General features: G+C 34.9%; 22 protein-coding genes across 42 annotated transcripts; 10 read left to right on the top strand and 12 right to left on the bottom strand.

Moving 5' to 3' along the window:
- Positions 1–479: 479 nt before the first annotated feature.
- On the top strand, positions 480–3,184 carry LOC103484626 (probable WRKY transcription factor 31). Its single transcript, XM_008441805.3, has 6 exons — positions 480–959; positions 1,062–1,160; positions 1,251–1,424; positions 1,559–1,990; positions 2,073–2,186; positions 2,272–3,184. The coding sequence occupies exons 1-6, from the start codon at positions 618–620 to the stop codon at positions 2,977–2,979; spliced, it is 1,869 nt and encodes a 622-aa protein (XP_008440027.1). The 5' UTR covers positions 480–617; the 3' UTR covers positions 2,980–3,184.
- A 6,689-nt stretch (positions 3,185–9,873) lies between these two features.
- On the top strand, positions 9,874–13,996 carry LOC103484625 (aspartic proteinase-like). Of its 4 annotated transcripts, XM_051088655.1 has the most exons (15): positions 9,945–9,974; positions 10,121–10,247; positions 10,409–10,795; positions 10,887–10,947; positions 11,311–11,405; positions 11,476–11,588; positions 11,676–11,844; positions 11,937–11,976; positions 12,068–12,132; positions 12,441–12,554; positions 12,643–12,707; positions 12,823–12,979; positions 13,057–13,173; positions 13,473–13,561; positions 13,685–13,996. In XM_051088655.1, the coding sequence occupies exons 2-15, from the start codon at positions 10,158–10,160 to the stop codon at positions 13,767–13,769; spliced, it is 1,647 nt and encodes a 548-aa protein (XP_050944612.1). In that variant the 5' UTR covers positions 9,945–9,974; positions 10,121–10,157; the 3' UTR covers positions 13,770–13,996. The 4 variants fall into 4 exon arrangements, with proteins under 4 accessions (XP_008440022.1, XP_008440023.1, XP_050944612.1 ...); XM_008441800.3 differs by lacking the exon at positions 10,121–10,247 and having other exon boundaries at positions 9,874–9,974; XM_008441801.3 differs by lacking the exon at positions 10,121–10,247 and having other exon boundaries at positions 9,907–9,970.
- A 1,853-nt stretch (positions 13,997–15,849) lies between these two features.
- LOC103485329 (mitogen-activated protein kinase kinase kinase 18-like) lies at positions 15,850–18,155 on the top strand. Its single transcript, XM_008442881.3, has one exon. The coding sequence runs from the start codon at positions 16,764–16,766 to the stop codon at positions 18,153–18,155; it is 1,392 nt and encodes a 463-aa protein (XP_008441103.1). The 5' UTR covers positions 15,850–16,763.
- Positions 18,156–18,574: 419 nt separating this feature from the next.
- LOC103484623 (uncharacterized) lies at positions 18,575–20,643 on the bottom strand. The gene is made up of 2 exons (XM_008441798.3): positions 20,024–20,643; positions 18,575–19,287 (listed from the first exon to the last, which is right to left on the bottom strand). The coding sequence occupies exons 1-2, from the start codon at positions 20,304–20,306 to the stop codon at positions 18,905–18,907; spliced, it is 666 nt and encodes a 221-aa protein (XP_008440020.1). The 5' UTR covers positions 20,307–20,643; the 3' UTR covers positions 18,575–18,904.
- A 1,941-nt stretch (positions 20,644–22,584) lies between these two features.
- Positions 22,585–26,256, bottom strand: LOC103484622 (peroxisomal membrane protein PMP22). Its single transcript, XM_008441797.3, has 7 exons — positions 25,875–26,256; positions 24,530–24,628; positions 24,252–24,353; positions 23,742–23,817; positions 23,342–23,412; positions 22,983–23,068; positions 22,585–22,864 (listed from the first exon to the last, which is right to left on the bottom strand). Exons 1-7 carry the CDS (start codon positions 25,944–25,946, stop codon positions 22,813–22,815), a joined length of 558 nt encoding a protein of 185 aa, XP_008440019.1. The 5' UTR covers positions 25,947–26,256; the 3' UTR covers positions 22,585–22,812.
- Positions 26,257–28,438: 2,182 nt separating this feature from the next.
- LOC103485328 (probable F-box protein At4g22030) lies at positions 28,439–29,701 on the top strand. Its single transcript, XM_051088392.1, has one exon. It carries the CDS (start codon positions 28,439–28,441, stop codon positions 29,699–29,701), a length of 1,263 nt encoding a protein of 420 aa, XP_050944349.1.
- A 2,597-nt stretch (positions 29,702–32,298) lies between these two features.
- On the top strand, positions 32,299–34,051 carry LOC103485327 (probable F-box protein At4g22030). The gene has a single exon (XM_051088654.1). It carries the CDS (start codon positions 32,665–32,667, stop codon positions 33,925–33,927), a length of 1,263 nt encoding a protein of 420 aa, XP_050944611.1. The 5' UTR covers positions 32,299–32,664; the 3' UTR covers positions 33,928–34,051.
- A 509-nt stretch (positions 34,052–34,560) lies between these two features.
- On the top strand, positions 34,561–36,608 carry LOC103484620 (uncharacterized). Its single transcript, XM_008441795.3, has 7 exons — positions 34,561–34,827; positions 34,962–35,245; positions 35,337–35,459; positions 35,522–35,680; positions 35,802–35,974; positions 36,097–36,202; positions 36,354–36,608. Exons 2-7 carry the CDS (start codon positions 35,015–35,017, stop codon positions 36,381–36,383), a joined length of 822 nt encoding a protein of 273 aa, XP_008440017.1. The 5' UTR covers positions 34,561–34,827; positions 34,962–35,014; the 3' UTR covers positions 36,384–36,608.
- Positions 36,609–36,626: 18 nt separating this feature from the next.
- LOC103484621 (uncharacterized) lies at positions 36,627–39,888 on the bottom strand. The gene is made up of 6 exons (XM_008441796.3): positions 39,387–39,888; positions 38,574–39,227; positions 37,838–38,284; positions 37,415–37,587; positions 37,041–37,224; positions 36,627–36,826 (listed from the first exon to the last, which is right to left on the bottom strand). The coding sequence occupies exons 1-6, from the start codon at positions 39,789–39,791 to the stop codon at positions 36,734–36,736; spliced, it is 1,956 nt and encodes a 651-aa protein (XP_008440018.1). The 5' UTR covers positions 39,792–39,888; the 3' UTR covers positions 36,627–36,733.
- A 997-nt stretch (positions 39,889–40,885) lies between these two features.
- Positions 40,886–43,679, bottom strand: LOC103484615 (probable transcription factor KAN2). Of its 3 annotated transcripts, XM_008441778.3 has the most exons (7): positions 43,119–43,679; positions 42,868–43,007; positions 42,677–42,753; positions 42,511–42,565; positions 42,240–42,327; positions 41,542–41,644; positions 40,886–41,225 (listed from the first exon to the last, which is right to left on the bottom strand). In XM_008441778.3, exons 2-7 carry the CDS (start codon positions 42,968–42,970, stop codon positions 41,022–41,024), a joined length of 630 nt encoding a protein of 209 aa, XP_008440000.1. In that variant the 5' UTR covers positions 42,971–43,007; positions 43,119–43,679; the 3' UTR covers positions 40,886–41,021. The 3 variants fall into 3 exon arrangements, with proteins under 3 accessions (XP_008440000.1, XP_050944609.1, XP_050944610.1); XM_051088652.1 differs by having other exon boundaries at positions 42,868–43,679; XM_051088653.1 differs by having other exon boundaries at positions 42,511–42,550; positions 42,868–43,679.
- Positions 43,680–44,172: 493 nt separating this feature from the next.
- LOC103484616 (probable rhamnogalacturonate lyase B) lies at positions 44,173–48,561 on the top strand. Of its 4 annotated transcripts, none has more exons than XM_008441783.3 (15): positions 44,173–44,320; positions 45,037–45,158; positions 45,233–45,283; positions 45,523–45,642; positions 45,731–45,850; positions 45,969–46,110; positions 46,190–46,363; positions 46,456–46,611; positions 46,839–46,945; positions 47,033–47,123; positions 47,250–47,391; positions 47,479–47,635; positions 47,750–47,866; positions 47,947–48,070; positions 48,181–48,561. In XM_008441783.3, the coding sequence occupies exons 2-15, from the start codon at positions 45,115–45,117 to the stop codon at positions 48,424–48,426; spliced, it is 1,791 nt and encodes a 596-aa protein (XP_008440005.1). In that variant the 5' UTR covers positions 44,173–44,320; positions 45,037–45,114; the 3' UTR covers positions 48,427–48,561. The 4 variants fall into 4 exon arrangements, with proteins under 4 accessions (XP_008440005.1, XP_050944605.1, XP_050944606.1 ...); XM_051088648.1 differs by lacking the exon at positions 44,173–44,320 and adding an exon at positions 44,481–44,958; XM_051088649.1 differs by lacking the exon at positions 44,173–44,320 and having other exon boundaries at positions 45,060–45,158; positions 45,233–45,305.
- Positions 48,562–48,646: 85 nt separating this feature from the next.
- Positions 48,647–51,869, bottom strand: LOC103484617 (5'-adenylylsulfate reductase 1, chloroplastic-like). The gene is made up of 5 exons (XM_008441787.3): positions 51,317–51,869; positions 50,795–50,950; positions 50,536–50,662; positions 49,217–50,012; positions 48,647–49,113 (listed from the first exon to the last, which is right to left on the bottom strand). Exons 1-5 carry the CDS (start codon positions 51,399–51,401, stop codon positions 48,883–48,885), a joined length of 1,395 nt encoding a protein of 464 aa, XP_008440009.1. The 5' UTR covers positions 51,402–51,869; the 3' UTR covers positions 48,647–48,882.
- A 3,821-nt stretch (positions 51,870–55,690) lies between these two features.
- Positions 55,691–59,695, top strand: LOC103484618 (lactoylglutathione lyase GLX1). Of its 8 annotated transcripts, XM_008441788.3 has the most exons (10): positions 55,691–55,740; positions 55,826–55,955; positions 56,907–57,045; positions 57,137–57,261; positions 57,764–57,828; positions 57,901–58,113; positions 58,391–58,438; positions 58,556–58,663; positions 58,772–58,924; positions 59,433–59,695. In XM_008441788.3, the coding sequence occupies exons 3-10, from the start codon at positions 56,927–56,929 to the stop codon at positions 59,478–59,480; spliced, it is 879 nt and encodes a 292-aa protein (XP_008440010.1). In that variant the 5' UTR covers positions 55,691–55,740; positions 55,826–55,955; positions 56,907–56,926; the 3' UTR covers positions 59,481–59,695. The 8 variants fall into 8 exon arrangements, with proteins under 8 accessions (XP_008440010.1, XP_008440011.1, XP_050944603.1 ...); XM_008441789.3 differs by lacking the exon at positions 55,691–55,740 and having other exon boundaries at positions 55,853–55,955; positions 56,838–57,045; XM_051088646.1 differs by lacking the exon at positions 55,691–55,740 and having other exon boundaries at positions 55,905–55,955; positions 56,822–57,045.
- A 111-nt stretch (positions 59,696–59,806) lies between these two features.
- LOC103484619 (arogenate dehydratase/prephenate dehydratase 1, chloroplastic-like) lies at positions 59,807–63,980 on the bottom strand. The gene is made up of 11 exons (XM_008441793.3): positions 63,410–63,980; positions 63,058–63,122; positions 62,890–62,982; positions 62,611–62,811; positions 62,332–62,412; positions 62,144–62,239; positions 61,397–61,474; positions 61,233–61,322; positions 61,077–61,144; positions 60,766–60,847; positions 59,807–60,193 (listed from the first exon to the last, which is right to left on the bottom strand). The coding sequence occupies exons 1-11, from the start codon at positions 63,690–63,692 to the stop codon at positions 60,140–60,142; spliced, it is 1,191 nt and encodes a 396-aa protein (XP_008440015.1). The 5' UTR covers positions 63,693–63,980; the 3' UTR covers positions 59,807–60,139.
- Positions 63,981–66,409: 2,429 nt separating this feature from the next.
- Positions 66,410–70,963, top strand: LOC103484613 (uncharacterized). The gene is made up of 3 exons (XM_008441772.3): positions 66,410–68,142; positions 68,860–70,090; positions 70,459–70,963. The coding sequence occupies exons 1-2, from the start codon at positions 66,736–66,738 to the stop codon at positions 69,259–69,261; spliced, it is 1,809 nt and encodes a 602-aa protein (XP_008439994.1). The 5' UTR covers positions 66,410–66,735; the 3' UTR covers positions 69,262–70,090; positions 70,459–70,963.
- On the bottom strand, positions 70,916–72,547 carry LOC103484614 (autophagy-related protein 8C). 3 transcript variants are annotated; one of them, XM_008441774.3, is made up of 6 exons: positions 72,458–72,547; positions 72,109–72,185; positions 71,856–71,911; positions 71,716–71,768; positions 71,337–71,455; positions 70,916–71,254 (listed from the first exon to the last, which is right to left on the bottom strand). In XM_008441774.3, exons 2-6 carry the CDS (start codon positions 72,143–72,145, stop codon positions 71,148–71,150), a joined length of 372 nt encoding a protein of 123 aa, XP_008439996.1. In that variant the 5' UTR covers positions 72,146–72,185; positions 72,458–72,547; the 3' UTR covers positions 70,916–71,147. The 3 variants fall into 3 exon arrangements, with proteins under 3 accessions (XP_008439996.1, XP_016899344.1, XP_008439997.1); XM_017043855.2 differs by lacking the exon at positions 72,458–72,547 and adding an exon at positions 72,306–72,451; XM_008441775.3 differs by lacking the exon at positions 72,458–72,547 and adding an exon at positions 72,302–72,442.
- Positions 72,548–73,167: 620 nt separating this feature from the next.
- Positions 73,168–77,412, bottom strand: LOC103484611 (probable beta-1,3-galactosyltransferase 2). 3 transcript variants are annotated; one of them, XM_008441769.3, is made up of 12 exons: positions 77,089–77,410; positions 76,712–76,839; positions 76,222–76,318; positions 75,856–75,908; positions 75,560–75,774; positions 75,399–75,462; positions 74,792–74,864; positions 74,532–74,652; positions 74,313–74,400; positions 74,093–74,218; positions 73,763–73,872; positions 73,168–73,682 (listed from the first exon to the last, which is right to left on the bottom strand). In XM_008441769.3, the coding sequence occupies exons 2-12, from the start codon at positions 76,825–76,827 to the stop codon at positions 73,534–73,536; spliced, it is 1,212 nt and encodes a 403-aa protein (XP_008439991.1). In that variant the 5' UTR covers positions 76,828–76,839; positions 77,089–77,410; the 3' UTR covers positions 73,168–73,533. The 3 variants fall into 3 exon arrangements, with proteins under 3 accessions (XP_008439991.1, XP_008439990.1, XP_050944601.1); XM_008441768.3 differs by having other exon boundaries at positions 76,977–77,409; XM_051088644.1 differs by having other exon boundaries at positions 73,533–73,682; positions 73,763–73,810; positions 76,977–77,412.
- Positions 77,413–78,326: 914 nt separating this feature from the next.
- On the bottom strand, positions 78,327–80,477 carry LOC103484610 (uncharacterized). 2 transcript variants are annotated; one of them, XM_017043664.2, is made up of 2 exons: positions 80,282–80,477; positions 78,327–79,215 (listed from the first exon to the last, which is right to left on the bottom strand). In XM_017043664.2, the coding sequence occupies exons 1-2, from the start codon at positions 80,284–80,286 to the stop codon at positions 78,624–78,626; spliced, it is 597 nt and encodes a 198-aa protein (XP_016899153.1). In that variant the 5' UTR covers positions 80,287–80,477; the 3' UTR covers positions 78,327–78,623. The 2 variants fall into 2 exon arrangements, with proteins under 2 accessions (XP_016899153.1, XP_008439987.1); XM_008441765.3 differs by lacking the exon at positions 80,282–80,477 and adding an exon at positions 79,507–80,275.
- Positions 80,478–82,974: 2,497 nt separating this feature from the next.
- Positions 82,975–84,630, bottom strand: LOC103484608 (ATP synthase gamma chain, chloroplastic). Its single transcript, XM_008441761.3, has one exon. It carries the CDS (start codon positions 84,406–84,408, stop codon positions 83,293–83,295), a length of 1,116 nt encoding a protein of 371 aa, XP_008439983.1. The 5' UTR covers positions 84,409–84,630; the 3' UTR covers positions 82,975–83,292.
- Positions 84,631–84,764: 134 nt separating this feature from the next.
- On the top strand, positions 84,765–90,648 carry LOC103484609 (tRNA wybutosine-synthesizing protein 2/3/4). Its single transcript, XM_017043748.2, has 9 exons — positions 84,765–85,705; positions 86,112–86,499; positions 86,724–87,881; positions 88,097–88,226; positions 88,524–88,759; positions 89,096–89,231; positions 89,580–89,656; positions 89,954–90,060; positions 90,160–90,648. Exons 1-9 carry the CDS (start codon positions 84,934–84,936, stop codon positions 90,270–90,272), a joined length of 3,117 nt encoding a protein of 1,038 aa, XP_016899237.1. The 5' UTR covers positions 84,765–84,933; the 3' UTR covers positions 90,273–90,648.
- A 269-nt stretch (positions 90,649–90,917) lies between these two features.
- On the bottom strand, positions 90,918–95,149 carry LOC103484607 (calcium-dependent protein kinase 2). Its single transcript, XM_008441760.3, has 8 exons — positions 93,937–95,149; positions 93,134–93,277; positions 92,874–93,026; positions 92,509–92,624; positions 91,836–92,003; positions 91,628–91,755; positions 91,406–91,505; positions 90,918–91,294 (listed from the first exon to the last, which is right to left on the bottom strand). The coding sequence occupies exons 1-8, from the start codon at positions 94,709–94,711 to the stop codon at positions 91,220–91,222; spliced, it is 1,659 nt and encodes a 552-aa protein (XP_008439982.1). The 5' UTR covers positions 94,712–95,149; the 3' UTR covers positions 90,918–91,219.
- Positions 95,150–99,269: 4,120 nt separating this feature from the next.
- LOC103484606 (uncharacterized) lies at positions 99,270–100,336 on the bottom strand. The gene has a single exon (XM_008441759.3). It carries the CDS (start codon positions 100,190–100,192, stop codon positions 99,557–99,559), a length of 636 nt encoding a protein of 211 aa, XP_008439981.1. The 5' UTR covers positions 100,193–100,336; the 3' UTR covers positions 99,270–99,556.
- Between the last annotated feature and the right edge of the window lie 1,862 nt (positions 100,337–102,198).

Here is a 102,198-nt window from a genome sequence, read left to right as displayed (position 1 = left end):
AGATCTGGAACGTGGTGTCTTGTAAAGTGAAAGGGAGCAACGTGGGCCCGTAGTGAGACCGGGCCCACTACCGGTTGGCTTTAGAGAGAGCCGGGCCGTCAAATTCGTTGACTTGGCTCCTTTACGAGACCTTCGACCTTTTTCGTTTTTTTCTTTTTCCTCACGTGGAACGCGCCGCAGGATTCGGGGCGGTGGATCGGTTTCTTCTTCCTCGGGATTTAATGAACCAGTCAAACTCTTTTCTTTCTTCCTTTTTTTTTTTGTTTTCCCACGAATCGGTTCTCTCCACCCGGGTCTGGTTTTTTAAAGATCCGGTATGTACACGAAAAATAGAAAAGTTGGGGGGAGTGAAGTGCCAGGTGGCAAACTGACGCACTATCTGATGTAATTAAACTAAAATCTTACCTATTCCGTAGAAAATCCGAAATCCAAATTGGTCTTCGTCCAACCCTTTTTATAGCCCAACGCATTGCACCGGTAAAAGACTTCACAGACTATTACATTTCCTTCCCCCTCTTTCCTTTTTCCTTTCCTTTCTTTTCTCCTTCTCTTTCAATTCATCTTCTTCTTCTTCCTCTCTTCCTCACTATCATCTTTTTACTATTTCCTTTGATTTTATGGACAAAGGATGGGGTCTAACTCTTCGTGATTCTGATCATCAGTCAATTGGGTTCTTCTCAAACAAGCAACCACCACCCCCACCCCCACCCACTCTCAATTCCTTCCAGAGAATGTTTCAAGGTTTAGAATTCTCCGCAAAACTTGGCCACACCGACTCCACTTCCGACGATAATAATCGTTTGGCCGTCGAGGTCGATTTTTTCTCCGCTAAGAAAAGACTGGTTGATGATCTTGAGGCCGATCAAGACTCCAAACCTACTTCTACTACTTCTATCATTAAAGACGATAAAGCTTTGACCCCTCCGCCTCCCCCCACAACTTCCTTCAATCTTGTTAACGTAAGGCGCTTATAGATTTTTCATTCATAAATTTATTAATTTCCTTCAATATAATTTGATCCCCAATTCCCTCCCTGAGCTGATTTTTTAAATTTAATTTAGACTGGATTGCATCTGTTAACTGCTAACACCGGAAGCCATCAATCAACCGTTGATGATGGAATTTCATCAGATGGTGAAGATAAACGAGCCAAAAACGAGGTAAATTATTTATTTATTTAAATTTTGGGATAATTATGATCCAAGATTATTGAAAAAATTTGGGTTGAATTTGAAATTGGGGATGCACAGCTAGCGCAGCTACAAGTGGAGCTTCAGCGAATGAACGCAGAGAATCACAAGCTAAGGGACATGCTAAGCCATGTGAGCAACAACTATAGTTCTTTACAAATGCATCTCTTGACCTTAATGCAACAGCAGCAGCAACAACAAAATCACTCCTCCGAACCCGCTAATCAACGAGAGGTACATAATTCAAATAATTTTCCCAATTTTATGTTTCAATAAATAATATATCCAATTAATCAAATTGAATTGAATAACAAAAGAAATAATCTCTCTCTCTCTCTCTTTTTTTTTTTTTTTTAATGAAATTGAAGATTGCTGGGGAGAAGAAATCCACGGAAATAAAACATGAAGTTGGAAAGGTAATGGTACCAAGACAATTTATGGATCTAGGACCAAGTGGAAATAACAACAACATGGGTGAAAGCGAAGAATTATTATGTAATTCCTCATCGGATGAAAGAACTCGTTCTGGGTCTCCATTGAACATCAACAACAACAATACCGAAACCGCTTCCAAAAAAAGAGATCACGCGGAAATCATGCCTCCTAATTCCGATCACGAAAATTCCAAAAGATCCATCCCCAGAGAAGATAGCCCCGAATCAGAATCTCAGGGTTGGGGTCCCAACCATAAGACCCCCCGCTTCAACAATTCTTCTAATTCTAAACCAATTGACCAATCCACCGAAGCTACCATGCGTAAAGCCCGTGTCTCAGTCCGTGCTCGTTCCGAAGCTCCCATGGTATAATATTATCTAAATTAATTAACCTTATGATTTTTTTTAATTATATATATAATTAAAATATTTAATTCGATCCATGTAGATTTCCGATGGGTGTCAATGGCGGAAATATGGCCAAAAAATGGCTAAAGGAAACCCTTGTCCACGAGCCTATTATCGCTGCACAATGGCTGTGGGTTGCCCTGTTCGCAAACAAGTATGTATTGTTTATATATATATATCAATTAAAATAATCATCTAATTACATATATATCTAAATAAAATTTTCATTTTTGTTTTAGGTCCAACGTTGTGCTGAAGATAGGACTATATTGATAACAACTTACGAAGGCAACCACAACCACCCACTTCCGCCGGCGGCGATGGCGATGGCGTCAACCACGACAGCGGCGGCTACTATGTTATTATCAGGGTCTATGTCAAGTGCGGACCATAATTTAATGAACCCAAATTTATTAGCTCGAGCCATACTTCCATGTTCTTCAAGCATGGCTACAATTTCAGCTTCAGCTCCATTTCCAACAATCACATTAGACCTCACTCACAGTCCAAACCCATTGCAGTTTCAAAGACCCACCGCAGCGCCTTTCCACGTGCCGTTCCCTGGCGGACAACCACCATCAGCCGCCGCCCAATTGCCTCAAGTTTTGGGACAAGCCTTATATAACAATCAGTCAAAATTCTCCGGGCTACAGCTTTCTCATGAAATGGGAGCTAATTCCTCTCCCTTGGGTCATCACCAAATTACACAACCCGCAACTCCAGCCCAACCTGGTGGTGCTTCTTTTGCTGACACGTTGAGTGCCGCAACGGCTGCTATCACCGCTGATCCCAATTTCACAGCCGCGCTCGCCGCCGCTATCTCCTCCATTATCGGCGGAACCCATCCCAACAATAATAGCAACACCAATACCAGTAATAATACAACAACCAACAACAACGGAAGCAGCAACAACAACAGCAAAATTAGCAGTTTTCCTGGAAATTAAATTATCAATTAGACCCATCAAAATTACAGTTGGTTAAATTTTTTTGTTCGTATATGATCCCTAGTGGGAGTCAGTTTTTGTCTTTTTCTTTGTCATCTCCATCATGGAGATGGATAACATGTTCATACTTTTTTTTTTTTTTTTTGTGTTTTTTTGGTTAATTTGGGGAAAAAACATAGAACACGGCTTCATTATTCTTTTTCAATTGTTTAATTTTGAATAAAAATTAATAATACATATATAGTTATATTTAAAATTAAAGAGAGGAAGAAAAAGAAGAAAAAAAATGAATGAATGTACAAGTTGTGTGATTATTATGATAATGTACGTACGTCAAAGAGTTTGAATAAGAAAGGTTGGAAATTGGGAATTGGGAGACGTCAACAAAGAAGAGAAGACAAAAGAATAATCGTCTCAGTCGGTGGCATATTCCAGTCTCTATAGTCTTATAGTCAAGAATATCGGCCAACTCCATTTTGACACGTAATATCCCTTTTTCTTCTTCTTCTTTTTTTTTTTCTCTTTCAAACCAAACCTCCTAACAAAAATATTTCCATCTCACCTTCCTCGCAACTACCTCCTTTATCTTCTAATATTATTTTATCAACTTATTATAAAAAGACTGGGCAAATATCTCTCGTATCTTTCATATATCTCTCTATAAATTTACACTCTCAAGTCTCAAGTTGATTATACAGATTTTCTATTACCCAGTTAATCTAAACTTTTTATCATGTGAGTTCTAGTAAATACACAATTAGAATAATTGTATTGACAGTTATTAAAAGAAATTATTATGACTAAAAATCTAGATCCACCATTCATTTATGATAGTTTAAATTTTCAATTGACATAATTATAAGTTTCTCACTATGGTTTTTCATACAAAATATACCAAAAATCGTAAATTAATACAACACTGGAAATTATATTATAATGACTTAAAATGAAATTTTGGATTTTATAATTGAAATATTTTCAATTCATATTAATTAGTTGACATTTTGGATTGTATTAATTTCAAATTGAGGCATTTGTAACATTCACATTCAGATTGGATTGAAAAAATATTGTGATTGTTTTCTTTAAAATTTTAAATTATTCTAATAAGTAGATGAGTAGAATGGAAATAGGAAATTAATAAGACCCGTAAGAGATATATAGGAGATTGAAAAGATGGAGTATTTGGTGATTTAAAAGGTCATACAAAATAGTTAAAGATGTTTAGAATAATTATATGATATTTATGTTTTCCACATGTGTCCCGTGTATGGAAAGTAAAAGGATGATTAAATTGAGGGAGTGGTGTAGAATTTTGGACAAGTTTGGGTTTTGATAATTTCAAAATTCAACTTCCAAACCAAAACCAAAACCCAAACGTGTAGTGAATTAATGGCAATTCGATTTTCTCAAAGACTGATTGAAACGTAAGTTACGAGAAAAAGCCTTTATTGCCCCCCCCACCGTACCTCATCCATTCGTACCTCATCTTTTCCTCTTCAATCACTCCTTTTTCTCTAATTTTGTTATCATATTAAATAAATAAATAAAAAGTCTTCTTCCCCCTTTCTTTCTATGCACATGCAGCCATGTGAATCCCTATGTTCAGAATTTATTTTGGTCTAAATATTGTGTTTGTTTCTTTGTTTACTTTAATATTTGTTCTGAGTTTCCTGACTCAAAAGATTTTCCATGTCTTCTTCAATTTATGGTATCGTTTTTAAGTAATTATTGTTCGTTCGGCAAAACCGCTCTAGTTGTCCATACCACTCTTTTAATATTCTTTCTAACCTTTCTTTCTGTGTGCTTTTCCAATACTTACAAATAAAATAACTATTATTATTGCTACCGTACAATAATTTCTCTAACTCTTAATATAAATTTTGTTGTATCTGTTGTTTATTTAAATACAATTTTTAGTTGTTATAGATTTAACTTACAGTATTTAATCATTGCATTTAAATATCAATGTTTTTAGAAAAACAGGATGAACTATACACACTATCTCTAATGTTTTTTTTTTTTTTTTTTTTGTTGATAATCTAAACTTTGTTTTATGTTTTAGATTCACTCAAGTGTAAATTTGTTGGATAATTTGAATTCTATTGTTTTGAAATTATTTATTTATAAAAACAATTAAGCACGCACTTCTTGCCTTGCTTGACTCCCAGTTCACAGTGCAAGGCCGAACTTAAAAGAAATTTTGAATTTTGAAAACAATCGGTAGAAAGGAAGGTCAAAACCAAACTTAAAAACAAGTGGTAAGAAGGTAACTAAATATATTCATTATACGATTTATTAATGTAGTATTTAAATATATTGAAATCCAATGACAATAACTACCATATAACACACATAGTATATATGTACATACAGTGAAAACAAAACTCTAATTCTGTTTAAGATTTGTGTTCTAAATTTTTGGATTTCGTACACACCGATCTTAAACTTTTGGATGGAAACATCTTGATCTAAAGTAATAATAAATAATAAATAATAATAATAATAATAATAATAATAAAAAAGCCTATAAGTTTGTGCAAGAAACATAAAATAATAATGTAATTAAAGTTGGAGTTATTTTAATAGTTAGTATTTGTCTGTCTCGTGAAGTTTTGAAGTTTGTGAGAAAGAGTAATAAATAAATAAATATTTAAAAAGAAAAGGGAACAATCTTAGTAGTGGTTAAAGATGGTGTGAGACAAATCAATCATATGGAAAGGTGGGTCTCTGTTGCGGTCAATGGACTTGTCGCTTCTCTTCTCTTTCATGAAATCTATTCCCACTATACAAAGTACTATTATAACTAATTTCACACATTATTTAAGTTGTTCAAATTATAAATCATAAAAATGTAGACGATTAATTGAATTTTTGCAAGAACCCACGATTATAAGGATGGAATTGATTAAAAAAAATTTGTCTATTTTGAATGATAGATGTTAAATTAATATAACAAATAAAAGTAATACTTAATAGACTTTTTTTAAAAAAAATATTTAAAATAATTTCAAAAATAAAAACTGTCCATTTGCAAGTAATATATTTAGCTATATCTCCCTCTAAATTTAGATTTGGAATGAATAACTAAAATAATTTTATAAAAGAAAAATAGTCCAAATGATGTTTTAATAAATGACAAACACATCCACGTCTACTGGTTTCTTAAAAATTTATTACTACGGCACCTAAACCAAATTTAAATGTGTAAATAAAAATAGCTACTTTACATATAATTAACAAAAATCCCTTACAATTCTAGGGTATAAAATCAAATACATATTTATAGTTTTTGTCTGACATAACCAAGTGAATTTTTTAATTTCTCTTTTAAAAAATATATCTAAAATATATAACCACAGATCAAACTTATTTAAAGTCAACAACAGTACTTATAATCAAGGTTTTTCTATAACAAAATGCTGAAAATATTGTAAGTAATAATATATATATATATATTTCCAAATGAACAAATACAATCCAAAAAAATATTCAATGCTCAAACTATTTTGTTGTTTGTTTTTAAAACTAGCTTGTTTTATTTTTAGCAATATCTAAAATAAAAAGCTAATTCTTTTTTTTTTCTTCCTAATTTTCAAAATCAGATTATAAAAAAAAAAAAATAGAAGTGGACTTAATTTTCAAAAACTAAAAATCAATGTAAATCAAATAATTAATTAATTTAAAATTGATATGGTTAACTTAAATCAATTCTTCTCTGATCTAGCCAACTTCAATTGATCCTAATTATGTTTTATTTAGTAGACCTTTATGTAAGTTTATGTTAGTTTAATTTTATTTAATAAAGTAATGTAATTAACTTTGCCTAACGAAACCTACTTGACTAATTGTTTCAATTAAAAACCTAAGATAATAGCTTTAGTTATAGTAAAAATATTGTTGGCATTCTAAGGAAAGTCAAAAAGAAAAAAAAAATTATTGTAACATCTTATGTTTAATAGTTTAAACTTCATAATCTCAATAATAACAAATACTTTTAACAATTAAATTAGTAAAAATATTGGAATCTTCATTTTCTATATAGGTAGAAAATCAAAACATCTATCTTCAGAAGAATATAATTCAAACTTCCACACTATGTCGTAGATCTAAAAATAATATATCTAAGTTATTTCAAAGGATTTACAAGTTGTTTGTATAATTAATTTTTAAACAAATTCGTATAAATAATTATTTATTACTTCATATGTAACGAAAGTACGTGATAATATTTTTAACAATTTTAAATAATATAGAAGGTTGTGTACTCTATTCAACCTCATATACTTTTTTTCTTTATTAAATGCTTTTATTACCTAAGATTATCTTAGCTTTTAACTATGTTTATAGCAATTATCTATACTGCTAGTTTAAAGTAATCTAAATTTCAACAACACATTATTATAATTCAATATATATTTATTATTTTAATACATGACTATAGTAACCAACAATTAAGATAAATCAACTCAACCCTCAAAACGTCTTATAAGAAGTTATAAATTTTACATTTTATAATATGACCTTTCTTTTCGTCTTTATAAGTTTAACCATAAAATGGGAGTGGATTATCTGAGTCTCTAGTCGAAAGATTCGAGTTTGTTAAACCGTGTTTAATGCATTTAGAGGGAGCGTTTAATTTTTTTTTTTTTAAGGATGAGAGTGCTTGATTATCGGAATATAATTTATTTAGCCTTTCTTATGAACCTCTAAGAGATGGGAATAGTGACGTGTCGATGTTGATGTGTATTTCAAGTTCAAACACATTCCAAAATTTCCTTTCATATTGGGCCGTGAATTTCTGCAGCCCAGTTCGATTCGGTCTTTAGCTGTTGTTGATCCGTGGGCCCCTTGGCCCACTACTAGTTTTCAAACGTAATAGGCCATGAATTTCCATAACTCGGCTCAATTCATTCCCTAACGGTTATTGACCAGGCCCATTGGCCCGCTAAATAAAGGAAGAAGGCTGTGTGGGGGGGTTTTGAAAACCAAAAGATGTATAAATTTAGGATAATTAGAATGGATAGCAATTGTTAAAATAATTATTAACTATGTAGCAACATTTTAAAAAAATTGCAAATATAGCAAAATCTATTGGTGATAGACTTCTATCGTTGATAGACTCCTATGGTTTATCAGTGATAGACCAACATTTACTGCATGGTCTATCGGTAATAAACTCCTATCGATTTTGACAAATTTTGCTATATTTGCAATTTTTTTAAAATATTGCTATATACTTAATTATTTTGAATATAATTACTACATTTGCACCTATCCCATAAATTTAAGCTTATTTTGAAATAATTGCTAAGAATTGTGGTTTTAAAAAAATCAACCATACCATGAAACAAATTAGTGTTTCATAAATTTCAACCTTAATTTTGAAAAAGTTGGTAATAGTGTTTAGTATAAAAATACAATTATATTAAAATTCACTTTTGAAATGATTTATAAAATCTTAATAAATCTAATATCAAACTTTGTATTTTTTATAATATTTAAATACTTATTTAAAATGTTATACTATTTTCTAATTAATTTTCAAGTAACAAGAGGAAGAAACTTTAATTTTCTCTAAGAGAAAATGATACGGTATGATTTAAAAATAATATTTGTGTAAAAAATAATAGCAACATGAGGGTGTGTATATATATAGTAGGAATCAAATATTTGACTTGAACTACCTTTAACTGAAATTTGGAATTCTATTTCAAAATCAACCACATAATAAGTGAGATAAAAATTGAAAGTTTTCTTCTACGACAGTATAGAGACTAATATTTATCATAAACCCAGGTTATCCATCTCATTATCAATTAACTTTAAACAAAAATTTATATTACTAATTTTATCAACTAAAATTAGTCTAGGAATTGAATATTCAAATTTTTGAATTGCACCTCAATTAAAATTTATGTATCTCACATAACATATGAATAATTAATTTGTACACTTATCTAAAATCTAAATACGTCGAAAAGAATTAATTGTAAAAATGAAAATGAGATGTAAAACTACTTTTGGTTAATGGCGTTTATTTCCTGTCTAATTACGTGCTAAGTTGTGTGAGACATAATGAGAGAAGGATTTTGAGTGCTTTTGCTCCCTAAAAAAGCTACCTTTGACGTGCACCCCATGCAACTATATTGCTTATAAGCAACACCTTCATATTTGATTCATCCCAATCCTTTTAATTTTTTTTTTTATTTAGTCAATGGATCTATTTCTTTCTGAAGTTCACAAATTCTTATTTCTTACATTTATTATCATAAAAAAAAAATTATCTACTCTTATAATTTTTCTCTGTATTTAATTAAAATGTTAGTTACCCATCTATTTTCCTGAATCATATAGCTTTGTTTAACTTAAATGGTAATCAACATCTATACAAATATTTTGATAAAGCAGTAGCTATGATTTGGATATTTTCCAGCTCTTAGTAATTATGGTTAATTATTCAATACATTTTGGAAATATATTTAAAAGGAGAATTTGATATAAACTATCCTATCCTAAAATCTGTATTCTAAAAAAGAAAAGAGAGAGCATTTTATTATTCTAAATGATCCATAAAATGGTATGTCTTTTGTGAATCTTTGCTTATCTTGTATGTAACTATAACAAATCCCCATATTCCATTTCCAGATGCTCTATTATCCCTTGTTAAACCGATTTACTATCCAAAAACGAGATTGTCGTGCTAAAAACAACTTTATCGAACTACTGAATTAAATCGACGGTTCTGATCGAAAGCTCCAACCAGGAATCCATGGAACGAAAGCCATTGCAAAAACCCACCAAGAAATGGAATTTCTACATTTGGGGCCCTTTTGGTAAGTGGGTCCCTTTTGTTCTAAGGAATGGAGTGAAGTGACAGCTTAAAATGCCACTCTTTCCATTCTTCAACTCCTATTTAAACCTCATTTGATGTCCCCATTTACCTTCAACCCTTTCTCCTTACTTCTCTTCTAGAAATTTGTTTCATTTGGTGGGTTAGTATTGCTCTTTTCTTTTATATTTGTTTTGGGTTTCTTCTGAATTGTATATGATGATGAAATTTTGATTCATTTATTTTGTTTTTTCTTTGCTCTGTGGTTATCACCCTTTATTTCATGTTTCTCGATGAAATGGATTGCAGTTAGCAGTCAGTTTAAAGAAAGTGAGTTACTGAATCAATGGTCCTAGATTTTTCAGTATTTAGAGAAGGAATTGTTGTGTGTATGTGTTTCTTTTTTGGGTTTGGTATATTGTTGATTTCTCATGAGGTAAAACTATCAACTTCCCATTTATTCTTTTTTTCCTCCCTTTAGCTTTCTAACTTAAGTCTAAAGTTCTCTTAAAGTTAAAAGTCGTAGGGAACCTTTTCTTTTATGTTTCTTCCGGCTCCATTTTTCTGAGCTTTGATGCCTTCTATTTGTGCTTGTAGGTTAAAATGAGAAAGATCAGCTTTAGTCACCTTTTGGTTTCTCTGTTGCTTTTGATTCTGCATTATTCCTCTGAAGCAACATCCGCTTCTAATGAAGGGTTTTTAAGGATTGGATTGAAAAAGATTAGATCTGATCAAAACAGTCGGTTCAAAGCTTTGCTTGAATCAAAGAAAGGAGAGTTTTTAGGACCTTCTGTTGGAAAACATAATCAATGGGGTAATAATCTTGGAGAATCTAAAAATGCTGATAATGTACCATTAAAGAACTATTTGGATGCTCAATACTATGGAGAGATTGGCATTGGCACTCCACCTCAAAAGTTCACTGTAATTTTTGATACTGGAAGCTCTAATTTGTGGGTGCCATCTTCCAAATGTGTTTTTTCGGTGAGGATTACTTAAACTCTAATCAAGAAAGAAGAATAATATGATGATTCGTTTGTGAGTAGTAATATGTTTGTTTTACCTTCACATGCAGCTTGCTTGCTTTTTCCATGCTAGGTATCAATCAGGGCGGTCAAGCACATACAAAAAAAATGGTATGCTTTTCTTCTCTTTACCTGCAATAGTCTTCAAAATGAAATTTTGTTCCCTGCATTCAAATGAGTTTGATTCAATCTTATTTAATTTATCCGCATATTAGATTGGTCAAGTATCGAAAGATGATGTTTAGGAACTAGTAAGTGCTTTCACGAAGTGAGTTATTGTATTTTATTTGATCTTGCTACCATTGTAAGGAGATGTTGGACATGGTCGAATGTGGCTTCCATCTTATTCTGGTAGAGATAAGAATTAGCCCTGCAGCAAGATCAATCATTTGATTGTCACACAATCCTTTAAAATAGCTTTCAGCTCACTTGTTTTATATTTATTGCCTGAAAGTCGTGTTTTATATTACACAGGAACATCTGCTGCTATTCAGTATGGATCAGGAGCTATTGCTGGCTTCTTTAGTTCTGACAACGTTCGAGTTGGTGATGTTGTCGTTCGTAATCAGGTAATCATACCTTTTTTTTGTTTAAAGTTTGAGAAGGCGATTAGTTGTATCTAACATTGATTAAATTCAGGATCTCATTGAGGCAACTAGCATGTCTAGTATGACATTCATGGCCGCCAAATTTGATGGTATATTGGGACTTGGATTTCAAGAGATCTCGACTGGTGGCGCTGTTCCAGTCTGGTATGGTAAATGCAACTATAATATTAATTGCTTCTTGCTAAAAATGTTCTTTAAGGAATTTTAATCAGGCGTTTGAATACCCTTTAGGTATAACATGGTTAAACAAAAACTAGTCAAAGAGCAAGTTTTCTCATTTTGGCTGAATCGTAATGCCAAAGAGGAAGAAGGAGGTGAACTTGTGTTTGGAGGGGTTGATCCTAAGCACTTCAAAGGCCAACATACATATGTGCCTGTGACTAACAAAGGGTATTGGCAGGTTGGCTCTTGAAATCCTTTCAACACGGAGCATTACTTTAAATTTTGCCTTTATCCTCATTCCTCACACAGTTTAAATGTGTTTTCTTGTAGTTCGACATTGGCGATATTCTTATTGGTGGTGAAACAACAAGTATATTTCCTTTATTTATCTAGGCTTTTGGGATTGATTGTCACATTATGTATACCATGCTTCTGACTAACGTATACAACATGATATACAGAATATTGTGCCAGCGGTTGCTCTGCAATTGCAGATTCTGGAACTTCTTTGTTGGCTGGTCCATCTGTATGTACACACATATTTTTAGTTTATTTTCTTAATCTTTCTTTTATCCACATGAGGGTGGGGTTGATAAAGAAACAACATGAAGTTGAGAAATGAGAAGTAGTTGATTAATTTAGAAGAATGTACAATATGTTTGTTTTCTGAAAACTTTTGCTCTAATAACAACCTTTACATCATGTAACCGGTAACTGAAGGGTTCCCTTTATTAGCTTAGCATATAAGTGGTTCTTCACCAATCGTACATGATGAAGGTTAGCAACCTCCGTAGCTTATGCACTTTATTAAAGAATGTTTCTTCTCCTTTGCAGGATATAGTGGTATTAATTAATAGAGCAATTGGAGCAGCTGCAGTTGCACATCCAGAATGCAAGGCAATTGTTTCACAACATGGACGGGCTATTATGGATTTGCTTTTAGCCAAGGTAAAACATGCCTATTACTTTTTTCTGACAATGTAATCTTATCCTCAACAACCAGATTAAGGAGTTGTTTTTACAATCCTAATGGCAGGCACAACCAGAAAAGATATGCTCCATAATTGGGGTGTGTACCTTTGACCAAACTCGTGATGTTAGGTTAGTCTAATGCTTCAAAAAGATGAGTCATTTTTCAGCAATTCTACTAACCGCTTTTCCTATCAGTTGCATAAAAGAACAGTTTTATTAACTTACGGTTGGTAATTGAAACCAGTTTGAAAATTGAGAACGTGGTGAGTGATAAAGATGGTAGATCGTCTGGTGGGTTCTCAGAAGCTATGTGCTCAGCTTGTGAGATGGCAGTTTCGTGGATTCAAGATGAGCTGAGGCAGAACAAAACTCAAGAAGATATCATTGATAATGTCAATGAGGTATACTAGTTCCGTTTCCATATAACTCGTCTACAGATGATTCATCTTCAGCTGACTTGCCTTTCATGTTTCTGCAGCTATGCGACCGTGGGTCGAACCAAGAAGAAACATTGGTTGACTGTGGACGAATCTCTCAAATGCCTTCAGTGTCCTTCACCATTGGCGATAGAGTTTTTGAGCTCAGCTCAAAAGATGTATTTTTCTTCCCAAATCTTTCTTTACAACTCCTGACTTTGTTTCACACTTGAAGAATATAATATGTCAGTAATTAGTTGTCAATCATGAATAACTTGGTAGGATAAATCTAATGTGTCTTTGTGCTCAATTCTTCTGTCAAATACTCTGTCATCTGCTGCTTGAAGGCATCCTTTCCTTGTCATATGATGCCGTTTCACGTTCTGTGCTTTTGACACTAACCAGTGTTTCGAGTACTTATGACACCAACATTTTAGCCTTCCTTGTTCATTCTAACCTCATTGTTGTTTGCGAACAGTATATTCTGAAGGTGGGTGAGGGATCTGCAGCTCAATGCATCAGTGGATTCATACCTTTGGACATTCCTCCTCCTCGTGGACCCCTATGGTATTTCCATTTTCATGTTCTTGTTTTCTTGCCTTTCTTTAAATCTCAGTCACGTCTCTTTAAGATAAAGATTCTTCCCTTCGGTTTATTTTCTCCGGTGAAATAAACGTGCTGACAATGCAGGATCTTGGGAGACGTTTTCATGGGACCTTATCATACAGTCTTTGATTTTGGCAAAGCAAGAGTCGGATTTGCAGATGCTGCTTGAAGAATATGTATACTCAGGACTTGAATGATGACTCTTGTGTGTATACATAAGTAATGAAGTTGTTCATAATAAAGAGAGAGAGAAAGAGAGCGCATGTAAATGTTGTGGTGTTTTAAAATATCATTTCTATAGTCTTAGTAATTTAGTGGAAACTTTCATTAAAAACTGTTATCTCAGTTTATTCTTCTCATCTTTCTTATATCACTAAAAAAATTACACTTCTTCTATGGTCAACAATTTCATCTGTGGACTCAAAATTTAATACAAAACTCAACATTAGCTTGGGCATTTTAAATAAAAAAAATAAGATAAAATTTGCAAAGATTTCAAATTACGATACGATCACATTTAAACAATCAATGAACTTGGAAGAAAAGAAACCATAGCAAGTAACATGAATGGGGACAGTTTCAAAAACCAGACAAGATTCAGAGATTTTTAAAGAAAATTCCATGAAACATAAGAAAAATTTCAGCAGTTTTTAAGGAAAAAAGAAGGAGATGAGATGGTGGTGGGAATGTGAAAAGCAGCCACTTTAATGATTGGGTTAACTTGAAGGGTAAGCAGCAGAAGCAGCGTCATCCTCTAAAATGCAAACGCAAGCTAAGCTAAGGCTTGTCATAGCCAATCAAATGGAACCCACAAAAAAGCAGATATACTAAAGAAAGGCTGCAATTTGTAACCTATGAGATAAAAGGTCGGTGCCTACATATTATTTCCATACAAAGAATTATTGAATGTGGTCGCTCTACAACTCACGTCACTCGTCACAATTCTTGTATATTAAACCCTTCTCAAGTTTATATGTTGTTAATTAAGAAACCCAAAGATTTCAAATCTGTATAAAACAGTTACGAATTGGTAGCAATCAATAATTTTTTCATTGGGATGCGAATCAGTAGTCAGATTATAAGATGGCACCGTTTTTCGTTTGTATCTTTTTGTGGGTAACTTTTATTTATTTAGATTTTTTTTTTTTTTTTTTTTTTTTTAAAAAAAGGGGTTAAAGAAGGTGATACCTGACGCTGCGTCCACTCCACCATCTTCCTTTTATCATTTTCTTTGAAAACTTTGCCGGCAATTCAAGTAATCTCTCATCCCTATTTTATTCTTTTTACCTTACAATTATGTTTCTTAACCATATATTTTTCTTACTAAGTTTCAAATTAAAGGGAAGAATTTTTATTTTATTTTTATTTTATTTTATATTCTTTCCTTTTTCCCTTTCGTTTAAATTGTTTGTGGGTCCAATTCTCCTTTTTTCTTAGTACTGACCAATAAGAAAGCATCTATAACTAACTTCTTACTTTCTTACTTACTTACCAATGAGTGACCGTTAGTTAACATTATATATACACACACTCCTTTTCTTTTTCTTCTGTGTTGCCCTCCTCAAACTTACTTTTATAATTTCTAATCTAATCCTTTTGGTTTTAAAGTGTCTTAGGATTATTTCTTTTCAGTAAATAACCCCTAAATCCTAATCCTCAACGTGTCAAAACGTGTAATTCAAGTTTGATGAAAAATTTGCCAATTGTGTACTATGGGATAACAATATGAACATATTAGGAAAATTATTGTATATGACAAAATGATTAAATGTTTACAAAATAAAAGCAAAATTTTAAATTATATTATATGTTATGGTTATAATCTAAAGTTTTGTTATATTTTATACATGTTCGAGTTTATTTTGCTATGTTTAAAAATGCTTCAACATAATATATGTTATTGATAATACACGAGTATGAGTCAATCTTAACGTTGTATGGTTTGATCTATATTCTTACCATTGTTGAATTAATAGAAGAGAAGAAATAAAAAAAAGATAGGAGAGGTTTAGAATACATTTTTTTTAAGTGTTTAATTTAAAAAATAAATTTTATGAAAAGTATTTAAACAAAAATTAAAAAAAAAAAAAAGCAGAGTTTTTGTGAAAAACAATTTTTTCCCCATAATATTCCATCCGAACTAACCTTTAAAAGAAAGAATGTTACTAAAGTATTCAAATTTGGAATTGGTGACAACAAGAAAACTAGTTCTATGCTTTTTTTTTTTTTTTTTTTTTGTTTTTTTGGGGGTTACAATGTTTAAGCGGCAATGATTGAATGAAGAAGTTATTAAGTCTAAAACAAAACTTAGAAAAACCCAAATAATTATATTAAATATAAGAGTAGAGTAGGTTTCATGCACCAAAATTATATTATTATTCCTAAAGAATATGAAATCACAAATTTTTTTAAAAAAAAAGGAAAAGGAAAAGGAAAAAGAAAAAGAAGGGAAGAGGATAAGGTGGGTAAGCATCATTGCGGTGGTAAGGTAAAGCTCATCATAATCAATTATTAATGAGAAGGAATTTTAAATTTACAGTTACAATGGTGTATTAATTATTTCATAAAGTAAGACTTCAAAAAAGTCAATCTTTAGATTAAGAATTTAATTTACAACTAATTACATTACATCACATTACACTTAAAAACCCCACAAAAGAAGGGGGAAAAAAAAAGTCTTTGGAAGAATATGCTTTTCCCTCCAAATAGATTATTTTGTTTACAAATTACAACCAATTATATACTAAACCCACCATAATCAACGTCATTAAATCACGTGATGGAAGCATGTGATGCCATGTGGATAATAGAATTAGCGTAAGCTCTTTAACTGCATTAACTCAAATTACCTTAATCACCGCCGCCCAAAAATTGCCATTATCCTTCTCCTTTGCTTTGCCAGTGTTGCAATTTGCTTTGATCAAAAGAAGAAGAAGACGGCCGCCGCCCATTGGCTACAATGTAAAGGACAAATTCACTAAAAGGTTAACCAAAAGAGAACCGAATAACTTGTTCTCATCAATTTTCAAATAAACCACATTCCAATTTGCCAACTCAATTTTACTCATCAAACAAACCATTTTTAAATCATTTCAATCTACACTATAAAAGCATCCCCTTTTTTTCTTCATCTGATCTATCCTCACCCACTTCTGTTTTTCCAATGGAGTGGATCAGAGGCCGGACCCTCGGCCGTGGCTCCTCCGCCGCGGTCTCCGTCGCTACTGATCTTCGGTCTGGTCAAGTGATGGCGGTTAAGACAGTTGAGTTCTCTCGCTTGGATTTTCTCAAGAGGGAACAGAGGATTCTTTCTCAATTGAATTGTTCACGTGTTATTGGTTATAAGGGGTTTGATGTTACGTTGGAAAATGGGAATTTGATGTGTAATCTTTTGATGGAGTTTGCGCCTGGTGGGTCGATTTTGGATACGATGGAGAAGGCGGGTGGCCGATTAGATGAAGCGACGGCTCAATTTTATACTCGAGAGATTTTAAGTGGGCTTCACTATGTTCATTCTAATGGTGTGGTACATTGTGATATTAAGTGTTGTAATATTTTGGTGGGTGAAGATGGGATCAAGATCGCGGATTTCGGTTGTGCGCGGCGGGTGGAGGACGTTTTCGGTGGAAATTTGGCAGGGACGCCGATATTCATGGCGCCTGAGGTAGCGCGTGGAGAAAAACAGGGGTTTGCAGCTGATGTTTGGTCAGTGGGTTGCGCAGTGATCCAGATGGTGACCGGCCGAGCTCCGTGGGCGAATTTGTCGGATCCGTTGGCTGCCATTTACAGAATTGGGTCTGGCGATGATTTGCCGGAGATTCCAAGGAACATGTCGGAACAGGGCAAGGACTTTTTGCGGCGGTGTTTGATCAGAGACCCAGAAGAACGGTGGTCAGTTAATGAGCTTTTAAAACACCCTTTTGTTCAAGAGCAGAAATCTAATCCCAAACAGAATTCAAGAACTCCAACGAGTATTTTGGAACAAGGAATATGGGACACGGTGAACGATCCGGAAACGGTTGAAAGTCCGATCAGACCAAAAATTCACAGGACACCATTGCAGAGGATACAACAACTGAACGAAGTGTCAACAAATGGACCCAATTGGGAGTGCGACGAAGATTGGATAACAGTGAGAAGCATTGGCTTAGAAGAAAACGATATTGTTTCTGTGATGGAAACACCCTGTTCCTCTCAATCCGTCGAAATGGCATCTAACAACGAAGTTGGCGATCAGGACTATATTAATGTTAGTGCTAGTAGAAGTAGTGATTATTGTAGCAGAAAAAGCAGTAAGGCTAAGAACAGGGACTTCCCTGCTATGTCCTCTGTTTTCAACCAAATTGTATTATTGAAGACTATTAATTTTTCTAATAATCACAAGTTATGTATTATCATTTCTTTGTTTCTTGTCTTTCCAGCCAGGGGTTTATTTTATCTTATAATTTTAAGTTATAATGAAAACACTTCAATTTATCACGAAAATACGAAAATGTCGATCGATCTCTGTTTACTTGAGTTGAATATGAATGTCTTGTTCAATGATCAGATGTGAAGTTCATCATTAATTTGGTGAGGAAAAATTAGCGTTGTATGATAAGCTTATGGTTGAGAAATTAAATTGAAGTCGAATGCTATTAATGATGCTTGCCTATGGCTAGCTTGAAATTTGTAATTGATTGACAGAGTATGGATCTTACCCACTGGCAAAGATAATTCAGAAGTAGTTTCGAAAAATGTAACTTAGCAGCAAAGCCAAGCCGACAATAATGTTAGTAAAGTTTTTCAATGTTAAAGTAATCAAGCCGACAATAATGATGCTCAGCCTCAGCACAAATCGTCCAAATTCTGGATCTGGGGATTTTCCATTGGTTTGTTATAGAACAGTTAAATTTTGTGTTTAAATTTCTATTATAATGCTTTTAAGGGTTGGAATCAAATGATATGTCCTTGCAGAGGCCAAATTCTTCATGGTTAAAGCCCAAAATATTTATATATATATAAAAAAAAAGGAAGTAGCTACAGAAGAATGCCAGAAGCGAAAGTGTTCCCTATTACAAACTTGAATTTATCACAATTTTGTTTTTCAGTAGAATTCATTCTTGTTTCACTGCTTTACCTTCCTACTTTAATCAGACACAAGAAGCCAAAACCTTATCTTCTTCTCTTGCCATTGTGCATACATAAGAAGTAAACAGCCATCACCAACCCATCATGGAATACCCAGATCTTAAACAGTATGAGGCGAAATCGAAGCGCAAAACTTGAAGAAGTGAGATTCGTTACTAAGCTATGTGGAGTTCCTTAGGAATTTTTCTTGCTTCCTGATCGAGACAATCTGCGCTCCACAGATTGTAATTGCCCCCGAAGGTTCTGGTTTTCTTCAAGTAAACGGTCGTACTCGAGGAGTAATCCTTCAGATTGCTTCCTTAAAGCAACTACATTGGCTTCTGAAGCTGTTACATCTTTTGTTTTTGAATCAAGCTCCGATTCCAATTGCTTGAGTTTTGTCTCCAGGGTGGTCCTCTCTTCTTCCAATGCTTTGATCTCCTCCGACTTGCTAACTTTCCCATCCTCCAACGCTCGGCTTTGCTTTTTGATAGCTTCCATGCCTTTTCTCCGTAGACGCAACTCCCTCATATAATGATGTAATCTATCAATCATAAGTGCCAGGAATAGAGAGCCCCCTGCAATCAAATTGTCTACCTAGTTCAGTAACCTTTAAACTCAACATTGTTGTGATTGTAGCAAGAGATCATTCAGCAGTCGAAACCAGTAGGTCCTTGAAAAGAAATAATAAGCTTTTATAAACTAAGAAGAGACCCATCTACTATCTATTTATCATGTGGGGTGAGAGCTTGGGGAGGGGGAATTGTGATATTTCTATCAGTACTGCGAAACTAGACCAGCAAACTGAAAGAAAGATGTTAAATGCTTTTGAAAAAGATCCTTTAAATCAATCCATTGAAGAGTCTTTAGACCATTAGAGAGACTCTATTCAAATTACACTTCCACCCAACAAACAAAAATGAGAAAGTAGATCGATTAAAGAAACATATTTTAATGAGCTAATGTAATTAATGAAACAGTGACCAAGATTAAAATTGATGAGCTCCAACAAGTCAAATACCACATCACCAAATGAGCAACAGGATAAGACTAACACTGCTACTCTTTAACTAAATACGCAATTCAAAACCACTATCAGAATCAAATAAAAACAAATCAAATCAAGCGCATTTCAAATTTCAACCCAATTCCTCAACCATTCTCAAACAAACAATTTCCAGTACTAATCCACATTCAAGAATCAAGAGCCAAAACCCAATTCAGACACAGGAAAACCAATCGCCGGAAACAACTCATATGGGTCGAAAAGTTTAAATCCAAACACGCAAGAAAATGAAAAGTATTTTAATTTACCCATAAGCGTGGCCTCAAGTAGATGCTTGACCATGAGAACCTGATCGGTGGGATTAATGGCACCATCATCGATCCAACGCTTCTGGATCGTAACCATACTGTAAACACTGGAAAGCAAAACAATAAGAACAGTTCCAGCGACGGTCTTGACCATAATAGGACCACGACCGCGCTTCATCCGATCGACGGCCAAGATCACAAGCTTCCTCAAAGGGGTTTTGAAGGAAAAGAGCAAAATCAGAACCATCTCCGATATAATCACAGTGAACAATAGCTGAATCATTTGGAGAGAATGAAGATGAGATTCAGGATTTGAAAATTTTGGATCTTGGGGTAGAATTTATGAGAGGGAAGGTGTGAAAAATGATGGAGGGAGAAAAAGGGTATGGCCAAAGATCATGAAATGGGCTGTGGAGTGGAAGCAATGGAAGGAAGGTGGGCGTAATCACTGAACAGAGGAACGAACCTCACGAGAGCTGAAGCATTAAATTAAGGAATTGTTAAAGAGGAAGAAAAGAGAAGGAAAAAGGAGAGTTTGAGAGAGGTTAGAGAGAAAGGTCGTGGCCTTCCACGTTCTATAATCCATTTTCTTTTTTCTTTTTTTTTTTTCTCCTTCATTTTTATTTATTTTGGGTTTTGAATTTTAAAATATCTATTTTACCTCAAACTTTCCGACAATTTTTAGTCCTGTGTTTTATTATAACTAACGGAAGCATGTTTATATTAGCAATAATTTAACCCTTTTAACAAAATGTTATGTTTCCAACCACTTTTGTAAATGATTGTACCAACTATAAAGACATACCTAGGATACTGAATTGTTAAGATCTGAAGAAAAATGGTATCACAACAAGTAAGTTCTTCACTGGTTAATATGTGAATGAATCCAACTTATATTTGTAGAAAGTTTATTCTTGTTGAAAATTCAAAAATAGTAACATTTAACTAAGCATATTTTGTTGAAAGTAAAATTTGATACATTGTCACAAGCTTAAGACCAAAAGAAAATTATTAAAACGATAACACATATACCTAAATATAATTTAATTTTAATTGATATATAACTACCTTTTTCAAGATTCAAATCTTTCTGACTTTGCATTTAACTAACTCATACTCTTTTTCTAAATTGGAGGTTCAAATTCTCATACTCAAGGTCGTTAATTTAAACTTTTCTATCATAAAAATGTAATTATGGTAATAAGTCTCTTTCTTAGCAACGAAGAGGGAATAGAATTAGCAGTTGCATAATCCCACAACTGAAAAAAATTGGTCAACTTGATTAAAATAAAGTGGATTAAATATATGTATATTTTGCTCTCATTAAAACCTAGACTTGTTGAAATTGTTGGAAAAAGACAGTTAATAGCATAAAATTGTATATAAATTTGTGTTTTCTTCTTTATTCAAAAAGAAGTTGTGGGAATTTAGAATCAGAAAAGGTTTTGTTCTGGGAAATTGAGGTTTTTCTTAGTTGATTCTACGGACCATTTTGAATTTCATAAGCCTATGCCGTATCCAATCGTTTCTCATTTTATATTCCTTGGTCTTGGGATGAATTTTCATTCGTCCATAAAATTTGACCACCTTCCATTTAAATTTAAAAATAACTCAAACTCAATACTATTAAAATCCTTCTTTTTCTTAAATCAAATTCATTTTCTTTTCTTTTGCTATTTGACCGAATATTTATTTAAAATTTACTAACTCTAATATCATTAAATCAATAATTTCTTCTCAAAATCATTCGATTTATAAAGAAAAGAAAAAGTAACTTCATTTTTCAATACAAAATCCTAAACGATTATAACTAATCAACGTTTAAACGTATGATTAGTTAATAGTCATTTTAAAAGAAAATGAGTAATAATAATAATTGTTTATAGTTAATTTTAATTTTAGAGTTGAGGTGATCAACTCACCTAAGAAACACAAACAAAAGCAAAAGAACAAAACATAAACAAACAAATTTAGACGAAAACGATTACGTTCCCATGGCTTCATGAGTCTTTTTTTTTATACTTTGTCAACCCTTACTTTCCCAACTACCGTTGGTCTTTAGCTAGAATGAATCTAACCCTACTATTATATTTCAGTCAAAAAGTCTTAATTATCGATGATATTTTCAAGTTTTCATAGATTTGACATTAACATAAAAAATAATCAATATTTCTATAATCATAAAAAGTCTACCGAGCATAAATAATAACAAAATGTTACTATTGCAACATAACAAACCATTTTTAATTTGTTTAAAAATCATAAAACTCTCTTACATACAAATTTATTATTTATTATTGTAATTTTTTCAGAAATATCCATCAAACTCGATATTCTATCGATATTTTTGTCAAGATTTTCATAAAATTAAAACTTCCATATTTCTACCAACGTCGACATTTGAACTTTAAATCTAGTGAAACGGGACCTAAATAATCACATATGTGAAATTTATGGCACATAAGAAATACTATTGCGTCCAAACTAATCTATCATCAAAGACATGTTTATCATATCTAAAAATTCTACCATCAGCAAAAACAGACTACTTACACATGAAATTATTATCTTAACACTTTTTTGATCGATAATTATACATGATTATCATATCGATCACAATGTTCTTAAAAATTTCATTTCAAGCACGATTGCTAGAAGCATATAGTTCAATAATCAAGTTGCATTGGGGACAATTACTTTCACGAAAGCTAAAGAAAAGTTTGTAGTAAGTACTAATGAGGATAATATTTCATCAGTCAGAGGACATTTTGCAGTATTCTAGTTTTCCACTAAGATTTCTTCAACGTCACGGATTTTGCTCGAACGTTCAAAAATAATCCCCTGAAAACAACCAAATGAATAAACATTTGAGGGGTGTTAGCAACCAGAGAGACTATAAAACAACCTAAAAATGGTCTAGATATAATCAAGTGAAACGAAACCAAGGAAGTATGCATACCAACAGAATGCGACCAGGCTATGGAAGATGACGCGCAACTGAAGAGGCATAAACTGGTGATTTATCCAACCAACAAATGGCCAGAACTGAAAATTTATAGGTTCTATTAATATGGGAATAAATTCTAATGGGATTAAATGAACACCATTAAATGAAAGAAGCAGCTCCAAACATAGCAACCAGACCTAAAATATTAGTAGTAGCACAATACAAAAAAAATTGTAGATATGGCAAAATTTAGATCCAGCTCCAAAGTCTATCATTGATAAACTATATCATTGATAACTCCTATCAAAGATTACCCAAATAAAACAAGTTGACAAATGAAGCAAAGCTAATGAATGGGAAAAGGGAATTACCATCCAAGCAGTTAGCTGGAGTGAAGGAAATTCCTTTTTCACCTTAGCCTTTACCTGGACCCAAGTCCTTCCTGCATTTCAAAGCAAAGTATTACTAGAAATAAAATCAGAACTTTTTTTCTTCTCTCTCTCTCTCTTTCATCATAATGTTTAAGTAAAAAGTTTTGACATGGATTAGAAACTTTGCTGAACGGAATTGTTTAACAGAAGCAATACTTTTAGCAGCTAAAGTTACCAAGGTTCATTGCCTTTATTCAAGCTTCTTCTTTTTAATGGTCCTTTTCACAGTCTTTTTTCGTTATGCCCACCACCAATATACAACTATTATTGAAATAAATAAATGGTGTCTGAGAAATCGATGGCTGCTTCTTCATAGGGATATCTTGAAATTTATACTCACCTTCAATAATCAGTCCGTAATAAACCAAGAAGACAAAGTGGTTCCAAGGAGAGGCTGTCAATTGTTCCAACGCCACCTGAGGAAAAAAAACTAAATATAGACGTAATACTCATATATAATACAACGAGTTTAGCACTTTCACTAACTAAATTCACCATTCGCCACCCACCGCAACTTTTGTATCTCACTTAGTTCATCGAAAATGTTCTTTGAGATGTCAATTAACTCTCGAATTAGTTGAATTTGATAAGCTCTCTTGTAAAATTTTCTATACCATCACAACAGTTTTTCTTGATGAAACAACTTTGAAACAATACTCGCTCTTTGATATAACGATATCTACAGACTAACGCAAAGCAGTATGATAATTTCAATAATGTAGGTTGCCAGTGGAATGTAATGGGAACTAACAATAGTAGTGCTGCTCCTAGTTGATAACAGACTTCAAAAACCAATTACCTCAATTCTGAGAACCAAAAGGAAGAATAAATGGAAGAGGACAGTATATACCTTCTTGGCAACCGTTTTTGTGTCTCTTTTCCCGTGGAAGATTTTATCCAGTATTTGGTGCAGATAATGGCTAAAAGGTCCAAGGTAAAGACATCCATAAAGCTGCGTGGAGCCAATCATGAGCGAGAACCATTGTTTTCTTTCAACAATACACACAAGCATGGAAGTTGGGCATATCAAAGATTATGCATTCAAACTATTGTTTTCCTATAGAAAGAAGATTTCCAGCAAATGTGTTCACTATTCAGTATTCAGAATGAACCTAGCGAGGACCATACCACTTTGAGTAAAATTCGCTTCAACTGAAGTTTCTGTATGCCAGTAAGCTTCTGGGAAGTCACATCGCTCAATGCAACCAATACTCCAGATGTGATTACCTAGTCCAACAAAAAGACACATCAAACAAAAGTGTCACATCTAGAATGGTGTAGCTTAAGTCTTGAATACAAACAAGAAAATTCTTGAAGAACTATAACTCAAAGGACTTTGATCCAAAAGTACGCAAACACAAGAGATTAACTTCGACTAATCTCACAAGACAACTCGCATGAACTTACAACATTTGCATGTCATGGAAACTAGTAGACAATAAATCCAAGGGTATACCATGAATTAAACTCATTCTTTCTAAGTCCTTTATCAAACCTACGGCCACTAACCGTTAAACAAAACCCCCATGGTTGATTCATAGATTAACAACTAATTAAGACCTTGTTTGTGGTTCTTGAAAATCAATTATAAGTCTCACTTCCATCCATTTGTATCCAAATTTTGTTTGAGTGTTTTTAAAAGCAAAGATAAATTTCGAAAATTAAAAAAAGTAGTCTTTGAAACTTACTTTTGTTTTTGGAATTTGGCCAATAACTCAACTATTTTACTTAAAGAAACGCAAACCATTGTAAAAATTTGAGAAAATAGACTTAGTTTTCAAAAATAGAAAAGTGAAATAATTACGGAACAAGGTCCAAGTATTTGAAAAAACTAAACTAATTAGTCCATAAATCTCAGTACTTCAATTTACCTCCTTAAACAAATTAGCTCATCCTCGAGTTCAAAACCAACAAATATAGAAGGAAGTGAGGAAAGTTCCAAAGCCAGTACTTGCTTAATACGATGATTTAAATAAACTCAAGCTGAAAAAGGTCTGATTTCAAGTCATCGAAACAACAACATAATATTTTAAGTATTTTAGTTAATGACAAAGCCATTCCCATCCAAAACTACGGATCATTGAAATACCAAAAGCCTCAAACTAGCTGTTGACCGATTTCAATATTAATAAATAATCTATTCAGAGTTCATTATTGTTTAGTCGAACAACGTGTGAAGTGGGGCTTGAACTCTGACCTCACGGTCGAGATATCATATGATTAATAACTTGAATGGTGAATGGTTGGTATATTTAGATCTTCAAAATGAAACGATTAGAAAAAAGGGATATCTTTCAGCTTCCCGATATGCCCGTTACTTAGAAGCTCACCGAACTGGTAGAAAAATGTGGGGAATAAACTAAAAGCTTTACAAATCTCAAGTAGCGAAAGACCCCGGTATAAGAAAAGGAGAAAACAAGGCAAATAGATAAAACCCATCAAAAAGAGAGATTCAAAGCGAGGGAAAAATCACCTTGGTTCTCAAAGGGTGCTGATTAAGTTGGGAAAGATACTTGTTTAAACCCTTCTTGGCTAAAGAACCCATTATGGCTTTCTTTCTCTTCCAAGCAACAGCAAAGAGGATTGAGTTAAGAGTCTGAGTTTTGGTCACTGTGATGTTTCATGAAATCAAATCTTATTGTCCGCTTCTCATAAAATATCTGGATATTAAGGGGCCACCACAGTGACTACGTGGAGGCGAATGAAGGCTAGGTAGTAACTACCCCCAACGTGAAAAACTAAATTCGAAAGAAGAACGTTAATTTGCTGGCAATCATAAATTGCGTATCGAACTCGAGGGTTCGCCGTTTTCTGACCACAAGCTCGCGGTTAGTTGGGTAAGTCTCATTCTCCGTGGACGGACAAGCCGGGTCAATAATTGCCATTCTCTCCTCCGCTTTTAACCCTAATCGGACCCGTTATTTGATTTCAATTTTCAACTTTACTATATCTCATCCCATTTTATTTCTTTAAGAAAAGTATCACATTCCATCTTAATTGCTTGACCCTTCGCGGACTTGGGAAAAATAAAGCAAGTACAGTTTTTTTCCCTTTCATGTTCTCTATCAACTAAAATAGATATACAATAAAAATAAATAAATGCAATCAATATTTTGAAGTATGATTAAGCCAATATCCAAAGTTCACAACAAGTCTACCCGTCGAGTATTGAGATGAGGCATAGAAAAATACACATCCTAAAAGAAAAATGTCAATGCCTTGAAATTTTTGTCGATCAAACGAACTAAAATATACCCATTAAAAAATAACCTAGATAAACATAGACCGGTGCACTACAAACCTCAAATGACATAATGTCTTTAACACATACAATATTACATGTAAGTAGTAGGCTATGTAGGAGAAAAAACTTATAAATAGTCTCATTCAATTACCTATAGATGAGACTAAGTAATATTTGAATGTAAAACTTTACTTTCAGCAACAGAATGTTTCTTGTAGGGATGAAACATGTTGAATTTAGTTAGAGGTCAAGCTCATTAAAAACTCACAATAAAACTCTAAATACAGAAGATTCGGACGAGAACATTTATTTGCTTTTAAAAGTTTTTAAACTCTACCCTTCACCTAGTGAAATGTAATATTTTAAAAATAGTATATATTTATATTTGAGCTAAAATACTTACTAAAAGAACAAATACCTCCTCAATACAATGTCATATCAATAAAAACTCATTCAAATAGTTGAAATATTACTTTGCATGATATAAATGGTAAGAGTAAGCAGCCATAACAAATATGTTTTGTAATTAAAATTACAAAATTAAATTAGTTGAGCAAATTAAATATATTTTTAAAAAAATATCCAAATATTTTCCAAGATGTGAGATTGGGCAATAAATTAAAAATATAATCATCAATTAATTCTCAAAAGAACACAACATCAAACAAATCTATGATTAAGTTTGTGTGTGTATTATTTTAGTTGAAATTATTACGGTATTTGTGTATTTCAAGTGTAAGTTAATTATAGCTAATCTGAAATATAAAAATGATATTTACTAGAGTAGAAGGTAACTCTCAAAACTTTAGAGGCTCCTATGTTTATAAAGTTATATTACCATTAGCATGAGATAGTCTATCCAAGGGAGAAATATCTAATAATTTGAGCCCTATTTCACAAATGGAGAAGTTGTGAGAAGTTTGAAGATGTAATAAGGAACTAAATTATTATCTTTTTTACCAAGCATATTTATAAAGGCTCAACAGGGAAAAATCCCAACATTAAGAATTGAAAAATATATTAAACTTAAAAACCGAAAGCCAAACAAATGGAGTGATTACTACTATTTTCGGTTACCTTAAATTTTCGTCAAAGTCTTTTTACAATTTTAAATTTTATCAATAATATTTATTAATAAAATTGATGAAATATTTGTGTTGATATGTTTGTCAACAAAGTATTAAAATAAATTTTCTAAAAAAAAATTAAATAGATAGATAACAATTTGTAAGTATGCATAAGTTGATTTCATGCACCATATTAAGGAATAATAATTTAATGATATTTAGAGTTCTTAAGGGAAGACTCAATATTTATGAGCGGTTTTAAATTCAATAGATATCAAGAAAGGGCATAGGAGAAGATATATATCCCAAAAGTGAAATGTCAATGCTCGAGGTTTGGATTGACCAATCAAGTCGATAAATATATATATGTCAATCAAAAAATATATTTATAGACTTGGTTTGTGTTCAACCAAAAAGAAAAAGAACAAATCAACAGTCAAACAAGGACTACATGCAAATATCACGACATCGTTTTGCATTGGACACCAAATACAAGAGAGAAGATGTAACATTTTTGAACAAATGAAAATTATTAAATTTTAATAAAAAAACGAAGAACGAGTCGCGGAGTCAGCTAGTGAGCCGAGTCAATTCATCCCGCTTATCTAATTTTCTTCGTTTCTGACTTCGATTCATTTCCTCTATAAAATCAGCCACCATTCGGTATTCTCCCACTTCAATTCAATACCAACATACAAAAAAAGAAGCTCTAAACTTCTTCCAACAATGGCTTCATTACAAGCTTTATCTCTCTTCTCGGCTTCCCCTTCTTCAACAACATCCATTACCAAAGCCGCAATTCACATCCCTAAGCTTCCTAATCTCAGAATTTCCGCTCCCAAACTCCCCAAAACTTCCACGGCCTCCGTTAAAATGATCGAGCAACTTTGTTTAAACCAACCCATTATTAATGTTATTCCTACAGAATCCCCTCTCAAATCACAGCTCCACGCCATCTTAGAAGCCGTAGCCGATCGTGTAGAAATGCACAACAACATTCGCCAACAGCGAGACAATTGGAATTCCCTTTTCCTCAATTCCATCAATCTGATAACTCTCACCGCTTCTGCCCTCGCCGCCTCCGCACCCGCCGTCGGATCCCTCGGAGCTCCTCTTTTGGCTCTCAAAGTGTCATCGGCTCTGCTTTTCTCTGCTGCAACAGGGATGTTGGTGATGGTGAACAAAATTCAACCCTCACAATTGGCTGAGGAGCAGCGAAATGCGGCTAGATTGTTTAAGCAGCTCCAAACCCAAATCCAAAGCTTGATTCTTGATGGAGCTCCCACTCAAATGGACGTCGACTCCGCCATGGAAAAAGTGTTGGCGCTCGATAAAGCATACCCACTTCCTTTGCTTGGTGTAATGCTTGAAAAATTCCCCAAAACGTTCGAGCCGGCTTCGTGGTGGCCCAATTCTTCTGAAAACTACGAATCTCAGACGAAGAACGAAAACACCCATTTTGATGGAAAGCAAGGTCGAGATTCCAATGGGTGGAGCGATGAACTAGAGGCCGAAATGAGAGAGGTTATTGAAGTTGTGAAGTCAAAAGACGCTGAAGATTACGTTAGGCTTGGGAATTTAGTTTTGAAGGTCAATAAAACATTGGCAATTTCAGGCCCTGTTCTCACCGGCATTGCGGCTTTGAGTTCTGCTTTTGTGGGTGATTGGTCATCCGCAGGGATGGTGGTGGCCGCAGCGGCCGGATCTTTAGGAGCCGCCGTGAACGCATTAGAGCACGGTGGGCAAATTGGGATGGTGTTCGAGATGTATAGGAATACAGCTGGCTTCTTTGGACTATTGGAAGAATCCATTAGGGGGACACTTGAGGAGAAAGATTGGGAGAAGAGGGAAAATGGTGAAGTGTTCGAAAGGAAGGTTGCTTTGAAATTGGGAAGAAGCATATCTCAGCTTAGACAATTGGCCTCAAAATCAGCTGTGGCTAGAGAGGAAGGAATTTCCATGGATGAATTTGCTAGCAAGCTCTTTTGATTTTTTATTCTTTTCTTTTAAAGTTATAATTTGTTGATTCTTTGAGATGGGAAATGTTATGTCCATCCAATCATGTAAAGAAAAAGTAACATTATCGATCAATTTATTTAACTAATTTTTGTTTAAGATTTCCTTTTTCACGTTTAGTAAATATTTGTACACACATTGAAGTGGTTTAAACTATGATCATGTTTATGAATCTCTAATAAAAAGTAGGCCAAATATAATAAATTTTTTATTGACAAATCAATAATAATAATTAGATTGTTTTTTTCTTCTTATTATTATTGTTTATCTAAATATAATGTAAAGGTATACTTTTGTCCTTTAGTGTTAGTCAATAATTATAATTGTAACGATAACTATACTCGTGATCACATTTTTCAACTACAATCAAATTCTTCGTTGTGATTATCGATTTTGATTACATACTTGGAAGTGAGTCCTATATCTCATAACCAAACGAGACCCACTTTTCACGTTATATTTTTAGTGAAACAAATATAGTCTATATTCAAGCTGAGTGTAACTTAGTTTTATTGATATAGTATGAATGAATAGAACCACAAACTTCATGATAGTTAACATAGGCTTATTTTCAATGAAGTAAACATAATAACCTATATCCAATTTGACTAAATTTATAGTTTTACTAGTACAATATGAATGAAAACATTCGAACCACAAACATTATGATAGTTAACATTTACTATTATATAGATGGAAAATTACACGCTCATATTTTTTTTGAATTTAGGGGAGTTACATTTTATCCATATTCCAAATTGAAGTTAAAGAATTTTTGAACACTTAAATTTATTAAGTACAATTTGTGGGTAAACTTTTACCACGCCCACTTATACATATTGATTCAACATTGAATTATATAATCCCATTCAACAAGCTATATCTCATATGGCTCAAAATTAATCAAAGGCTTACCTAGTCTAAGTTTACAATTCAAATTCTTAGACATATATTTTCATCTCACTATATTTGCGAATTTAAACTTCCATTTTTATATTCATCGTTTCACGATAAAGTAAGAAGGTGGATGATAATAAAAAACTTAAATATGGTAATTATATGAATAATAGAGCATAAAAAATGAAATTTAGAAACTTCCATGTCCACAAGAAAGAGATTGTATTATATTATTAATGTGATTCACTAATGTAATGGACAATGGATAAATTAGTATCAATTGGGTCTAATTATTTGACCAACCATCCAAACAATGTCGATTTAATTAGACCATTAGTTTAAAATATGACAAAATTAGATTATCTTAATAAAGACATCCACGCATTATTATCATTTCCAATAATTTTCTTTTAAATTATAAACTAACAATTATATAAATTTAAAATTAACATATTTTTATGGACATAATTAAAGAAAATAAAAGGGAAGTTTAATGTTTAAAGTGATTAGGATTCATAATAATTAAAGTTTATATTAAATTAGAAATATAAAACCTGGAAGTGATGGCAATAGGTAACCAACCACCACTACAATAGCTTAAAAAACCGAAAACCAACAAATTTTAAACCGACCACTTGCGTAAGGTAATATCTTAAGTTGCATGGACTAATTAAAATATAAAAAGAAAATTGGTCAAATGTCAACCATAAACGATGGATCTTCTAATGAAAACAAAACAAATCAATAGTCAAAATGTACTATTTGTTTGAGCTTCTACGACGTCGTTATGCCCCGGAAGGACCTTGTCCAAGGAGAGAACATCCTCATGATAATTCAGTCCCCATTTTATTAGTTTAGTCCATACTCTGTTTGAACAGAATTAAATTAAAAGATAAATACTAGAATATTAAAAAACAATCAATTTATACCTAAGATAAAAATATATATATATATATATATCAAACTATTAATTATATCACTTTGAAACTTTAAATTTTTATAGAACAGTTGGTTGATGTTGCATCATTTTTATATTTGTATAGGAATTTTTTGTATGAATGTGAAGACTAATGAAGACTACAAAAAAAAAATGTGAGAATCAAATAGGAAAACATTTAAATTGAATTCTGAGGACTTTTTTATGTGTTTGTTTTCTCTGTTTTCCTTTACTTATTATTTAAATATAGTAAAGTGAAAATTTTCATGATATTTTAGTAGATCTCTTCGAGAATAAACAATAATTGTATTTAAATGATTTCAAGTCTATTTTAATTTGAATCAAATGAAAATAGCAAAAGTTTAGATTATAAATGAAAATACATATGGATTTGGCAAACGATTGATGATCGATGCAGGATTTGAACCAAGAAAATATGGTAATAAAATTTATGTTTAAGGTCTCAGATAGAATGAGACGACAATTGGAACTTGTCATCGCACATCGTTTGTAGTGGTAGGTGGATTGAGGGAGACAACAATTGGATCCTGGGGACGCACAAGCTGAGGAAGATCCTAGAAGTTTGGTCAGACAAAATGGAAGATATGAGAGATAGGGTTTGGCAGAAAAGATCTAAGAGAAAAAATTTGAGAGAGATTGGAAATGGAAAGTTGTGAGCATTTGATAGATAATATCTAATACCTTTTTTCTCAAAAAAACGAATATCATGTTACATAATATAAAATATCATTTTAACTTTTGAATAATATTAAACAAACCATATTAAGGATTACCGAAGAAAAAAAACTCATTCAAATAAGAAGTAAAAGAAAGAGAAAAATAAAAAAACAGTCAAACATAGAAGAATACTACATCGAACCTTTGGGTGACCCAATCCAAGAGAGAAGAAATCCTATATATTTTGAACATAAAAGTGGGGGGAACGAGTCACGAGTCAGTGAGCCAAGTCACAGCCTACCAGTCAAAGTTTCTTCAATAATTCATTTGCCCTATAAAATCAACGTATTCATCATCAATTCATTACAAAAACACTAACCTTCTCATTCCTCTCTTTCCCAAAATTAAGAAAAAGTTTCAACAAATGGCTTCCTTACGATCTTTATCTCTCTTCTCGGCTTCCCATTCTTCAAAAACATCCACTACCAATGCCTCTATTCACATCCCAAAGCTTCCTAATCTCAGAATCTCCGCTACCAAACTCCCCAAAACTTCCACGGCTTCCGTTAAAATGATCGAGCAACTTTGTTTAAACCAACCCATTATTAATGTTATTCCTACAGAATCCCCTCTCAAATCACAGCTCCACGCCATCTTAGAAGCCGTAGCCGATCGTGTAGAAATGCACAACAACATTCGCCAACAGCGAGACAATTGGAATTCTCTTTTCCTCAATTCCATCAATCTGATAACTCTCACCGCTTCTGCCCTCGCCGCCTCCGCACCCGCCGTCGGATCCCTCGGAGCTCCTCTTTTGGCTCTCAAAGTGTCATCGGCTCTGCTTTTCTCTGCTGCAACAGGGATGTTGGTGATGGTTAACAAAATTCAACCCTCACAATTGGCTGAGGAGCAGCGAAATGCGGCTAGATTGTTTAAGCAGCTCCAAACCCAAATCCAAAGCTTGATTCTTGATGGAGCTCCCACTCAAATGGACGTCGACTCCGCCATGGAAAAAGTGTTGGCGCTCGATAAAGCATACCCACTTCCTTTACTTGGTGTAATGCTTGAAAAATTCCCCAAAACGTTCGAGCCGGCTTCGTGGTGGCCCAATTCTTCTGAAAACTACGAATCCCAGACGAAGAACGAAAACACCTATTTAGATGCAAAGCAAGGTCGAGAATCCAATGGGTGGAGCGATGAACTTGAGGCCGAAATGAGAGAAGTTGCTGAAATCGTGAAGTCAAAAGACGCCGAAGATTACGTTAGGCTTGGGAATTTAGTTTTGAAGGTTAATAAAATATTGGCAACTTCAGGCCCTGTTCTCTCCGGCATTGCGGCTTTGAGTTCTGCTTTTGTGGGTGATTGGTCATCCGCAGGGATGGCAGTGGCTGCGGCAGCCGGATCATTAGCAGCCGCCGTAAACGCGTTAGAGCACGGTGGGCAAATTGGGATGGTGTTCGAGATGTATAGGAATACAGCCGGCTTCTTTGGGCTATTGGAAGAATCCATTAGAGGGACACTTGAGGAGAAAGAATGGGAGAAGAGGGAAAATGGTGAAGTGTTTGAAAGGAAAGTGGCTTTGAAATTGGGAAGAAGCTTATCTCAGCTTAGACAATTGGCCACTAAATCAGCTGCAGCTAGAGAGGAAGGAATTTCCATGGATGAATTTGCCAGCAAGCTCTTCTGATTGATTTTTTCTTTTGATGTTCTGATTTGTTGATTCTTAAGAGATGAGTAATATCAACTCCATCCAATCATGTAAAGAAAACACTAACGATACATATAACTTTAATTTTTGTTTGAGATTCTTTTATCAATTTTTATTTTTATATCAATCCAATTTTGAGTATATCCATAACATAGCGGAAATCAAACATCGTCCAATCATATAAACAGCCAAATCAAATTTCTAGTATATAAGATATTTAACAACTTTCAAGCATGAAACACATATCAATCAAGTTGTGCAAAATGGCAAGTACGTAATTTAGTTGTTTAGAGAACGTTTTGGACTTTTCCGAACGAGTAATTTCACTTGCTTTTATTGTCCTTTTTGCAAACTTAAAATAATATTCAATGAGATGAACTAAAATTAATAATTCATAATATATCAATACAAACAAATATGAAAATTTATAATTCATAAATCATAAGCTTGTAAAATTAGTAGACATATATTTTTTTTTAAAAAAATATAAGATTAGTAGTTATTTGTTCCAAAATAGGTTTATTAAAAATATAGAACAAAAAAGAATGAAATCAATGAGCCAAAATCCAAAACCTATATATCTTGACTGAAAATGTTATAATATCACATTATCTTCCAATTTATTTTTTCTTTTTTTTTTTTCTTTTAGAAGAAAAATAAAAACAAGAGTATGATTTGATGGGGGTGGGGAGCATTGCGCAACCATTCGAAAAATTGGTGGCTTGGGATTCAATTACGATCCTCTCTTAGATTCTTTGTCCACTGAATTACAGATTTTATGGATTGTAATTGCCCGTCTTTCTCAACTAAATTACGCCATATTCATTTCCCTCCATCTCCTCCCCCTCTGCATTTGATCTTCATCTGCATCTTCACCAGGTTCGTCCCTTCAATTCAAAGCTTTATTTGGTATTAATTTTGTTGCCAATTCAAAGCTAATTGGTGAATTAGAACCCATTTCTTGTGGGTTTGATTTGATGTTCTTTGTTTCTTTGTTTGTTTTTTTTTTTTAGGTTTAATGTCCTGTCTTGAATCTGTTTGAAGGAAATTCTATGATGGTTCAGTCATGTTGACGGTATATCCGCCGGGAGCTAACAGGAAATTTCTGGCATGTCTAGACTTTATTCCTCTGTCTGAGGCATCTTATGCCAATTCCCTTAATTATAGTACCTCGGTATCTGTATGCCCTCTAAAGAGTTCTTGCAATACCATTATACACAATCCCTCATCTTTTAAACGGTGTACTCAATTGAATACTCATTGTGTTTTGAACCGATCTTCATTCAGAAGATGCCTAGTAAGTAGCTATTTTTATCCCAGATTGAGCTTTGGCATCTGTTTGAGATAGTCTTTTGTATAAGTGAAATATATTTCTTTGAATATTTCAGTGCCGCTCAGATAGCTCCCCACCTCCTTCGGATGATGAATATCGCTCTTCCCGCAATATAGCTATCAGTTTGTTTAGACGATATCGGAATTTTGTCGATCGAGGAGGAGGTGACAACTTAAAGGTAGTTTGATCCTTTCTTTTTGCCCGGTGTCTTCCTAAATTAACATGTGTGATAATTATCAGGATTTCATCAGTGCTGGGGTGAATGCATATGCACTTGGTTGTACTGATGAAGGATTAAGAAAAGAACTTATTGATATGAAGGAAGCTGGTCTTGAAATTGAAGTAATGCAAAGTTATGGTGGAAGTACTGGTTTGAAATCCAAGATTATCTCAGGGGAGGTACGTTTTCCCATCATCTGACATGGAAAAACTTGTTATACAAATTCCTGAACTTTGATTCTAGATTAGGTTGTGAATGAAACTTCATCTTGTGCTTTTGTCCTAATTTCACTATGTGCAGATTGAAGAATGCATTCTGTGGTTGAGTATTATATTCATCACCATCTTGTGTACACCACAACCAACTGTAGTTAGATGGTCATCAACACCTCCGGTTTCGGATGAAATAAGGCTTCAGTGGAAAGGCTTTTGTGCTCTCATTGCCAATGCATATTATGTTCGAGGCATGGCATGGTAAGGTGCTTTTAGTCACTTCTCATTTCCATCAAGGCTAATCGTCTATATCTTTTAGAGTGAATGAAATTCGCTATTAAATTCATTACCACCGGTAAACTCTATTTGTTTTTCTTATGAAGGCTGCCTGTAAAAACTTTACAACTAGAACAAATGGCAGTAGTAGGTCGAGCTGAGGAACCTTCCGTAGTTGCTAGCCGAATGCGTATAGTGTTCAGTACACTTGAGGTAATTCTAAAACTGCTACAAGCTCCACTCATTAATTAGTTATCACTGTTTTTCTTCTGCTTTGAGATGCACTTCTTTGATCGTTATACAAGTTTTTGCGCATAAATGTAGTGTATTTAAGTTAGTTACATCGTCATTGTCATATGTGCAGGTAGTTAGTCCACAATGGCCTAAAGTATAATGCTACATGCCCAGAGATTCTTCTGCCGGAAAACTTGCCAAGCTACCCTGATGATTACACTTGCAAGATACTGTATTAGTTAAACTCAACATTTTCTCTGGCTAAATTTATAGCAAATTTGTAGACTATTCTTTAGGTAGTTCTTTCCTTTCAAATGATATTTCTCGTCGAAGCATATTGTTGTTGTGATAATCCTATTGGCATAGAATACAGCTCTTTATCTCATATCATTTGGGCTACAGATAAAATCTATATCGGTTTCCAATCACCGACGCTCAATCAATTAACCATTCTAAATAAACAAGGTCAAAATTGATTTGATAAATATACAAGAAAATGTTTATAAAAAATCACAAATCAGAGGATGTAGCAAGGGCTGTAGCATCTTTTAATGTTTTCCTTGCACGCCAACGAACTGCTGCTGCTGTTTCCGATGATCCTATCTGTAAGGAAGAACGAACTCATGAATACATAGGAAGATAAGTGGACAAGACTTTCATGTAAAATGCAGCAGGAAAAACAACAATTATGCAATTTGTTTGATCTGCCAGCATGTAATTAACAGAGAACGATGGACAAAAGATGCCATGATCAAAATAGCATGATTCCGTAAAATGGCTTGAACATTTCTAGATTGTATGGAAACTGCAAGGTTACCTTAGATTCCAATGTGTAGTACTCTTGCCACAAACTAACATTTTGGCCATAAGTTGTAAGTGCAGATTCAAATAGCTTTCGAGCATTTGCAAGACCATCTTTATCCCCTGCAGTTGCAAGGTTGGATTCCAGCTGAATACATGTTTGGTACATAGCAAGCCCTGGATGGGGTAAGCCAAGAAATCTGTTGAAACGAAGGAAACACGGTTTGAGAGGTTGATCTAAGAAACTCCGCAAAACAGAGATAATCTTATAAAAGAGGAATGGATTAAAATACCATTGAAAGTAGATGGATTCAAGAAGAATGAGATTCAAATTACAAAGACCAAAATTGTATTTTAACTGAGAAGAATTATCCAGGATAGAATGCATACTTTTTATACACTTCTCTTGTATGCTGAATTCCATCTTTTTGTAGAACAAAATCAACAATGACTGAGGAGAGTGAAAATCCATCCTCATTTCCACCAGATTTAGCCAATGCTAAAAGTGAAATTTCCACCAATTTGTCAAAATAATAACTCTGATTGGCAAAAAATTTGAGGACCTGAAGTGAGCAAACCAGAATAACAAGGGTTCAGGTTTTTACTTTTAATAACCACCAGCGTCTCAATGTCTTGAACAATCCAAATATATTAAACATGTAAAGCTTGAGTGGCCAAAATGCCATTAAACCATTTATGGCAAAGATCATATATCTCAAACCAATAAAACCAGGTAAATCGAAGATCAATAACGTTTTTCACAAAACTAAATATATCAAGGCTTGAAGTTTTGTTAAGATGCAGCAGATATACCTTTAGCCACAGGCTCCCAGATTCCGAAACTGAAAATTTTTTCAGAACCTCTTTTGTCAGTTCAAAAATGGACTTCAGATCATTCTTACTTGGAGAAGGGGAATCCTTCGAAGAGCATTTTATCTCTGTAGAGACTCTCAATTCCCATAACTTCACAGAATTAGAAAATTTTCCACTACAGAGTCTTTGTGCAAGTTCCTGTGCTTCATCCAATCTCCCAAGTTCCAAATAAAACAAAACATATTGGCATGCTAAATCGTCTGTAATATGTCCTAAAGTTAGAGCCTTTTCATAAACCATCAAGAGTCGCGAAGTAATGTTTTCAGTATGACTAGATAGCCCCAACGTTTGTTCACCCTTAACAGGGACAATGATGCTCCTCAAAAACTTCACATACAAGCTAAAAAGAGCAGATGAAGGCATACACTCCAGGCCTTCCTCGTAGACCTGTTGTTGATAAGCATGGAAAAAGAAAACTTTAGATGTTCATAGACAAAAACCAAACCTTAGATACTCAAGGGAAAAAAGCAGACACATAAGTTGTTCACATAATTTTCACATAGTTTCAAATAAACAAAAGTCGTGGTACGTACTTTTCTAAAGCTAGTAATTTTCTAAATGAAGAAATATATGCTTCCTTAAACTACCATTTATCATCACCGAAGAAAACAATAGACATACTATAACTATGCATATTTGACATAATTGTGATTTTCATCATGCATAAAATTCACACCTTGACAGCCTCTTCAATCCGAGAAATTTCCTTTATATCACTCGTTCCCTGCACATTTTCAGGATTATACTTAAGTCTAGCTAGCCAGTCCCAATATTGTGGTTGTGAAGCGAAGTCTCTTTTTATATCCTGTAATATTTTTGACTGCATTTCTTCTGAATGAGCTAAATCCATTGCTTCCAGTATCTCTAAGACACGCTTTCTCAAACTAAAACTAGAAGGTAGAGCTTCAATTGCTCCATTGTAGATAGTTTCTAAAATGTTTGAACCCTTTTCTCGAAACAAATCCAATTTATTCTTTGACACCGTCTCGACACTTGATCCATCACTATCTCCCCTTGTTTCACCCATTGACATAAACAAATCTTTATTTTCTTCTCTCCACTGTTTCTCCACAGCAGTTATATTTTCACGTACCAGACTTCCCTCGTCCTCTCCAAGGGCAACCTTCCGAGCCTTCAACTTATTAAGATAAGTAAGTTCCATCCGCAAATATTCTATCCAAAGATCCTCTGAAGTTGGGCAAACTCTCAAACCACTTAACATAAGAGAACGTGCTGCATCCACATTGATATTATGGTCGAACTCCCAAGCAGCAGCATATATCCAAACCCCAGGAACTTTTGGGTGGAATCTAATCAGCTGAGCTAGAACCTGCAAAAATTGGAAGAAAACGATCGATATCGAAACAAGTAACCTCAAGTATCAACAGACTGACTTCAACTACCTCCATATAAGCTCAGTTCTACAACAAAATACTCATAGATCAAAATGTACACTAATTTAATCCGAAACTGTAATACAGTGCAATACCTTTTTCATTCTCCCGTTCTTTCGTGCTCTACAAAACTCGAGATAGCGAAACCAAAGATCAATATCACCCTTATACCTAGAAACCGCAAGCCGATAAATGTACAAGATCCTCTTCACACCGGCAAAGTCGGAAATAGAAATTCTCATCTTTTTATTTCCCTGTTTCTTAAGTTCGCGAGCCACTGCCTTCCTCCTTAGATGACGAAGCGAGTCCAACTGAATCTCATAATCGATATAAGTCAGATAGTCCTGCTTAAGTGGACAAGGGCGCTTCAGACGGTACTCGAACTTGCGCCGTTGCTTGACAATCTCAGCAATCTCTCGCCGGGAGAAGAGGCCACGTTTCTCGAGGTCATCGAGCTCGTCGACCATGCCCTCGAGACGGAACTGCACAACATCCGCCATGGTCTAGTTGGGTAAGAGGGGAGTCGGAAGGAATGCGGAGGGGGGGCTTCGCTCTCGGAAACAGGTTTCTAGGGCGGCGATACGGAAAGGTAATGAAAATGAGGAAGAGAACGTTAAATGGTTAATGGTTATGGGCTGGGCCATCGAAGTTATTTTCCAAAATGTTAGAGCCCAGCCCACTCTTCTTTTCTTTTTTATTTTTAAGATACATATTATTTTCTGAAATTTTAGTTATTGATTGAATTAATTGCAATAATATTTTATTAAAAAAAAACCACTCAAAACCCAAAAGGCTAATATTTGTAATTTTTTTAAATATTTGTTATATACATTAATAATATCTAATTTTTATATTTAAACTTATCAAATTAGATAGTGCTTAATTATCATCACATTCGTTATTGATTTGTTCCAAGCTAATGAAGCGGTGAATATAGTAGTAAATTAATACTAGCTATTAAAATTTATTTAGTTTATAACGGTTAAAGTTTATACATATATTTTTAGTACATTTGAGAATAAAAGGATCCAAACCATATATCTTACCAAACATTGATTACTTAGCACGTTGTAATATATATTCTTTTAATTATATCATATTTGTAGCTAGTTAGGACGGGATGTGACTTCAAGAAAAACATTTTCAGACATTATGGTATTCAATTTTGAGTCTTAGTTATCCTCTAAATACAAATGAATATGTATAATTATCAAAGTGACTATAGAACACATCCAATTTTGTCTGTCCTTTTCATATAATACATAAACTCATATCAATCATATATATTGTGAAAGAATTTTCAAATATTCGATACAATCAATGTCGGTATATATTATGGAAAAAGACAGGAAAAGTAAGGGAATAATAAATTTCCCCTAAAAAGAAAAAAAAAACATAAAATAAAACTTACATACATAAATTCCGAAATACACAGTTTTTTAAAAGCATATGTGTTCGCGTGACACATGCATCCAAAATTCACATGCATAAATTTTCATAAAGTGATGAAGGAAAAAGAAAAACACACCTCGTACCAGGAGAGATACTTCTTACTTCTTATTATTTATTTATATATAGATATGTAGATTAAGGATGATCTGTTACCAAAAATTGATTACAATAATGCTAGAATAATTCCATGATATAGAGTCATTATTGATATGTTTAATATGACATTCGTTTGATTACATTGATTTGAATTGATTGGCGAGTGGGACTTGGGACAGTGATCAAGCAAGACTCAGCTCAAGAGACACCTCATTGACATCAGAATTCCCAGTTTTACTCATCAATGGCTGCAAACCCCTTATGCTCAAACATAGTGACATTGTAATTTCTTCACCACCAACTCTCTCTGCGCTTTTAGTATCCTCATCCAACTTTTTCAAATCTTGATGCATCTTCTTCAACCTACTCCCAAAACAATCTTCCTCCTGACAAACAAATAGATAACATGTAATTATTCATCTAATATTTTATGCCTTCAGTTCCTTCGAAGAGGTGAAAACTATTGTAAAGAAATGGGGTGAAAACGAGTAAGAAAGTAAAGAATAAAGAACAAAAAGAATCAACTGTGAAGATTTACACAGTCCATTAACAACGTGAACAAATTTATTATCAGAGGTAACCGATAGAATGATTAGAAAGTTTAGAAAACGTAAGTAACATGATTCAAAGCATATTAACAAATACGGATTTGAATTGACGTAATCTAAGAGAGTACAGAGAGAGAGGGATAGAGAAGAGTACTTGAACAGTGCACCGTTTGGTTATGTCCTTGAAAATGAGGTAAGAATTTGGTTTCTTCTCTTTGCACTTTCTTTGTTCATTCGTCATCTCTTGCCTCTCTTTCCTGGAAAGAAAACTTTATCTCATGGATCAATCTAATGACTAAAAAAAAAGTGTATATCTACTCTTCCCCTTATCTGTCTAACAACAACACAATACTTTCCTCTTGGTAAAGTTGTAAATCATGTTCATCATATACAATATATATGTGGGTTTGCACACGAGATGATAAAATAGTACTTTTGGCCACGTACTTTATTTTGAAACTTTAGTGTGTGTGTATATATTACACTGTTGCTTATCATGTCATATCTTGTGTGTATTTCTTTTTATTTAAACCTTCCTTAAACAATTATTATATATTGAATTTCTGAATACATGTTTGAAAGTGATTTTGAAATTGTTAAAATTATTATCGTCATACTCAAAATAATTTCCAAACATACTTCTAATTACTTAAAATAAGTTTAATGTTTAACTTTATGACACTTTTAGACGCTGTTTTTAGACTATAAAATTTTATTTTTAATGATTAAAAGTATTTTAGGATTATATATCTTTAAAAACGACAAAAGTAACTCGTAACCATTTTAAAATTTTACTCCCAAACATGTCATTACTTGATCCTATTAACGAAGAATATGGTGAGAATCACGAACCATGCGAGTTGTTGATCGATAAAGCAACATCCATGGAGATGGTCTGGAAGTTGATATCCCGGAGCCTCATCATTGTTGAGGTTTTTTCCTGCCATAGAAGGAGCAAGCTAGCACATTTATTAATTTATATTAGCAGTTTTTTTTATCCACTTTTAGGCTTAAAGATGTGGCCAAGGTGATAAAAAACTGTTTTTATATTGATTCAGGAAAGTAAGCTTAGAAATACACAAACTACTGCTGTTGTGATAAGAAATAAAGGAATGTAGAACACCTTGGGACGTTACTTGCTCCTGTTTTGAGCTCCTGTACATCTGTCCATGGCAAACCTAAGCATTATTAAACTAATTAAAAACATTCATAAGCTGCCAATGTTAAAAGAAGAGGAAAAAGAAAAAAAAAAGGTTAAGAATGAATCATAAAAAGCTACCAATCTGCACCTGTAGATGGCTTTTCACGTGAGATATGGTGAGACCATTCACATTCATTATCTGCAATACCATCTTTGGAGTAGCCCCTACAAATTAGTAACACCGAACTATGGTTCATTTGAATAACACGAGACTAGAAAGGGAAAAAAAGAAAGAGAAGTCGATAAAGATGCATAATGATATATATAGCTTAAGCTTACTCTCTTCTCCACCAAGGCGTTCAACTGCATGAACAAAGCAACGATGAAGATCAGGGGTCCATCTTAATCTAGGCATTTTAGAACGAACATAAGGCCTAACCATGGGGGATTTGAAGTTGATGTCATGGAATACTCTCTGCCTAGAAACCCTCATGTTAGATATGAATCAAATGATTATGATAATGCTTTGTCTTGAAGGGGACGTGGATAAAGACCCTTAAAAAGAGAAACCCAGTTCAGTTCAAACTTACTTTATGGCTTATGCCTCTTAGAGAGAGAAGATAATAAATAGTAGTGTGAGATTCTGTTGCATTCATTTGGCCTTTTGTGCCTGCTTTTCGCAACTCAGAAGGGACGGGTTAGTCTCCATGGTGTTTGATTGGGAAATGGAAAGTTTTGAGAGGCAGAATTTCTGGCTTGCTATTTATTCAAATGTATCTATGATTGGGTGAAAACAGATGGGTGAAAAAAGAACTGATAAAGTTGTCCTCAATTTTCTTTGGGGATATCATTTCTTCATTTTGGACATTCTTTTGGTCCTTTTTTCAGACATTCCTTTGGCATCTAATTACAAAGAAAGCAGTGGGAATGTAGCAAACCTAAATCTCACCAATCATATGGCTGCATGCTATATCCCCAACACCGTTTCATTTCAGCTAATTCCATTTAACAGTAATAATCAAACTCAGAATTGTAATGGCTTTTTACTTTACATATCAGTACTTGGGTGTGTTTGTTTAAGCAAAATGATGATATTTAAACATTTAAGCAACAGAGAGGAGTCCAAAATGAAGAATCAAATGGGGTAAATTTTGGGTATATGCTATGACGAAAGCAATGCATATCCTTAAGGAAACATGCCAAAAGCTCCTGTTGAAAGCGAACCTCATAATTTCGGTTGCGACTTTTCGTCGAACATATTATACGCAAGGGACCTTGAAAATCTCGACGAAACCGTGTGTTCGACACGCAGCCCATGCTTAGGAAATAGCATGTCAGAATTTCCTCGCACAGTAACACGTTGATGAGGAATGAGCGCAGTGGGCGTGGATTGGGGAGACTCCCATTGGAGTAGCGTAAAAGTTAGCTGTAAGCAGCTGTAAACAGAAGCTTAATATTTGGAATTTCCATTCCATAGACGCGAACAAATTGGGGAGAAAAAGAAAATGTGGGCGTCAGAGTTCGTGCTCGGCCTCTATGGGCAAAGAGGGGTTCGAATTGGAGAATATTCTCTGAAACTGAGCAATGGCAGAAGCAGAGGAACAGAAGTGGAATCCTAAGCAAAGGAATTATGGCGGAGTTGGACTTGTGGGAGGAAACCTATCAAAAGCTGATCCGAATTCGTTCAATTCTCTTGGATGATCATTCCTGAAAATCTGAAGCAAGTAGAATCCAAGTATTCAGATGGTGAGATTTATATACAAGGAAGAGCAATTTCTGCACAAATCAGAGAGTAAGACTTTAACCCACTTCAAAAGATTCAATTCTTTTATCTTTTAATATTTGTCCACATTGATTTAGCACAGCAAAAATTGAAGTTTGATGAAAGCATTCTTTAGAAGATCAAGAATCAAATTTTCATTTATATCTTAATATTCACCATCCTATGCTTTTCAAATGGGTTTAAAATCAAGAATTTGCTTTCTACTCTCAAGAAATTAATAGAAACGGCCACTAGATTGTGATTTCAATTATGTATGAACTTTCATATTGAATCATTTCTATTTCCGCTAATAGATGTCATATTTTATTGACTACTAACTCTTTGTTCTACCGAACCCCATATGTAGACAAGACAGATGACCAAGCAAAAACTGCGTTTTGATAACGTAAAGTTCTTTGAAGAGCTTTTTCCAAGGCTTAATCTGTTAGTTGTAGATCATAAATTAATGGTGATGCAAACAAGAAATGACGTATCTAAATCTTCTTATGCTCTTAGTAACCAACGGCCAGCTATAATCCACATCATTCGCATAAGCTAATTAATCATAACCTACAATTATATACGAAAGAAGATCAGAAAGATGGTAAGAAAACTGAGCTTCTACAATGGGGAAGAAGAAGCTAAGGCTGCAAAATCAAGGCTCCCATGTTAGTTTAGAGCCCTATGACTCTTATGTTTTTGTGAACATGTTCTATGTAATCCATGTGTGTTTTGATTTTTTGCAGGTTATATTGGACAATGGGTTGTTGAAGGTGACGATATCAAACCCCCAAGGGTATGTAATTGGCATCACGTATGGAGGCATGGACAATATATTAGACGTAAAATCAAGCGAATCTAAAAGAGGGTAACATCAACGATGAAATAGTAGATCAAACAGGATTTTCATGTAACTACTGTTGACTTATTTCCTGTGTGCAGATATTGGGATATCAACTGGAGTTGGCCTGGAGGCAAGGACAGATACCAATTGTACGCTGCCTTCATTAGATTGGTAGATTGAGTTAAATTTTGAAACTTGAGCGGTTTAGCAGTCCCCAAATTGTAGGAAAATAAGTCTATAAACCAGAAAAAGTTTGTCTATGCCAACCCTCCATAGAAGTTGTTGATCGAAAGGATAAGTTTCAAATACAGCTTGTTCTCAAGCCTGTGGAATCGTGGATGACTATAGATACATATCCTCTAACTCCTGAATCCATTTAAATTTGCAGGCTTAAAGGATCTGAATTCAATGTCATCAACTCAAGTGATGACACGATTGAGATATCATTCAGGAAAGATTTTGACCTGTCAACTCGAGGCAACAAACTTCCACTTGGTGTGGACATAAGGTTGTACATTCATTCAGACCTCCCTTTTACCTTGAAATAAGATCTCTAAATTCTGCTAAATTTCACAGGCTTCTGATTTGTCCTCTAGGTACATAATGAGGACTGGTATTCCAGGCTTCTATTGCTATGCAATCTACGAGCACCCATCAGAATGTCGAGCTTTCGATCTTGCTCAGACAAGAATGGTGTTTAAGCTGCGACAAGAGAAGTAAATAATATTCTTCCCAAGCCTAAGCATCGCTAGCTAGAGTACAATTTGCTGTTTTCTCCCGTTTCATTTTCTTTCTTCTTGTACTTTCTACCTCACCAATTTATGGTCAAATTAGGTTCCACTACATGGCAATTTCAGATGAGAAGCAAAGAATAATGCCAATGCCAGAGGATTTGCGTCCAGGCAGAGGTGAACAACTAATTGTACCTGAGTCAGTCCTGCTTGTAAATCCCATTAACCCTGATCTGAAAGGAGAGGTGAGAATGTGAGCCTTAAATATTATTTCATTTACTGCACACCATGAGTGATTTCCATGAACGTAAGGACTAAATGCAGGTAGATGATAAGTACCAATACTCGGAGGATAACAAAGATGGAGGAGTTCATGGATGGATAAGTTCCAGCCCAAACAACATAGGTTTTTGGATAGTTTTTCCAAGCTATGAGTTCCGAAATGGAGGTCCTACAAAGCAAAATCTGACAGTCCATACTGGTCCTACATGTCTTGCTGTAATTTTTTTTTCTCCTCTGCTCCAACTCGATTTTGATCCTGAATTATATGTCTATAACATTTGGTATAACAGCAATGTTTGATGCAACAGATGTTTCATGGAACCCATTACATTGGAGAAGATATACTCACACATATCAAGGAGGGAGAGGCATGGAGAAAGGTCTTTGGTCCTATTCTTATATACCTTAACTCCACCTCAGATGTATCAGAGGCACACAATCTATGGATAGATGCAAAGGAACAGGTATTTGTTTGAAATCCAACTTTCTCCCCATCTTTATCTGCATTCTTCAACATGTTGCAGTAAATTGACCACTATCTCATAACATAGAATTGGAAAAACACCATTAGCTACCAAACCATACATTCTCTTCAAATTCTGTGCTTTCTTTGTATTGTGTTGCTACTAATAAGCATCAGAGAGACTTAGTGGCAGATATGTGGCTTAATATTTCACTATTCATGATATAGAGAATGCAAGAGGAAACGGCATGGCCATACAATTTTGTCTCTTCATCTTTTTATTTAATGGCTAGAGAACGTGGTTCGATTTCAGGAAGACTATTAGTCCGAGACAGGTAAATTTTTACCCGTCTCTAAGGAACTGTAATTTTCCTTGAATCATCTAGTAAGATAAAGCAGTTTCTCTCTCTTTCGCTCTCTAGGTTTATTTCAAGTTCTCCCATCCCTGCAAGAGATGCACATGTTGGTCTATCTGCTGCTAGAGAAGAAGGTGCCTGGCAAACGGAAAGCAAGGTGAAAGCTTTTTCTTAGCTCTTCTGGAACAGAACATTTCTTACACTTGTTACTCTGATAAACTTCAAAGCATTGAATTCAATAACTTTGACTTCATAACTTCTTAAAATGAATGCACGAGTCCAGGAATATCAATTTTGGGTAAAGACAGATTCCAATGGAGATTTCACTATTAGAAACATTATTCCTGGAGTCTATGGACTTCATGGTTGGGTACCTGGATTCATTGGTGACTATCTTCACAAATCACTAGTAACAGTATCAGCAGGTCCTTTTGCTCTTCTTCACTATCTGTTTCTAATGTTGAAGATAAATGCTAGTTCTTCAATTAGTTCTGATAGTTTATATTTATCAGGATCTTATACCCATCTTGGCATTCTGACCTATAGTCCTCTCAGAGATGGTCCTACTGTATGGGAGATTGGTTTTCCTGACCGTACTGCTAATAGCTTCTATGTTCCTGATGTGAATCCGATGTATGTCAACAAGTTATTCCTTCATAGCCCAGAAAAGTAAGTAACAAAAAACCTTCTTTTAGGTGAAAAACATATCCTCTCTGACCATGTACCAAATCCAAGAATATCAATAAAATGTTTCTTTTCCAAAAAAAAAAAAAAAAAATCCAGGTTCAGGCAATATGGTTTATGGGATGGATACAGCGATTCACATCCAAGAAATGACCAAATTTTCACTGTGGGTATCAATGATCCGAAAAAAGATTGGTTCTTTGCTCAAGTTTGCAGGTTTGTACTTTGCAAATCATCACATATATTGACAAAATGAACGTTAAAATTCACTTGACGATGGCTGTTACTATCTGTAGAAGAGGGGAAGATGGCAAGTATGTTGCGACAACATGGACTATTAAGTTCAACATGAAATCCTTAACTGATGGAATCTACCGGCTGAGGTTGTCCATTGCATCTGCAACACGCTCGGACTTGAAGGTACAAACAAACAGAAAAATGTTGGAGAAACTTGCATTTTAGTATGGTCAATTGTCCACTCGAAAGGCTCGCTCTTGTTTGTATTAAACTGTTGTATTTTATGCCTGCAGATTAATGTCAACTCGATGGAGTCGGAGTCATCTCTGGTCTTCCAGCTGATGGATCTAGGAATGGATAACACAGTTTGTCGACATGGAAATCATGGACTGTATCGAATTTATACCATCGACGTTCCATCTTCAATGCTAGTTAAGGGAGATAATAGCATATTTCTCACGCAGGCAAGGAATGGAGATGCACTCTGTGGAATTTTATACGATTATTTAAGATTGGAAGCTCCTGATGCTACTCCATGAAGTTGAAAATCTAATCCAATGCTATTTTAATTGACATTGGTTTCGGTGTGGCCCAAATGTATCGTTAAAAAGGACCCCAAGTTCTTGAAAAGGGATACTCAAAACATTCCACTAATCAAAGCCAAATTTCATATAGTTTTGGTGTGGCCCAAATGTATTGTTAAAGGTTCCCAAGTTCTTGAAAATGGATAACTCGTAAATCCTACTAATCAAAGCCGAGTTTCATAGCAAACAACGTATTCTTGATCCTTGGCTGATTCGATTACAACAATCAATCGTACACAGATATTAACTAAGATAATAAAGAAATACGTCTAACCCAAACCCCAAAATCTACATGGAATAACCATACTGATTAGGCGAAAATTTAGACTGCTTCTTGTGTCAACTGTATAATTGACTCAACCTGGAGCTGGCCACATTTTTGTATGAGTATTACAAAACATTATGATTCGATCATCGGAAAGCATTTACAAAAGCCATAAGCGAGTCAACATCTCTCTTCTCAGACGGGTACTTGATCGGCCGAGAGGAATGTTTAGGGAAGAAGAGTATGGTGGGGAAGCTACCTAGCTGCAACTCCTGCTGTGCAAACTCTTTTTCATCGCCGTCGGCTCTAAACTTCCCAACCTTCACTCCTGTCCCAGCTAGCTTCTCGGCCAATTCCACATAGGAACCTTCCATGGCCTGCTCAATTTGAATAGATGGAAATTCTAAGCAATCTCAAAACGAAGATTGGTAATATATCATCGTAAATCAAAATGGCAATTATATCAAAACAATATCTTACCTGACAGAAGCGGCACCATGGTGCGTACAGAACAACAATCCATGGTTCTTTTCTACCCTCCAATCTAGCCAAATTCTCTATTCCACCCCTAGTCAAGCTCACCAAATTCTGAGACTCAAAAATATCAGCATCTGTAGAAATTCCATTTGCATTTCCATTAAGCTGGGCTGGATCTTCCTGCTTAAGATTTCCTTTGTGAAGACCACATTCCTTAGCCTTCGCATCCTCCCACCACCACCTACCTTCCCTTTCATGTTGCCATGGCAAAACAGGTCTCGTGCATGGTTCACACCCAATAGAAACGTATCCTTGTGAGTGCAATGTGTTCACAGGCACATTCATGGATCGTAAAAAATCCCATATGTCTTTACTGCCAACGTTAGCAAATGGATTCCATTTGACCAAGCTACCAATGCCACCATCCAGCCCTTCGAAAACAGGGTCCACCTGCACAACAGGAACCTCAGACCTGGTACCAGGGGATTGATCTTTCCTTTGACCAGTGATCCATGCTCTTAGTCCCTTCAAGGCCCTTCTCAGAGGCCTCACCTTGCGCACACGGCAGCATTCCTGGTGTCCATCCTCGTAAAAAGAAAACAGCCCTTTGCTTCGAACTAATGCTTGAACTTCAACAGCATCAGGGAACATGTACTCAATATGGATACCATAATGTTTTTCCACTTCATCAAAGAACTTATATGTTTCTGGATTCAATCTTCCAGTATCCAAGCTGAAAACTCTAAACGGTCGACCAGTTAAATGGGCATACTCGATCAAAGCAACATCTTCAGCACCACTGTAGGAAAGGAAAAGAAAATCTTAGCTTTCAAATTCTAAAAATGTCTACATGGTGAATAGAAAAATATAGTAGTGACTCTCGATATCTCGAACAGTTTCGGCGGGGGAATAATAAATTAATTATATGCTTATAAGAAACCGGACTTTAGTTTTAGAGCCTGTATATGGATCGACTTTCAAAGTGAGCGCAAAAATTTTTTTCTTCCAAAGAATCCCTTACTCTTCTTGCCGTGGCAAGTTGGCAACGGCTAAGAATAATTTCGTTTATAATAAATATATAAAGAAAAAGGTTAAAATCGTTGAAGTATTGTCAGCATCGTTGACCAAAAAAATTTTGATACTGTTATCTCTTAAAACATATTTCCTTCAAAATAAATTATGCTTACGACAAAATCCTCCATACAAAGGAGGGAATATTTGACCAAACCGACTTTTTTAAATTCAGTGTTCAATATTAAGAATCACGAATACGCATCCAGTTCCAGTCAACTTTACCAAATTGATCGGTTCAGATGTGTTACCTGAAAGCAATAGCAATATCATTGCCAAATTTCTCTAGGGCTTTGTCCATAATTTCAAGGGGCGAAGCATTTTCGAGGCCTTTGGCTAAACCCTCGTAGTCTTCAACCTCCACTTCCTCAACCACCTCTGAAATGAAGGTATAAACACGTCATCAATATCACCACCAAAACCAAATTCCTACTTGGAAGCTCTCATAAAACCATCAAGAATACCTAATATCAAAATTAATAAAAATCAACAAAGAAAGTGAAGACCCACCAGGGGGAGCGGAGGCTGCTGCCAACGGAGCAACGGAGTCGTTCCGTTTTGGTTCAGCATGTAGAGGCTCTATAGAGCATCGTCTCTGCGAATAATTCACAGACGAAGCTGGTACATTAGGCCGACTCAACAACCTAACAGAACCAATTTGCGGGGCTGCAAAGATTAAACATACACATCAGACTTGAGTATAGAAGAGAACAATCGAAAAACGATTCCGCTAAATAGAAGTCCGGAAATTCGGAGAAAAAAATTATAACATGGAAAACGTAAATCTAGCCTTCATAATCGTTTGTCTCCAAAAAAGATGAGTAGAATACAAGAAAAGAAAAGGAAAATCTAGAATTGAACAAACAGACATTGCTTGGCAAAAATGATAGCTTCCATAAGAGGAATTAACGAATCTAATTGAACATAAAGAAGAGATTGATTTCCATTCATCAGCACGCTTCCCGTAACCAATGATAATTTAACCATAAAAGCACAGACACGGAGAAGGGGGGAAAAGGAAATTAAAAGGACCTTTAGGCTCGGAGGCGGAAATGGAACGAGAGAAACTGGAACCGGTAATCGCAGAAGCAGAAGAAGAAGAAGAAGCAAGCGCCATTGTTGAATCGAAATCGCTCTAAAAGCTTCTTCTTCGAACACTCTTTTCTCAAAAATAAAAATTTGTGTTTCTCTTTGCCTTCGAGACCGAATTGATAATTTGTTACTGATAGGGAAAATGGAACGATAAATATCAATGGTCCAGAGAGGAAGACGCTTCTGGTTCATTGAACCTGGACGCTATTTTGGATTAGAGCCGCCTCGTCTCTTTTGCTTACGTGGCGGAATATTACTGGCTTTTAAATTAAAAGACCGAAACGCGCGGCGCTCAGCGCTTCCGTCACGTACTTTAGCCCCGACGCCGGAGTCCATAATGGTCAACATCCCATTTTAAAATATAAATTTTTCTTTTTACTTTAAATAGTTTATTAATATTTTGCTTTTGGAAAAATAAAGCAGTTTTGAATTTGTGTCGTACGATGATGATTGTTTATTTTAATTCTAGTTTAAATATAAATATACACGTATGTATATATATGTGGTTGTCTTCTATGCAAAATAGCAAAATAGATTTCGATAGGTAGTCCTAACATTTGTTGTCCGTAAAAGTAACAAAAACGATATATTTAATTGATATATGTGATATATTTGATAACCATATATTTGACTAATTTATTTCGTAATACTTGGTAATGATTGACCGATGAACTTGATTGATATACTACCGATTAATATTACACTCTATTTATATTGATGATACACTTTGACTAACATGTTATTGATGAGTTAGTTAATAATGCACTTAGCTTATTCTATCTAAACTTTATAACAACCATAAGATACCATATCCTAAAATGAGTATATCTCAATTGATTTGGTATATTATCGAATTCAACTTTCTTCTGCATATTTATGAAAAAAGAACCGAAGCATGGTAAGAAATAAAATGAAAATTAAATCTATAAAACATTATTTTCACTTTTAAATTTTTCTATCTGTAATCTATTTTTCAACTATCTTTAAAAAGTCAACTTAAATTTTGAAACTAAGAGGAAGCTCTGGTTAATTTTAAAATTTTAACAATATGATTTATGAAATATCAAAACTTAAAAGTAAAAGGAGGTTTGTATTTTAAGAAAACAATAAATTAAAAAAGTTATATAGTACTTTAATACTTATAAGATAATCTAACAAGGATTCATAATAAATAAATTGATAAGGATAGCATAAAAATCATATTATATATATATATATATATTTGGTACAAAATTTTTACTTTAAAATACCAACCAAATACTTTGGACTAATCTAAAAGGACTCTTATCTTAAAAACAAACGAATATAGATTCTATGGCGATCAAATTCCCTATGTTTCTTCTTTCTTATAATTTTTAATAAAACCCTTTTTCGTCGGTTATGCAACTTTTTGTTTTTTTATATTATGTAGCATTACCTAGAAAGTTTTAAGATTCCTCCAATTTAATATTTGGTCTTAACTTTTATGGTTGTTGTTGGATTCTTATTTTTTTTTTTGTTGGATTCTTAACTTTTTTGTTTGGAAGGTGATAATAGTTGTTTCTTCGATCGACAAAAATCATTTGGAACTTTGATAGGAATAAATTTTTTTTAATATAATAATTGTCGAGATGGGGATCAAACCCTTTTAACCCTAAAATAGAAGGTAAATGTCAATTACCTTTACATGTTGTTTCAATTATACTCAATTGATGTCATGTCAACGAGTGAGCAATTAACATATATATGCGATGTGAATTGGTGAGGTGGGGTCTAAGAAGAAAGGTATGTTAGAGACTTTTTGTCTACATTTACTACTCTCCCTAGATGACAATCGCTTAAGAAAACAATTAGGAACCTTAACATTGATGAAATTAAATTAAAATTCTATATCTAAGGTACTGAGGCTTGGTGGGTGCTTGAAGACCACTTAGGTTATGTCTACTCTATGTAGGGTCAATATTTATTCATAGATGTGGTATGGTTAAAACACATAAGTGACTTGCCTTGTGATGGAGATCATTTCTAAAATCATTTGAACTTCTTGATTGAATTTGATTGCTTGGATGTGATCAACTTACTAATAACACTTCGATGATATCGCAAAGGTACTCAATCAATGAGGCTAAGACTTGAAGTTGTATAATAAGAGTTATCTCTCTCTCATGTTTTGACACCGATTTCAAAATGTTTGAGTACATCCCCTCACGTCTAAAGCTATAAGAACACGAGTCTTCCTCTCTTTCTACTCCTTGCCTCTATCACGTTATATAATATTTTTAGGAATAGCAACATTTCAATTTTAAGGTTAAAATTTTTAAAAACTTGTCCATTTTTTTTAATATTAAATAAAAGAGAAATAAAATAATATTTCAAATTTAAATGATCAAAACCAAACAAATATCAAAATCGAAGTATCAAAATATCTATTTTACATCTAGAATGTAGCCATGTCTAAAGAACAACTAAACTCTTGAATCATCAATTTAGCCTAAAAACTCAAAGACAATAGATGAACGTAAATTTAACTATATATTTAACATAAGCTAACAAAAGGTTCCACAGATAAATATGTCTAATAATAATTACTAATTTAAACAAATGAATTATATTAGAAAGGAACAAAGCTATCTCCTTCAACGAGGCAGAAAAGGTTACTATGGGAGAAATCATCCCAACAAAACATATATCGTATCATTATGTACCAATGGATTGATTTTGTAGTTGTAATTTTCAAAATATTGGGTCACTTTCCAATAAATTTCCATCCACAATATGCTGCCATAGGAGTGGGTGTGGGGCTATAAGGGCAGTGTGGTCTAAGTTTGCCTTTAAGGCATTCTAAGGCCCCAATTTTTTTGTTAAATATTTGTGGTCTTTTTTATTCTATAAATCTATTCTCCCGTTGCCATCCCATCGCTATCACTTCAAATTCATTTTCTAAAAAAATATATTTTATAGGAGAAAAAACAAAACAAAACAAAACAAAAGATAAATATTGATAAATACCCTTAAATAAGTATACTCTGTTAGTTTTCAAATTTGAACAAACATAATTACAAACCTAAAATTAAGGTCAGTTTTAGAAAAAGACCCTACAAACAAGTGGGTATTTATTTATACAATTAATTTGAGAGGATGAAAGGAAAGAATCACGTAGCACCAAGCGAAAAAGCAACGAATTAAAATGGGTAATGGTGGTTGTGAGAATTTGGAATCTCACTTTTTTAAGATCCCACGAGAAAGCATGTCCTTTGCAGTTTTAAAGAGGCAAACCCAACATTTTCTTCTCCAGCTTCGATTTTTGTTTGTTTGTGTGTCTTTTTTTCCTACTAATTCTCTAATCCACATTCACACAATTGGTTCGATTAATATTTGTGAGTGATTCCAAATTTCATTAAAAAAAATGGTTTAGTGGTAAAAAGAAGTAGAAAAGTTCCGACCTTTTCTGATGCAAGCGAACGAACACACGTCGATATAATAATAGTTTTGGGCCACAGGAAGCAATTCAATTATTAACTATTTATATATAGGATGAAGACAATATTGACTGTACGAATGACTTATTAAAACATGAGATTGCATCAAAACATTACATTAAATTCGAGTAATCATTTGCTGGTATGAAAGATAATCAACAAATTACACCAACATTAAATTCATTTTACAAAAGTAAAAGAAAGAGATAGAAAAAGTAAAATTAGCCTGAATTGTTAGGTTTGTGTCTCTGTTTGTATTTGTATTGATAACATCGAAAAAATAGAAAGGTTATAAATAAGTTAACAAAAACGAAAATCATGCTAAATTCCTCGATAATAATTTTCGATTAAGTAATATATATAAAGGTCATGATTTAAAATTCTAATCTCAATTGCGTTATGCACAATTTGATGAAATAAAACAGTGGTGTTAGAAATTATTTTTAATGGTAATGATACGAAAGACTATGCTTAAACCAAAAATTCTGAACTTGTAAGAGCGTTGAAAATTCATCAGGGTGAAATGGGCCAACCAAGCCAACTCAGCCCATTTTGAGAGCCCATACACCAACCAAGTATATATACGGGTCTGAGAGTCCAAGTCAACTTTTTTCTTTTTTCGTATTAAGTATATTTGTGAAGTGAGCACTCTTTTTCTTTCATCCTCTCCATTATTTGATGCTTTCAATGTATGCACATTAACAACATGCCTTCAAAAATAGAATTAGATTCATTGGTATAGATTTGGAGTCACGTTTTCCATGAAAATAAATTTACATTGTAATAATATAACATGTTATTTGTACTATATATTTACTTTGAAATAAAGAGATTTTTTTAGATCTATATCTAGAATTTTAGGATTGAGTTGAATTGAATGAAAAGTTGCTAATTTGTTGGACGAAGGTGATATTTTATTATATTTATAAATATTTTTAAAAATTTTCTCATTTAAAATAATTTATCTTATTCACTATCGTTATTTTATTAGGACAAGGGAGAATATGGAATTCAACCACGTGGGAAATACGTGCGTTAAAAGCGGTGTTTCACGACAGAACGCATAGGGCACTTTCTCTCCCCTGTAACATTCTAGAGGCGCGCGCGACACTAAGACTAAGGTATGATCATCATCCCTCTCACCACTCTCTACAATTCCCATTTCATTCTGCTGCTTCCGTGGATCTAAATTATCTTTCTCTGTTACTCCTATTATCTTGGGGCCAACCATTTTCTTTTAGAATTCCTTAGAATATTAGGTCTTTTTTCTGGGGTGCACACCAATTGTTTGCACAAAGTTCTCGAAGATGATTGATATTAGAAATCAAATATGAGATTGAAATGTCATTCAATTTATTGAAGTGTCCATTGTTTAAATAAGGTGTGTTCGAAGTTTTCAACTCTTTGGTCGTATTATGCCCTAGTCTATATATGCATTTTGATATCTCCATTCCTTATAAAAAAAAAAATGAAACGAATTTTTACATATTTTTGTTATGAAATATTATGATAGACATCATGTGTGCTGCTAATACTGGAGAGTAGATTGTTAGATAATTTCTAGTATAAAATGATTGAAAGACATACGGGAAGTGTGTGGAAATGAAGGACCCACCCCACTTCTTTTGTGGTAAAAAAAAAAAAAAGTTTAGCAAGGGAAATGGAGCTTTCATTATTCAATGTGTGTTTAATTGGTTTATAACGATAAGAGATATTTTAGGATTGCTTTGGTTCTGCCAAGATTATTCTAGTACTCTCAAGCTACTTTATTGGACTGTTTACCCCCGTTCAATTAGCAAGTGGTGAGTTCTTTGCAAGCGGCTCAGTCCATGTTGCGCTATTGAATTTCACATATCTTAGTCTCTTTTCTGTGAATTCTTTCATATTTGTTTATTGTTCCTGAATATCTAGTCATTTTTATCTATACGTGATTGCCGCTAGGATCCATTGGTCAACTAATTTTTCTTGATTCTGCTGTGCTTACAAGATGTAAAATTTTCTAGGGTGTGTGGAGCTGAAGTTGTACAGTTCAATAAATTTTGGTTCGGTAATCTTCTTGTCAATTTTGACAGTCTAGTCGAGTTCAGTTGCTATGGCTGAGGCTGCTGCATCTCTTGCTCCGAATGCCGAGTTGTTGGACTGGCCTAAGAAAGACAAGCGTCGGTTTCTTCATGTTGTGTACCGTGTTGGTGACCTTGACCGTACCATCAAGTATGATTTTATTATTTTGCACAAGCAACTTTGCATTTGGCATTTGATTGATCTGATTATTTGTTTGCTTTGTCGTTTTTTTGCCTTTCAGGTTCTATACTGAATGTTTTGGGATGAAATTATTAAGGAAGAGGGATGTGCCAGAAGAAAAATATTCTAATGCTTTCCTTGGATTTGGCCCAGAAGATTCTAATTTTGTGGTGGAGTTGACGTACAGTATGTGCCCTACATTTATCTGTTTCAAGTTGCTCTTGCATACCTCTGATTGTGTTCTCAGTTTTAGCGTGAAGTACTCCTGATTGGAGTCAATTCGCAAGATGGATAAAATCTGAAAAAAACACCCGCCTTCGATAATATTTTATCTGCCGTTTCCTACCTATCAAATTTGCGGGGTGGTAAACTCAAATTTGTGGCCTTAGCTTATTTTTCTTGATCCTTTACTTGGAAAACACCACTCGTTGTATATGATTTTTTTGTTCATCTGTCTTTGACCATATCGTGTCTGCTGGTTTCTATCCAACAAAGTTATATGGACAGAGGAGAAATGAATACGTTTCTTCCCTTGGCTGGTCACTTAAGATCATTAACGGGTTGTTCTAAATTCTGAAACTTATCTTTTCCAGAGTGCATTACAACTTATCTATTTTGGTTGGGTTATAAACTTAGATGTTTATGGAAGGTTATGAACTTGTATAATTATATTGATGGTGTTTTGCAGATTATGGAGTTAGTTCTTATGATATCGGGACTGGCTTTGGCCATTTTGCTATTGCAACTCAAGATGTAAGAGTGTCCCATTTTTAGTAAGTTTAATTGTTTGCGTTTAACTGAAAATAAACTCTTGTGAACTTCTAGGTATATAAACTTGTAGAAGATATACGAGCCAAGGGTGGGATCATTACCAGGGAACCTGGCCCTGTCAAGGGAGGATCCTCTGTTATTGCCTTTGCAAAGGATCCTGATGGTTATATTTTTGAACTCATCCAAAGGGGTCCTACTCCTGAGCCACTCTGTCAAGTAATGCTTCGTGTTGGTGATCTAGAACGCTCTATCAAGTTTTATGAGAAGGTACCTCATTGAAGGAATTTTTTTTCTATCTGTTTAATATCCTATTGTCTTATTGAAGATATTGTTTCATAGAGGGGAATCCTTGAGCGATGACATGTAAGATTAAAAGCTGCTAATTATGATTCTGGAAAATGAATGATTGTACCCAACCTTGATCAAGTGTGCAGATTGCAAAATTAATTGTTATGAAATTTATCAGCGATAAAAGAGGACACTTCGGTGAAAACCTTTACATTTGTATTAAAGCTATAATATTTTATGGTTTTCCTTTGTATAGGCCTTGGGAATGAGGCTATTAAAGAAGGTTGATAGGCCAGAATACAAGGTTAGCTAATTTTCTTTTAACAGTTGCCACCAATTCTTTAACCACTTATTTATCTCTCGTCTTTCTTATGCTGAAAATGATTTTGTATCTTTTTATCTTGTTATATGCATCCTTCAGTATACCCTAGCCATGATGGGATATGCAGATGAACTAGAGACAACAGTGCTAGAGTTGACTTATAATTATGGTGTGACAGAGTATACCAAGGGAAATGCATATGCTCAGGTGAACTTATCGTACACCTTTCTCCCTCCGTTATTTATTTTAAATGGAAACTCTTTTTATTTCTATTGTCTACTTGTTAAAACGAGCGATTATTTTGTTACGTTTCAGGTTGCCATCGGTACTGATGATGTATACAAGAGTGCTGAGGTTGTCAACCAGGTTAACCAGGAACTTGGAGGAAAGATTACTCGACAACCAGGACCACTTCCTGGAATCGGCACAAAAATTGTTGGCTTTCTGGATCCTGATGGTTGGAAGACTGTAAGTAGTACCTTATTCTAATGGTTCTGCATTCAATTTGGCCTAACACTGTCGTTAGCTATCTAAATTCAGCTAAAATTGGTATACGTTCAATGAGGAAAAAAGAGAGAGAGAGAGAGAGAGAGAGAGAGAGAGGATAAAATAATGGTGTGTTTGTTAACCCTAAAATTACCTAAAACGCTCCACTATTATTATTTTTTAAAAAATTTTAAAATAGTGGTTGTGTGTTCAAAAAATGTGACCTCTAATGGCTGCTTCAGTGTTACACATGTTTAGTGTCTTTAGATTAACTCCAAGAATCTTCTGCTGGAAGAAACAATCATTTAAGAAATACTGGAAAAAGATATATTAATTGGTCTCAAAATAGTGGACCTGTGGCATAAATTGGTGCCAAACTAATGGTTTTGAGTTACATCTTACATGTGATCTTTAATCCTACTTTCTTAGCTATGAAATCTGAATTACTTTGTAATTTTTCAGGGCTAAGCTTTTCATTATTCTCGTGTAGGTTCTTGTTGATAATGCAGACTTCCTAAAGGAACTGGAACATCAGTGAGCTTAGTCTTGTTAAATAATCAAGTGATGAAATAAAACCATCCTGCTTGAGTTTGTAACTTACCTGTCATGTCTTTGAATAAATGTAGAGCCTGATGATGGCTCATATCTTTGACATTTCCAAGTGGTCAGTATGGCATGTATTACATTTTATAAGCAAAAAGAGAAAATCTGCGAACTCACTTTGTAGTTTTATATTACTATTACCTTCCTCCATGTTATTATCTTTATTTTGGTCCCATTGCTTCAACCTCTAGTTATGTAGGCATCAAGTTGGAAATACCCTCTGGATGTGAAAAATGAAATCATACCGAAGTTTCAAAGAAGAAATTGCATTTTCCTCTCTTCTGGGACAAGCCAGCAGTATCATTTTATTAGGTGAAATCCTTAACAGAAGAAAAAACTTAGTTCCTCCACCAACAATTGGTCCAAGTTATACACATACAAGTCTTCCTATAAACTATGGAAGCTGTTAAAAGAATGATGAAGTGAGAATGCAAGGGAAGGATCCTGTTAAAAAAGAAAGAAAAACTTATGTACTTGGTAATTGTAGCAAATGACTTCTCATTTATCCTAAAACCTGAATCTGGCAATTTAATGCCAGATTGATGTGCATAAGAAAGAAAGAACACACTATTCTCCTTCTAAGATAATGAGGAATCAAACTTTGTCAACTGGATAACATCCAAGAACACGAAGAAACCGTGAAAATTCCTGCAAGAAAATGTCACTTTGTAAGGCCACCATAACGCATAGAATTTTTAGTTCTTGAAAACGCATGAAATTGCTATTGATGCACTCAAATTCAATAAAACACCTTCCATTACTTATAAACGTAACAATTTTCTCCCTAATGTGTTGGTTGAAGAGCAAGCTACTAAAAGAAATCAAAATTTTGTTAAGGTAATGAGCATCGTAACTAATCTTTGAAGTCAAGCAACAAAACAAAGCCGTCCAACAAACCATTAAAAAATCGTTCTTAGTATTTGGTGGTTGATGAAAATGTTGGGTTTTTTTTTTTTTTGAAGGAAAAATAAATGAATGATAAATGATAAAATAATAAAAAATAAAAAGGTTTGTTTAGTAACTTAAAGTGATTGATCCTTCTTTCTTTATATAAAGCCGAAAACTTGATATTAAATAAAAACATGGCATCACGTCTATTGAAGTGAGAAATATAACACGACTATGCTAGTTGGAAATTAGAATGGGAAACAAGATCATCTCGTCAGAAATGAAGGATAGAAAATCAGCTTTCTTTACTCCACAAATTGCGATGAACTGACCTGTAGATGTGCCATAGCACATTGAGCTCGGGGTTCCATCATTGAAGCTTCAAAGTCTATGTAAAAGAGATAATCAAAATATCTGCCAACAGCGAGATTCATAAGTTGTCTTTAAGGAATAAAAACTAAAGCAGTTGTAAGTTGACAAGCTTATAGTTATCTACCAATACTTATTTGAGTATAACTTTTCTTTATTTTCTACAAGTAAACCTCCATGATTTCCATGTAATTCAATATGCTGACAAATTTAGCATAAGCTATACCTACGACTACTATTCCAAAATTTCAATATAAAGCAAATTCTTACTCACTTTGCTCTCCCTTCATTGGAATCATCAACGACCCTCAGAGGACGCTGTCTTTGTGGACGACTCTCTATCTGAATAACACCAAATAATGTTAAAAATGCAAGCCCGTTGGCTACTTAGAAGGCAGAACGAGAATAATGAAATCTAATTCAAGGTTACCTTTGTCAAATTAATCTCTCGCAAAGCAAAGACTGCCAAGGCTTTAAATAGAACACCGGGGCCTTCCTCAAGAGTAAAGACAATGCTTGTCTGAAGGGTAAAATAAACTGGATTCACTCTGCATGCTTAAAGATCGTAAGCATAACTATCAATAAAGATTTTACCTTGTAAAGCTTATCTGTTCCTGGAATAACAGGTTCTCTTGCAAGAATCAGAAAACGAGTTATGTTATTATCGTTATCCTGGACATTTCAAATTAGGGACACATCACTTTCAAGTTGCGTAAAACAACTGGCAAGTTTAAACATAAACACCTAAATAATTGATAAATGGATAATGTATAGAACAAACAAATGGACATTAGAGTCTGTTTTATCGATTGCCATATCCTGAAAATATAATGCTCCTGTTGTTTAAAAATTGTTAAAAGCTTTTATATGAATCATATCATATTGCCATTTCTTTCAACTTTATGCATCTTCACCGGATACCATCTGGATTTTCATACCAGGTAAAATACCAAACCGACATTATCCATATCCACTGATGAGCAAGAGAAACTAGCTGTTAGCTCTAGTATGGTACGTAGAAGTATACACCAAAAAGAACAAAAAGGGAAAGTCATTCAACAATTAAGCAAGCGTACGCACTATAAATAGTCAGGAACTACTTAGTAGTTTGTTTTGGCAGTTCGGAAAGTTAAATGGGTTATATAGTGAAAGGAAGAGAAATTTAGCTATCCTTCAGGACTAACATCGACATGGATATCTATCACTACCCTAAACATTACTGCTCCTCCTATTTTTTGTGTGTTAGAGGGAGGGAGGTTTACTGCAATGCAAGAGAATGAAAGTTTTGATTAACCTTCAAACTATATCAAACAGCTAAGTGAAACCTAAAAGAAGCCTTACCTGGACATTATCTGCAAGAATATTTAGCCCATAAATTTCTGCAGCTCGAGCACTTGCGATTGCTCCAGTATCTCTTTCACCACCTGATGCCACCATCTGTTCAGAATTATGTAGTTAATACTGCAAAGAGCTCTCATGTAATGCAAGCTTGAATTTAGGAGAGCAACATGGAAGCTTTCAGAAAGAACCTGAGCAGCTGCGGCAGTGTCTTCGATACTAATCCTCATAACACCTAATGTGCTCAGTGTCATCTCACATTGTTCAAAAGCCTGTTCACAAGGTTTCCATAAATAAATCACCAAACGGAAGGACCAAGCCTTCAAATTTTGGGGGGTTGAGGGATCATAGTCTTTGCACTATTCAAGAGTGTTGATATAGCATATTATATAATCATTATGTACTAAGGTACAAGACTATGTTTCGAAATAAAACAAGGACTATAGAACAATATAAACATTAGGACTGACATGGGGATGGCTCAAAACATTTTTCAGCTCCTCCTTCCTCACACCTTGCAATCCCAAGAGGCAAAGGTTAACTTGCAACTGCACTTCCCCTGCAATGTGCAACCTATGCCGAAGGAGTAAATCGTAATTTCGATGAATGCTTCCACCAACAGAGTTCTCAATTGGAAGAACAGCCTTGTCGACAATCCACAACTCAACTGCCTGCAGAATATAATCTACATATTATCAGAGGATCTACAGCAACCAAAAATATATCAACTTAGAAACAAATCTATTAACCTTAAATGCAGCTTCAAAATCATCACATGGGACAGTCTCACACTTCGGATATGCTTTCAATGCAGCAATCTCACTATATGCTCCAGGTAAACCCTACACCATAAAAATGAAACAGTAACAACGGTGCCATAGACAATTCAAAGTAAAAAGAGTAGCCAAGAGCTGCACCTGATATGCAACTCGAACTTTGGAACCATCATTTGGAGAATGAAGATCAGTTGCAGATAAGGGTTCTGAATTGTTCGTGTAATGCTTAAGGATTAGCTCGAGGAAAACAACAATAAATGAAAACAAGAAAGTAGAAAAGGAGAACTATACTACCAAATAATCTAATGCGCATTTTAATGAAAATTTAGCTTCTAGAAAAACCGCAGAAGAAATCAATTTCGTAATCATATTGATTACTCCATGTCCAAAATGAATTGAAGATTGCTGTCAATAGATACTGGTTCCAATTCCCCAACAGAACCATTATATATGAACTTAAATTGATGGAGAAATATATGCTTATTTAACTTACTTGGAAGAATACTCAAATCCTTACGAGAAACTTTAGGGTCCTCCAGAGTCCGATTGATAATGTTTTGAGAAGAGACAACAGCAGGTGTTTCATCTTCAACGGAAGTAATAGCTCTCGGAGGCAAAACTACGGAAGAGGAAGATTCCCATTTCCGGAGCTTGATAAAATCATTCCTGAAGCTCAAGGAATTGGCAGTAGAAGCAGACCCAAAATCTGAAACATGTAGCAAAAGAGAAGAAGCTCGAGCACAACCCTGGAAGGGTCCAAGATTAAGAGTAGCCATCAAAAGAATTTCACAATGTAAATCCAAAGGGTGTAAATATCAGTTGAATGCGGACCCATTGCAACGGGTATGGTTGGTGAGAAATCTGTTGAGGAGTTTGAGTGAAACCCAGTGCGACATTGTGAAGAAGGTGAAGGAGAGCGACGTTTTTTAGGACCCCACTTCCTTATTGCTTCGTTGAAGAAAAAACCCTGAACAGGGTAGATTCAAGATATGACACCCACAAACCCACAAACACAATCCACCGATTAAAAATGGTATCTTTTCAACACGAAATTGGGTGAGCAAAACCAATAACTAAGTTTTGGAATATTGAGAGTTAAACCCAATTGATGCCCAATGGTCCAATCTAGAAAGCTACAATCTGGCTCAACCCTTAGGATAACATTAGACGACTAGTTCTACACTAAAAAAACATGTTAAATTTAAATTTTTAACATATTTTTTAAATTTAAATTTTATTTTACAAAAAATATCATTTCAAATATTACATAATACTCGTACTTATGAATAAATCAACTAATTAAGATATATCTTATCATGTAGTTTATTTAAGATGAAATATATTCTTTTAACTAAAAGCAAAAGTTTAAATCCTTATTTCTTAAGGTTCATGTTGTGAAATTAAGCAAAAGTTATTACATGTCAATAGAAAAGAAACGTAACAATAAAAGCAAGAACTTTACTTCAAGTCATATTGACCCGAGTCTCCATATATTTCCTTAATTGTATTGCATCCAAATTTAGGCATACATTGTGTCTTGTGGTTTATTTGTGTTAAAATTTGTTTGTTGAAATGTTTGTGAATTTAGGCATCTATTATTTGGTGTCTTTTTTCTTCAAACTTGGTAGACAAGCAACTTCTTTAAAAGGGTTTTTGAACAACATGATCAATGCACTTGGACTTTGTTTTATCCACCACTCAACATAGATTTCATCAAACTTCTACTTTCGTAAGCATTTAAAAAATGGCAAGTTTATTAGCTTGTAAAGGAAGACATTTATTTGCATCCCAAAAAGGTTCAAATGAAGAGACATTGGTTTAAATTCTATGGCTATGAGATTGATCAAAGTATTGAGTTTAAGTAAAAGAAAAGAAAAAAGATAAATTATAAATCGAATTGTTGTTAATCATTAAAAAAAAAACTATTGAGATAAAATAAGTTTGTGTTTTGCAGTACAAATTTATTTATCAAAGCTAATTTAGTGTATGAATTTGTATTATGCTTTTAAAGGATGAAGCTTTAGTGTATGAATTTGTATTATGCTTTTAAAGGATTTTATTGATTCAATAATATTACGTATGTGTAGTGGTGTTGGTTAATAGATTTGTTTTTTTAACAAAAAGAAAATATACATGTACATTGGTGAGGCCGAGCTAACATTTTTTTTCCAACTCCTTCCTTCTAGTCTCATTCTAACCAAACAGCTGCAATTAAAACATCCTTTTGATTGAGTGATTTGAGTGAAAGAGATATCAATTTCCTTTTTAGTTTGTCAATCAGTTTGGATGGATGGTTTGATTTGATCTGACATTGTTTTGTGTAAAGCAAATCTTAGCCTCAAGTTCAAAATAGTAGTGGGTGTCGACACTTTATTCCAATTATGGAATGGAAAGTGAACCAATTGGATTTAGGACAATTTTGGTCAGTCACAATAGGCAAATTATCTCCACCCTGGGGTCAGGAGGAATCTCTTTTTAACCTTTTTCTATACAACGTTGGGTTAAATTATATTATTAGTTCAACTTTTGGGATGGTAGCATCTCTTAAGTTTTTATCAACTTAACAACATAAATTGTTAAAAATAAATAAACTAACAACTCGTCCGTGTTTGGAATGAGAAATAGAGTCGTGATCTCCATAAATTTATGGAGTCTAGAGAGTTGTAAACTTCTATAATCTTCCGTGTAGGAAGATAGTAAAATATAAAATTTATGTTTTTAGTAGTGGAATTCATAAATTACTTAAATATATAGTAGAGAAGTTAGATCTTACACGTTGAAGTTGATAGATAGTACAAAATCATGGCAGTTAAAATATATTTATATTTGCATGATTCTACTTATTATACCCCTCTAAATTCATAATTTAAAGAACTATCTTACAAACATACCAATTTGTAGTTAATATGACAAACTAAAAAACACATATCATCGACTAAGTTTTGAAGTTTGAACTACCACCTATGTTTGAACTATATATAAAAAAAAAAAGAAAAGAAAAAAAGCAGGGTGTCATGGTGTTGGCTGATGGGCTATGAATCTTGTGGCCCAATGAGCAAACTCTTATCAATTTGGGCCTAAAGGTGGGAGAAAAACAATTGGGCCAAGCCCAAAAGACATGGGTTGAAGTGAAGGATTCGGTGGGGGTGGGGACAAAGCATCTGTGGGGAGGGTTGCATGCAGAATGGTGACCACTGGCAGACACTGGGCGCCCGTGCCTTTGCCCTGTGGTGACGCCTCTATTGCCATTCCTCTCTCTGCCACTTTCTGACCAAAATCCCCCAATTATTAGGATTACCCACACACTCTCCCTATCCTTTTTCACTGTCCTGTTTTCATTTTTACTCCCATAATTCACCACTTTATTTATTAACAGAAGAAAAAGAAAAGAAAGAAAGAAAGAAAGAAATAAATAAATAAATACCCATCTGGATTTTTGAGACAGAACAAAACGACTAAGGTTAAGGCAAGGCAAGGGAAGGGAAGGTAAAGTACAGACATAGGAAAGAAATATCCACAGCTTCTGCTTCAAACCAAACCCCATTACCAAAAGGCGCGCCCATTCCTTCCCTCCTCTCCCTCTCTCCCTCTCTCCCTCGTGCTTCCCAATAAAGACACACCCACTTTTACCATTTTGCCCTTTCCCCCTCTTCTCTAACATTCTCTTCTTCTTCCTCTTTGTGAGTCTTATGATTATGAATCATAAAATAAAATATTAATTAAAAGAAAATCTCAACCCCACACCATTTGTCGCTCTCTTCTTCTTCATCTTCTTTCTTTCTTCCTTTCTTCTTCATTGTTACCATTTCCACCTCTATAATGGCGAAGTCGTCGACCCCTACGACGACCTCGCTTTCCACCATTAAACCTAAGGATTATGCTCACAGTCCTGTCCATTACGCCGTTGCTCTTGCCGATCATTCTGCTCTTTCTCGTATTGTTTCAACTTTACCTCGTCTTGCTGATCCTGCTCTTATTCATACTGAGGCTGATTCTCTCGCTCAAGAGCGGATCGCTGACAAGATCTCCGCTGTTCTTGACCGTCGTGATGTGCCTTACCGGGAAACTCCTCTTCATCTTGCTGTTAGGCTTAAAGATGCTTTTGCTGCCAAAACTCTTTCTTCTGCTGGGGCTGATATTTCTCTCCAGAATTCTGCTGGTTGGAACCCTCTTCAGGAGGCTATGTGTCGCCGGAGTTCTGACATTGCGCTTATTCTACTTCAGGTTCACCATCGCGCTGCTTGGTCTAAGTGGCGCCGACGATTGCCGCGGGTAATTGCTGTTCTTCGTCGAATGCGAGATTTCTATATGGAAATTTCGTTTCACTTTGAGAGCTCTGTAATTCCGTTTGTTGGGAAAATTGCTCCCTCGGATACGTATAGAATTTGGAAGCGTGATGGCAATCTCCGAGCCGATACGTCTTTGGCTGGATTTGATGGCTTGAAGATCCAGCGCGCGGATCAGAGTTTTCTCTTTCTCGGAGATGGCGATCAGACCCATGACATTCCCTCTGGTTCTCTGCTTGTGATCAATCGTGACGACCGCAAAATCTTCGACGCGTTCGAAAACGCTGGGGCTCCGATGAGTGAAACTGACATTGCCGGATTCTGCTCTCAGACATGCGTTTACCGCCCGGGAATGGACGTCACGAAAGCAGAACTCGTCGGAAGAACCAACTGGAGAAGACAAGAGAAAACCGAAAGCGTTGGAGAATGGAAAGCCAAAGTTTACGAAGTACATAACGTAGTGTTCAGCTTCCGATCTCGAAAAGTAGCCGGCAGCGAAGGTGACGTGGCAGGTAGCGAGCAGGTCCTTCCGCTGGAACTCGACGAAGACGACGACGGATTCTTAGTAGCCGAAAACCCTAGTTTCGGGCTGGCTGACAGGAATAGCACTGACCGGCGAAGACACAGTAGTTTTGTTCCTGAAGAGAGGGAATGGGTAATGATGCCTAGGAAAAGCGTGGACATACCGTCCGCGACAGCACCACCACCAAGGAAGGTCGGTAGGCCGACTTTCACGGCGGCTCCAGTTGAGCCGCCGCAGACGAAGGAAAAGGAGTACGTGAGAAGCTTACGTCCATCGGTGTGGTTAACGGAGCAATTTCCATTGAAGACGGAGGAGCTTCTTCCTTTACTCGACATTTTGGCGAACAAAGTGAAGGCGGTGAGAAGGATGAGGGAGCTGCTCACCACCAAGTTCCCGCCGGGCACTTTTCCGGTCAAGGTAAGAATTGAAAAAGAAAAAAAGAAAAGAAAAGTAAACACTACAACTGCAAAACGTCTTTCTGGGGTCAAATTAAAGTGGGCCCTATCTCAAGCCTTGGAATTTCGCTTTCTTCGTGTTCTCTTTCATTTTTTATATTTCGTAATTTCTTTTACATTCTTAATTGGGCGTTCTTTTGATGCCCAAGCAACGGTCTCACACGGAAGTATAGCGAAGAAGAGAGAGCCGTCTGATTGGTTGACATCCTAGTGGGGCCTCAGTGGTCGGTGATTGAACGGCGATGGGATCGTCTCGGTTGTTTTGATCCTACGGTGATGGATCCACCTCATGCGAGAGGATTTACTCTAGACAAAGAAACCCGGCTTGGCCCCACTTTGCGTTTCCGCTGAATCCTTGTTTTCCTACAAGAGGGCCCCACTCTCTAATAAGCTTTAATTTCCTTTCCTTCTCACATAACTACAAAAAACAATAAAGACCCAAATAGAATTTTGACTTGAATATTAAACGTGGCAGCGTAAGACACAGCGCACACTCGTTTATTTGAACCATTTTTTTCATATTAATTAATTGTTTTTTAGGCTAATAATAATTATTATTATGTGTGGGAAAAAGAGAAGTTTCAAACTTATTCAAAATGCGGAGACGCATAAAAATTATGGAACATTTTATTAATGGTAAGTCAATAATCAATGGCAAATCTTTGTTTTGGATTTGTAGGTGGCTATTCCAGTGGTTCCAACTGTGAGAGTGGTGATAACTTTCACCAAATTTGTAGATCTTCCACCAGTGGAACAATTCTACACGCCGTTTTCTAGCCCAAGGCAACTAGCCAACAGCGGAGGAGATGATCCATCTGAATCACACTGTTCATCATTGCCGTCATCCTCTTCTTCTTCTTCATCTTCTTCTTCGTCTTCTTCATCATCATCGACGTGGCTGAGGCGAAGCAGCAGCCACTCAGCTGCTGGATCAACGGCTAAGCAGAACCATCGATGTTCGTGGTCGGCGGTTCAAGATGAATCAGACCCATTTGCTATTCCGAGTGGTTATACATGGGCAAGGTCAGATGACAAATCAAGCAAATTGAAGAAGTCAAAATCCACAAGAAAATCTAAATGATTGTACTGCTGGGGGAGATGAGATGATGACCAATGATGAGAAACGAAATGGAATTAAATTAATTAGTTTTATGGATTTGCTTGTGCTTTAAATTTACAGATACGATGTAGATAACCCGTCTAATTATATAACTCACTTGTCCTTTCCAGAATATTGGTAGTCTATAATTTTGATTTGGGTCAACAATTTTGGTCAACTTGAAAAAGAAATAGTTGCTGATAGTTCTGTTCTCTTTGTCGGAATTCTGATCTTTGTCCACCTAGTTCAATATTCTTCCCCATGATTCCTATAATTTGAATCTTTTTTTCTTTCTTTTTGGACCATCTCTTATTCCGATGCCCCACGGCCGGCCCCCTCTAATTTTGATCATCTTGTGAATGAACAGTAAAAAAGGTCTAATCATCCACTTTAATGGGGGGAACATCCATGTGATTATTGAATAATTGGATACTTAGCTAGGAACTTCAATTAGAAGTTTGAATTTGAACCAAGATTATATCAGAAGACGTTTGGTCCAAGTTTACGGTCCTTGTGAAAATGAGATGCCTTGTGATTACGAGGAGGATTAAACTAAAGGTGTTTCTTTAAACAATAAAGAAAAAGATGCCCAAAAGACATAGTTTGCTTCGTTAGATGGAAACCCGATGGAGTTGGCAAGTCCTTTAAAAAAGTATTATTGCAGTGGGGAGTAAAAGACAGCCCATCCACCTATGGCCCTGTGTGCTGCTGCTGCTGCTGCTTTCTAAAGGTGTTTCTAGCAATTATTATCTAATCTTCCTCGAATTCCTTCACTAAGTTTCTGTTGTTCTTCATCCTTCTCGATCCCCAGGTATGTCTCTTTAACTTTTATATCAAGCTGTTGCTAACAATATTTCCGATTCAGATCTTTTCTGTATCTAAACATAGCTTTGTTTTGTTTGCGATTCTCTTGTGTTCTTTATTATGAAATCTTTTGATTAGATCTTTCTTGTTTCGTTTATAGCATCAGAGAAATGGTTTAAACAATATGACAGCAAAAACTAGCTGTATTTCAAATAGATGGTTACAATTATCTGTTTTTTGTCTTTACTAATCTGGGGTACTTTAATGGATATCTGAACAAGAATATGTTGATTTTAGACGTATAGATTTGGTTGTTGTTAGTTTTAACACCAATAATGGACAGTTAGTGATATTATTGTATTGGTTGGGAATTAGAAACCATGGCTGCAGAAGCGCCAAGCTGGGCTGACCAATGGGGTGCAGGAGGTATCGGTGCCATGGAAGAAGACGACAGTAAAGCCAAAGGGGGGCGGAGCACAGACAAGAAGAGTGGTTCTAAGCCTGGATTTGCAAAAGCCAAGGCGGCGACCCTGGCTGGTGCCAAAAAGATAGGAAGTGGAATATCTAATGGCATCAAGTGGATCATGAACCCACGCAAGAAAAGCTCCAAGTAAATTAGGCAGATTTTCGCAATATCCTTGACACCAGAATAACGAAGAGAAATACACTCTTGTTAGTAAAAGATTAGAACTTTTTCATCATTCTGGTATTTGTTTTTGACTTGATTCGGCTGAGATATTCAGTAGTCTACGGTGTTTTGAATCAAGTAGTAGTTTCAGGCTTGTGCCTCAAGTGATTTATGTATCATAATGTCATATTAGACTGACTAAACTGATCAGAAATTTTAATCATTTCACTGCTTGATATAAACAACTAAAAAGATGCGAATAGCTATTCCATCACAGCTCAATTGAGAGAAGGAAAAAAAAAAAACGAAAACATTCAAGGCCACTCCTTGAGCACCACCTTTGATAGAAAGTTAAATATACTAGAATAGAATGAAATATAAAGTTGATGCTTTGATTGATCCGGAAGAGCATAACTAGAATTTACAGGCAAATGTGTCATTGTCCTCCAAGGAACCCACCAAAAGTGTTTTCTCCACTGTATGACATGTAAAGAAAACCATCTTCGTCCTTATTATCCGCATAAATTGCAGACATCAATGCACCTGTTGCACAGAAGAATTTATTTTAAAGCTTACATTCAATACAAGATCAGAGATTAAGATAAAAGGGGTCATCTTCACTCACCAGTTGATGGTAGAGTGTCCTTCACAAAAACAAATATAGCTTTCTCAGCACTAAGCTTAATCCGTTTCCGAACAACGTAAACAAACTGTCCAACAGTTAAATCCGTAGGGACGAGGTATCTGCAATGGGAAAGATAAAAAAAATGCCACACCACACTAAATGAGAACTGTTCAATTATATGATATTGGCAACTTCCAAAATGACATTCAAACTACATGCTATCAACTCCATTATTTTCATTCTGACATATTACTGCAGCTGCTACTAACATATATGCTAGTTTCTACTTTAATTTATCAGTTAAGAATGCGGTAACATCTCATCATCAATTTATGCTAATGCACCAATTCATGAAGAGAATAGAGAAAAAGAGAGGTACTTGTTCCTATCAATGTCAGCAATGTCACTCCTCCCAGCTTTCTCGACAATCACCTGATTAACTTAATTGCGTCAGCACCAAAACCAAAAAAATATTAGAACACCATACGAAGTGAACTAAATCAGTAACATTATTCATACAGGTATTCTATCCGGGTACTTCTCTCTTATACGAGCAGCTTCAGCCTGCCTCTTTTCTGAGAAGTGAACATCCCAACAGAGTAAGCAATAATAATTAAAGCATTAAATATCACATAATTCTGATTGTAGCCAGTTAGATTTTACCAAAGCAGAATTACCCAAAAGAGGAACAAACAGAACACGAATACAATTAAGGTCACAAAATCAATCAAATTCTAAGCAATTCAAGTGAAACTAAAAATTAGATGATTACCCAGAGGAATTCCAAGTTTGAACGAACTTCTGGCCATGGAAGAAATTAGAAAATTTCACGCTATGATCGATTGGTGGCTGAAAATTTTCAAGAAACCGAAACGTTAGAACCCCAGAAAGAATTGGGTATTGGGTATATAGCAAAAGTATAATCAAAAGCGAAGAAAGGCGAAGGTGGGTTGGTAATGGTATACTCGCCCAAAGAGAAGATCATAAAAGGGGGTTGGGAAATTCAGTATTTGAGTGATTAATCGGCAAGAAAGGAGTGAGAAGAATGGGATAATACGAAAAGAAAATTTAAAAACAGAGAAGAGTTGATCATGACTCGTGTGTTTCGTAGATGAACCAACCTCTTTCCACTTCAAACACGTCGAAGCCTACCGATTCTGTTCTCTTCTCTCTCGTTGCAAAACATTCCCCATCTCTCAAGTTAATAAGTTATCACTCCATTTGGGCCGTCCATTTAAATTGGGCCCAATTACGTCGATTACAAATTATTTTTCGATATATACTTTTTTAGAAAATTGTGATAGATATTAGATATTATCTTTACGACTAATAATTAGGATTATAAACAAAAACAATCATAAATATAATAAAATCCAATAGGATATTAGCGATATAACAATGATAGTTATATTTAAAATATTTCGTAAAATAAAATCTAAAAGTTGTTAATAATAATAATAATTGTAGTATTTTATCAAACAATATCTAAGTTATCTTAAAAACTCAAAATTAATTCTAACAAAATCTTGACTTGCTTGATACACCAACAAAAATCCTAAACGGAGATTCCTATAAATAAAAAAAACTATATACAAAATATTGAAAGAAAAAAAACTTAAATCCGAAGAATTGGATACATTTTTGTTATATTTTATAAATAATCTAAATTTTTTTAAAGATTGTAAATTCAAATTCACTTTTACATTGAGGGATATGGGAAAGATGACAGGGAATTTTTTATATATATAAAAAAATCAATTAATAAGAAGATTTTAGGGAAAGATGTCAAAGCTGGAGGTTTGAAAAAAAAAAGAACGAATAAGAGAGAACATTGACAAAGTCATTCCAATTTGAATATATTTTCTAAAAATTATTCCTTTTTCTGTATAATCATATAATTCATCACTAAATAAAGAAAACAAAAAAGCTGGAGAATATTTCAGTAATTCAGAATAAGGGACAATGTATGTATAAAGACGTTTGGAGAAAAGCCTTTTTCCCACCCTCTTAATACACACAAACGCCATCAGTCATTGAGCTTCTGTCTTTTTTTGGTAGTGGCACCAACAATTGTCTCCTGAACGGCATGTAGGAATTTAATCTTGCATCATTTGATTTCATCATTTGATTTCATCATTTAGGTGTGCTTGGTTTCTCTGTCACCATCCTTTGACTTTGAAAAGCAATAATGATTCTCTCAAAAACTTCTACTCCACACATCATTCTCATCTTCTCCACAGCGGCTATGAACTTCCATTATCCTCTCTACAGACTTGCAGATGCCACTGCATTTCCAGTCAAATGAAGCCACACATGGGTTTCCACTCTGAGCTTTCAGTTCACAATCTAACACAAATGTGATTCCATTAGCCATTGGATTAGATAGTACCATTTATTGGCAGTGATTTTGTGGTTTTAGAACTTACCAGGTGGGGTACCGCAGCATAGTTTTCTATCATCAACATGCTCCACATCTAAACCAATGAACCAAGATCCCAAAGACACATCTTCATTAGCATATTTGTGCAGCATATTTCTGCACATAATTCATTGCATTGATTTTATTCAAGAAGCATTGTCGATTTTATTAATAATTTCTTCTTTCGAAGATAAAAACTCCTACTTCTTAGTCATTGACTTCTCCGATTATGAATACTTCGATCGGAGCAATATGATGTGCTTATTTGTCTTATATTTATCTTCACAACGATAATTGATTCGAAACAATGTAGTGACAAGGAAAGATGGAAACTTACTGATTTTTTAGTATATACTTTGCCAAATCCTTTGAAATTGCATAAAGCTGCCCGGTTGCATGACGGAAGTACTTGTTTCCTTCTCCACCAAATATCCAATGCTCTGGTTCATGGTACTTCAGTCCCCTATGGAAAAGAAAAAAGGATGTTTAAGAAAATAAAGCTTACAGATTCCAATAGTTAGTATGAACTAGATAACATAGAAGGAAGTAATTCTCACTTCTGAGAAAGGACAGGTCCAGACTTCATACAACCAATGTAAACCCGAGGCTTCCTTCGATGTGCAGCTAAAGTTGATCCAAGAGTAGCTGTAATAAATCATAAAGAAAGAACCGTATGAATGCATGCAGCCCAATCAAAGCTCCTCTATTCTGTTTTAAAAAATGTTTTTATATGCAATTCTGAACGCATCTTGTATAAAATCGTATCTCAAAGTTACCTAAGTTGACATGGACATCATCATCAACTTTAACATAAAACTCAGCATCCCAGAAAGCAACGGCAGTGGCAAAATAAGTTTTTGTCTTTGCTGATAGCTCGAGATAGCCTTCGACGTGATTCTGGTTTCATTGTTTGACAATAATTTAAATGCATAAGTTGTGGCATCGTACATAATTTTGCGTTTAGTTGGATAAAAATGCTGTGGGAGAAATTGAAAGGAAAAAGAATTAGTAAAACAGGGAAAAAAATTTGCCTTACCAGTCTCAAGAAATCTCTATTCATAAGCTCCTCTGCAGCAACAGCTTTATCAAGAATGCCACCAGATGTTGAACTAGTAATAACAACGAGAAGGATGAGAAATTTTATTGATCACTTAAATTATGTGTTTTCTACCCAGCCAAGAGGTTTTCATGAGATGGCAGGTAAACAAAGTACAGGACCATAAACGAACAGTAACCCAAAGTTTGAACAACTAATTTGTGTTTCTTAAAGTTTTAATAAACTAGCTGATAATTCAACTTCATTAATTATGCTACATAAATTTTTAAAAAATTTGGGAAAACAAGCAGAACAAATTGATCATAAGAAATTTTGTCATCTAATAAATTCCAACGCAGGGTGATTTTCATTTATTACAAATCCAACCATAGACTAAAAAGATTATATATACATCTGATAAGTTCGGGATGAAGTGCACGAATAACTTGAGTTAAATTTTGTTAGACTATCATGGCCTCAGATTATATATACATCTGCCAAAAGATTAAACTATGAAGTTTTCCAGTTTTCACAAAACCCCAAACAGAAACAACTTTTTTAAGTTGTGATGTAGACTAACACCGTAGAAAGGTAGCATTTTTTTTACCTATGTCCTATAACAAAGCGTATGATTATCCCTTTCTCTTCCTCGAGCTTGGTTCTTTTTTCACCTTGAAAAGATTTTCTCCTTGAGAATGTTTGACATTGAAATAAATGTTGTCTCAAACTAACCAAAAGACAAATACATATTTTGGCTGTTGATTTCACCTTGCGGCATCCAAGTACTACGAATCGAATCCCTTCGCTTCCGACTGCTAAAAGCTGTATTTATTCCTATAACCATGAAGTATTTTCTTCTCTTCAAATTCAAATAATCAGTCTTCGGGTTCTCCAATGAGATGGATCCCTTTGATACAGATTCGTTATCATCCATTGCGGCTGCTAATTTCCTTTCTAAATCCGCAATCGTGTCATTCAGTTCCCTGTAGCCATAGACAACTTCTGTAGGACATTTGAGAAAACATGAGCACTAATAGAAGTGTTTGAAGAAACAAGCCACTTACTGGATACTGAGCCGTGTCCTTGAATTCTCAATAATGCTTGCTTTGTATCCATTCTTTAGCGGAAAGGATAAGAATGAGAGTCAGAAAGACATAAAAAGAACAAAACTAGCAACCAGATAGCGAATCTAAGCCAACTTAAATTAGTGTAGATTAACAAATAAATCCATGTAAATGATGCTGGCAGTTTCTTCAGCACGTCTTAGCCTAATAAAAAAGAGTCTTCAAAGCAGATTTTATATCCATGAAGACTGTGTGCTCGCAGTTATACACACGTCCTAACCTTATTAATTGATTGATATTTAAGGTAGTAAATTGATGAAGAAGGTTCCTTCAAACTTCAAAGCATATGCCTAAAGATGTACTCACACGTTGTGGGTTACAATCCTCAGATTTTATCTTCATTTGTGCATCAGCAACCCTAAAAAACTTTGAACTCCTTTCACCTCCTGGAACCAACCACATTCTGGGATAATGCAAGTGAAAGAATGAATTCCAAGCATTGATGTTATCCCAGTACAGAGTAGTTGAAGAAAACAAACACAATATATCAAGTCCTATATGGGAAAGTAAAAGAATGGGACGTACTAAAAGGTCAGTTAATAATGCGCAAATACACAAAAGCATAAGGCTATAATTAATCAACTCCGCACATCCTTCCCAACGCATACGAGAATTGTTTCATCAATACTAGAATCAATGACAAACTGCCACAAATCCAAAATAAAACTGACGACAATAGTTTCCAAGTAATACAAAATTTGAAACCAATTGAAAATCCATATTCCCTATGTGCATAGTTGAACAAACGAACTCGGTGATGGAATCTGAACCCAGAAAAGGATTAAGAAAAAGATACCTGTTAGTGAAGAACATTCCAGCGCAAAAGCTCCCAAGACATAGCAGAAGAACCCAGTTCCTGGAGAATGCATTTCTTGAAGCAAGCTCGCTACCTCCTCTGTTCTTCACCGACATTCCCTTAATTCACTTTGCACAATTGGGATTCATAAGAATGAAATAAAATTACAGAAATTAAATCAAGTCGAAGCAAGGGATGAAACCCAGAACACAAATGAAGCCGAAATACAAAACGATTAAATGGAAAAAGAAAAAAAATACCATACTTTAATGCAAATGGAGAAAGCATTAGAATTGGGAAAGTTATGGCCAAATGCATTGAAAACGCATTAGAATATTAGAAAGATTTTTTCTGTTTGTTTAAAACGGAAGTCGTACATTAATGGACTGGGATCCAATTGAGGACAGGAATTGAATTAGTTAATAGTTCAAAGGGTGTCGGAAAATTGTGGAGGATAATTGCTATCAGAAACCAAAACAGGAAAATGGGTCGTCTTCAACTACCCCATCCCATTAACACTCAACTCGAAGTAATCAGCAGTAGCAGTAGCAGCAGTGTTTTTTTCTTATTGGAACATTTCTAATTACTTTTTTTTTAGGTGAATCATCAAGTATCATAACAATAGTAGATGTCTTCATTCGACCATTTGGCGACTATTGTCTTCTGAAATCTTAGAACATTCACAAGAATCAATAGTTTTCTTTTTGTCTTTTTTAGATTGGAGAGGTTTGTCAATAATCTGATTAGAGTTCTTGGTATAAAACATTAACTACATCTTTACATGGGTAATGGTGGGTAGATTAGTCAAACCAAGGAAGAGAAAAAACTGAAGCACTTTGCATTTTGTAAGACCCAATTGGGCCTAAAAGAAAGAAGAGAGGTTGGGCCTGAGGCCTGAGCCGAGGCTAAATCCCTCATTCGACCATTTGGCGATTATTGTCTTCAAAAGGCCCAATTAACATATGTTCTTGCACCCAAATAAAATACACCTGTTAATATTCAAGTACAAATTCATTACCAATGCGTAGTAAAAGAAAAAAGTTACCAAATTAAGTCGATTTATTTCTGTGTCTATGTTTTCAAAAATAAAAAAAAAAATATAAGGAAAATAATTATACGTGTTTAATATACTTATTTTTAAAACCATTTTTGAAAAGAATAGAGATTTGCTGTTTTCTTTGTTTTAAAATTTTACTTCAAAATAAAATTTCAAAATGTGTGGATCACGAAACAAAAAGGCCAAAGTTTTATTCTTTTTACAATCGTACCTTTTTATATAATTTTATATACTTTTTGGGTTATAGTCAAAATTTGTTTTTTTAAATAAAATTTTTTTAATATCTTTTTGTGGTTTAAAAATTTTGCAAGAAAAAAATCTACAAGTGAAAATGGTATTTATTAATTTTCTAATAATAATAATAAAAAAAAGAAAGATTGTTGATTAAATTATATGAGAGCCAGAAGGAAAAGAATAGAGAAGTATTTTCCAACTTCCAAGACAAACACCTGCCCCAGGAAATAGACAAGACAACGAGATTATCCAATCCCACGTCGTTTCATCAACAGTGCAATATAATTCATTTGTTCATCACTGAAATTCTAAAACACTGCAAACTTGGAAATATATTATCTTATACCATTTTGTTTTTATTACCAAACTGGAATTCAATTACCCAAAACTCAAATGCAACAACCAAAATGTCAGATCATGCTGACCCAAAAAGCATAAACAAAAACACTCACACACACACACTCAGACAAACAGTTCTCAAATCTCTCCTGATATTTCGTCTCCTACTTTTCATCCATAATCTTAACTCACATAACATTTTACTTCAACAAAAAGGGAAGAAAAAAAAAAAGAAAGAGGGTTTTTTTTTTTTTTTTTTTTGTTATCATGATTTTTCTTGAATCACTCCAAAAAACCAGTTTTAGTCAAAATGGCATTTCTCAATTTACTTAGATCTCTTCCTTTCAATGTTCTTCCAATCCCTTCACACACTGAAAAAGATGAAATTTGAGTCCTTGCAAGCTTCCTAGCAATCCATTCATGTGGAGGAACCATAACATCCTCTTCTTCATCATCATCATTGACAAAACCATTACGTGCAGCAGCATCATTAACCAAGCCATATTCATCATTTATCCATGAACCCATATTCCCATTTCTTCCATATATCTTTGACCAATCTGGTATATCCAAAGGAGCTGAGGATCTCTTCACAGTTTTGGGTTCTTGATTTGCTGTTGTTTTGGCTTTTGGTATCATTTTAGGAACAGAGCTGATCTGCATGCGCCAAGCAGAAGCAGAAGAAGAAGAAGAAGAAGAAGAAGAAGAGCTTGATGATTTGAAGTGGTTTAATTTTGTCGACATTGGAATCAAAGCTTCTTTTTCTTTTCTTTCACTGACAAATTCACCCCATGCGTCTTCTTCATCAAAGTCTTCATCTTTGATTGATTTTCCATGAAACCCATTACTCCAACTGGTGTTGGAACCTGCCATTCTGGTTGATCTCAAACAGAACACAACCAGTACTTGTTAACATGAGCAGCCAATAGAGAGAACAATGGGTAAAACAAAACAAAAAAAGAGAGAAAAACAATCACTTGTTAACAATGAGTAAAACAGAGTCACTAGTTCCAATATAAATATATGGGAAAAATAACATATTTTGTTTCATTTTTTGGAGTTAAGAAAGTGAGAATGAGATGGAACTGAACTGGGTTATCTTCTCGGGAACAAAAAGAAACAGTAAAAGAAAGAGAGAGAGAAGCAATATATGAAATGAACCTACCTTCCTGTTAGAGCACTCTTCAAAAGAAACTAAGCTTTCTCACTGTTTTTTATCAGAATTGTTTTTCTGAAAATAAGTAAGATCCAGAGAGAGGTGCAGAATCCCAAAAGTAACCGTGACAAACTAGAGAAGAAATGGAAAAAAAAAAGGGAAAAAAAAAAAAAGAAAAAAGAAATCCCAAAATCACAAATTTCAAGGGACTCAGTCCAGGTTCATAAATGGCAAAAAAGATAACAAAAAACAGATGAATTGTACTTTCATGGCCTATCAAAAAGCAGAAATAATTAAGAGAGAAAACGATGGGATTTGAACAGAATCTGAGTTAAAGGTTTAAAGCACTATTTTTTCTTCTTTTTTCCCCCTTGAATTGTAAGATGGGGTTGATTTGAAAAGAAACTCGAACAAGAAACAGACGATGAAGGGAAGTTGTTGCTGTATGTTTAGAATAAAAAAGGGTGGGTTTTGATTGGGAAAGAGGATGGGGAACGATGAGTAAAAGTCTGACCAAAACCTCACTGATTTCCGTAACCTTATCCTCTTAAGTCACAGCACAGCCCATCTCATTCCTAGTTTACAATCAGAAAAAACCTCAGTAATCTATTTTTTTCCATTGCTTTTTTCAATCTCTGAAGCTAGCCTTGAAGGAGGAGCCAGTGTAGTAAAAGCACTTAATTTGCTTCTGTCTTGCTGCATTGAGATATGTGAGACAAGTTTTGGCCACCATGGATTTTAAGCACTTCAAAATTTCCATCTATATTACAATACAATTACTTACTTCATTCTCCAATGCCTTCAAAGTGCTTTGGGATTTATGGGGGAGAGAGAAGAGATGGTGAGGTGTCTTCTCAAAGCTCAAATCATAATGTCTGTTTGAAAATGACACGAGAGCGAGTGTGGGTCAACCCTCCATGTTCGCTTCATGCAGAGAACAAGAAAAAGAAAAAAAAAAAAAAAAAGATCCATTTTCTGCTATTTTCTATTTGGAAATCTTTTATTTCACCTCATTCATATAAACTCTTGAGAATAACTTCAAAACTTTCAGACAGAAGAAGGAAAAAGAAACGAAACCACCTTGGTTATAGGCAAACAATCAAACAATTTTTTTGTTTTTTTTAATTCATTTTAATGGGTGTCGTTTCGTAATCCAATTGATCAACACTCCAAAGAATGCTTACTTTTGAAATGGGGAATAAAAAAACCAACACTTAGCCAAGGATATACAGGTAAAAAACTTGAAATGACAGATGAACCAGATGGCCCTTTCTCCTGCATTTGGAAAAGAAATAAAAAAATAAAAAAAATAAAAAAGCCTTCCCCTTAAATTAACAAATGTTATACATAAAGAGAGACGTGGCGACTTGATTAAGTGCGCCTAACTTAGATTTCTGTATCACCACTACCACAGAAAAAGTGAGAGAGAGAGTACTTCATAAAATGGAATTCTGAGAATGTTACAGATTTGAAGTGACCAAATAGGAAAATGTGAAAAATGTTTCATACTACCTTCCCGTGTTACTTTGTTACTTAGACGTAAAATAGTTATTTAAAAATTAAGTGGAGCCGGTAAAATAACATCTAGGGAGAGTCTAAGTTTAAATACTTACTTTGTTTTTTTTTTTTTTAATTTATCTGAGTTCTTATATTTTTCACTTTAAGATTCTGTCTTTTTAATTTGAAAGTGTTTCTTTTGACTCTTGTATTTTTTATTTTGATTGATTTTATTAAATTTTCAAAACGGATCATTTTTAATTTTTAAAATATAAGTGAAAGAAGTAAAGTTATCAATTTTTAAAACTACGATGAAAACTAAAATAAACATTTTTAAAGAGAGAAAATGAGCTTAGTAGGACTTTCACTTTGAAACAAGCCAAAACTATATATGTGGATTCCATGTAGGAAGGAAGGAAAGAAAGAATTGAAAATCATATAATGGAGTAATCAAAAATCAAACTCAAGAGAGGGTGATAATCATTAAGATAATGAAAACCCTTTAATCTATCATGGAAGAAAAAGGAAATACTTTGAATAAAGCAAAGATAAGATCAGACAGAACCTTTATTTCATTCATTCAATCACTTTCCTTCATAGGGATGGGTTTTTCGTCCTCTAAAGTCTAATCTAAGTCCACAGATTTCCCTTAATCTCTTGCAAAAACTATGGTTTCCCACAACCATTTTCAACTTCTTTTTGCCTCTATCCTCTTTGTAAATGCTCTGAGATGCCATATTGCTTAGGCTGCTTTTGATGTGTTTGTCTATATCAAAATTGTTTCACTTTATGATGCATAATTAAGCATGTCAATTTCTCTATTCTACTTTATTGATTACTAATGCTTAATGATAGAGATAGAACGCGTGATCACCTAGCAAATAGGTGTTTTATTCATTGTTTTGGTTATTATAGCTATAGACAGAAAGAAAAAGAAGTAATTAATTCCCATTCTTTTCAACTGTCAATGGCTGTTTCAGTATAAATAATATTTCTATTATAAATAATATGCATAGGTAAATTGTTAACCTTCTATGAGACAGAATGAATCTTTAAGCTGAGATAAATATTAATAAATTCTACACAAGGCCTGTGACATTTTGTTTATAATCAAATTCCACTGTTTTTTTTTTTCTTTTCTCTTCTTCTTTTAAGTTATGTCTTCACTAATCCTGATTTCAACAGAGTTACCAAACCTTCCTCAAGCAGTGATCCACTTAAGGTAGATAAGCTCGTTCATATGAGATAACTAAGGCTAAGGCTCACTGCTTTCGTTTGACTTTTTACAAGTAATGCCAAGTCGTCTAAGACTTAATTGCTACTTACAAGGGCACTAGACAATTTTTATCTCTATATTCGTACATAAACATATAACTAAAGTTTCTACCAGTATGCTTTTAAATTATTTCCTAAACATCTCACACTAACAAAAAAATTTTTTTTTTTATTAATAAATCCATGAGATTCTCCACTTAGAATGCACATATCAACGGTTGGAAGACTTAAGTTTAGTATTTCTATAAATAGCTAACAATGAGCTTTGTTATGAATGACTTTCTAAGTATTTTTAAATTAACACAGACTTCAAGTTATTGAAATGTTTATGAAAACTTGAAAAGTCAATTTAAAAAGTGTGTAACTTGATACACAAGGACAAGGGCATGGAACTAATATAGGTGTGTCCTCTTGACATTGAATTATACTAGTCAAGATCAGGAACACGTGCTCATCTTGCTGAATTGCTCATGGTTAACATGATTGCAGAACTTGAGAACTAATCCATCATTGTTAAATTTGAAGAGTTTAGCAACACGGTTTAAATTTCAGCTTTCTCATTTCTAATCGCACATTTGTAGAATCATTGATCCAATAATCTTTGACATTGAAATAACTATTGTTCAGTAATGTGTTGGCTTAAAGAAGCACATGAATTATTCTATGTAAAAACAAAGCTAATATGAAAAGGGACGCAATAAAGAGTTTGGACGAAACTTTGGTACTCCAAAAGCCAAAAGGCCGAATAGATACCATTATTATAAATATGTGTACTCCAACAATGCTTAAGAAGGCGGAGCTGCACCAGAAAGTGCAAATACAAGAATTATTAACATCATAGCACCAAAAAGACTAAAAAGTGGAACACCGAGTAGAGAATTGTCTTATTTTCCAAGACACTTTGCCTCATTGTCTCATTGCACTTGTCTAAGGAATTTGTTGAATATGTTATAATTCTTAAATGTGCATAGTTTATTTTTATTGAATTCTCAGTGAAAGTACCTAAAAGTAGCATAAACTGACTCAAGTCAAAGCGTTGGCACCGGCAACAATCTCCAAAATCTCGCCAGTGATTTTGGCTTGCCGCTGTCTGTTGTAAACAATAGACAATGTCTTCTTCAACTCGCTGGCATTATCAGTTGCATTGCTCATGGCACTCATTCTAGCAGCAAGCTCACTAGCTAACGATTCCTGTAATGATCTCAAAATTTGACTGTTCAAATAGAGAGGTAATAAAGCATCAAGAATCTGAACTGGGTCTTGCTCAAACTGCAAAATTGGGGAGAAATCTGAGGTTTTTGTCCTCACGGCATCTCTCTCTACAGTCAATTTTCCTTCTTTTGTCGTCAATCTGAAGAACTCATCCTCTGCGGCATCAACACAAACACCATTTATATCACAGATCTCTCCTTTAGGTGACAATGGAAGCAAAGTGTGGATCACCGGGTCTGATTTAACTAATGACACGAATTTGGTGTACAGAAGCTCGACTTTGTCGACCTCTTCGCTTATAAAGAGGGAAAAAACATCGTCTGCAATGGCTTGAGCTTCTTTAGCTGTTGGAAGTGAACCGCCCTCGAGAAATCTATCTACTGGGATGTAAGGCCGGCGAGAAAAATACGAGTTCCCCTTCTTGCCGACGCTAATAACTGTATAATCAAGGCCAAGGGTCTTCAATTCCGCGATTCTGGATTCTGCCTTTTTTATGATCATGTTATTGAAACTGCCGCAGAGGCCTCGATCCCCTGTTACAACAATCAAAGCAACCTTCTTGACTGGTCGAACTTTAGTCAGAGGAACATCTATATCCTCGGTTTGGAGCTGCTCATTGATATTGTAAAGTACTTCAACTAGAGATTCCGAGAATGGTCTTCCATTAACAACAGCTTCTTGAGCTCTACGAACTTTGGCAGCAGCAACAAGCTTCATAGCCTCAGTAATTTTCTGGGTGTTCTTCACTGAATCGATCCGTTCTCGAAGCTCACGTAGACCGCACTGAATGGGAGAGACAGATGAGGATCGCGAAGCGGAGCCTTGGGAAGGAACTTGAAGAGGATTGACTGGCCGAAAAGAAAGAGCAGAGGAATCGGATGAAGACGGTTTTGAGGATACCCACATTGCCAAGTTTGAGCAAGCCATGATTTTTAATGGCAGACCTTATCGGCTTTGATTCAGAGAAAAGGGTCTGGTAAATGAATTATAAATTTTCTTTCAGATGGGTTGTTTTATCTTCATTTTGGAGCTTTTTGTTCTAAGTAACGAAGGAGGGAAATGAGTGGAGGGGAACAGACGAATTAGGATCAGGTTTGTGATAAAGATTTTGATCGTTTGCAGATTGCAGGTGGGCTCCATTAGGCGGCTCCAATGGGGTATGATCTTTGTACATTCCTATTTGACTGTGGATTGTATATGCGGCTGCGCGACTCGAATTCGTCTGAATTTGAATTTTGATCTGTCCCCTAACCAGAAAGAAGACGAAAAGGATAGACGGAGTGGGCTTCGGTCGGCCCATGTTTGAATTGATACACAGGCCATTGGCCCAATTCAAGGGCGAAACGGTTTCACTTCTTTAATCGTCTTCATCGCCCGCCGTTTTTCGCTGTTGTTGAAGCTCCTTCGATTCCGGTTGAGATTTTGGGGAGGCTTTAGAAAGCAGCAAAGAGAATGGAATTTGAGAAGAGGAAAGCTGCGACCATGGCGTCACTAGGCTCAACTGAGACCGATAAATCACCCAAGGGAAGCTTGGATACTCCAATCATTCCTCTCATCAACACTCTCAACAGCCATCCGTCTTACTTCACCACAAGTTCCTGCTCTGGTCGGATTTCTATTCTTGCCCAACCAATCTCTACCACCTCTGCCGCCGCCCCGAAGCCGAAGAAGAAAGCCCTAGGTGGTTCTTGGCTCTTTGTTAGTCATGAGTTTGCTGAACCCAACTCAGTGATCGACCTCCTCTTTCGTTCTCCTTCAACTAATAGGGAGTTATCTGAGCTTGTGTTCAGGTTCGAACCTCTGATAATAGCAGTTGAGTGTAAGGATCTTGGATCGGCTCAGGCTTTGGTTTCCACTGCTATATCTTGTGGGTTTAGAGAATCAGGCATTACCAGTGCTAGCAAGCGTGTGATAATTGCAATTCGCTGTTCTATTCGAATGGAGGTGCCGCTGGGGACTAGCGAGAAGATTATGGTTACGCCCGAGTATGTCCAGTACATCGTTAATGTAGCAAATGAGAAGATGGTGGCCAATAAGAAGAGAACTGATGGGTTTCTGAAGGCATTACAAAGTAGTATTTCCGATGCTTTGCGAACGTGTCATGGAATACCATCGAGAGAGGCAACGGAGGATGTGAATGATTCACTAGACAGAAAAGGACATGGTTGTGCAGATGATAATGATGGTGCAGCGCTGGAAGGCGGGGTTTGGAATGCCAATTCTGGTAATTTGATCACGACCTGAAATTTTGAATAATTTAAGCGTAGATTTTGGTGTTTGGAATTTGGATAGTGCAACTCGTTAATGTTCGACGTGAGAGAAATTTGTAATTGGAACTGTTAGTGATTAGTATGTCCTTTTCAATTGATTAGAAATAAATGGCAATGAAGAAATTTAACAGTAGTTTCATATATGTGTTGAAAGAAAAGAAAAGTCTCTTTATCTTTGCATGGACAAACAAATTATCCACTTAAATAAAAAGTAGACAATGTTCTTTAGACATGTACATGCTGCAATTAAGGTGTATTGATTCTAGTTCAAGTAGTATTAACTGTTACTGATATTTTGTAATTGCAGGACTCCTTTCCTTTTAATCTGAAAGCAAGTCTGAGTCTTTGAATCATTGGCAGGATCATCAGAAGCATGCAGTTATAGTTTATCTGTTGAACCGATAGACATTGCTGGTGAACCTATCGAGAAGCTTTTTATTTGGGGGCACTCGGCCACTACCATCCACAATAAAGTTATTGCATTTGGTGGTTTTGGGGGCATGGGCAGGCATGCACGAAGAAATGATTTATTGCAATTTGATATGTTGTCATACACACTGCAGACGATCAATGTAGAAGATCGTCCATCTCCTCGTTTAGGTCACACATCATCTTTGGTTGGAGACCGCCTTTATGTTGTTGGTGGCAGGACAGATCCTACGTGCATTCTAAAAGATGTATGGCTCTTTAATATCACTCAGGAAAAATGGACGTTACTCGAATGCACTGGCAGCCCTTTTTCACCTAGGTGAAGTTTTGGTTCCTGCATTGTCTTTATGCCGTTTTGTCCTTGCAGTTTCCTTTGTGATTATTTTCATATCTTTCTGAAAAATATCCCTTTTCCGAAGACAAGGTTAAAGAACCGAGGTATTGACTAGAAGCAATAAGAAACAAAATCTAAAGAGCTTACCCCCCCTCCCCCCCATTCAATTTATCTCTTCCCTATTCTTAATGTTCATTTTTCTAATGCAGGCACCGGCATGCTGCAGCAGTATTAGGCTCAAAAATTTATGTGTTTGGTGGACTTGAGAATGACAGAATATCATCTTCTTTTATTTTCTTGGACTCAGATAGTCATCACTGGAAAGAAATACAGGGTGGTGGTGAACAGCCATGCGGTCGTCATTCACACTCAATGGTGTCTTATGGGTCGCACATTTATATGTTTGGAGGGTACGATGGGGAGAAAACTCTAGGAGACTTGTATTCTTTTGATACAAATGCTTGTTATTGGAAGAAAGAAAATATAGCTGGGATAACTCCGAATGCAAGGTTCTCCCATGCAATGTTTGTGTATAAAAATTATATTGGAATTATTGGAGGTTGCCCTGTGACACAAACCTATCAAGAGTTGGTATTACTTGATTTGCAACTTCGTTGCTGGAGGCATGTGTCCCTAAATTGTATTGGCAGGGAATTGTTTGTTCGTAGCACGGTCAGTGTTGTTGGTGATGATCTCATCCTAGTCGGTGGTGGGGCATCATGTTATGCATTTGGGACGACCTTTAGTGAGCCAATGAAAATTAGTTTGCATCCATTGATATCCTCAGAGGTTATTTTAGGGCATTCTGAAAACACAGAAAAGCTGGAGAAGGAGAACAGAGATCCAGAATGTATTCCCAACGGCAATGCTCAAAGTTTCAATGAAGCTTTCAGCTTTAATATAGATATTGAAAAATCCAATTCACGTGAACAAAAACAAGGTGCTTTGTATTGGGTTTTACAAATTGAAAGAAAGTATGCAAAATTAGTGAAAGACATTTTAAAGAAGTTTGGATGGCTGGATATGGGTAGAAATGTTTCTTCACGAGGCAGTGGAACGCATATTTGCTTTCCGGTGAATGGCAAATTCTGTGATACATTTGATGAAAAGCAATCCTGGTGGGCAGATCAATTTGAACAGGAGAATGACTTTAGTATATCAGGACCTGAAAGTTGGGAAGGATGCCTGACCTCTAACTTAAAAGCTTTGAATGTCTTAAAGAAATGTGGTGCAACTAAACTGGTGGATGAAGTTGTTGACATAAAAACAGCTGCCAAAACTCCATTTAAAAAGATGAGTGAAGCAGTGTCCTCTTTGCTAAAGCATTATGGCTTATCTGAAGTACTCCTGGAGGAGCTGCCAACAAGGTGTGTGTGAGGTTTTTTTTTCTTCCTCCTGCTATCTGCATGTCTGTTTCAGTATTTCGAATTGGTGTGTGTATCACAGGGTTTGATATGGCCATCCTAATTGTAGAAAAAGGTAAGAACTTGTCAATTCCGAATATCATGCTGGCACTTAGGTGAGTGGATATGATTTTATTACATTGCCACTTGCTAAAATTTAAATCTATCGCCTTTCTCAGATGGGAGCGACTTGGGGATCTTGTGGTGCTTCCACTCACATCTTTTAAGGATCCCACATGGGACACCATTGGGGAGGAGCTGTGGCCTTTGGTTGCCAAATCACTTGGTACTTATCGTCTTGCTCGCCAAGTAAGTTTCTTCTAGTAAACCAAGTCCATCTTAATTGGTGTTTGTCACTCACTCTCTCCCTCTCGCTATGGACAATACATCATCTTTAACTGACTGTAATTGCACCTTCAGGAGTTGAAAATGATTTTTTTTTAATTAATTCTTTTACCAATAAAGAAGAAGATCCGCCGAAATCATTAGTTCAAAACGATAATTATCTACTTTTCAATCAGTAATTGACATTTTTAGGAAAACATGTGAACTCCTAGAAATTTATGAACTAACTTGTCTTTGTTGCTTGGAAATATATTTTTTTAGGGAAGGGTTGCTTCTACTGGTACAAGGGATAGTAACTTGGAGATTCTTGTGGGGGATAATGGTTGGGTTGAACATAGAGAAAATGGAATAACTTATTCTTTCGATGCCACTAAGTGCATGTTTTCCTGGGGAAATCTTTCTGAGAAGTTACGGATGGCCCATCTGAACTGTAAAGAGGAGACCATTGTGGATTTATTTGCTGGAATTGGATATTTTGTGTTGCCATTTCTTGTCGGGTACAGTACTTTATTCTTTGACCACTTTCTTTCCTTCTTCTATTCCTTCCTCTTCAAATTGTTTACGATATTTTCAGTTTGCTTCTTGTTCTGATTCATCTAAATTGTGTAAGTGTCAAATTGCCAATCTCAGATTGTTTACGTTATAAACGTCTCTTGACAACTAATATTAAGCAAAAAAGTGGGCCAGTCTTTTTTTTCTTCTTACCGAACTCCATAGATTATTGACGCATATAACACGTCAAGAACTTTTTCCGTGTTTACTCGTGAAATAAATTATGACAATTCTACGAAATTCTTATGCATTCTTAACTTTGGTGCCTACTGACTGATCAGGGCTAAAGCAAAGCTGGTCTATGCTTGTGAATGGAATCCTCACGCTATTGAGGCACTTAAACGCAATTTACAAGCTAATTGCGTAAGCAATCGTTGTGTTGTTCTTGAAGGAGATAACCGGGAAACAGCACCTAAGGTGAACATTCAGTTCTCTAGAATCTACTTTTGAAATTTAATAATTAAACACTCAATATTAATTAGACTTGGGACTTGGGGTTTAAATAGTACTATGGATTGCTATAGAGGGTGGAAAGTTACGATTTCAAAGTTAATATCTTCTTATTTCAACCAAAAATACTAAAGTAATTCTTTTTTTTTTTTAGATTAAAAATACCGAGTAATTCATATAACTCAGAATAGGGATATTTACATTACATCCCACGCATTGATCCTGATAGCTAGCAGTAGTTTTGTAAGTTTTGAAATATTTCTTCGAATGGAAATTTACTGCTGCTCCGTATTGTATTTTGTTATTGTTTTTCAGGGAGTTGCTGATCGGGTCTGTCTCGGTCTCCTTCCAACAAGTGAGGGTAGCTGGGTAACTGCTGTGAGAGCATTGAGGTGATATTTTGTGCCTTGGATTCAGATTCCATCTTAGGGACTCCTTGTATACATATTGACTTTTTAGCCCAAAGCATGAATGAATTTTTGTGCTCTAAACCCAAATATTTCAACTTTGATTTTCTGACCTTGAGATAGCTTCACCTCCTGAAGTAGTTGATGCTTTCAACAATTGAAAACACATATTTAAACGAAAACTTGCTTTTCTTGCTTCCTTTCATGATGAGTGTTCTTACTTTTTCTCACCGACTTCATCGTTTCCAAGAACTTCATCCAATGCTAAAACCAAATATGCAGAAGTGAAGGTGGGACACTCCATGTGCATGGTAATGTGAAGGATTCGGAAGAAGAACAGTGGACTCGACGCCTCATACACTCAATAACAGAAATTGCTAAATCTGAAGGTTTCTTTTTTATTTCTTAAATTTTTCTTCCAAGTTGCGACGTTTACAAATATAAATATCATTTGATCTGATATTGACTAGGGAGATTTTCTATTTCAGGTCATTGTTGGGATATCTCGGTAGAACACGTTCAGAGAGTAAAATGGTATGCCCCACACATTCGTCATCTTGTTGCGGATGTTCAATGCAAAAGGATTCAACAGAACAGTTGAGGAATTTGCTTCCAGCATGAATCTAGCTGAGCTACGTGGATGGTAATGTTATATAAATATTCAAGATCCGAAAAGCTGCAGAGGTCTTGATCGACTTGATATGACATTGAAGGAGGATTTATATGAAGTCTCCGTCTCAGCAGTCTAATTCATGCTAGCTAAGAAATGTTCTTTCTGCTCAAGGGATTTTTGTAATCGATGATGTTTACAATCTTAGGATAGATGGTAGATCCGTAAACAGGAGGTTGTTCATTTGATATTAATGTATGGTAGATTTACATTTTGATTAGGTAAGAACGTTATATAAAAACCATTTATTCTTTTTTAATAGACACCATGACGAAGTATGCAATGAAAAGCTGTCCAAATTTTCCTATTTGTTTGAAGCAGTTTTAAGATAGACTTATAAAACTATTTATCTGCTTAAACGAACTAGATCTCCATTAGGAAAGAGAATCGAGCCCATTCAATTATTTTCCTTTGGGGAAGAAGGTAAGTTGATTAGATTCTAATGCTCCTGTTGAAACTACTCTTCAAGAATGTTGTAATGTTTCAAATAGTTATCAGATAACGCTGTTGTCCTTTTCATCTAATTCCAATAGATACTGACTTGTTCTAAACAATATTTAAACAAACAAACAGAACTGAAAAATGACAAGAATTAAAATTATTAGCTTGCTATTGCAAGATCCTTCGGTTAGGTAACAACTGAAAGAGAAAAAACAGGTTACATTACATATACACAAAAATTACCTATATTTCTCAGGGAAGTACTAATCTCAAGCTAAGGCTGCAAAAGAAAAAGGAAACAATTACGAGTGTTTGAGGTCTGAATTTAAGAGGTCCTGGCAACCAGTCAGATCAATCCGGGGCAGATTCGAGTCCGTTGGCAACTCAATTGCATTATAATACACACCGCTTTGAAGTTTGAATTTGCTTCTAAGAAATTAAAAGAGTTTTCCTGGTTGTGTTGTTCCACTTCTCATCATTGCACAGAATTCCTGGTAGTTGATTCTCCCATCCTATGCCAAGCAAAGAATAGTGAGTTGAGAAAGTCGATAAACCCACAAGAAAAAGCTTATTTTCGGCCTCTGAGTAAGAGGGAGATTGAAATTATAAAACTTGAAACTTACATTATCTGTGTCAACCTCAGAGATAATTTCCCTGATGCTGGCTTCATCACCCATGCCATAATCCTTCATAGCAGTCTCCAGTTCATCTTTTGTAATGTATCTGTTATCGCAATCAATAGTAAATTTGGGTCATTGAAAATTATTGAAGCTGTTCAACATTATTTTTTTGGCATGAACTTTAATTACAGACTTGGATTGAGGATCAGGAAGTTTTTGACTTACCCACTACTATCCTTGTCAAAAAATTGGAATGCTTTGTACAAGTGTTCATCTCTCTCTAGTCTGTGCCTATGCATGGTTGCAGAGATAAACTCAATGTAGTCGATTGATCCGTTTCCATCTACATCAGCCTAAAATGTTTTGCACCTTGCTATAAGAGAGTTTTTAAGCAAAAGCCAATTAATAGCATTGGAGTTAAGTTTTTACTTACAGCTTCCATTAGTTGTTTCACTTCAGCCTCTGAGAGCCGTGAACCAAGCCGAGCTAAGCCTGTCTTTAATTCTTCATAGGTGATTGTGCCACTATTGTCAGTATCTATGTTTGCAAACATAGCTTTAAGGCCTTTGATTTCTTCTTCAGACAAGTTTTCCGCAATGACCTAAGATGCATATAAGAGAGGGACTCAAATATAAAAATTGAGAAAAAGAGATAGCAAAGAACAAGACCTCCTTTTAAGACAAGTGGTTACAAAACAACATGACTTGTTTAGAATGATTTTCTAAGTACTTAAATTACTTTTTGTTACATCAAAGCACGTTTTTAAGGACTTAGAAATCATTTCAAACGAACTGTTAATTTGCTTAGAGCATTTACTCGATGTTTTGTCAATATGCAAAGCCACTAACATGATCATCATCAAATGTGCTCAGGAATGGTGTCCTTAGCCCCATAGACACCGGCATCATACACATCAAATATCGTTATGTTATCAATATGCACAAAATAAATAATGCAGTGTGGTGTACATCAATTGTATTCCCCTGGAGGAATTGAAGCTTTCGTTCATGCAGGTCCTAGAAAGCAAGAAAACATTTCTTGGGCAACTACAATAGATATCATCAAATATCAAACAACAAAACGGGACACTGTAGTTTATTAGTTACCTTCAAAGCAAGCTTCTTAAGCTTATTCATTGCCCTGAATTGCTTCATTCTAGACAGAACCGCATTATCTATCGGCTTGTCTGATGCTTCTCCACCTTCTCTGATCCATGGATGGTCTAGATTAAAAGCTCAAGTATCAGCCCCCACACAACTAACAACATTAGCCTAGATAATTTAAAGATATAAAATTCCCAAATTCCCAATGTGACAATTTGGGGAGACTGCAAAGAGAAAAATGGCAATCATTTTGGTCCCATCTTCCTGTTTGTAAACAATGTTTTCTGGCAGCAGGAATGTAGAAAACAAAGAGGAGTGCCAAATGTGAAACCAAATATTGTTCTTCAATTGAAAGAAGTTGTTGATACCTAGAACTTGTGCAGGAGTAATTCTCTTCTTTGGATCCTGCATCAGCATTTTCCTCACAAGATCTTTAGCACTTTCAGATATTGTCGGCCACGGTGCACTAGCAAAATCAATATCTCCTTGAAGTATGGCATCAAATATTCCTTTCTCATTTTCTGTCATTTTAAATTGAACACATTTTGAGCTCAGTTTACAAACTGAAACTATAATATAGCGGAAGGCGATTTTTTCTTTTTAAAATATATTTTGTGGTGAACTTTACCTGCCCAGAATGGAGGCACACCACTGAGAAGGATGTACAAAATAACTCCTGCACTCCAAACATCAATTTCCTTGCCATAATTTCGCCTCAACACTTCAGGAGCAACATAGTAAGCACTGCCAACTATATCACGGTACACTTTACCTGAAATTAGATCCAAAATACGTTCATTAGCAGTTTAGCACAAGAATCGTCACTAAGTTATCATAGAGTTTTTATTTCTTTAAGTGACATGAGAAAGTAGGATATTAATAGAATCTTCACATACAGAATAAAGAAGAATGGGCAAGAATAGAATAGAATGAAATTTACAATCTGGTTCCATTAAATGATGCTAAATCACTGATTTTGACAGGCTATACTATACATCAATGGCCAAAGAATCTGCCAAATTCTACAAAATAATAAACATAATCCTGAACTAAATCACCATTTTATATATTAATCATCGTTTTCTGATCTCTGGTTTGCCCCAGGGTCAGGAAGAAAGGACGCATGATGATCATGTTACCTAAAATGCACGGCAGATTAATAACCTTTTAACTTTTGAAGCGTGTCCAATGAAAAGTACAAATTGCTGTGATGTAGTGATAATCAAAACTCTCATATCACATGGAGTCTAGTTGAGCCATTGCGGCGTAAGAATAATTTCACTACTCAACATGTCAATTCACTAACCCATTTGGGGTATATATTCCAGATAAGAAAGCGTACTTATGAACTTTTAGCAAGTAGGAAAAGTATGAACTTTTAGTTCAGAAACTAAATCAATCCAAGAGGGTAAAAGAAAACAAAAGATGAACCTTCTTCAATGAAAACAGACAGTCCAAAATCAGTAGCTTTTAGCATTGCATCCTCTTTCTTGCTAGCCAACAAGAAATTTTCAGGCTTTAGATCACGGTGCATAACCCCCATAAAATGGCATATTTGAACAACATTCACAATAGCACGACAAATTTCAGCAGCAGCCTTCTCAGAGTACTGACCCTTGGCAATGATCCTATCAAAAAGCTCCCCTCCAGCACAAAGTTCCATCACCAGATGAACCGAAAATCTATCCTCATAAGCACCTTTGAACTCAACAATGTTTGGCTGTCCAGAAAGATGCTGCAGAATCAAAATTTCCCTCTTCATATCATCCTTATCATTCTTACTAATAAGTTTCCGTTTGAGTATAGATTTGCAAGCATAAGTTTGGCCAGTGGAATTCTCAGTACATAAATAAGTAATACCAAATTGACCTCTACCCAATTCTTTTCCAAGAGTATAGTATTTTTTAATATCATCATAGGGCCTACCCAGAATGGTTTCTGGGTAATTTTGAGCTGTTCGAGGAGTAGAAACCGCAGGCTTTGAGAAAGCAGAAGCCGACGGCGGATGCTCCGCCGTTGGCGGTGGCTGAGGCTGATTTCTGTTAGATGGGATTTGGGTTTGAGGAGCTGATACCTTGTGAGGAATCGGAACAGTGGACTGAGGTTGGTAAGGTTGATATGGACCTCTGGTTGCAACCCCTCTCGCTGCATCAAAACCATTAATTCCTGATGATGGAGGCTTTTGCGTGCTGCTACAGCAACCCATAATGTATTCAGAAAGAGTCAATGTGTAGAAGGATTGTTTTCAGTAAAAACCCAAATGGGGATTCGATTTCTGGGAATGTCGAAGAACAAATCTGAAACTCAAAGTCTGTATCAGGAAAAAGGGGATTTTGGAGGCTCGAATGAACCAGAATACCAAAAGGGTATCCAAGAAATTTAGTTGGGTGAAAATTTTCTCGGTAATAAGGCCAAGTAGTAGTATCCGTGTTCGTTCCTTGACTTAAAAGCTGGTTTAAGTCAACTCAACAAAGGCGGTTCTTGTTCTTGAGAATTGCATTGGAAGCTGCATACTCTCTTCTTCTTCTTCTTTATTTATTTGTTTATTTATTTATTTTTGTTAGTAAAATTTGTATTTGATATAATTTTTATGAATACTCACTTTTAATTAATTATTTATTTATTTTTATAAGATTTAGCTTTAAATTTCATCCATAAGTATGTTTGAGTAACTATTGGGATCTGGATTTAAAGTGAAGAAAAATGCAATTTTGTGGTAAGGAAAAAGAATATATCTTATGTGAATGAGGAAAAAGAATGTTCTCCAAAATACATCACTTTCATACAATTGTAAACAGAAGTAACAGAAAGTGAATCTTTATTTTTAAAAAATTTATACAAAATACAATGATTTTAAATGCTCCTAAAAAAGTACTTTACAGAGGAGAAAAAGTTTATAAGAAAGAAATAGATTTGTTATATATGTGTATATATATATATATATGAATTAAAATGTATTAAGAGGTATTAAAAATGATCCATAATGGCTAGTAGAAATGCTAGAATATTATAGTTGTTGATGCTAACAAGAGGGTCGTTGAGAACGTGGACAGTTTCGAACATAATTTAAATATTTATGCATCATAATAAATTTTATTTTTAGTAATTTTTTTCTATGGTGTGTGAATAATTCGTGTATTTTTATATTTTTGAAAAAGACATTCAATTAATGAGACACACTATTTTTTCGATAATCATTAAATCTCTAGTCAATCTCTTTTCAGTATATTATTCTATTGGTCCTACAAACTTTTTTTTTAAAAAAAAAATCTTATAAAAAGAAAAAAATTAAAACTATTTACAAACTCCAGTGAGGAAAAAAAAAAAGAAAAAAACTTATAATGGGATAAAAAAAATTGGTTGATTTATTTCAAACATTATTCCATTTGGCATTGGGTAAGGGTATACACTGACGTGCCTGCGGGGCTCCAATTATTTTTCCTTTCCTTTCCTTTCTTTCTTTTTAAAGTTTAAAAGTCCTTCTCCAATGAACAAAATTAATGGGATGGTGGGGGGCTCCAATTTCAAACTAACAAATAACTTTCACAAAACAAAAACCCAATCACACCATTCTTCGCCTTAACTTATGCAAATACCAATTTCACTTTCTTCAACTTCTTCTTGCTTCAACCAATCTACTTCAGACTTATGTCGCCTATTCACTGCCCCTCTTTTTGGATAATAACTATACTTTGGTCAAACTCTTTCCCAATCATTTTCCTTTTAATTTTGCTTAATTTTAAAACGTAAAACCCTTTTTTTTTAAAATAAATTTTTTCCATTCAAATTTAAGAAGAAAAATGGGTTGATTGAATTTAGCGTTAATTAGAGTATATTGCGATCCCTAAATTAAAAATTGGAGACAAAGTATGTTACCAAATAAGAATATTCCGTGTAAATTATGAGTTGTTAATTGTCTTTATGTAATTACACTAATTTAGAGGCTACACTCTGGATTTCCTTATTTATTCCTCATTTTGTGTATTATTTACTTATACCAAACCTTTCATTCTAAATCATCAATTTTCAAATCAACATTTCAATATGTTCATAAATAAATTGTAAATAAAGAAAAAACGTAATGTGTCCTCATTTTAGCTATTTAATCAAAATGATGAGCATATCAAATTTAATTGTGATTAAGCCATGACTATGGTCCATAAAGTTGTTGAAATGTTTGATTGGATCAAATTATAAATCGAATTGACTTGACTAATTAAAGTTGATAGGGTCTACTCAAATTAGTCTAATTAATTTTAGAGTGAAAAATTAGGCGAAATAAAATGTCGGATTCAATCCTAGTCTTGGCCTAAGTCCAACGTTGGATCCAAAAAATCAAACTCAATCTCACTTTAAGAAGACTTGAGAAAACTAAAACATTAAATACTTAAGCTCTAGGGGTTGGATATAACTATTTTTTGGAGTTTTGAAGATCTAAAGACTATGGAAGCTTTGAATAGTATAAATCTCCTTCATAATTTCAAAAACTAAAAATAAATAATTTAATTAATTTGTTTGAAGATCTAAGACTTTGGGTTCGTAATACATGGCCATCATATTATATTTTTAGTTTTATAAACAAATATTTTGAAAGACTACTTGTACTCGTTTAATTTCACTAAAAAGAGGCAAACATAAACCGAACAAAACAAAAAAAAAAAAAAAGCTAAATTTAAAATCATTATTAGAAAATTAAAGCCAGCAATCATTTTTGTTTTTCAATTATATAACCACATCATGTTACTGATTACCGAGGGGGGTACTTTGTTTGATGGGTTAAAATTTCAGATATAGGAACTACTTTTTTCATATAATTTGACGAAAAAAAAATGGTTTGAAAACTTGTAAAAGCAGATAACAAAAAGTAGCTTTTCTTAATTTAAAAAATAATAATAATAGCAAGAATTGTTAAAGCCAAGGCTTTGAGGGAAAAAAAAAAAAAAGAAAGAGATTAATTGTCAAAATCATTTTGGTTTTGATATTAAACAATTCAGAAAAAGAAAAAGAAAAAAACAATTGAAAAGAAGTTCTTCATGAATGCGGAATAACACGTTTACAAATGTTACGGTTCATCATACAGATCCGCATTTCTGGTTCCCCGTAACCAGGCCCATTCCGGCCCATACACTCTTTTACTGGACTCCAACTAGGCAAAGCCCAATTTTATTATCGTCCTACAGGTCCAAAAAACCAAAATATAATTGAAAATTGAGAAAAGAGATAATAATGGTAATGCACCACACCACATTTAAGATACAACACATACACATAACCGAGAAAAAGAACAATGAATAATACAATTTGAGACATTTTTTTTTTATTATTATTGTTATTTTATTTTCTAGGTTTTGTGTGGCTGGCAAACAAGCCAACAAAATAGTTGATAATGAAAGGACTTTGGATTAATGAAAATGAAACAGAGAGAAAGTGTTGGGGAATAGGGGTTGATGTAGAATACTCCATAATTCCTCCAAAGTCATTGTATGTGGAACATGGTGTTCGAGCTCAACTTGATCTCACAAAGAAGGTGACTTGACCTATATGTGGCATGATTTTGTTCCCCTTCTCAAAATGTTGTAATTTGGGGAATGTTTGGGTGTGATATTTGAAAAAGTAATCCTAGTGAAAGTGCTTTGAACAACAGGCCATTTATTTGAAAGAATTCTTTTAACAGTAAAAAACGAAACAAACTTGTATATATGTATGTTGGTGCTTGGATCATTATTGTCGTTGGCTTCACATATTACCGTTTATTTGGTACAATTCTAAATTCTGAGCTTAGTTGTGCAAGAGATTTTTGCACCAGCATGTTGTGGGAGCTTAGAGGATGTTGGAGTTGCTTTCAGCACTTGAGGTTGCAAGGTGCTAAATCAAGTATAGGTTTGATTATTTCATAAGTTAAATATATATATATTTATTAGTTAAACTAACCTAGAGATACTAACTTTTCTTGTTCCTCTAAGCCTCTTTTCAATTCCTTTTAAGCTCTGACCTGCTTTTGGACATTGAGCCTAACAACGTCCAACAACGGCCAATAACTATAAGCATAAAAGTAGGTATAGGTTTTGGTAATGTCTATTTTGGTACCACATATCAGCTAGCCAACTTTATGAAGATTTTAAGCAGTGGCAGTGATAGTAAACCCAAGAATGGTGAGTTGAAGAGAGCAGTAAAAGATTGATCATATTTGTGTAGAAAAGAGTGAGATAAAGAGGAGGAAGAGTGGAGGGGACAGTGGATGCAAAATGTAAGATTGTCACAAAGGCAACTGTCACTTTCATTGAAAAAGGCCCCGTTAGCTATTTCCACTCTCTTCACTACTGCCACTTCCTTTCAATGTCTTTTGTTTTGTTTTTTGTTTTTTTGTTTTGTTTTGTTTTTTTTTTTTGTAAGGATCTTGTTAAATCAAAATTTCCAGCTTAAATATGGTGTGTTTTTAAGTAATTTGTTTAAATCTTAACTTCAATTCCAGGCACTGCCTCTTAACTTTACTGCATTTCCCAAGTCCCTCTCTACTGTTTCATTGCTTTCCATCCACTTGCACCAATTCCAACTTTTTATCTTGTTAATTGCTAATGGGATCTTCACAAGGAGGCTGCATCATTTTCTTAAAACGACAACTCTAACATATAAATTTTTTTAAAACAAATCCCAATTTGTATACAGAGCCGTTGACAAAATTTTAATTGAAGAGAAGAAATCCTGTACTTAAAAGTCGTAACGAAAACTACCAAATTGGGAGACTCATAAGAACACGAACAGAGTGAAAACAGATGGGTTGTTTTTCAAATTCCATTCTAGTAACTGGTCGGGTAATTACTTGAATCGGATAAAAATCTCTTTTACCATACTTACGAATCTGGGATGATGAGTTGCCACAGGGTTTACCCGACTAATCCGGGTCAACTGCGGCTCAAGGGGGAAAAAAAAAGAAAGAATTCATCCCATTTTCACAATATTAATTATATTCTCGGTTGATCTTGATGTCTAGATTTCATAATCAGGAATCTCCCTCCCTAACAAGGTTTTTTTTTTTTCCTTCTTTAGAGTTTTATCCATCGAACCCGGTTTGCATCCAAACCGCATCACGGACCCGTCTCAAGTCCCGGCCTTTGAGAGTCCGGCCGACGCCGACGAAGACCGAAGTCGCGTTCTTTTTTCGACTTCTTGCTAAGTACTCATGTGGTGGAACGATCTCCGAGTCAGGGTCATCCAATGGCTCGTCGAACTCTTGAAGAGACTCCACCGAGTCCACTCGGAGAATTTTGCTCCAATCAGGCACGTTCACGGGCGCTGATGTAGCCATCTGCCGCCCTCGTGGAGACGCCACCGTGTCGTTCCCTCGAAACTGATGCACGATTCTCGCGGACGTCATCCTACTCGGATCTTCAAATGCCAGCGACAGCCCGCCAACGTGTCGCTCACGTGTATCCACAGGAACCCCACTCCCTCGCCTCACCGAAATTCCTCCGTGACTGATATTAATCCCTCCGCCGCCGTAGGCGGCCAATGAATTCTCTTCGCTGAATTCTTCCCTTTCCGTCTCCACGCTATCCACCATCGGCCAAACATCCTCTTCGCCCAGTTCCGACGAGTCGCTCCCGGTGGAGCCTTGACTATGATTGTAGGTATAGCTACCGAGAAATCGCTCGCTCCTACTCGTCGTCAATTTCCGACCTTTAGCCATTATTCAGGGAAAAGAATATCTATTGAACAGTGAGAGTATACTATACTAAAACTCCCCCTCTTACACTGGAAATCAAATTGAATAAAAATATAAAAGGGGGACCAAAAAAAAAAATTAAGAACACATGGGCAGAGTTTGGAGGGAGTATATGTTGTGTGTATATATATAACAAACTTCCTTTGTTGCATTTCATGTGAATTTGGGTTAATTTCGTCTGCATTTCTGTCAAATCGAAGCTTCAATCAGATGCATGGTAAGAAATAAGGGTAGAAGACGACAAGACAGCCACGAAAGCGATAATTAATATATAAATACAAAAACAAGCGATAATTAACTCTTTAAATTAAATGGAGTTATTCTAAGTGACACGCTCTGTCCAAGGCGCGTGCTGTCATTCTCTATTGAAAATTGGCAACCGGAATCTTCCATATTTGGGAATTTGGCCATGTTTAATTTTTTTTATTACTAATTCATTTGCTTAATTCTATTCCCTCGAATCGTAATTAGGTTCCTGATTTTTAACCACAGATTATTACGATTTTCTTAAACCTAGTTTGACTAACCTAATACTGAAACTTTGGGGCCCATGATCCACGTGTACATAAAGCCAGAGGTGTGTAACTGACTGCTCGCGTCCTCTCAACATCGAGCAAAGACCGCGTGTGTGGCTTCAAACAATCGTGGGACCGGACTCTGCCCAATCATAACCCTAACAACACGTACCCAGTACTGAATGCAACTATAAACAAAGAGGGGACGAAAATGACATTGACAATACATTAATTATGGTGGGTTAGAGACGTAAACCAACTGAAATTAAGATATAATTAATTGATTATTAAGGAAAAGAATAGGGGTGGGGTTTGTGATGATGCGCACATTGGACGGCTCAGGGAAGGACAATGGGACCCACCCCCCAAACGTGGGGTACTATGACTGCCAGTACTTGAGGTTGAGGCCTTGTATTAAAAGCAATATACAGAAAACCCCGTATTTAACCCTTTTTACTTTTTCTACAACTTCTTACCAATTAAATTTATATTCTCATTTCCTACACTAAATCTAATTTTATAATTATATAGTGATAATATTTCATATTGTATAAGAGCGTACCATATTATATATAAATGGGAAGAAAATGTTTAGTGTTGCTACGATACATAGAGAAGTACTGAAACAGGGGTAGTATGATCTAAGCGGTGCGTTTTGATTGGACAAACTGAGTTATGACACTTGTAAATGGGTCCCAGAGGAAATGTTTTTGTATTGGCAGTAGCGGGACCCAAAAACAAATATATTATTATATTTTATTTTTTTTGAGGGAAGGGAAGAATCCTATGTGGTGGTGACAATTTTTTATCTCAAGGACAACTCTCCCTATCTCGGGGAGATATGTTATAATCTTTAATCATGTAGCATTTGGGGGATTTCATTTAACATATTTGTATTTCCCACTCTCTTCTTTTTCTTCAATTATGATTTTGGGAATAAATTAATTAAAATAAAAAATGCATGACTAAAAGAGAAGTTGCAGTAATTGTACCTAAATAATACACTTTTAACAAGTCGTCACTCCATGTTTTTAGCGTAACCGAGAGAGCCCTAGAATTTGTATTTGTATTAAAAATATACCTAAACTTACAAATATAATTTCAAACACACACTTTTCCCGCTTTCAAATTTAGTTAAAAAAGATGTTTTTACTTTAGTCTTTGATGAAAAAGATTGGTGTGTTTTGTTCAAAAAATGTTTGAAGAGGTGGATGTTGATCATGTTTTTTATTATGGATGGATTATCCTCTACCTTTGTTGAGGTTTGTGACTTTGTGTTAGTCCTCGGATGAGATTTTAAAATCTTAATAATGCACAGTTTTTTTAAAGTGAAGAATTGAGAGTACAAAGAAAAGTTTTAATGTTTTATATCAAAGAAAACAGGAGAGGAGAGAGACGAGAGAAAATGAAAATAAATTTTAGGATCCTCGAGACCAAATAGACATATAACTCTAA

Source organism: Cucumis melo, chromosome 8 (assembly GCF_025177605.1).
Source record: "Cucumis melo cultivar AY chromosome 8, USDA_Cmelo_AY_1.0, whole genome shotgun sequence".
Taxonomy (NCBI): domain Eukaryota; kingdom Viridiplantae; phylum Streptophyta; class Magnoliopsida; order Cucurbitales; family Cucurbitaceae; genus Cucumis; species Cucumis melo.
The sequence above is the reverse complement of the archived record's forward strand: the minus strand, read 5'-3'. Positions and strand labels throughout refer to the sequence as shown.

Coding starts and splice junctions, on each gene's coding strand:
- LOC103484609 (XM_017043748.2), top strand. CDS start 84,934: ATGGAATTTGAGAAGAGGAAAGCTGCGACCATGGCGTCACTAGGCTCA. Junction 88,227..88,523: donor CTTATCGTCTTGCTCGCCAA/GTAAGTTTCTTC, acceptor ATATTTTTTTAG/GGAAGGGTTGCTTCTACTGG. Junction 89,657..89,953: donor ACTGCTGTGAGAGCATTGAG/GTGATATTTTGT, acceptor CCAAATATGCAG/AAGTGAAGGTGGGACACTCC.
- LOC103484606 (XM_008441759.3), bottom strand. CDS start 100,192: ATGGCTAAAGGTCGGAAATTGACGACGAGTAGGAGCGAGCGATTTCTC.
- LOC103484615 (XM_051088652.1), bottom strand. CDS start 43,021: ATGAGGGTTTCTAGGCAGAGAGTATTCCATGACATCAACTTCAAATCC. Junction 42,754..42,867: donor ACGCCTTGGTGGAGAAGAGA/GTAAGCTTAAGC, acceptor ACTAATTTGTAG/GGGCTACTCCAAAGATGGTA. Junction 41,645..42,239: donor ATCGATCAACAACTCGCATG/GTTCGTGATTCT, acceptor TTTTCTTTCCAG/GAAAGAGAGGCAAGAGATGA.
- LOC103484608 (XM_008441761.3), bottom strand. CDS start 84,408: ATGGCTTGCTCAAACTTGGCAATGTGGGTATCCTCAAAACCGTCTTCA.
- LOC103485327 (XM_051088654.1), top strand. CDS start 32,665: ATGGCTTCCTTACGATCTTTATCTCTCTTCTCGGCTTCCCATTCTTCA.
- LOC103484616 (XM_051088648.1), top strand. CDS start 44,917: ATGGGGAAGAAGAAGCTAAGGCTGCAAAATCAAGGCTCCCAT. Junction 44,959..45,036: donor TGCAAAATCAAGGCTCCCAT/GTTAGTTTAGAG, acceptor GATTTTTTGCAG/GTTATATTGGACAATGGGTT. Junction 46,364..46,455: donor CTGGTCCTACATGTCTTGCT/GTAATTTTTTTT, acceptor TTGATGCAACAG/ATGTTTCATGGAACCCATTA.
- LOC103485328 (XM_051088392.1), top strand. CDS start 28,439: ATGGCTTCATTACAAGCTTTATCTCTCTTCTCGGCTTCCCCTTCTTCA.
- LOC103484618 (XM_008441788.3), top strand. CDS start 56,927: ATGGCTGAGGCTGCTGCATCTCTTGCTCCGAATGCCGAGTTGTTGGAC. Junction 57,829..57,900: donor TTGCTATTGCAACTCAAGAT/GTAAGAGTGTCC, acceptor GTGAACTTCTAG/GTATATAAACTTGTAGAAGA. Junction 58,114..58,390: donor CTATCAAGTTTTATGAGAAG/GTACCTCATTGA, acceptor TCCTTTGTATAG/GCCTTGGGAATGAGGCTATT.
- LOC103484613 (XM_008441772.3), top strand. CDS start 66,736: ATGGCGAAGTCGTCGACCCCTACGACGACCTCGCTTTCCACCATTAAA. Junction 68,143..68,859: donor CGGGCACTTTTCCGGTCAAG/GTAAGAATTGAA, acceptor TTGGATTTGTAG/GTGGCTATTCCAGTGGTTCC.
- LOC103484622 (XM_008441797.3), bottom strand. CDS start 25,946: ATGGGTTCTTTAGCCAAGAAGGGTTTAAACAAGTATCTTTCCCAACTT. Junction 24,354..24,529: donor AGCGAATTTTACTCAAAGTG/GTATGGTCCTCG, acceptor GGCTCCACGCAG/CTTTATGGATGTCTTTACCT. Junction 23,069..23,341: donor TCCAGCTAACTGCTTGGATG/GTAATTCCCTTT, acceptor ATAAATTTTCAG/TTCTGGCCATTTGTTGGTTG.
- LOC103484620 (XM_008441795.3), top strand. CDS start 35,015: ATGTTGACGGTATATCCGCCGGGAGCTAACAGGAAATTTCTGGCATGT. Junction 35,460..35,521: donor GAGGAGGTGACAACTTAAAG/GTAGTTTGATCC, acceptor GATAATTATCAG/GATTTCATCAGTGCTGGGGT. Junction 35,975..36,096: donor TATGTTCGAGGCATGGCATG/GTAAGGTGCTTT, acceptor TTTCTTATGAAG/GCTGCCTGTAAAAACTTTAC.
- LOC103485329 (XM_008442881.3), top strand. CDS start 16,764: ATGGAGTGGATCAGAGGCCGGACCCTCGGCCGTGGCTCCTCCGCCGCG.
- LOC103484626 (XM_008441805.3), top strand. CDS start 618: ATGGACAAAGGATGGGGTCTAACTCTTCGTGATTCTGATCATCAGTCA. Junction 1,161..1,250: donor ATAAACGAGCCAAAAACGAG/GTAAATTATTTA, acceptor GGGGATGCACAG/CTAGCGCAGCTACAAGTGGA. Junction 2,187..2,271: donor GTTGCCCTGTTCGCAAACAA/GTATGTATTGTT, acceptor TTTTTGTTTTAG/GTCCAACGTTGTGCTGAAGA.
- LOC103484611 (XM_008441769.3), bottom strand. CDS start 76,827: ATGTCGGTGAAGAACAGAGGAGGTAGCGAGCTTGCTTCAAGAAATGCA. Junction 74,401..74,531: donor TGATGTCCATGTCAACTTAG/GTAACTTTGAGA, acceptor GATTTATTACAG/CTACTCTTGGATCAACTTTA. Junction 74,219..74,312: donor GGACCTGTCCTTTCTCAGAA/GTGAGAATTACT, acceptor TCTTTTCCATAG/GGGACTGAAGTACCATGAAC.
- LOC103484614 (XM_008441774.3), bottom strand. CDS start 72,145: ATGGCCAGAAGTTCGTTCAAACTTGGAATTCCTCTGG. Junction 71,769..71,855: donor AGTACCCGGATAGAATACCT/GTATGAATAATG, acceptor TAAGTTAATCAG/GTGATTGTCGAGAAAGCTGG. Junction 71,456..71,715: donor GCTGACATTGATAGGAACAA/GTACCTCTCTTT, acceptor TTCCCATTGCAG/ATACCTCGTCCCTACGGATT.
- LOC103484623 (XM_008441798.3), bottom strand. CDS start 20,306: ATGATTCAGCTATTGTTCACTGTGATTATATCGGAGATGGTTCTGATT. Junction 19,288..20,023: donor ACTTGAGGCCACGCTTATGG/GTAAATTAAAAT, acceptor ATTTGATTGCAG/GGGGCTCTCTATTCCTGGCA.
- LOC103484607 (XM_008441760.3), bottom strand. CDS start 94,711: ATGGGTTGCTGTAGCAGCACGCAAAAGCCTCCATCATCAGGAATTAAT. Junction 93,027..93,133: donor TGTGCCTCCATTCTGGGCAG/GTAAAGTTCACC, acceptor TTAAAATGACAG/AAAATGAGAAAGGAATATTT. Junction 92,625..92,873: donor TACTCCTGCACAAGTTCTAG/GTATCAACAACT, acceptor CTTTTAATCTAG/ACCATCCATGGATCAGAGAA.
- LOC103484619 (XM_008441793.3), bottom strand. CDS start 63,692: ATGGCTACTCTTAATCTTGGACCCTTCCAGGGTTGTGCTCGAGCTTCT. Junction 62,812..62,889: donor ATTTTGAAGCTGCATTTAAG/GTTAATAGATTT, acceptor TATATTCTGCAG/GCAGTTGAGTTGTGGATTGT. Junction 60,194..60,765: donor GTGCTATGGCACATCTACAG/GTCAGTTCATCG, acceptor ATTTTCTTGCAG/GAATTTTCACGGTTTCTTCG.
- LOC103484625 (XM_051088655.1), top strand. CDS start 10,158: ATGGTCCTAGATTTTTCAGTATTTAGAGAAGGAATTGTTGTGTGTATG. Junction 10,796..10,886: donor CTTCCAAATGTGTTTTTTCG/GTGAGGATTACT, acceptor CTTCACATGCAG/CTTGCTTGCTTTTTCCATGC. Junction 12,708..12,822: donor GACCAAACTCGTGATGTTAG/GTTAGTCTAATG, acceptor AATTGAAACCAG/TTTGAAAATTGAGAACGTGG.
- LOC103484621 (XM_008441796.3), bottom strand. CDS start 39,791: ATGGCGGATGTTGTGCAGTTCCGTCTCGAGGGCATGGTCGACGAGCTC. Junction 38,285..38,573: donor GGATTGAAGAGGCTGTCAAG/GTGTGAATTTTA, acceptor TATCAACAACAG/GTCTACGAGGAAGGCCTGGA. Junction 37,588..37,837: donor CTGGGAGCCTGTGGCTAAAG/GTATATCTGCTG, acceptor TGCTCACTTCAG/GTCCTCAAATTTTTTGCCAA.
- LOC103484617 (XM_008441787.3), bottom strand. CDS start 51,401: ATGGCGCTTGCTTCTTCTTCTTCTTCTGCTTCTGCGATTACCGGTTCC. Junction 50,951..51,316: donor TTCCGCCTCCGAGCCTAAAG/GTCCTTTTAATT, acceptor TAATCTTTGCAG/CCCCGCAAATTGGTTCTGTT. Junction 50,663..50,794: donor AGCAGCCTCCGCTCCCCCTG/GTGGGTCTTCAC, acceptor CCTTCATTTCAG/AGGTGGTTGAGGAAGTGGAG.